Source organism: Lethenteron reissneri, chromosome 44, assembly GCF_015708825.2.
Source record: "Lethenteron reissneri isolate LAM-NWPU_2019-01 chromosome 44, ASM1570882v1, whole genome shotgun sequence".
NCBI classification, from domain to species: Eukaryota; Metazoa; Chordata; class Hyperoartia; order Petromyzontiformes; family Petromyzontidae; genus Lethenteron; species Lethenteron reissneri.
The window spans coordinates 5,026,729-5,141,115 of record NC_083822.1 but is presented as its reverse complement, the minus strand read 5'-3'; the positions used below and the strand labels follow the sequence as shown (position 1 = coordinate 5,141,115).

The 114,387-nt window shown below is 48.0% G+C and overlaps 6 protein-coding genes across 10 annotated transcripts in view; 3 read left to right on the top strand and 3 right to left on the bottom strand.

Moving 5' to 3' along the window:
• The first annotated feature begins 10,501 nt into the window (after nt 1-10,501).
• LOC133353578 (UDP-glucuronosyltransferase 2C1-like) lies at nt 10,502-22,366 on the top strand. The gene is made up of 5 exons (XM_061569929.1): nt 10,502-10,537; nt 11,944-12,039; nt 14,307-14,620; nt 17,818-18,245; nt 19,346-22,366. Exons 3-5 carry the CDS (start codon nt 14,357-14,359, stop codon nt 20,292-20,294), a joined length of 1,641 nt encoding a protein of 546 aa, XP_061425913.1. The 5' UTR covers nt 10,502-10,537; nt 11,944-12,039; nt 14,307-14,356; the 3' UTR covers nt 20,295-22,366.
• A 5,321-nt stretch (nt 22,367-27,687) lies between these two features.
• TMEM238 (transmembrane protein 238) lies at nt 27,688-43,499 on the bottom strand. 4 transcript variants are annotated; one of them, XM_061569847.1, is made up of 4 exons: nt 43,346-43,468; nt 41,069-41,133; nt 36,007-36,648; nt 27,688-31,346 (listed from the first exon to the last, which is right to left on the bottom strand). In XM_061569847.1, the coding sequence occupies exon 3, from the start codon at nt 36,640-36,642 to the stop codon at nt 36,010-36,012; it is 633 nt and encodes a 210-aa protein (XP_061425831.1). In that variant the 5' UTR covers nt 36,643-36,648; nt 41,069-41,133; nt 43,346-43,468; the 3' UTR covers nt 27,688-31,346; nt 36,007-36,009. The 4 variants fall into 4 exon arrangements, with proteins under 4 accessions (XP_061425831.1, XP_061425832.1, XP_061425830.1 ...); XM_061569848.1 differs by having other exon boundaries at nt 41,087-41,133; XM_061569846.1 differs by lacking the exon at nt 41,069-41,133 and having other exon boundaries at nt 43,346-43,499.
• Nucleotides 43,500-45,181: 1,682 nt separating this feature from the next.
• Nucleotides 45,182-56,997, bottom strand: RSL1D1 (ribosomal L1 domain containing 1). Its single transcript, XM_061569774.1, has 9 exons — nt 56,875-56,997; nt 54,603-54,751; nt 54,055-54,193; nt 53,244-53,392; nt 52,550-52,651; nt 52,155-52,248; nt 51,429-51,560; nt 50,313-50,408; nt 45,182-49,029 (listed from the first exon to the last, which is right to left on the bottom strand). Exons 1-9 carry the CDS (start codon nt 56,926-56,928, stop codon nt 48,601-48,603), a joined length of 1,344 nt encoding a protein of 447 aa, XP_061425758.1. The 5' UTR covers nt 56,929-56,997; the 3' UTR covers nt 45,182-48,600.
• Nucleotides 56,998-57,749: 752 nt separating this feature from the next.
• Nucleotides 57,750-66,816, top strand: ISOC2 (isochorismatase domain containing 2). 2 transcript variants are annotated; one of them, XM_061569898.1, is made up of 6 exons: nt 57,750-57,850; nt 59,836-60,008; nt 60,289-60,501; nt 61,369-61,439; nt 64,531-64,648; nt 65,742-66,816. In XM_061569898.1, exons 2-6 carry the CDS (start codon nt 59,883-59,885, stop codon nt 65,814-65,816), a joined length of 603 nt encoding a protein of 200 aa, XP_061425882.1. In that variant the 5' UTR covers nt 57,750-57,850; nt 59,836-59,882; the 3' UTR covers nt 65,817-66,816. The 2 variants fall into 2 exon arrangements, with proteins under 2 accessions (XP_061425882.1, XP_061425880.1); XM_061569896.1 differs by lacking the exon at nt 57,750-57,850 and adding an exon at nt 57,857-57,994.
• A 3,689-nt stretch (nt 66,817-70,505) lies between these two features.
• LOC133353567 (protein shisa-6-like) lies at nt 70,506-79,248 on the top strand. The gene is made up of 5 exons (XM_061569900.1): nt 70,506-70,536; nt 72,616-73,447; nt 75,154-75,263; nt 76,260-76,454; nt 77,640-79,248. The coding sequence occupies exons 2-5, from the start codon at nt 72,813-72,815 to the stop codon at nt 77,972-77,974; spliced, it is 1,275 nt and encodes a 424-aa protein (XP_061425884.1). The 5' UTR covers nt 70,506-70,536; nt 72,616-72,812; the 3' UTR covers nt 77,975-79,248.
• A 23,270-nt stretch (nt 79,249-102,518) lies between these two features.
• Nucleotides 102,519-114,387, bottom strand: part of WDR36 (WD repeat domain 36) — a 25,761-nt gene continuing 13,892 nt past the window's right edge. The window contains exons 13-23 of the mRNA XM_061569854.1: nt 114,200-114,314; nt 113,714-113,879; nt 112,412-112,520; nt 111,931-112,010; nt 111,023-111,130; nt 109,597-109,691; nt 107,298-107,470; nt 105,891-106,004; nt 105,108-105,195; nt 104,670-104,857; nt 102,519-103,940 (exon numbers count right to left, since the gene is read on the bottom strand). Of these exons, the coding sequence (XP_061425838.1) occupies nt 103,791-103,940; nt 104,670-104,857; nt 105,108-105,195; nt 105,891-106,004; nt 107,298-107,470; nt 109,597-109,691; nt 111,023-111,130; nt 111,931-112,010; nt 112,412-112,520; nt 113,714-113,879; nt 114,200-114,314 (1,386 nt within the window). The 3' untranslated portion in view covers nt 102,519-103,790. The remainder of the gene's footprint in view (nt 103,941-104,669; nt 104,858-105,107; nt 105,196-105,890; nt 106,005-107,297; nt 107,471-109,596; nt 109,692-111,022; nt 111,131-111,930; nt 112,011-112,411; nt 112,521-113,713; nt 113,880-114,199; nt 114,315-114,387) is intronic.

Here is a 114,387-nt window from a genome sequence, read left to right as displayed (position 1 = left end):
GTGTTATTCCTATCGAAACAATTAACAATATCACCCTCTATACGACCAATACCATCACCCTTTAGGCTACCAGTCCTATTTTTGATAAAAAAAAAATAGGATTGCGCAATCAATGCTTAACTCTCAATACAATCAATACTATACTACATTTCTACAATCAATAGTATTAGTTTCACTACAAATATATGTTTCACCGTCGATACAATCAATGATGTAGTTACGACTACGAAAATCTCTATACAATCAATACTATCACGGTATATATTCAATACTCTCATCTAAACAATGAATACTATCCTCCCCTACACATCTGTGACACCCTCTACACACAAGAGCCCTGCTCCATGGGTATGGTACGTGTCATATGCTGCCCTGCGTCTCTGGAGGAAGCCACGTGGACCCAACAACCACCCTCTAACCTTCCCCTCGTCCGACAGGATCTACATATAAATAGACGCGCACTGTATAGAGCACATTGGGAGGCAGGTGTAGCCCCTCCCCCCTCACCCCCTCCCCACCATCCCCCACCCTCCCGCCAGGTGTGTCCAGGTGAGTTCCAGGTGAACCAGGTGTATGCCTGTGCGGCGTCACGTGACCTGCGGCAGCCGTATCCCACGTTCATCCTGTAAGGTCCATAAAACATCCGTCCGAGCGTGAGCAATGCGGCCATTTGTTTAACCGAGTGCGAATAGACTCGGCCCATCATCACCCCGGGGCCGCTAAAATAGATACCACTTTGGAGAGAAGTCGACAAAAGTGGTTTGCCTTCTACACGAGGACGAGGATTGTCTCCCTCCATGGGAATGCTGAATTTCCGTCACTGGTTTAGCACCACCGACAGAGTTCAGTAGAGAGACAATATATGGTAGTCACCATTTGATAATTATCACTGACACAACAAATAACGGCAATTACTATATAGGGTGGTGAGTGTTTCAGGTGAATACCAAGCGAGTGGTGAGCGCTGTCAGGTGAGTGAGGTGAGCATATCAGGTGAGTCGTAAGGGTCAGGTGAGTGGTGAGCCGTCAGATTAGTGCTGAGCGATGCCAGGTGAGTGGTGAGGCTCAAGTATGTGCAAGTCCACCCCCGTCTGTCCCTCTTGTGTAATTAAAGACTTCACTACGTCCTATCATTGTGACTCTGCGAGAGCCGTATACCTTATCAGTCACCGCGCTCGCTCCCGAACAAACGTTTTGAATGTCCTCGACTCACCGAAGTGCGACACCTGCTTCGCTCGACATTAAAGACCCGCCGACGTCACGACTCGCATGTGTGATATCAAGTCACGCACGCCTCCTCCACCCCCCAACACGTGTGAACACTTTAACCGCAAATCACTCGTCGGAGTTTATTATCAAGTCGGAATGACAACAACACGGTCCAAGACAATGCAAAGTTGGTGTGTGTGTGTGTTGTAGTGTTGTGCAGTGTTAATAGCACAGGTGAGAGCCCATGAATTGAGACAGAGTTTTACCATTTGTATAATGCAAATTTACTTAACACGTAGATCTTAGTCGTATGTCATAGGAAACTTTGGTCGTGATACAAATGCTCTTCAAACTTACCGGTGGGTGAGCTGAGAGAAATAATATTTAACTTAATTTGTTTGGCTTTGTAGGGCGGTGCAAATTCTTACGAGGCAGATTTGTCCGGACTATCAAGATTTTCGTGACCTAACTCAAATATGATCATATAGATGAAAACATATATACACACAAAATGCTCGTATGCTTTGTGTGTGGGAGTGTATTTCGTGAGTCAACCCATTTCATTACCTGGACCTGTCCTGTGAACACCTTGCCAGCGAGCCTTCGACACTTCACGTGGCATAACACTTTTTTATGATCAAAGTGTACCTAGCCTGGCACAAGCGCTGCGGTGAGGTCACCGTCACTGAGCGGTGAGTGGGCTGTAGGCTTTTGTTGCAATTGGTGATGTCATGGCACTAAGGTCATGTGCAGTGAACCATTGAGAAGCTCAAACGCGTGGTGTGATGTCATTTGTTTGATGTTGGAGTGTGTTTCGTGTGCTTAAGTACTGTATGTGGACCTCGGCTAAGTTTTCCTTCGCAGACGAAAATACACCGGATGCTCATGACATTATCGCGGGCCATGATCGCTCCACTGCTGGATGAAGGCATCTCGAAGCAATTTGGCTGCCATCTCGTCACGGTTCTGCGATTCAAGAATCCACTTCGTACCAACGCACCGCTCCATCTCCGCGGAGGCCGTTCTCGTTGGTCTCCACCACCAGCCACCGTCCCTGCGAGCAGTGTTCTTCGCTAGTTTTCAGTGCGAGAGCCGCCACACGGTTGACAACGATTGGGTGTGACGGCACGATGGGGGGGGGTCACATATTTTTAGGGTTTTTCGGTAAAGTCACGTAGGTGAAAAATTAAAATTAATAAAAGTAAAATAAAATAAAAATCACGACGTTTCGGAGGCAACACAAGCTTCCGTCTTCAGGTGGAACAGTCACAGCACGATAGCTGTATCACTTGATTAATTTTAATTTTTCACCTACGTGACTTTACCGAAAAAACCTAAGAATATGAATCGTTGCAGTCACGAAAGCTTCAAATCTAGTGTTGTCACGTGTTGTGTATTGTCGGGGGCCGCACTAAAGGCCACCAGAGTCGCCAGTGCCCCGCCGGCTTTGCAATGAAGAACACGGCCTGACAGCGAGCGATATTACCTGCCCAAGCCCACTTTCAAATTCCACATTCCTGTGGCAGGGGAGGGGTTAGTCTAACCACGGCACAATATCAGTTCACGTGACAGAATGGTATTCTTTTTATCGATCCCCGAATCCCAGTAAACATGGAATGTTGGCCCAATGTTGGGCCAAATTTGGTCCAACGATTCTAACCACACGCCAACGTTGACCCAACGTTGCACGTTTACTGGGATGGGATGTAATGTGGGATGAGTGGACCCCTCCCCCTCGACCGGGATTTGAACTTACATACTCCACACTGTGAGGCGGGCCCGGTATAGTTCATTATATCAAAACACCCAGTCATCGCGGCCCCATCAATGTGCTCCGTCCCGTGTTTACCGTTCTTCACCGTTCAAATACAAACTCAGTTGTTACATGCCGCGAACGCCTGCTGGTTGGTAAACACGTCCTAGGGCCGATTCAAATTGATGTATAGAGATCTTGTGTATCCTGTTTTCATGTACGTGGATGTCACTGTCGACCCGTAGACAACTATCATTCAGACTTGCATACCGCGTGTGTATTGTGTACGTGTGCGCTTTCATAGGCGCTCGCTAACAGCACTTGCCCCAACAGTCTGTGAAGGCTACACGGGGGATCTTTGTCATTTGTTTGTCCGTCATGGTTCTGGTTTTCCCCTAAGTCGACTCAGCCTTAAATGAGTACCTGGTGCGATGTGTAAGTAAACATCGGCATTAGGGAGAGACAGGCAACCGGGCAAACGTGGTGCAGGTCACCCCACTCACTTTGTTGCCTTAATAGGAGCTCGCTAACAGCACTTGCCCCAACAGGCTTTTAAAAGGCTACACAGTTATTTTTTTGCATTTGTTTTGTATCTCGTGACATGAGAAACTGCGACTCGTGTGATGCGTTGAGCTATCATCAGGCACGCGTAGCGTGTGACGAAATTTTTTTGTTTATATTTAAACGGGGAAGATTTGCATGAATGAAAAGGCTGCCACAGCGAATTTGCAGGATTGGCATTTTGGTAAAACAGATCCCCGAGTGCTGGATGGCTGTAAAATCCCTTCCTGCTTGTAAAGTAATTGTATCCTGAGAATAGGTTTCCCCCATTTTTTCTGGCAACAAACAAGTGTTAGGATGTTTAAACACCAAACTGAAACCTTTTACAAGGAATCATGTCTGCATTAAGCACAATACTTGCGGTCAGAATGGTGTTTTAACATCTTAACACCTATACTCTTCGGTTCTTTCGGTAAAGTCACGTAGGTGAAAAAATTAAAATAAATTTTTTTTAAATAAATTAAATCACGACGTTTCGGGCACAACACAAGCCGAAAGAACCAAAGAGTATGGATCCTTGCAGTCACGACAACTTCAAATCTAGAATCTTAACACCTGTTTTTTTTGTCAGAACAAAAGGGAAACACCCTATTATCATATTTTGGTACTGGCAAAGGCGGTCCCATGATGTAATTGTATCCTGTTGATGTCACAATTTTGAAATTAGCCTTCAAATTTGATCATAATGCTATTTTCAACTTGTAACACGCTGTTCACTCTCGCAGAGAGAGAGAGAGAGATCACGGTGACGCTGGCGCTTCCAAACAATTGCCCAAGCCCTGCGGTCCTACATATATTCAGACGTTATCGGCCAATTAAAGAGAGTCCTTATGCGTGGGAGGAAACCGAAGCGCCTGAGGGAAAAACCCCACGCGTCCACGGACGGAAGCACTCTCAGGGGCCGTCCATAAATGACGTAACGCACCTGGGGGGGGGGGGGGGGTCAGACATTTGTGACGATGTGTGACGAGGGGGGGGGGGTGAGAAATGTGACGTCACATCAAAATGCGCAACTTTAAATAAATATAGACAACACGTTCTACTTAATTAAATTGACTTTTGAATAAATGTTTTCTCCTACAACATCAGAGTGCAGCGCCACATTAAATACGCACTACGATGACAATAGTTTAAAGCGATTTCAAGCATGTTTTATTTTCAAAATGGAAATATTTTTTTTTGGGGGGGGGGCAGAGCTTTGTGACGTCACATTTGAGGAGGGGGGGGGGGGTCGCGACGTGACGTCATTTATGGACGGCCCCTTTACCAGTCCGAGTCCACGTGTTTTTTGTCTGCACCGCCGTCTCCTGGCGGGGTTCTACGGCTCCTCTCGACGGCCACGGCACGGGGAGTTCCCCCAGCGTCCGTGCCATCCGTGCGATCCGCCAAAACCGCCGCCGCTTCGCAGCAGCCGAGATCACGGGTCGCGCGCGTAGCCGCCACCGCAAATTCAACACGTCTTGATTCCTCACCACCCCCCCCCCCCCCATGCGTTCCCAACCTCTCCTTTTCACGCGTTCACTTTTTGTTCACGCGCAAACCCGTCATGGTGGTGGGGGGGTGGGAGCCAAACAAAACATGGCAACGAACATAGTAGTAGGTTTTTACCCTTTTAAACTGGTACGAAACTGACACCTTTATTCAAGGCATCATGTTTGCAATAACCACAACACAAGTAGTCAAAAAAGCAAACAAAAAGAAGCAACTCTGATAATGATAATAATATGCACTGTCATTTTCAGAGTTGCTTCTTTTTCATGGGATCTCCTTTGCCAGTACCAAAATATACTAATAGGGTTTTTCCCCTTTTTTCTGGCAACAAAACTGACACCTTTTGCAAGGAATCATGCTTACATTAACCACAATACCTGCAGTCAAATGCAAACATTTGACTGCAGGTATTGTCAGAGTATTGTTTTTTTTTTGTTTGCATTTGACTGCAGGTATTGTGGTTAATGTAAGCATGATTCCTTGCAAAAGGTGTCAGTTTTGTTGCCAGAAAAAAAGGGGAAAAACCCTATTAGTATAATTTGCTTCTTTTTGTTTGCTTTTTTGACTACTTGTGTTGTGGTTATTGCAAACATGATGCCTTGAATAAAGGTGTCAGTTTTGTACCAGCTTAAAAGGGTAAAAACCTACTACTATATGTTGCCACTGGTAAAAGAGATCTCATAATAGCAACGAACGTTTTGGGTCTCCTCCACTTGTCCGGATTTGACCCCTGACGGTCCATGAAGGGGCATCGACTGGGACATCCGTGAAAGAAAAGCTCCATAACTCACAGCATTTCTACGGGATGAATGAAGTTTCTTATTCTGTAACTGCGTTCGGACGGCAGCCAATTGATTTGGAGTGAGTGTAGCGGCCTCTGGTGGCTAGGCAGGGTTCACGCGAATTGCATGCACTGCACTGTATGCTAATCGATCAACATTGATTCTTAACAGGGACTATTTGATGCATGGGTCGCGAGCCTTTATGATCTTCTTGGTTCTTTCGGTAAAGTCAGGTAGAATGGAAATAATAAAGTAATACAAATAAAACATAATAAAATAATTCTCACGACGTTTCGGCCACAATGCCAGCAGCCGTCCTCAGGTGGAGAGCAGGTCTGTCGAGTAGACAGAGTCTGACTCTAACTCTGACTGTCTACTCGACAGACCTGCTCTCCACCTGAGGACGGCTGCTTGCGTTGTGGCCGAAACGTCGTGAGAATTATTTTATTATGTTTTATTTTTATTATTTTATTATTTCCCTTCTACGTGACTTTACCGAAAGAACCAAGAAGATGAATCCCTGCAGTCACGAAAGCTTTCAATCGAAATTTAGCCTTGATGATGTTCACCGATCGATCGGTGCAGTTACATCCTTACTACTGTGAGCGGAATGGTTTCGTGCTGGTAACGCTCGTGCCTCACAGCAAGATGCCCTGGGTTCGATTCCCAACTCGGGAGTAGTTTCGTGTTAAGTTTGTATGTTCTCCCCCTGTTCTTGCAGAGGTTTCTTAGAGTTTCGCCGGTTTCCTCCATTGGAAGAAGAAAAAACCCCTAATACAATGTAAGGGGCCGTCCATAAATGACGTCACGCACCTAGGGGGAGGGGGGGGTCAGAGATTGGTGACGATGCGTGACAAGGGGAGGGGGGGGGGGGTGAGAAATGTGACGTCACATCAAAATGCGCAACTTTAAATCAATATAGACAACACGTTCTACTTAATTAAATAGACTTTTTAATAAATGTTTTCTCCTACAACATCAGAGTGCAGCGGCACATTAAATACGCACTACAATGACAACAGTTTAAAGCGATTTGAAGCATGTTTTATATTTTGGGGGGGGCAGAGCTTTGTGACGTCATATTTGAGGGGGGGGTCTGACTTTTTGTGACGCCGTGTGACGAGGGGGGGGGGGGGAAATCGTCCAAAATCGCGTGACGTCATTTATGGACGACCCCTAACTGGTATTGGCCAACTAATTAAACGATTAAAAAATAGTTCTACAAATTACTCCATTTGTGCCACACATCGCAACATTGCCCCTGGCCTTGAAAACTTGGCAGCACGCTGCATAAAAATAATCGTGAGAATCCGCGAGGCTTTCCTGGGTAAAACGATGACTGAAACGACACGACGCCGGTCACGATGTTCACTGCGTCGTTTGTGGCTGTCTCGAGGTGCTGGAGCGCCATCTGGGGGTCATTTGTTGTACTGACACCGCTGGTTTGTAACCGACAGTACTTTAACAATGTAACCCCCTCCCATACTATCGTACAGCGCAAAAGCTTGAGAATATCATTGGAACCTCATTTGCCAGTAAAAAATATGATAATTGTTTTTTTACCCTTTTATCTGGCAACAAAACTGAAATCTTTTTCTATGCAAACATGACTCCTTGTAAAAAAAAAAAAGGTGTCAGTTTTGTTGGCAGATAAAAGGGTAAAAAACTAATAATCAGCTTGAGAATAATCGTGCTGTATTTTACAGAAGTCTAAGTTCTATACTGAGTAGATAACATTGTTAAATTGAAAATCTTTCTAGAATAAGCACGTGCATTTAAGTTTGTAAGCTTATAAACATTTTGGACCAATAGTAATAGGGGTTTCTCCCTTTTTTCTGGCAACAAAACTGAAACCTTTTTACAAGGATTTATGTTCTTGGGTTATTCGGTAAATTCACGTAGGTAAAATAATTAAAACTAAAATTTATAAAAGTAAATTATTAACCACAATACTTGCAGTCAAAATGTAAACAAAAACACACTGATAATGTATGCAATTGTCCTTGAAACTGATTGGTCAACACCAGGACCAATGTTTTCAAGCAACATTTGTTTAAGAGGCAAAATGGACCAGTTTTCATGCCTCTCTCCTTGTCTCAACCAATACAGAACCCTCATCTCATCAATACAGAACCCTCACCCCCCCCCCCCCATCTGATTTATAACCCTCGTCTCATCTGACACAGAACTCCTGATTCAGGCTGGCTCAAAAAGTGCTGGTATTTACAGTTTTGTTGTTGTGTTTTTTACTTTAAAAAGCTCATGAGAAAAACGACTTTACCTAGTAAAACGAGGCAGCTTAAATCACTTCAATATGTATCCACCACTGTTGCCGTCTATTGCTATTTCAGTGTGGTTGTCCGATAGAGACACTGACTTCTACCATAGGGATATGGAATTTCCACCAACGAAAATATTTGCCACGCCATATTTTATTTGAGCAGGGAGCCATGCTCACTTTTGAATGAAGGCCTCATCCCAGACCACAATAAATGCACAACAATCCATCATATGAAATATGGGTTATCATTAATTTGGCTAATTTCAAGCTCTGAAAATGTAACAGATGACGATCTCAAAGCAGAGCACGTGGGAATTTGCGACCCTTACAGTGGACAGGACAAAACGGGCACTCGATTTCTCTTTTTTGACACAGGGTTTACACTTCTCTGCGAGATTACGATGCTGAAAGCACGATGTAAATACTCTTTGGTTCTTTCGGTAAAGTCACGTAGATGAAAAATGAAAATAATACAAAATAAAAATAATAAAATGAAAATAACTAAATTAAATCACGACATTTCGGAGGCAACACAAGCTTCCGTCATCTTACCCTATATAATCGCTTGTCACAAATAGCTCTCTCTATTCACTACAGTAATTGTGCTGTGGCTGTTCCACCTGATGACGGAAGCTTGTGTTGCCTCCGAAACGTCGTGATTTAATTTAGTTAATTTCATTTTTATTATTTTTATTATATTTTTTACTTTTCATCTACGCGACTTTACCGAAAGAACCAAAGAGTATGGATCCTTGCAGTCACGCAAACTTCAAATCCACAATGTAATACATCGGGGAAAAGGCCCCCAAGGAGTAAAAGACATTCATGACACAGTGACGTGAACTATAACCTTGAGTGGTGTATGGAACGAGACTAAAAGTTATTCCAGGCGTTAATGAAACCCTTGGGACATCGACGATTATGACGACGGACAAAGTGTTTTGCACTTTAAACAGACCGTGCGGGGAAAACACACAGGTCCATGAAGGCCGTACATTTTATTTTTTTTATACCAGGACACAGACTTCTCGTACAGCCTTTATTAAAACTCAACCGATCTCTGGCAAGACACGGCTGTACCAGCGCGCCAGGGTGGTAATATGATAAGTGAATGAAAGATAAACAACCACATTACTTGATGGACTGGTTTAGGTCCACACCTCCACCCACATCTCACCTCATTGGCACACACCTGGCTCCGCAAGTCCAATATGAGGAGGGGTAGTTAGATATACGCCAACGGCAAGAACACGTAATACTTCCCGTCCTTAAAGCTCACCGTCAAGTTATGTCATTCTACAGTGCATTCGTAAACACAACAATAATTATTATTTTGACAACGCTATTTAAAAGTTCGGCATATGTTATATAAGCCACATTCTGCTGATGAGACTCAGAGAGTCAAAATCGGTCCATAGTTTTGCCCGCTCAAATGAATGTTTCTGGAAAACAGGTCTGGAAGGCCAATGAACGTATCATCATCATCATCATCAGCAACAGTCGGTATATCCACTGCTTAATGAAGGAATCCCCATATGATCACCATCCCTTACGGTCCAGTGCTGCAAGCCATCCATCTCACTCCTGCACATGAACTGATCCCATAGCTCCATCTCTACTGCGGACATACTATGTGACACGTTCTCTCAAATGGCTGCCATTCCATCAATCTGTCTCGGCCATCCTAACGAGGGGACACGTTGATTCAGTGGTGGGTGTTGTGATGCCAGACGGACAGCCAGGGTTGGATTAAAGTTTTTAGGGGCCTCGGAACGAAGGGTCTAAGTATGTTACTGTATTACATATTGCAAAAAAATATATCAAGTCATCAAAGGTATGTATTTACCAATGCAAAATAAAAATTCCGCTCAAGGTAAATTAATCAAACATACATTACTCACTACACTAATTTCTTCCAACATGTTTTTCTCTCCTAGCTTTAGCTGTGGCAAAGCCATGAACGATGTTATCGTAAGACAAACAAGTTCAATAAAAGTGTGTAGAAATACTGTCGCTCACTTGTAACTTCAACATAGAATGGAGGGGCTTGAGGAGGGCCTACAAAACTAGCCCCTATGGATGAATCCAGTGTTCTCCACTAATTTTCATAGGGGCGGACACTTTCGCCTATAATGCATTAGTGTGAGGGCCGCCACACATTTGAAACCATTGGGTTTGACAGCACGATGTATGTGTGTGGTCTCCAATCCATGTGTTCCTGTTTCTGCCCAGGTTAATATACTTGTGCCAATAATATACAGCGCCTGTGTATATTTCCTTCACAATGTTCTTGCTCTAAACAGCACTTTGTTTTACCCGAGATGGACAGGCCTACTTGCAATTTGAGTCGTCAGTGCACTCTCCATTGTTTTCACTGTAACACAGGCGTTGGCACTTGGATTCGTCCTGTTGAGTTAGAGTGGAGCGGTGCATGTGGCGCAGGGAGGACACCAAACGAAGGTAACCGCATGACATGGATCTGAGTTTTAACAAAGGCAGATATTGTAGAGGGGTTGCTCTCGCACATACACACCACACGTGTGAATGTGGATCTACGTGTCTATCTGTACATGTACTTGTGTGTATGTTAAATGCCACTGACGTTGACCGTGGCTGGAAATCGATCTCAGGTCGCCGTGTCCGATTCCCGGGCCAATACCAACATCAGTGGCAAATACCTGAACCGGTCCTGTGACTCCCCTGGAACAGTGCCGAGCCTTAAACGAGTAAGCTCCTGCTGCTGCAATGTGTGAACATCAGCACTGGTGCTGGCTACGCCACATCCTGATCTGTATAGGTAATCTCTAAAAGCACTTGTCCCAACAGGCGCTGTAGACGATACCGGTGGGGAACTTTTGTGGGATCTTTGTCTGTGTGTCCAAGTGTCAATCATTGATCTTAATGTAGGGACAGGTTAGATTCTAGATTTTAAGCTTTCGTGACTGCAAGGATTTATACTCTTAGGTTTTTTCGGTAAAGTCACGTAGGTAAAAAATAAAATTAATAAAAGTAAAATAAAAAAAATCAACAGGTTAGAGTGAACTCGAGCAACAGTAAGCCTATTTCCAGGTCGGCATAACCTGTGCTTGCTTATTTGGCGAATGTATAGTTGCAGCTACGTTCATACATGTCATGTACTGCGATGCAGTATGTATACGTGTGCCAGGCTAAGTGTGTATTTGTGTCTATTGTACACATTGTGTGAAACAGGTGTGTATTGGGCATTGTGTATATTTGTCAATGTGTGTAGCTCTGTGCACGAGTGTGTATGTTATGTACATGTGTGTACAGATGCCTTACGTGTATAAGACAACATGTCAATGTATACATACAAGTGAGTGGACAAATGTAGATGTTGAGCTTCTATTGCACCGGAGGGAGCCAATCGTGTTCATTGGAGTTGCGGGGGAAGGGCCACACTAAACCCACGCAAACAAAACATCTGCTAATCCAGCCGACTTTGTTTTGCAAGCCTGACTCTGCTGATGAGACCGAGAAAGGTCGAGACCGGTCCCGAGTATCAACAGTATTGGCAGGTGAAATGTTCGCAAAGAGCAAACTGTAGCTACGACAATGTTATTGCATCGCTGACACCAAGCCTGGAGGGTGCTTGGTTGGGTGACCACCATTAAAAACGCATGTGTTTTCGGCTTCTGCGTGGTTACATTGTGCGAATAAGTCAATTGTTGAAACTGTACTGTGCTCCAACATATATGGTCCTCGCCGTCACGAGCCTGCACTGACCGGTTCGATGAAGTGTGTGGGGCAGGAGGTTCAACAATCGTAGTGGTTGCTTCCTCTGTTGACCTGTGCGATCATGTGCACGCGTGAATGCACTTTGACCGCGTAACTTAAATTACTTCCAGGGCCAAAGTGTCTCAACGTGCACGCCAAAGTCGCCGCCGGCAGCGCTCCAAGTTCGGCCCCGCACGTAGGAACGGGCCCTTTACCTTCCACTCCAGGTCAGTATTCAAGGGAGTCACGATCTTTTGAAAGAGAGCACTTTGGGATACTGTCGCAAAATGTGTAGATTTGTACAAGTGTTATATTATTACACAGGCCACCATACTTCAATAGGGATTACCGTTGGTACGGCTATTTTAATACAATCGACAGGAAGGACAAGCTCATAGGGCTCGCATAATACGCATGCATAATGCATCATGTACGTTGACATACAAATACTGGAGGAAGGGCCTTTGCTATTGATGCCCCCAGGGTCTGGAAATATATTGCCAATAAACTGCAACTTGAATCACTACCTATGCGATCTTCACTCTAAACTGCTCTAGAGGAGTTGTACACCCCTAGCTGCCACTGCAATTTAGTGGCCTAAAATACAATGTTTCGCTCCGGATGATCGCTGCAAAGTATGCAAAGTATGATCTGTGTTTTGATTTAGTGTGTTGATCTTAAAGGTGCATTGAAAAATGTTGATACTCCGACTGATGCTCATACTGTTGTGGAGTGACTCATGCAGCCAGCTATGGCTGCAGGGTTTGGTAGTACATGTTGTTTACGTCGTTTATTGTGAAAATTCGGTCAGTTCCTATGACCACTGTTTCATTGCTTTTATGGCTTTATTTTGGTGATTTTCGAAAAGGTTTTTGGTTTGGCCATGTTTGTTTGTTGTAGTACAGAGTTAGACTGATGGCCTTAATCTAAGTTGTCTTGTGCTTGTTGTTGTTTGACTTGCATTCCACTGAGATATTTGCACAGGGTTGGTGTACGGTGATTTTTCTGCAATATTTTGCTGTCTTTTCTTGGATTTTCTGTTTGCACATTGTCACTTTAAGATGTTTTCTTGTTCATGTTTTTGTTTTTGTTTGTTGCGGTTGCACCCGATTCAAGAGCCGAATGGCTCACAGGGCTATACCTAATAAATGAACTTTTGAACTTTTATTAATCCCTCCCCTATTGCTCAAGAGCGCAGAAGCGTGGTCACCACATCTACGCCTCTATATGATGAACGAAACACCATTGGAACCTCATTTGCCAGTAAAAAATATGATAATTGTTTTTTTACCCTTCTATCTGGCAACAAAACTGACACATTTTTTACAAGGAGTCATGTTGCATAGACCATAATACCTGCAGTCATAATGCAAACAAAAAACATAACTCTGATAATGTATGCACTGTCCTTGAAGTTGATTGGTCCACACCCGAGACAGCTTTCCTTAGAGCCTAGTCTCACATGGGTTGGACCAGATGACGCCAAAAGGCGCACAACTCAAAGACAATGCACCATCAAAGTATGAGAGCTCGGGGTAAGCATTTACACCATTTGAACCTCATTTGCCAGTAAAAAATATGATTATTGGTTCTAGACTTGAAGCTTTCGTGACTGCAAGGAATCATATTCTTAGGTGTTTGACGGAGACTTGTGTTGCCTCCGAAACGTCGTGATCTTTATTTTATTTTATTATTTTTATTAATTTTGATGTTTTACCTACGTGACTTTACCGAAAACACCTAAGAATATGATAATTGTTTTTTTACCCTTCTATCTGGCAACAAAACTGACACATTTATATATTTACGCGATCTCACCCAAAAAAACCTCTATTATAATATGATAATTGTTTTTTTTCCCAAGAAAGGCTCACTGAGTTGTACGACTCTCGATCGATTGATACGGGTAAATTATTATTTAAGCGTAAAAGCGTTGCGCTTTAAACCTTCATCCACTGCTGGATGAAGTCCTCCCCACTCCTTGCCGATCTGTGATCACACATCGCCACGGCAATTAATTGCCGGGATGAAGAGAGTAAGCCCAGCATTGGCTCGCACGTCAAAGTGGCACTGCCCTGAGTCGCCACGGCACCTGACGTTGACCTCTGACGAGCACCGTTTTCATCATTCGACTCGGCGTGCGCGATGCACCAGCGGCACTGAGCCGTACTGCACTAACCCCCTGACGAATGTTGTTTCAACCGAGTTACCCCCTTGCCTGACCCACCATGGTCTGGAGAAATAAATGTCATGAATAATGAACTGCAAATATTTTAACCGATAGTAACTGCAAGCGAATAACAAAAAACGCAAAGGACGCTCTGCGTGCATAATGTGATTTGTTCGCGTGCGGTGCCGTTTAGTTTTTATTTTATATCGGCAGATCCATGCACGATTATTCACCGATGACTCTCGTGTATGAAATAATTTCACACATTTATAAATCAGCTCACGTACCCCCCCCCCCCTCCGGGACATTACCACGTGCCCCCAGAGATCTACGTACCCCCCCCCCCCCTCGGTTGAGAACCACCGCGCTACGAGATGCCGACGCTACGGGGCTACGCGTGGCAACTGTCCACGCTGCTACTGCCGCTGCTGCTGCTGCCACCTTTGCCGTGGTCTCCCGCCGCTACCGCTGAGGCTGGGCGAATCCTCGCGGTGCCCGTGGACGGCAGCCACTGGATGGGCATGAAGACGCTGCTGCTGGAGCTGACGAGGCGTGGGCACACCATCACCGTCCTGCGCAGCAGCACCACCTTGTTCGTGGACGAGACGTCCGACGACTTCCACATCGAGAACGTGCAGGTGAGAGACGCTCGCCTGAGATTGTGGGTGGGGCGGCATCCCTCACCCCACCCGCTGACACCTCGAAAATTGTTATTTTACAATGTATACCAGAGGGAATATGTTGAATGTTTGTATAAATGAAGGTCCTTATTTAAACATTTTCCATTTTTTTTATTGTTGAAATTTCGGGAGCGTCCACCACCCCGCACCTCCGATTAGCGCGGTTTGCTACGTACGGTGTGAAAGAAGTTATTTGGGAGGTTTCTAGATCCGCCTCTGGCGGAAGGGCTTAAAGCTACCCAACTTCTGGGAGGCTCAACCAGGGCACATGGGTGGGTTGAGCCGGCAGTCCATCCCACTTTTCAATAGCCCAGCTAACACCGCCCATTTTCGATAACCACGTCCACTCTACCTATAGCCTCCACCTACAAGGTGGGTGGTTTCGTCCTCTGATGTTGGCCATGCCCACTTCTCGGAGAGCCCCACCCCCCACATCAACTCGCCCCACCCATTTAACCCCACATCGTGAGTCGTCAGGCAGAGCATTCCGAAAAGGAAAGTCGGGGAAAAAATCCCTCTTCTCACAAATGCTTTGGGACACCGGGAGAGTGTGGGGTAGCGTGGGTGAGTGGGGAGAGTGGGTGAGTGGGGAGAGTGGGTGAGTGGGGAGAGTTGGTGAGTGGGGTGAGTGGGGAGCGTGGGTGAGTGGGGAGCGTGGGTGAGTGGGGAGCGTGGGTGAGAGGGGAGAGTGGGTGAGTGGGGAGAGTTGGTGAGTGGGGAGAGTGGGTGAGTGGGTAGCGTGGGGGAGTGGGGAGCGTGGGTGAGTGGGGAGCGTGGGTGAGTGGGGAGAGGGGGTGAGAGGGGAGAGTGGGTGAGTGGGTGAGTGGGGTGAGTGGGGAGCGTGGGTGAGAGGGGAGAATGGGTGAGTGGGGTGAGTGGGTGAGTGGGGAGCGTGGGTGAGAGGGGAGAGTGGGTGAGTGGGGTGAGTGGGTGAGTGGGGAGCGTGGGTGAGAGGGGAGAGTGGGTGAGTGAGGTGAGTGGGTGAGTGGGGAGCGTGGGTGAGAGGGGAGAGTGGGTGAGTTGGGTGAGTGGGGTGAGTGGGGAGAGTGGGTGAGTGGGGTAGCGTGGGTGAGTGAGGAGCGTGGGTGAGTGGGGTGAGTGGGGAGCGTGGGTGAGTGGGGAGCGTGGATGAGTGGGGTGAGTGGGGAGCGTGGGTGAGTGGGGAGAGTGGGTGAGTGGGGAGAGTGGGTGAGTGGGGAGAGTGGGTGAGTGGGGTAGCGTGGGTGAGTGGGGAGCGTGGGTGAGTGGGGAGCGTGGGTGAGTGGGGAGAGTGGGTGAGTGGGGAGAGTGGGGAGCGTGGATGAGAGGGGTGAGTGGGGAGCGTGGGTGAGTGGGGAGCGTGGGTGAGTGGGGAGCGTGGGTGAGTGGGGTGAGTGGGGAGCGTGGGTGAGTGGGGTGAGTGGGGAGCGTGGGTGAGTGGGGAGCGTGGGTGAGTGGGGAGCGTGGGTGAGTGGGGAGCGTGGGTGAGGGGGGTGAGTGGGGAGCGTGGGTGAGTGGGGTGAGTGGGGAGAGTGGGTGAGTGGGGTAGCGTGGGTGAGTGGGGAGCGTGGGTGAGTGGGGAGCGTGGGTGAGTGGGGAGAGTGGGTGAGTGGGGAGAGTGGGGAGCGTGGATGAGAGGGGAGAGTGGGTGAGTGGGGTAGCGTGGGTGAGTGGGGAGCGTGGGTGAGTGGGGAGCGTGGGTGAGTGGGGAGAGTGGGTGAGTGGGGAGAGTGGGGAGCGTGGATGAGAGGGGAGAGTGGGTGAGTGGGGAGCGTGGGTGAGTGGGGAGCGTGGGTGAGTGGGGAGCGTGGGTGAGTGGGGTGAGTGGGGAGCGTGGGTGAGTGGGGTGAGTGGGAGCGTGGGGAGCGTGGGTGAGTGGGGAGCGTGGGTGAGTGGGGTGAGTGGGGAGCGTGGGTGAGTGGGGAGCGTGGGTGAGTGGGGTGAGTGGGGAGCGTGGGTGAGTGGGGAGAGTGGGTGAGTGGGGAGAGTGGGTGAGTGGGGAGAGTGGGTGAGTGGGGTAGCGTGGGTGAGTGGGGAGCGTGGGTGAGTGGGGAGCGTGGGTGAGTGGGGAGAGTTGGTGAGTGGGGTGAGTGGGTAGCGTGGGTGAGTGGGGAGAGTGGGTGAGTGGGGTGAGTGGGTGAGTGGTGTTAGGAGAGTGTTGATTGTAGAACGAATTTTGCTGCTGTGGCGACACTTCCTGATGCACCTCTTTCCACAAATAAACATGACCAGTTGGATTAATTTTACGTGAATATAGAATCACAACAGAACCCACGGACAATGAGTTGAGGCCACGGTTAATATTAGTCACAGGTAATAAAAGCGTGTATTAGAGGAGTTTCACTTGAAAGCGTTAATTCATTTAGAATAATGATCATTATTTTGAATCATCTTAGTTGGCAGTCCCGACCCCGTGGTATTCGCCTTAAAAAGGGTGTGGTAATCGAACTCATGGTGCAGGGTGGCGCTGCGGTTAGAGCTGCGAGTTGAAATACCGGTTAGAGGTCTACTCCGCCTATCGCTATCATCGTCAGCACCTCTCCACAGGGTCGATAACATCACACACTCCCACATTTAGGGCACCGTGTCCATCCCATTGAAATGCTGGGGGCCCAGATCGCGTGAGCCTTATTGACTGTTGAGATGCTATCAGAAAGTACCGATGATATGGCTGGTGTGGCACACTAGAAAGTCCTGTGGTCAGGACCAACGCTAATGTTTATACACTGCACTGGGCACTCATTTAGGCAGCATAGGAGAGGCCCAGGCTCGGTTTAGATACAATGTGCCACTGATGTTATGGGTTCATAGTGCAGTGCATGGTCCATTGCACCACACCCCTCCCTACTACACCACAATAGATGTACTTTGTAACTGTGCCATGTACTTGCTGTGGTACAGCATAAACTATAATACAGGATAACTCCTCTTATCAGTGACCCTATCACCGGCCACTGTACTATCTGGCCCAATTCTTCCAATGATCTGCAATAATCCGCGACCTTTCCCACAATTACTTTTCCCATAGTTCATTGGGGAATGGCTTCCAAGCAGAGTGGTGCAGGAAATGAATCCACATGGGTCATCCACGATTTTTTTTTTTACCCCACCGATAAGTGGAGTAAAATCACGCGTAACCCAGTGGGCCAACAGCATCCGCCATTTCGTTCCGCCAGATTCCGGCCAAGACGGTGATCACTCGCGAGGAGGGCTTGGCGATGGCCGAGCGCTGGATCCTGGACGTCGCCTTCGCTCCGCCGAGCACGTTTTTCAGCACCATCTCCTCCACGCTGGCGATGGCGAGGGCGATGGCCGGCATGGCGTCCGACATGGCGGTGGCCATCGAGAAGACGCTGGGCGACGGCGCACTCATGTCGCGGCTGCGGGACGCGCGCTTCGACGCCGTTCTCGCCGACACGTTCTACCCCGGCGGGCCCATGGTGGCACGCGCACTCGGCCTCCCCGTCGCGCTGCTGGGCCGCTGGGAGGTGGGCGGCGACGTACACCTGCAGCTGGCGCCTGCGCCGCTCTCCTACGTGCCGGCGCTCGACTCGCGCTACAGCGACCACATGGGATTCTCGCAGCGCCTCGACAACTTCATCAGGTTTGGCGGCGGGCGACACGATGCTTCCGAAGGGCACGGTGCAAAGTGCGGAACGAAAACAAAGTTACGATGCTGCCCAGTGCCAACCTCAGGCGAGGTGGCAAACGAATAATGGGTTTGTGCGATTTGATTTGAGGCCACGGATGATTTGTTGCAGACAACAGGAGTGTGGATTAGAGGAGTTTCACTTGAAAGTGTGTTATTATTGTTTAAAGCAATCTTGACGATCATCTTAGTTGGCAGCCGTGAGCCAGCAGTGTTGGCCTGAATAGACAGTTATGGATGGAACTCATGGGGCAGGGTGCTGCTGTGGTTAGTGCGATTGACTCGCGATCGGTAGGCTGCAGGTTCAGTGGTGGTTGCATTTCCACCACTGACCAATGTCGTTTTGTGCATTGGTTGTGTCCATCTGAAATGGGAAGGCACAACAACTCCACTAAAGATGTTCCAATATCAACAAAACTTGCACACAAACTTGTGTTGCTCTTATTGACTTGCCCTGTTGAACACTGGCCACATTGGTAGCAGTGTTGTTCAAAACCTGGAGCCACAAACAGGAGCAAAAAGGACCACTTTTAAATATGCAAAGTATTTTCGCCCTGACAACTCCGGTCAGCTGTTATACCACAAATCCAATATTTCCGAAGATAAGCACACGTTGGAATGCGTTACAATCTGCATGCACATCTATTGATTTGTCCATGTCTTTTCTTCTGTCAGTCGTCACATGGCGGCTGACAATGAGGCTGGACGAACCTCTTCACTTTCTTCCAATCTCGAGTCATGGCGATCGCTTCCTCTAGGCCTACGCTTTTCTCCTTTATATCCTTCTTTGCACCTGATCCTGTTTGATCTCCAAAGCTAAGCAGGTCTGATCCTGGATAATGCATAACAGCACGCATTATCGGCCACCTCGTGGCTACCTCGTGGCTAAATTGTGACCAGTGTAAAATCTACGCTCCCCACCTTTACCAACCTGCACTTATCAGCACGGTGAAATGTGGTAAAATAATCCCCCGCGATCTGAACGGCATGGGGTAGTTCTCTCCAGCGGCGGGCTGACGAGAGGTCTGCACTTGTCCGCGCACGGCTGCGCCCAGGTACTGGAGCGCGTACGCGCTGAACCGCGCGCTCGTCTTCCCCACGTTCGACCGCCTGTGCGAGCGCTACCTGGGCGCCGACGTCTCCTACGAGCAGCTGTACCAGCGCGCCGACGTCGTGCTGCTCAAGATCGACTTCGTGCTCGAGTACCCGCGCCCCACCATGCCCAACTTCGTCTACGTGGGCGGCCTGCAGTGCCGGGAGGCGCGGCCGCTCGCCGGCGAGCTGGCGGCGCTGTACGCCGGCGCGGGGCCGCACGGCGTCATCGTGGCGTCGTTCGGCTCGCTCGTCTCCTCGCTGCCCCCGCGCGTCGCCGAGGAGGTGGCGCGAGCGTTCGCCCGCCTGCCGCAGAAGGTGGTGTGGCGCCACGCGGGGCCGCGGCCGCCGGGGCTCGGCGACAACACGCTGCTGCTGCCGTGGCTGCCCCAGAACGACCTGCTGGCGCACGGCGCCACGCGTGCCTTCGTGTCGCACGGCGGCGAGGGCGGCGTCTACGAGGCCATCCGCCACGGCGTCCCGCTGCTCGGCCTGCCCATGTACGGCGACCAGCACGACAACGTGGCGCGGCTGGTGGAGCGTGGCGCCGCGCTGTCGCTCAGCGGGCGCCTGCACGCGCTGACGAGCGACGAGTTCCTGGCGCCACTGCGGCGGCTGCTGGACGAGCCGCGGTTCGGCGAGGCGATGCGCCGCCTGTCCCTCCTGCACCGCGACACGCCGGTGCCGCCGCTGGACCTCGCCGCGTTCTGGGTGGAGTTCCTGGCGAGGAACGGTGGGGCGCCGCACCTGCGCGTCGCCGGCCTCGAGATGCCCGCGTACCGCAGGTGCTCGCTGGATGTGCTGCTGGCGCTGCTGCTGGCGCTCGTGGCGGCGGCTACGGTTGGCGCCTTGATGTTGGTGCGGGTCAAGAGGTGGCTTTGTCAGTCGGATGAGAGGCCGAAGAGGGAGTGAGTGGTAGAGGTGGTTGTGATGTATGTCCAACATCTGTCTACGTAGTAAACCGTGATAATCGGTGCAGGGGAAGGACAACAAACTAAACATTTCTCAATAAATGTTTTCAATCTAGAGATTACGATGGTATTGGTGTTGATTATGATTGTGATAATACTGGAGTGATTATTTTTTTGTAATTGAGTTCTTCACTGAAACTAATGCCTCTCTGTCCTGATCCCTCAGCAGCGGGTCACACCGTGGCAGACAACACGAGACGTGTGCGACGCATCTTCATAATGAACTCTTTAAAAAAGTGTTTTAAAAAAACATCGGTTTTATTAACAAATTCGCTTAACTCACGGTCGAGAAGTACATCACTGGCGCCTGAAACACGCGGCGCCTGCGTTTTGTGCGAGCCGATTTCACAGTTTAGGGACCGCCGCGTTTTTCACCTACACAAAAAATATATAATTAATATGCTGTCCATGAAATAATTGTAATTGCTTGAAAGGAGGAAATAATTGATTAATTGATGCCGAATTTCATACAGGCATGCATTGTCACCGGATCTGAGTACGTGTGCAAAATTTGGAATTGATTGGGCAACAGGAAGTAGACTAACTTTTGATTACAAGATTTGACAACGACACATGAGTCAAGCTCTCTGGCCTCGTACCAATTGAGACGAGGCTCAAAAGGAAGCCGTCTCTGGAGTGGACCAGTCAGTTTCAAGGACAATGCATATATTATCAGGGAGTGTTTTTTTTTGTATTTTGACTACAAGTATTGTGGTTAATGCAGACATGATTCCTTGTAAAAAGGTTTCAGTTTTGTTGCCAGAAAAAAGGGGAAAACCGCTATTATTATATTTTGATACTGGCAAAGGAGGTCTAATGATGATTCAGTAGAACCGTTGAGAAGACCAACAACACGTGTACGTACACGGGCGGCCAATATCGATTCCGGCTCAGAAGGTGGCTGGCGGGACTCTTGAGTCGAGAACCTTGCATCCACGACCATCCGTGCGTACAACTGGGCTCTGATGCAGACCTGCGCAGTGTGGTGATGTACACATATCGCTGCTCCTTTCACAGATATCCAACTAAATGTGGTGCCACCCATCTGGAGCCCCTTCACTTCTAAAGTGCAACGGGGATTATTAATCATCGAGTGCTGATGAACCGAGGTGCAGTAGCATCAGCAGCGACAAATTGGCAGCAATCCCAACAAATTCAGCGGTGTTTGCGGTGGAGGCCGACTGCAGTGGCATTTTCAGGTTGAGCTGCTGGTGCCTCCATTTGCCCTGCTTCGGATTGTGGAGAAATGAAAACACTTTTGCCTAAAGATGTTTTTTTAAGTCCGGCATGTGTCTGTAATAAACGTAGATAAAGAGACCGGTACACTGTACTTCGTATCATGCATTGCATCATTACTACTATAATGAGCCAAGAATGTTTGTGTGTAACGCACGTTTACGTCACTCCACATGCCGCACCCCCGTCATTAATATTCATGAGCGGGTGGATTTTTACACTCGCACAGGTCGAGCGGAAATAAATTTTGTTTCGCAAATTCGTTTGACGTTTTTTTATTGAATGTGAATCTAATAAATAATAATTCTATGCAGAAACAAAGTGGATTTGGTGTCTTTATTTATTTAGCACTTGAGACAAAAGGTAAGTCTAATTTATGCTTCTACATTATGGTAAAATATATATTTCTCGGTGATTTTCCAGATATTGTATCGAAATCAAATTTATTTCAACCCCAGCGACCGAAAGCAGAAGAGAATAAAGTATCAGAGCAGTGAATTTGAACAAATTGAAGGTCAGTTATACAGTGCTGCAGTGACATGAAGTAAAGTGTTCGATGATATACTTTTGTGCAAGATTCACTGCCATTACATTTACACAAGATACAATTATACTCTGCTCAATTTTTTTTATATTACAGCTTCCGTGCTAGGACAGGCAAACAAGCTAGTTGATAATTAAGCTTTATTAGGAGCATCGCTTTGTGTCTCATTTACACATCGAGTTCCCATTCTGTTTGGACACGTTTTGTGTCACGCTTTTTACTAACTCACTCTGTTGTTGTCGTTGTATCCTCAAATCTTGTAACTCAATTTTAACCCACTTCCCAATGTGGTATCGACTGAAAACTTGGTATACTTATGTCGTACTGATGACAATACTATATTCTATCATTAAAAAATATTTCTAAACAATCTTTTTTATGTCTTATGTTTCGGCATGGGTCTAATTGTCCACGGTAAACTGACGTTGGCTGTAATTGACCACGGCCCATGACGTTATGGCAAGCTTCGGGGCCACTTCCTGGAGTGGTGGAGTTCTTCCATTACTAGCACGGTACATTTCATTAAAGCGTGTTTAAAAAAAAAGTTTTTTTATATTACTTATTTTTAGACTCCCGTCACGAAGCGTCAGAGGACTTGGAAAATCACGAGTTGGGGTGACACACCCACGCAAGAATCTCGCCTTGGGGCAACGTGAGGCTACTTGGGACAAGATCTGTTCGGGAGCGCCTATTTTAGGTCAGTACGATTGTCCCCCTCGTTGCTGTTGTCCTGGCAATGTGCAGGTTTCCCCGGGACGTTACACGTTCTCCTTGTTGATATTCTCCATCCCACGTGTCCCAGCTTTTTTTGTGTACCTCAAGAACGGTAACCCCAAGCATTGCTGAGGCCTGTGTGTGTGCGTGTACAGATTATATTCTAGGTTTTTTCGGTCACGTAGGTAAAAATTTTAAATTAATAAAAATAAAATAAAAAATAAAAATCACAGCGTTTCGGAGGCAACACAAGCTTCCGTCTTCAGGTGGGACCGTCACAGCACGATAGCTGTGATTTTTATATTTTATTTTTTATTTTACTTTTATTAATTTTATTTTTTTACCTACGTGACTTTACCGAAAGAACATAAGAATCCTTGCAGTCACGAAAGCTTCAAATCTACGTGTAGAGATTAACAACACCAAGCCCGGATACAGCGATTAGATTAGATTCCTAACAAGGAACAACATCGCTAGCACGTAGCAATCTGAACCTGTCGCGGGCCTCCCCAAGGTTCGCCGAGCCATAAATGAAGTGGCTGGTGTGGCGGGCGTGGGTGAGTATCAGCACCGAGAAGGCAAAGGTGGCCGGGCGTAGTGCTATCCACACTATTCCCTCATTTCGTGCCACACCGTGTCCAACGACAGTCCTGTTTGACGGCCGTGTTGAGGTTTTGTTGTTGTGAATTGCGCTTGTTACACCACATCAGCAGCAGCATCATCATCATCAAATAATTTGTTCCGACTTGAATAGGCACTTGCTGAGGTTAACCAGGGGTGGGGAACCTGTTTTCTGCCAAGGGCCATTTGGATATTTATAACATCATTCGCGGGCCATGCAACATTATCAATTAAAAAATTGGTCAAACATTTAATTAACTCGCCCCTAATGTGATGGCTGTAACCGCTTCTCGTTGGCGAGGCGTGTGATGTTGGCTGGTATTGATGATGTTGCTACTCGCAACTGTTTTCATGGTTTGCTCCTAGATTTATTGAATTTCGAGTCCCGCCTGCGGTTGCCGTGGCAGGGCCAGACTCAATGATTTCGCGGGCCTCATACGGCCCCCACGGGCCGGACGTTCCCCACCCCTGGGCTCAACGGTGGATATTTGGTGCGTGCGTTAAACTGCCAATGTGCAATTTGCCAATACAAAAAAACACATTGATCTCATGCCACTAGCTCGCCTGTTGCGATGTTGTTCACGGGCACGAGTCTCCTCCTCAATGCGGCTTCACCTTCCCAGCTGAAGCCGGCTCTGACCACGGGCGATCCACAGTTCTGCAATGACCTCTGACCCAGCAGGCCGTTTGAGAGTACAAATGAATCAACTTCATGGCGGTACCCCGGGGTTCCATAGTACCCCTGTTCTCGTATAATGTCCATGATGCAGTCATTAAATCCTCTATATTAAGTTATCTTGCTTGCTTAGGACCGTGCAAATCTTTCGGTCGTTTTTAACCCACTTCCCGTGATCCAATCGAGCTAACATTTTTCACACAGACTCGTTGTGCGTGACAATTAATGTTCGTGAAAACATTTTTCCAAAATTTTACACTTTTTAGGACAAAAATATTATATTTAATTACAAATTGCTTAATGGTGCAATGCAATCATCTGACCCATAGGTGGCAGCCATCTCAAGCCAGAGGACGAGAGGACTCGAGCCGCCACGCATATAAAGGATTTATAGTGAAAAACTTTGTTTTTACTGGTTATACTTGTTTTTAGTCTGATGGTCGGCGATGCGGCAATCGACTCATCTCGACGAGCTCTACACGATGCATGATTCAAAGTGTTTTTGATAACGCATTTTTAATGCTGTTTGGCGTTTCGACATCGCGGAGTGGCACTGTTGTCGGATTGATTGGTACCCCAGTCGCGGAGTTAAGTACAACCCCTGGGAAAAATAGCGTCCCAGGAATAAAATATTTAATTGCCGCGGCCAGTTTCTATTATTTGGTACCCCGGGGTGCCGCCATAAGGATCAAACAACGAATAAACCTTCCCTGCCCCTCAACACATTCATTCCCAACCCCGTGGCCTTCAAAGGCAACATATATATTTATAGCATAGGCGATGTTTCAGGCCACGGCCCTTCACCGTGCACAGATGCACGTTTTAAAAGTACAGTATTTACCGTGCAATGGCGTGCAATGTTATGACGCTATAAAATTTGCGTTATTTTTAAAGCGATTCAGCAGCTGCAACAGTTGCGCAAGTGATGGCGCCCAGGGACCCAGCTTCAAACGGATCGCGCGGGTGGCGTTGGCGCCTTATACACTTTGCTTTGAAAACCCGACGACCTTGGCACGAGTGGCCACGAACGGTGCGAAAAAAGTTCAATAAATATACGACCCGAGATCGATTTGTGGCCACGGCTAAGATCAGTTGGCGAGTGACGTGAACCGGTACTTAGCCACGTGCTTTCAAACAACCCGACTGACTGACAAAGAATCCCAGCAGTGGCTTTGCCGATGGATGCAATTATTTACGATTGTGCATGCATTTGAACGGCACTCACGGATTAAATGCAAATTAAATGGCCGCATTAGGGCGTACGTGTGTGTGTGTGTGTTTAAGTGCGATCATTTAGGAATGATTGCGTTCTGACATCACAGTTGACGTGGCGTAGCGTGGCTGGCCTGATCCGCGGTTCAGGGAATGGAAATAGGCTCCCCTCCCCGATCCGTGTTGCTGTTCGTAGCCCAGGGTCAAGGTCCCTCTGGCTCGTGAGCCTCGGGACAGTTGCACCGCCTGCACACTCGATAGCTTCGCCACTGGTGAGTTGAAGTGGGGGGGGGGGGGCATTTTACAACCCAGTCGGGACGAGTGCAACAATGTATCTGTGACTAATGCGCATACCGTCATGTGGACATACACAGCACATCATCATCCATGCGTCATCACCACCATAATCACCCAGGGATGTCTGTCCTTAACGTTCGTGACGTCACTCCACATCGACCAGCCCCCTCCCGTCATTAATAATCATGAGCAGGTGACGTCCTCTAAATGGATACCCCCACCCCTCCTCATTAATATTCATGCGCAAGTGACGCCACTCCACATCGAACAGCCCCCCTCATTAATAATCATGAGCAGGTGACGTCCTTCACATGGACCCCCCCCCTTATGAATAATCATGAGCAGGTGACGTCCTCCAAATGGACACCCCCACTCCATTAATACTAATTAGCAGGTGACGTCACTCCACATGGGGGGGGGGCGAGGCGCCTCCTCCCCCCTCCTCGGCGTCAACTCACAACCCTCACTACAAAGGCAGAACCCTCACGTCACGCGATCTCCGTCACGCTGTTGAGACATTAAAGTAAAAAGGACGTCATGATGAACAAGGGATTATCACCTTTAAATGCAATAGGTCTGTGTCACCGCGCCCTTACAGATTGCACACGCACTGATGCAATGGATATCACGTCGCGGTCTGCTTTTCGCTTGCAAGTTTCAGATTTACTGCAATACACCCGTCCTTGGACGGGCAAAAGGCTCGTTTATTAATATTCCTCATCATCATCAATGCACAACATCATGCATGCTTCATTATCACGATGATCGTCATGAATTCACAAGTCATTATCCAGGCATCAAGTCATGTGCGTTAATAATCGCATGCATCATTAATGCGTAATATTAATCACCCATGCACGATCATCGTTATGCAAAGGTTACTCATGCAAAACGAGAGCTAATGAGCCTCGGTGGATTTTCATCCAATTAAATAAGGTCTTTGCAGGTGTTAAGGTTCATGACCTTTAGTATAAAAAAAATCCAAAGGTCAGACGTTACCATTTCACAGATCACATTAGCTGGGGCCAGAGTATGAGCCCTCTTATAAAATCGTAAATTAATCAAAATTAAATATTGGAGGAAAATCGTGAAGCCCAAGTTGCTTTTACAAAACAAAAGGCATCGGGTTCCACAATGCCCCATGGCATTCTAAAGCCATATTGTCAGCAATCAGCCTTGCATTGCACAAATATAATGTACAGCTGTGGTAAAGGAACCAGGTAGAGAGATTTCGACTTAAAGCTTTCGTGACTGCAGGGATTCATCTTCTTGGTTCTTTCGGTAAAGTCACGTAGAAGGGAAATAATGAAATAATAAAACTTTACATAATAAAATACAATTCTCACGACGCTGTCTTTCCGACAGACCTGTTCTTCACCTGAGGACGGCTGCTTGCGTTGTGGCCGAAACGTCGTGAGAATTGTATTTTATTATGTTTTATTTTTATTATTTTATTATTTCCCTTCTACGTGACTTTACCGAAAGAACCAAGCAGAGGTAGAGAGATGTGCAGCACTTGCTCATGCCACTTATGGCAGACGGGCCTCCACTAGAGTGAGCTCTAGAGAGCCCCTTCAGAGGGCATATAACCATGGCAGAACATCTTGGAATAAGTGGACGTAGCTACTACACTTTACCCCACCACGCAACACCTGCTGATTGGCTGTGGTGTATCCCGACCATGAAGGTGGCCAGGAATTACAAACTCGCTGATGATTTTAAGCGGCGCGCCGAGAGGTAGACTCGAACCGGCGGCATCTGGGTTGCAAGTCCAGTGTGCGAACCATTTCACGACGGCAGTGTCGGATGACGAACGAACTATATTTGTGAATTGTTGGCGCCCTACAATTTTCTTTGTGGGCCTTGCGGCTTTTGTGTCGGGTGTTAGGTTGAGTCATACAAAGCTTGTTCGGCATTCATGAATACATTAATGCCTCCACCCACCTAAGCACAAAGCCGAGAGACAGACTCTGCTCTTATGTACACACATGCCTCACTTGATTTTTTTGCGCAATAAAAACATGCAGACGCCGATTAAGAAAAAGTTATTTTGTTTCGACAGATGCAGAGCATATCAATGCATTCATTTAAACTAACAAAAAAATCGTTCACTTTTCTGTACACATATAAAATGAGATAAAAACGCATCAACCTTGCAATTACAGCAAACGTGATTTTTTTTTCGACGGACCAAAGTAAAAAAAAACAGTTCAGCTGTTCACGTGGTCGTCTCTTGGCAGGCCCAAGCGAGTGTTGGAAATTCCACATTCACATGTCGTGGCTCAACGAAAGCAATACACACAGCCTCCACGGCCCAATTCACCCTGAATGTGGGCAACATCGTCAGGTCTCGGATTTCAGAAGCTAATCAGGGTTAACCCTTATTCTTTGGGTCTTTCGGTTAAAAGATGATTAAAATAAAATAACAAAAACTACGTTTCGATCACAACACAAGTGATCGTCATCGGGACGATGGCTTGTGTTATGAGCAAAACGTCGTAGTTTTTTGTTACTTTCTATGAACTATCTACGTGACTTTACTGAAAGACCCAAAGAATATGAATTCCTGCAGTCACGAAAGCTTTAAGTCAAGGATTAACCCTTGTTAGTACTTCGAAGGGAGACTCGGGGAATACCAGGTGTTGTAGGCTTGAGCCAGGAGGTCGCCATCAGATGGTAGTACAACAATGGTTTCTTGAACCTGGCGGAGTTTTGAGTGTTATCCCCTCATACGTTTGGGTTTTTTCCAGTTACTCCAGTTTCTTCCCACAAGGCAAATATCCATGTTGTAACACGCACAGCTTGTGTTCGTAGTGTATGTTGAACTTCTTTCGCACCATACGAAGCCAACCGTGCTAATCGGAGGTACAGAGAGAGGCCAACATTCACTCAAAGAGAGATAATTATTAAGAGAAGGCAGCATGAACCAGAGGAGCTAACAATTGCCCAAGCTCTGCAATACTATACTGGGATATTGGGCCTACTCCATGATTAGTGTTTTATACATTTGAGAGGATACAGGAGTATGAAAAGGGGGGAGAGGTAACACTCAATTCCCATACCGATGGAATACAGATGGAAGTTAATCCGCTTTCTGTGCTGCCACATCCTGGCGAGTCAGTATACTGTGTGACCTTGAGACTCATTCACCAACCCTCATCGCCACAGAGCTGGATTGCAGGCGTGCATAGCCACCAACGCCAAGCATAAATCAAACACTGAATAATGGCAAAATTCCAATGCATGACCCTTCTGAAAAAAAGAAGTATTGAGGTTCAATGATGGGTTACACTATTAAAATACATTTTGTCCACTGCTCCATCTCACCAGTTGGTAAAATTTTTCACATCATCTAAGCACCCTTTTTGCTTTATTATCCCATACAGAACCTCTATTACCCAACACACCACACTTGCCCTTTGACACAGAGTCATGGGGGGTCATCCAAAGCAGAATTATTGCCATCCCATACAGAACCCTTATACTAATCTGATATAAAACCCTGAATGTGCCCAAATAAAGATCACTTAAATGAATTCATACAAAATCCACATCTCGTGTGATACAAAACCATTGCTACATTCGGTACACACCTGAACATATCAACTGTATAACCATTATCTCATTCAATATAGAACTCGCATGAATTAGAACCCTTGATGCAACGATGACAGTACCTGACAAATCCAAAATATAACCTTATTGTTATCCGATACAGACACCCTGACACACTCAATATAAAATCCTTGTCCCATTACGACAATTCAAGTTTGACCGTTCAGTTTTGGATCATCCCACTCGGACAGAGCCCTCCTTTGATACCTCAACAATTCAGTTCCCGAAGTAGATCGCAGGAACTGAATTGCGGCGAAATGTCAGACAGGGCTGAACAATACCCCGGTACAACAAGAACACACATCGGAGAATCTCAACACATTTTTTCAAAAACTCATTTTGTGATAATTACCTTTTTTTAAAAAAATGTACACGCCACCAATTGTCATGAATTAATCATTCGCAATGGGCTGGGGGTAAACGCTTAACAAATTCACAATTAGTTGTAACGTATATTACCGTAGCTCAAACGCACGGGGCATTGCCGACAGAGTTACTATCCAAAGGTAATTGTGGCAGATCACGGATTTCAACAGAAGTATAGCTTTTGGTAAGCCGAAGAACACCAGACTATACAAAAATAAATCGTCTGTTTGAACATTCTGGAGATAAAGCACCAACTGGCTAAAGAAATGATTACACGTTAAACAAACTGCCAAGGACAGCACCATGCGCCGGGCGTGCGGTGTGTTTGCTTGTTAAACAAGACTTTTGGCCCTGCCAGTTCTGCATTTGTTTCATGCGGGAAGGCGCCACGGTTTTGTTGAAATGGATGCCCGCTGTTATGCGACAGCTGCATTCGCATTCCTCGGTTTATGGGAGAACTCTATAAATGTGTGTGAAATGCAGCAGTTTGTAAAACGCAGTGTGCGCAGCTTCAAGGCTTCTCAAGTCGAGAGTCTCCCAGCTGCAATGAGTGTGGGGTGGCACTTGTATTTTGTTAACGGCCCCGGTGGCAATGTTATCTCTCTCTCGCCAGATATGCACGAGGTCGTGGGTTCGATTCGGACCCCGACGCCTGTATATTTAGAGTTCGAATGTATTTCTCCGGGTCCTCCGGTTTTTCCTTCCACATTTAGAAACATGAGTTTAGAACGAACGTTCAGAGTATTTTGGCTGCTATACATTTCCACGTGATAAGCCACTTCGCTGAGATATCATTTGTGGCCAGGTCGTTTCTGAAAAAAAGCGATATACCTGTGGCCTTACCTGATAAAATAAAAAATAAAATAAAAACAATTGTAAAAAAATACGAACAACTTAAAGATTCCTATGGCCAATGCCAGAACGTCTATAGGACAACTACAGTCTGCTTCCCACAAAGTGGAACACATTCATCTTATCAAATTATGGGCTGAGCTGACCGTGACCTTGCTTTTAACGTGCACATTTCTAAATGCTGGTCGAAAACTCTGACCTCAGCGCAACACAGATGGCTTCAACAGTCATGTATTCGGACAGAAACAAGCTATTATTGACAAACCCATGATCTCAAAATATCCAGACCGACCATTCCAAGGTTATAGGATGATACAGTTTTAGCTGCTCACAGCCGCCAATCACAAAGGGATGCTTTAAAAATGTTCGTGCAAAAACGGATGGCCTTTGCTAACGTCAAAGATTAAAACGAAGAACTTTGCTCCCGATAGTATCACAAATGTAGTTGCATTGTTTTTCAGTGAAATAATGTGCCGTAAAATTTCATCATCGTCATATTAAAACATAAACAGTTGTCTCCGCATGTTTAGTGGGATTAAACAATAGTCTGCATGCACAGAATGATTAATTTTCCCCCAAGTTAGACATTTGTCTCTGGTACAGTCATTGGTGCAGTTCACCACAGTGTGGATCGGCTGTCATTCACACGTTAGGGGCACACCGATATTCAGAGCTTCGGAGAGATGGGAACTTGGCAGTCCTTGCAAATCCAGGCTTCACACAGCAATCCCAAAAACTTCAGACCCCCCCCGCCCCACCCCCAGTGCCTGAAGCAAAGTCATCACCATCAGCTTCGTGACCACCACCACCACCGTCACCATCTTCCATCACCTCCACGGAACATTGGATTCAACCACACCCTGCATCAAAACACAGCAAAGACAAAGAACACAATTACGAGTGCTGTAGCATCGGTTGCTGTGGTGTATAGGTGAGCATGCTGGACTCGTAATCCAGAGGTCCTGGCAGGACAGGTTGACACAATGGTGCATGATTCTTAAATCTCCGTGGCTCTATCCGCCCAGCAGCGTAAGTAGTTAGTTTACGAGCAGGTCCGTGTGTGGTGGGGTGGATGAGAAGGTCACAACACCTTCTGGTGCTTTCCACCAGCAGTAGTGTGAACGAGAAGTTGCAGGGCTGCACCACTATTAGTCTTTGTTGAGTTGGCTATATTAGCCTGTTATGGTCAGCATCATGCAGCCACACTTTTTATGATTTTGAGCAGAGTAATTTATTACTGTGCCATGGATTGGCGGCGCAGTGATAATAACGCACTGCACGATCAACGTTGTTGTGGACATCATAAATAACAAAATAGATAAGTAGACAATATGTCTATCGTGTCTATATTTTTGTCCATAAAAAATATAAAAGTATTTTTTTACACAAATAGTCGTCCCACGGTTCTTTGGGAGTGCATCATTTCAGCAGAATGTATTAAAAACAATGAAACTGGCCCAGTGTCTCATCAGCAGTCACGCTTTGCTTTAATACATTCTGCTGAGATGCCAGATGTTATAGACAATGTCACTCTCTTCAAGACATGGGTCTAATTTGATGTAAAATTATGTTACACCAAATGTATGATTTTTAGTATATTGTGCTATGTTATGTAATTTTGTGTCAAACTGGGACCCATATCTTAAAGAGTGAATATGCCTCTAACGACAACATCTGGTATTTCATCACCATTGATTCAAGCGAGCCCGACGCTGCTGCTGAGACACAGTATGTCGTGACCGGTCCAGAGTTTGCAAAGTTTGAATGCGGCCGAAATTCACATGAATGTAGACAGACCATATGAAGTAGACGTTTTGTCTGCTTATCCGTTGTATAAAGTGTGAGTTACAATTGCTGACCACCGCTAACATCGGTGAACAATGACTTAACCCGTTGCAACATCCACTTCCCCACCACCCCCACGTACCCAACACTTTCACCAACCAAAATGACAGCATGGTGAAGTATGGTCACACAACTCCCATGCCTGGCAAGGTCTTGAATCAGCGGCGAATTGATAAAGGGCTCTGAAATATTATCTCCATTATTGTACTATTGTTGATATTGCATTTTCTAAAAGAATGTTCATGTAAGCTTTAGAATAATTTGCTGTTGGGATTAGTGATCTTTACAAGTTAATGTATGGCAGGTATGGCACACGAGGGGGTGGTGTAGGCAGAAAGATGCACACCAGGCCACCTTAGTCTCCCCATTGCCAACGTGAAACTTCTGGCACCAGGTGCTCATTCTAGTTTGAGTCACACTAATGGAGGCTCAGGCCAAGTACAGGGGGGGAGGGAGAGGGGAACAACCTCACTGGTTTTACAATAGATTGTGGCCAGGAAATTAACCCACTTCCTGGAGATTGTGGGTTACTGTCCTGATACATGCGAATCTTAAAAATGTACAAACCCATAAAATCATTCATATTTACCAACACATGGAAAACCCAACATACATAGAAACCTATGCACAAATACCAACAAAAACAAAGATCCCCCCAGAAAACTTTTAACAGCCGATTGGGGTAAGTGATGTTCAAGAACACCGACTATAAGGTCAGCACAGTATATGAGGGAGTGGATAGCCAGCACTACGCCGAGCCGCCTTTGTCTCCCTCGTGGCAATGTTTACACATCACACAGGGCATCTTTTGAGGCTCAGGCCCAGTTCAGATAACCGTCACCGATTTTGGCTGAGAGCAAAAACTGAACTCGGGTTGCCAGGTTCATCGCAGAGAGCGTGCTGACCACCGAGTCATCGCTCCCCACACGTAAGAAGAACCCCCAACATCCCACACACACACACACAACCCACACAACCCACACGCATACATTAAAAAAAACCCACAAACACGTATGCTGATAAGAACACAACTGCAGTACAGTAGAATGGAAACAATAAAAATAATAAAATAAAACATAATAAAATAATTCTCACGACGTTTCGGCCACAACGCAAGCAGCCGTTATCAGGTGAAGACCAGGTCTGTCGGGGAGACATTCAGACGCTGTCTCCCCGACAGACCTGGTCTTCACCTGATGACGGCTGCTTGCATTGTGGCCGAAACGTCGTGAGAATTATTTTATTATGTTTTATTTTATTATTTTTATTGTTTCCATTCTACGTGACTTTACCGAAAGAACCAAGAAGATGAATCCCTGCAGTCACGAAAGCTTTAAATCGAAATGCAGTACAGTAATTCACAAAAACAGGATGCTTTTTTTTTTATCCTGTGTGGCTAGGCGCATTTGTGCCAATTCACTTTCCCCGGCATTTGTATGGGCCGTCACATTTCTGCGCAGCGATTCCACTCACTAAAATTTGATTCTTTACCGTCTCATTTTTTTGCCATCTCATTTGTATTGCTTCTCAATTTCCTCTTTCTCTGTTCATTCCATTAGCCCTGAACGCAAGCTTCGCGTGTAATTCCCACGTAATAATAATTCTAACTATGCATGAAACATAAGCATCCGTTTTAATAATTGAATCGATGCATCATTGCACGCCTACTGTGTAGGAACCATGTAGACTGCTATACTGCAAACACTATAGATGTGTTTCCAATCTTTGGATTCATCTGAAATATCCAAAAATCAGGCATTAGATCAAATAAATCCAAATGATCGGGAAACATTTTGGTTTCGGATGGATCTGAAAATGTCACAGAAAGTGCCGTTTTTTCAGTGGCATCACGCCAACACTTTTCACGTCAAAATTGCCATCAGTGTTGCTTAAACTGTTTAAATTTAAAAAATCCAGTATACACAATTATTGTTTCACTGATGTAATTGTAAGCATAATCAGTTTTCAATGCTTAATACTCTATTCAACACTAAAGTCCGAAATTTTGCCTAAAAATAAAATAAAATATTTGATCCTAAGCTCATCTCTAGCACGTACAGAGTTGGCTTAACATCTGTATGCGGAGGCGGTTTGCTTTACAACAGCACTGTCGTAGCCCTGCAGGTACCATCCTGAGATGTAGCCAAATGTGGACCTTAAACTGGTGTAAAGTCTACTCCCCTCTGGCTATTTCCAACAACGCGATAAGATAGCAGTGTCTCATTTAGAAGCCGAACTCATTCAATGGGATACTTCACTCCACCAACTTATTTTCCCACATGGCAATAATGTTGTTGTTATAGCGCCATAAGTTTATAAATATCACGGTCGAATGCAGTAAAGCAAGCCGGCTGATGATTTGACTACACATCAATTTTTTATTTTATTTATTTATTTGTGTGTTTGTTCTCAGGGAAACTGTAATCTCACACGGGAAAAAATTGTAAGAGAATTGCCAAAACATGGCAATTCAGACCCTCTTGCCGAAAACCCATGAGATTTGGGCAATGGCAGAGCCAGGATTTTCAGGTAGGGAGGGGGGCAACCCCTCCAGCAATGAAAATAGATAGCAGTTGTTAGTAAGTAAGGACTTGTCCCTTGCTTTTTATTCGATGCGTGTGCGGCATCGCGCTCGCTGAAGGTGAATGCCTTTAGGGAAGTCGTGTACTGTATACGCAACTGCGCACAATTCTGTGAGTCACTTAGAACTGCTTTGCCGTTACTTATTGCCAATTATGGACTCAGACTATTGTCCTATCATCTCAGAGTCCCTGGCACGTAATAATACGCTTCACAGTGGCAGTGGGGGTCGCAAAATACCGATGTATTACTAATAAACTCCAATGATCCGATTGAAATTAGGGATTTTGATCGGATCATTGGGGGGGGGGGGGGGGGGGGGCACGTGCCACCCCACCCCCTCCACGGGCCCCGCCAGTGGATTTGGGTAAGACTTTCCTGGATGAAAAAAGGGACGTTTAATTTTTCATACCCGTGGGTGACATGACACTTGGCAGGACATTCACTTGACCCTCATCCGAAATCCACCATGCCCCTGATGCTCATCATTCACAAATCATTAACTCACTTGACCCTCACCACTCACCAGTATAAAATGGTGCTGAGCCTGTTGAGATTCAATGATTCCGACTGCATAAACCCCCATCCCCGAACCACGCAGGATTTTGAAAACAAATGCTGGGCCTAATAAGCAGCACCTGGGACAATACGGCCAATTATCACGGCAAAGGTTAATTTAGACCTCGTTCGCATTAATTACGTATCATACTCTCTCAGATGACACCTGATTAAGTGAACGTGCTGAAGCCCGATGACAGTGATGAGGTATGTACGATCTTTAATGACCTTTAACCCACATGAAACCAATTGTAGCAGAATTGGTTCACAACGGCAGTATTGTTGAGTTTTTAGAAAGTCTGTAACACAATTCCCATTATTCCATTTTGTTTTACGTTACAGTTGGGATTAGTTTTGTAAAAGGACGAGAAAAGAAATCCAATAAAATCATGAGTCACCTCATTTCGCCAATATCTTTCCCTCCTCGTAATAAGAATGGAACTATATGACCATATGTCTCTATCGAGCCGATAGGGTGACATGTGCAATTTCACAGGCGTTTTGCTAGTCCCGCAGTAATGACTGTGCAGCACTCACTCATCACAACGTAGATATGTCCACAAAGGTGCTCGGTGCTCCTGAGCCCCTGGGAGTGATGGGGCGAATTTGAAAACTGACTCCTCTCTTCTTGGAGCTTGGCGCGATCATGGGCTTCATCTCCATGGACGAGGCTGCTCCAGCAGGTGATGCTGCAGCTGCTGATGACGACGACGACGACACCGCCGATGCTTCCCCCGGTACTGCAGAGTATTTTAACAATCGGGCACTCTGAGTGCCACGAGTGCCACGAGTGCGAGCCTGCGGAGGATTTTGCCGGCCGGCCGTCGACGACGGCAACGTCGAGGCCCCGTGAGCCCTTTCCGCCGCTCCCCTCTGGCTGCCGAATCGGTTCGACAGCCGCCGCGACACGGTTCGCGCGAGCCGCTCAAAGCCGCCAGGCTTTCGATCGTCATCGAACTCTGAGAGGGGCACCTCGATGTTGCCCGTGTACCAGAAGATCCACCACACGAGGCTCAGGAAGACCAGGATGGCGCCGCAGTAGATGAGCAGGTCGAAGTAGATCACATCGCCGAAGAGGCCCCACGTGAGCAGCGCCACGCCGGCCACGTCGAAGCTGATGGCGAGCACGAAGGCGTAAGCACAGCGGCCGATGCCTCGCTTGGGCACCGCCATGCCAGGCTGTGGGCACAACGAGACACGCAACTCGGTCAGGGAGCGGGTGATGGGTAGGTGTGCGGGCGAGAGGGTGAAGTGGGTGTCGGTGAGTTGGTGCGTGTGGATGGGTGGGAAGTGGTCGTAAACGGTCAGTGCACTGCACTACGAAACCAGCTACCCGGGTTCAATTCCCGCTCAAGGCCAATATTTACGACAAATATCTGAACCAGTTGTGGCCATCCCTTAGCTCAGGGGCGGGGAACCTTTTTTCTGCCAAGGGCCATTTGGATATTTATAACATCATTCGCGGGCCATACAAAATTATCAACTTAAAAATGTGCCTGTTATATTTGGTCAACATTTAATTAACTCACCCCTAATGTGATGGCTGCAACTGCTCCTCTTTGGCGAGGCGTGTAACGTTAGCTGGCTATTGATGATGCTGCTACTCGCAACTGCTTTTCCAGGTTTGCTCCGAGATTTATTGAATTTCGAGTCCCGCCTGCGGTTGCCTTGGCAGGGCCACACCAAATGATTTCGCGGGGCTCATACGGCCCGCGGGCCGGACGTTCCCCACCACTGCCTTAGCTCGACTGTATGGTGTGTAAGCATCAGCACTGGGGAGACAAAGGTGTCCAGGCGTGTTGTTGGACTCCCATCCCTGTGTGTGCTGTGCAGCACCTTAATAGGTGCTCGCTAACGGCCCTTGACCCCAACAGTCTGTTAAAGCCTATCTCGGAGATCATTGTCTTTGTGTCTGAGAGTTGGAAGATAGTTGCGTAAGGGCATGCAGGTGAATGTGCAGGTGGTTGGGTATGTGCGTTGGCAGGTGTGTTGGTTAGCACGGAGGTGTTTTTGGTGATGAGAGTTGGCAGTACTGTGTGCATCCATTGTGCACACCACAACATTCTGTTTCGCCGTTTTGGTCTTAAAATAGGGGCTCGCTAACAGTAATTTTCCCAGCAGACTAAAAAGCTAAACGGAGTGACCTTTGTGATCAGTCTGTGTGTGCCGTGTATTGTCATCGTCAGCTATGATCCATCTACTGCTGGATGAGAGGTCATTCCCAAGTCGTCGTCGGTGTCTGTCACCCTCCAGCCAGTGACACGTCTCACCAAAGCCCCCTTTGTTTCTCTCGACAGTCAACATACTCCCTTTAACCCACCACTCACCCACCAATTACCAACCACACTGCAGGGCACCTCACTTCTCTCTCTGCTTCTTCTCTGGCACTGTTCCACTGTTTGAATTCCCTACTCCATCATCATCTCTTTCTCCCAAAGCCCTTACTACAACAACCTCGCTCAAATCAAGAAACGTGGTACACTCCTATCTCTTACAGCGTTCATCTTCTTGGTTCTTTCGGTAAAGTCACGTAGAAGGGAAGTAATAAAATAATAAAATAAAACATAATAAAATAATTCTCACGACGTTTCGGCCACAACGCAAGCAGCCGTCCTCAGGTGAAGAACAGGTCAACGTCTGTCTTTCCGACAGACCTGTTCTTCACCTGAGGACGGCTGCTTGCGTTGTGGCCGAAACGTCGTGAGAATTATTTTATTATGTTTTATTTTATTTATTTTATTACTTCCCTTCTACGTGACTTTACCGAAAGAACCAAGAAGATGAACCTCGCTCAAATCAAGACACGTGGTACACTCCTATCTCTTACAGCGTTGTTGACTGTGCTAGTTGTTTGTTGCTGACCACTTAAACTCTTTGGGTCTTGGGCCTGTACTCAGCTGCTATGTAAAAAAAGCATAATAACTCTAATTTTAGTCAACATACTCCCTTTAAGCTGTCCATGTTTCATCATCAACGCGTCCCTCGTTCTGACTCTCAGTGCCATCCCCCACCGTGCTTGCTTGCACACTTTCAAGACTTTGCACCATTCTTCTACATCACTGTACTCCAAGCTTCTGTCATCTGTGCCATGGCAGGTAATACCGTAAGCGTTTATAAACACGCTCTCACAAACCGAGGCGGAAATATATATTTTAAAAACACCATTGTCTACATATTTATAAACAAGAACTTGTTTTTCATGAAAATGGAAGTTATATAAATAAACGTAATCATATGACAAGGGGTCAGGCAAGGCGAATTTCGATAAAGTGACTCAAAGCGAGAATTCTAAGATGTTCAAAAAAAACATAATTATAATTGGAGAAATACTTATTAACCACTTCAGATTTTCCGACAACAATGTTATTATGAAGTCCAACGGGGAATAAACAGCAGGAAATGCTTGAAGTTGATAAGAGAAAGCTGAAAAAGCTGGACTCAAGGGGTAGATGTCAGAAAACTAAAATCACGTTCGACAAGCCGAGCTAAACAATGATCTGATGGAGGGACACAACAGCTAACAACAGATAAACCTATCACAGGGTATAAGCATTTCACAGACTATGTTTACCTGGGGTAGTTATTAGCGGCAGACCAACACCAAAAATCTGAACTTGATAATAGTAAACAACATTAATTCTTTGATCTTGATTTGAAGCTTTCGTGACTGCAGGAATCCATACTCTGGTTATTTCGGTAAAGTCACGTAGTCAGGCGAGATAACTACACCAAGAGAACTGCTGAAGCAGAAATTGAGTAGTTTTCTTGCTGTAGATTGTCTCACCTGATGACGATTGCTTGTGTTGCGATCGAAACGTCGTGATCTATTTTTTTTCTACCGACGTGACTTTACCGAAAGAACCAAAGAGTATTCATTATTTGGTATGATCAAGTTTCGATTTTTAAACGCTTCTTGTTTTTCCAACAACCGCATTTAACGACGACACAGTAATGCTGTGCGTACACGTGTTTAAATAGGTGCAGCGTATGTGTGAAAGGGGTACGTGTCTTACACATGTAGTACACGTATGGGAAAGTGCGTCTTGTTGGTATATTTGTATACAAAGGTGTCTCCATGCATGAAGAAGGTACGTGTGAAAGTTCCGATGGCGATAAATACTATAAACCTTTAAATGCACGTTGGCGTGGTGTATGCACATGTATTTGAATATATATTTAAATCCAGTTAATTTTACTTTAGTTCATTCCGTTTAGTCAGGTTAAGAAACTCAAGAGCACGTTCAACAGGTATTAGTGCACGTGTAGAGGCAAGAATTTGCATGTGGGTACCTATCAAGCTATGTATTATGCAAGTAAGTATGTCCAAGTAGGTTAGTGACTGTATGCATATATGTGGCTTTGTTCTGAAACACATTAAAACATGTGTGATTACACTACGTGTATACATCACCATCACTGTCATCAATGAGTACTGCATCAGCATACATGATTGCGTGCATCTACGTAGACGTGTATATGCATGTGTGTGCACACACCTGCCCAAGTACAGACCACGAGGCCCAGTTGAAACGGTGGCAGGAAACAGTCGAAAATCAATCCCCCAAACTCAAAACCCACACTCACGAACTCACCTACCCACTGCAAGTAACGCAACACAAGTTAAACTATCCAACCACTCATCTGTATGGATAACATTCCATAAACTTGTTCTAGGGCAGCGTAGACGTTATCTATGTAGCATGAGCCACGCCGCTCGGGGTGAACTATCGGACGGGAGTTGACGATTGTGTAACTTCGAGGGGGCTAAGAAGCAAACAAGGCGTGGTGCTGACACCTGGGCTGCTTGTCTGAACCCGCACAGGTAAGAGGAGGGGCGTGGTCAGAGCGACGAAACCACGCCCTGCTAATTAGCATTAGCCAATGGAGTAGGGGGAGTATCACCCCCCCCCCCCCTCAACGTTCTACCTGTACCCACCCACTTATCTGGGCGAGTCCAAGTTGATTGGCGGTTGGGGGGGGGTGTGGACTGGCCCAAGTTTCAAATATTCGTGCCTCTCCAGTAACGGGGAATGTCCGGCTTTCTTCAAATAATTAAACAATACTCGATAAAGTTACATTAGGTTTAACATTACAGTATACAATTGTTGTCAATAGACAATGTTGTATTGCACTTTAATAACTGAAATCATATACTGTAAGGGGCCGTCCATAAATGACGTCACGCGATTTTGGACGATTTTTTACTCCCCCCTCGTCACACGGCGTCACAAAAAGTCAGACCCCCCCCCAAATATGACGTCACAAAGCTCTGTCCCCCCCCCCAAACCATATTTCCATTTTGAAAATAAAACATGCTCCAAATCGCTTTAAACTATTGTCATTGTAGTGCGTATTTAATGTGGCGCTGTACTCTGATGTTGTAGGAGTGTTGCTATAACAATTAGTGTTGTTATAACAATTTTATATTTATTTAAAGTTGCGCATTTTGATGTGACGTCACATTTCTCAACCCCCCCCCCCTCGTCACACATTGTCACAAATGTCTAACCCCCCCCCCCCTTTAGGTGCGTGACGTCATTTATGGACGGCCCCTAGGTTGCACTCACCACTGTTATTATACGTTACAGAAGGCACTCACCGTTCACATAATCCTCACCTAAAACTCACGGCGGTAAGTCCTCTATTTACGTTGGGGGTGCGTTCCTGGAAAACACGACGGCGAGGCGAAAACAACGTAACTGGAATGTACAGACGCTTGTAACTGGCGAATACCACGCACCACTCACAGCAGCGAACACTCAACTCTCCAGACACCCCACATGATCCATAATATAGTTATTTTGTTCGGTTAGATCGCGTAAATATATGAGTGTGTCGTTTAACCCTCCACCACCCGACACAGCCAACTAGTAAGGGTTGTCACGTAAAGAGAACGTGGCCAATTCGTCACTAGTACAGCACTAGCCGGTGTGTTGGAGAGCAAATTGACAACATTTACAATCTGAGTACGACGTTTCGCCAATAATTACAACTAGCTTCGTCAGGCGACAGCCAGATTTGGGGAGAAATGTTCCTTTTTCGTTCCTTAGAGGGATAGATGAGATGGCATCACTTGTGAGCCCTTCACGTGCGAATTGCATATATATTTTAATGGGTATCCAATACGGTTGGGTTATTCATATGGTAACACTATGCAACACGATTTTTGTTCCTGGGTACTAAGTGTTATTTTCTAATTGCTTATGCCTCAAAGGTATAGAAAATGGCTATTATTACCCACAAACTTTGCTTTTGTGACCAGGACTTTATGTGAAGGAATGACACAAATGCACACCACGTTTTCTCATTGAAAACAGGTACATTTCAAAATATCACTGTCCTAGTCACAAAAGCAAAGTTTGTGGGGAATAATAGCCATTTTGTGAACTTTTGAGGCATAAGCAATGAGGAAATAACACTTACTAGCCAGGAACAAAAATAGTTTTTTTTACACAGTAATTATAAAATCAACGTACATTACGCATGCACTACGTGTTAAACCTCACGAAATACCAAACACGATACACTCAGCTCATACACACTCACACTCAACACACACTATACACACACTCACCACAGACTCACCATTCATTACACCCATCACGATACACATCAAAACTCACACTATCCACCACTCGCCACCACCAGCTATGCCTACTTAAGACCGAGGCGTGTTCCTTCGTGATTTGAGCAAAGCTAGGCATGTTTCCCGAAGGCAAGTATCTATGGTATTGTAGGTTTGATGTATTTATGGCCACCGCACACAACACCAGTAGTCAATGCATGCCAGCGACATCACTGGGACTGGGCCACACCGACTGCGTCCACTCGGCATTAAACACATTGTCCTGCGGAGGGAGCTGGTAGGAACGTTGGGCTGCTAGGTCAATGGCCAGGGTCAACGGCGGCGTGGTGTATTCCGCAAATATGCCCGACTGTGAGGGCGGGCACAGTAAGTTAAACGTTTAAGGGCACCACGGGGTGACCAGACCCTCCCCACCCAGCCCCACCCCTCACCCAGCCCCTCCCCATCCAGCCTCATCCTCCCCATCCAGCCCCTCCCCACCCTCCCCACCCAGCCCTTCCCTGCACGACGGACGGACACAATAATCCCCTGTGGGCTGGTGTAACCAGGGGGTTCCTACCAGTAACAAAACATAAAAGTTCCTGACCAATTTAGCAATGCTGCCAGCTCATTTGAACACCACCTCCTGGCCGTATCACGCATGGCCAACTTCTCCCTAATAGCTGCTCGCTGACACCAGCACATCACTCGGAACGTGAAACGGATCGCAGCCACCCGTGACCTCCCATTCCCACAACTTGTTTCACCCATAGTTCACAACAACGCGGGAAGGCAACCCTGCAATTCCTCGCTCGTGCCACTGCTGACGGAAGGGGGCCCTCTCCACTTGAGCAATCTCTACAGGGCCCACGTGCAGTATCGGGTATTGAGCCTACTGCTGGCTCTCGACGTCTCGATGGATCGTGGTTGAAGCCATGTATACTGCTGCACGGGCAGAGATGATGGCGAGATTTAAGAAACTTAGCCAAGACTGTATGTATATATGAAACATTTCAAGCGCCACGCAGGGAAAATCGAAATGGCAACCTTGGGATCAATTCAAGTCCAGTGTGAGCCAACCATGAGCACAGCGCAGCAGAACGATATGTAATGTAACGTTGTCATAAAAATAATATACCGTATTAATCTGTCCACCACAGGGACCCTGCTCAAATTAGAACACGAAGACACAGTATGCCCAGATGTTACAAACTTGACATTCAACGACAAGAAAACTAACCGATTTCTCAATCTTGAAAGCAACTGGCCGCGTGAGAAATGCGCGCAGTGAATTAAAACGCTCCACGCTACCTTCACATGTCCTCGTCCAGTGTTCGTCGACGGTTCTTATCGACGCCTCGTCTTTCGCCAAGACGTCTCGGGTTTGCGGTCATGTTCACGTTGCTCGTGTCCGCTCGCCGCTTTCTTTCACCCTCTCCGCCCCGTGGTAAACTCCCCAAGCCCGGCATGGCCACCCTCCCCCCCACCCGCTCCTTATCGGAGAGTTGCGCATTTCCCACCGTTTCGCAAGAAAACGCAAGTTCCGTTTTCCTTTTTTGGTTGTGAACATCACGCGGAGTGGTGACCGAACAAAACTGGAAAAAAAAATTAAAACCGGCAACAGCTGAATCGGTGGTGAAGCACCGCACGTGCAGCAGAGGTCGCAACCGGGTACCCGATACCCGGCTACCCTACCCGATACCCACCTACCCGTACCCGGCCAGGTACGGGTACGGGGTACCCGTTTGCGACCCTGGTGCGGCCGGGTACGGGTAGGCCGTGAGTCACTGGTGAGTCAGCCGTTTGTCACTCATTTCGGGTAGGGTACGGAACGGGTACCCGCACCCGGCCAGGCACAGGTACCCATTTGCGACCCTGATGCGGCCGGGTACGGGTACGGAATCAAAACCCGTTTGCGACCTCTGACGTGCAGATCCACGGCTCGGGGTCAACGTGGCAGGGGGGTGAGGGCATCACGACACAAGTGGCCGGTCGACATGTCGGGTCGGTTCACCGACGAAGGCTGGGGAATTAGATGTTGGGTGGCGCGTCGATTCGTGTAATTGTTCGGGCGACTACTTACTGGTTGGCTCGTTTAGGGGTAGGGACAAGTTTTATGGGGTAGGGACAAGTTTTACGTCGGGTAGTTAGTTACACTGGTAGGAACCGCTTGGTTACACCAGCCCACAGGGGATTATTGTGTCCCTCCGTCGTGAAGGAAGGGGCTGAGTGGGGCGTGGGAGGGGTGGGGCTGGGTGGGGAGGGGCTGGTCACCCCGTGGTGCTCTTATAAAAGTCAACGTTTAACCTACTCACGCCGGCTTGTGCCCGCCCTCACAGTCGGGCATATTTGCGGAATACACCACGCCGCCGTTGACCCTGGCCATTGACCACTCAACCCAACGTTCCTACCAGCTCCTTCCGCAGGAATGTGTTGGTTAAGGTCAGTGGGAGGGCTAATACAGGACTAGTTGATTAGCAGCTCCGATGAGCACGGTTGGCAACGTGAAGTGTGGACTAAATTCCAGTTCTATACATATGTAGAGTAGGAGAGTGGTGGCGTCATGTGCGCTGTCCGGTGCGATGGCGTCACGGGACGTGGGGTCATGCGCGCTGGACAGCCCTTAATACACGGCGAAAGTCCTTAACCTTACCTCAGTCTCTGAATGAGTCGTCGCCAACTTCTCTATACATACATTAGGAATGGGGGGGGGGGGGGGTAGCGTTTGGCTGGCAGGATGTGCTGTGGCCAAACTGCGTGCATGGGAAAGTCTGACCAATTCCTTTTTAAGGGCAAGTTTGTGCGTGGGAGAAAACCAATTCGTGAGATCATCACATTTCAAGGACTGTAGAGAGATGGGTGCAACGAACTCGCTTTACTGCCACTTTATAACCCAGTGGGTTTGGAAGTTCTTCAAATCTTCGTCTGAGCCACCAACCATTGCTTCCCAAAACGTGCTCGGTCACAGGTGTGCACCACAATTGGAAATGTGAAGGTTCAAATCCCAGAGAGGGGTTGACAATCCACCACCGTTTGGTACTTGTCACTTTGCGAAACAAAGTCAACAAATCATGTCCCGAGCATCAACTTCGCCCTGGCATAGGAATGTAGAATGTCCACCATTTCAATGAGGCAGGTTGACAAATGTAATACCAATGTGAGTTTTATTAGTTCTTGTTCGTAATGATTTACAAAACACAAGTTTACATAAGCAATACAAAACTATGATCTTTTTCTGCAAACAGTACTATCCTCAAGGACACCTTAATGGAGTCTCAAGACTTTCAGGAGTGTCCCGTTTGGCTAATGTTTTCCTTACAAGGTATCGATGCATATGCAGTGGGCGGAAATCAGAACGCCCGGAAATAAACGCACGCACTCAAGAACATAACGCTTAATAAAATGTACAGGTTAGTAGGCCTGTTGCCTACTTACTGTACCGCTTTATGGAAACTCGTAGTCCAGCCAGCCAGGGGAATATCTCTGCGTGCTACACAAACCTCATCACTTCTACAGCGTTAGATAGTAGGCATGCAACTAACACTCCAGGCAAGCGACAAACGTACGGGGCATTTTACACTTTAAAAAATATACTAATTACACGTTGCATTTGAATTGAATGAATGCGAATATGCAGATATTTTACTGCACAGCTTGAGTTTCGCGTGACTGAAAAACAAGATGCATGCTGGATGGTTAAGGGCAGGTCAATGTGATCCTCGGGGCTCTGAAGGGCTGTTCAGTTGTGCACCGCTCAACTCGTGGCATCGGCGAACACCAATGACTCATGAGGAGTCCTGAGGATGAAACTCGTCGAGTTGCCAGTTTCACTGCTGCTTGTAGGGATGGCCACATTTTCTCTACTCCTTGAGTTGGTCGTATGAACAAAATGGCAACACATTCAGTTCCTTTGAGCTCGTGGTCTGGATAAGGCCGAGGTACATGCACAACTGCACACTTGCTTGCCAAATGTGTTTCCTGCCAGAATTCATTGTTCCTTTATTTTTTCTCATCATTTACAGATCTGAATTAAACTACACTACCGCATTTTATTTTACCTTCACCGATAACTGCAGGGTTTTTTCCCTTGTTTTTATAACGTAAGACCAAGTTTCTGTTACCACCATACATTAACATTAAAGACTGGACCATATTCTATTGATGTTCCTCGTGATTTCAAAGTTAAATTGCATTTTCACCCCTTTAAAATAAATTTGAAAACAAGGGGTCGAATTTTCAGAGTAACATTACTCAGATCCAAAACCTTAACTTCAACGCTTGGCATCTGCAAACATTAAGATGGTATATTAAACACTTGTGGCCACCACAGCAGGGAATATACATTTTGCTCTGCCCATGTAAACATGGAATTTCCACTAACAGCTCAAGGCCCTTAAGGGCAATGCGCAATATCCAAATGTTGATTTGAGCAGAGAGACGCTACATCTTAACTTAAAGATGAACTACATGTATGCGGCAGATACAATTACAAAGATGTGGTCAGATGGCTCAGGGGTTCAAGCACTGAGCTGCCAAAGCCAAATTCGAACCCAGGGTTCAGCAGGCTTGGGATTAAAGTAGGTTATGAAGTTAAGAGGGTTTATGGTTCGATTCTGGTCGGCAATGACTGCATGGAAAAAAATAATATTCGGGTTTTTTTTATTTGGTTAAATATGCAGTGCCCCCTAGCGTGTCGAGGAAATGTGTCACTTCCGAAGGGCATTCTGACACGTGGTAAGAGTTCCAAATGGATTCCATGTGTATAATGCAAATGGACAAACAAGATTCAACAAGGTAACCATTTTATAACGGTTTAAGGCCACAACCTTGGTGGTCTAACCCATTAGACACAGGGTATGGTGATGCCACAGCATAAAATACATGGGAGGACCAATTCGATGAAACTATGGTCACGATTGTGGATTTTGCAGTCTAGCAATCACTTTTCTGTCTGACGAATTTCTCATCATTTACAGCCAAGTGCGAGAATTGGTTTACGGAGACGCCCAATACCAACAACTTTGCACTGGCAGATCCGAGCCAGTCCAGCGCGGGGGGCCCTTACTGCACGGGTAGTTTTCCACAGCCACAACCAAACCATGCTATAGTTGGCCTCACATGTGCATCTGGCTTAGGGCCAAGCAGGGCGAGGGGGCACGGTTAATGACACTTTTTACTACATCAGTCAACACAACTCAAACACAGCCGTCATCATCTACACGAGTCTTGCTACACTTATATTATGCATTTAACGTCAGCGGCACAGTTCAGTTTTCAAAGTGAAAATAAAACAACCCGGTGCCTCCTGAACCGCGGCGGGCTGACTCGGCACGACCCGGGCGCGGCAAGGATCTACACCCCTAACTCCAGAGCTACGCTCTCGGCACTATCGCTTACGCCGGCCCCCCTCCCCGCGCCGAGCCGCCCACTCTCCCACGGCCACGCCATCCTCCAGGCCCGAGCCCACGTCGCTGCCGCACTCGCTCCCCGTCTCGGATGCCGACGCGTCGCTGGCCCTCGACCTCCTCCCTCCGCCTCGTTTCTTCTCGTTCAGGACGATGATGGCCTCGTTAGCGGCGAGAGCCGCCTTGCGGCGCGGCGTGCGAGCCGGGAGTTCCATCACGACATCGTCCTCCTCCTGTGCAGGGCCGCTACCCGCAGCATTCCCGGACTCCACTGCCTGCCTCGTGCGGGGTGCCGTGCTCACGCTCCCCTCTCCGACCGTTATTACCGTCGACGAGGAAAGAGCAGGGCGTAGTGCGGCAACGGATCGCTTTGCGGGCGTCTTGGCACGGGTGACTTTCGCCGTTTTAGCCGGTGTCTTCGATGTCGTTTCTTCAGAATCAGATAACTCGATTACAACTCGAGCTTTACAAATGTCCACATCAACTGCAGAAACTCCCTCCTTGTCGTTACCTCTCGCAGCCTCCGGCTTGGAAGGCGTCTTTGTTTTCCTTTGTTTCGGTGTTTTATTCGGTGTCTTTGTGGACGCAATTTCTTCAGTATCGGACAACTCGATGACTTGTGGAACCTCACCGTGGTCGGCACCAGCCGCAGAAACCCCCTCCTCGAACCCATTTCTCCCTTTGGCAACAGTGGGCATTGAAGGGGTCTTTGGTTGTTTTTGTTTGGGCGTTTTAGCTGGAGTCTTCACAGACTTTGTCGCCGGCGTTTCAGACAAGGGGGCAATGGCGGGAATTGCATCGACGCCCATCGATTCTGGAATGTTCTCTTCCTCTTTAACGTCATCAGATGCCGGCTTTGAAGGGGTCTTCGCTCTCTTCTGTGTTGGCGTCTTAGCCGGCGTCTTCACGGTGGACTTCCCAGGGGTTGCAGACAAGACATTAATCGCAGGAGATGCAGGGACATCGCTCGCTGTCACAATGTCCTCTTTCTCTGCCTCCTGCTTCGTGTCAGCAGTTGGCTTTTGGGGAGTCTTGACGCCTTTTCGTTTCGGTGTCTTCACCAAAACCTTCTCAGCAAGGCCACAGAGTGGTTGGGCAGGAGACGCGCATTCTTCCACCACGATGGCAGAGACTTTCTTTTTCTCCCTCTTCGCAGCGCTGTCACACTGCGCGGAAGATGGGGTCTGCTCTTCCTTCTGTGTCTTTTTCTTGGTGGGGGTCTTTAGCGGAGTGTTCTTCCGAATCTCTGACAAGAAGCTGACAACGGCCGCTTCCTCTTCCATGTCCTGCCGTCACCTCTGCGTCATCTTCTGTCACCTGAGCAGCTGGCCCCCCCGTAATAGGAGTAGAATTTTTCTTTTTCCTGCGGTTGCGTTTCGCCTTCTTAGACGGAGTCTCCTCGGGGGTCTTTGCCAGGGTCCCGATTAAAGTTTCATCGGCCACCGACGCCACCACCTCATCTTCCTCCACAGCTTTAACTTCCTTCTCTACGCAAACGCTAGACTCCTTGGCCACAGCTCGTTTCTTCTTCTTGGCCGACGACTTTGTCGAAGCCTCCGTCGTGGGGAGCTCTCCCAGCTTCTCCTCGGCCTGCAGCACAAACACGAGAGAGATCTGGGTCAATTCTCTGCTAAAGGTCTCCCCCCCCACCACCACCCATGCCTGTGTGGGGCATGCAGGTTATTTGATCATATGTCACTGCAAGTGATCAGGCTGGTGGGAGCAGGGAGCAAGGAAAGTTATCACCAAGTACAAAACATGTACAGTAAAACCTTGGATTGCGAGTAATTTGGTCTGCGAGTGTTTTGCAAGAAGAGCACATTTTTAAAATAAATATTAATTTGATAAACGAGCGAGGTCTTGCAATACGAGTAGTACGTATATACGCTTTGTCTGCCGAGCATCACATGATCACAACTGCGAGTGCTTTGGATTACAAACACGTTTTCTGAGCGAATTATGCTCGCAATCCAAGGTTTTCCTGTATTTTACTGCACTGCCCCCTGCTGACCATGTCGAGGCCTGCAAACTCTGCAATGGCCAAGCGGTGGCCAATTCGATGCGTGTTGGTTCAAGGTTCGAATTCCAGCTGCCGCTTTGGTTATTTTACTGCAGGTGTTTAAACCGCAACAAAACAGTACGGCGCCGCCATCGGCTTCAATCATATTACGTCATTTGTTAAAGTAGGCCATTGCGTGCTGGAGTCATGGTCAAAAGTTGGCAATAAAAAACAATGAACTACTAATTCTGAAATTGGGATTATACATAGCAATCATCGCCACCTACTGCAAAAAAAACTTGGAAGGATCCTCCGCAAATAGTCTAGGGACTTAAGCGTTTGCTTTCCTCGATAAATATGATTTAATGACGCTATATAAAAACACCATTATTACTCTTGTGATTGCGATCTTACGACACATCTGAACAGGGGAATGTTTGTGGCCAGAGAAATTTCTACCACTTTCTTAAAACTACCAATGGAAGTGAGCACTGCCCCAATCCTCATTTGAACATTAACTCATTTGACTCGACAACTTTTCCATGTTTCAAAGGCCCTTTTAGAGAACAGAGGGTCACATGCACAAATGTAGTGTGCGAGCACGTACATCCCTTGGTCACGCCCACTGCTATAGGAGTGCCTCCCACAGCCGCTTCGTTCGTGGGGGATGAATGACCATACTTTGGCAGGAATGCTAGTCGAGTTAAAAGGAGGGCACAGGACCGATTCAGTTATCTAATCGCCACCCGTGTTAGCCGTGGCCGGGAATCAAACTCGGGTATATACGGGCGTTGAGAGCAGCACGCAAGCCACAACGCCACCACCGCAGTTCCAAACCAGAGAGGAAGCCACAGCAAAGTTACCACGCACGCACCTGCAACTTGGCCTTCTTGGCCGGTGAGCCTTCGCCGGGAGACGTCGGCTTCTCGCGCTTTTTCTTTTTCTTCTTCTCCTCCCCGTTTGTCTTTTCCTGCAATCGAAGCCGGGGGGGGGCGGGGGGGGGGGGGGTCTTAACGCGGCGTTCACGTCGGCGGTTCGCATCGACTCGCTGCAGTGCCGACAAGCGTAGGACTTTCACCCCGGCGCCGCACCAGTTAAACACATTTTCTTAGGCTTTGTGTCAAATCAAGTCGGTTTTGTTAAACCAGGTGGTGATAACTCATGTGACGAGGATAGTCTCATTCATCACCAAACTGACGGAAGCTAAAATTGAGTTCAGCAATGAAATGTTCATGAAAACAAAAAAAGACGATAGCAGAACGAATTTCAATTGTTGCACAAACACATCGGAATATTAAATTCCCTGCAGCGCTATTCAGCTCGGGCAGATTACCTCCTGATTGATCGCGGAACGAATTCTAAAACTAAGCTACAGAGACATGAAACGGATATAGCTCGATTATAATGCTCATGTCAAATTGCAATCGTAAGTGATGTTATCATAGTAGCATTAAATTGTGAAAAATCGTCAAAATATACACATCATGGCTACTCGGGGCTCAAATAAACTCTCAAACCCACAGGTCGTTTAACTCTTTTTCAACTTCAAACAAGTGTGGGGTGTTGCTCACATCTGAACCAGCAGTGGAAATTCCTCATTATCAAGGAAGGAGCCAGTGCCCCCCCCCCCCAACCATAATATTCTGCTAGAATTGCATCATCCGTCGACTGGGACGCGGACTAGCAAGTCGAGCACCCTGGCGATCGTAGCTCCCGCAAGCTACGTCGGAATCAGAACTCCTACTGGAGGGATCTGATGAGCTATGAAGCTATTTTCTGATTTCCAGTACGGGCCACGGGGTCAGAATGTGACAACAACAACAATATAAAAACACGATAGGAGTGCAAAGCATCGGAAAGATAAACAAATCAAAGAAAACCCATTGACCAATTCACTTATTTGTCAGAAGAGACCCGACCACAAATGACAGCTCAACAAAGTGGCCAATCGTGTTGAAATGTCGAGCAGCAAAACACTCCAAGCAATTGCCTCGTCAGCGGTAGACTTGAAGAGGTCCTTGCGGTTGAGCACGGTGGCAATGGCGTCAAGGCTCGACGTGTACACCGGGAGGGCCACGGACACTTGCGTCTTCACGTGCAGAACCTTAACGTTGCCCCATCCCTGGAGGGTGTCGCACGCGCACACACAGACAAAAGATCACCCATATAGCCTAAACAGACTGTTGGGGCAAGTGCTATTAACGAGCACCTATGAAGGCTGGGAACGGCACACGAGGGGATGGGGGTTTCCAGCACCACGCCCGACCGCCTTTGTCTTCCCAGTGGTGATGTTTACACACCGCACCAGGTACTCATTTGAGGCCGAGTCGACCTAGGGGAGCCTCAGGAACGGTTCAAATAAACGTCACCGTTGTCGGCCGTGAACGGGAATCGAACTCAAGGGAGTATGCCAAGGGAGTGGTAACGTATTTATCCCTATAATGTGTGTGGTCATTTGAATGAGGAACCTCAGCGGTCTCTGTGATATCCGCATCTGTTGGTCGTTCTCTACCACCAAGGGCTGCAGGACCCTAGGAGATTCCCTAATGGATTCTTTGATTCTTATGAAACGACGGTCATTGATCAAGTTACAATTGGGAATAAAATTACTGAGAAACAATAGAAAACCGGCACGGAAACTATTGCTGTTGATGGCTGCCCCTCCCCCCCTCTCTTGCCCGGGTGCATCATGGTCTGTGGGAACAAAAGGACTCACCCCTGGACACTTTTTGGCCATCGTCGAGGCAACAGTCATGATGTTTTCCACGATACCGTTCAACTCCATGTTCGTGTTGCCCACCAACACCGTACTGAGAGACAAACATCACCAACAATACGCATCAACATCCGTAATCAACAACGTCGTCATCGTGAATCAAAATCACCATCACAATTATCGTCGTCCATCGCGGTTATAAACATCGTCGTCCATCTTGTCGCTCCTCCGATTAGCACAGTTGGCTAAGAAGTGCGAAAGAAGTTCAAAATACATAAACATACAATCTTCACAATTACGGTCATCACCAATCATCATCGCAGTGTGCAAACTACTGCTCCACCGGTGCCATCGCACACGCCGAAGCACACGGAGACAAACGCACGAACACGTACTTGCAGTTCCCCTTGCTCGAGATATGCAGGGCTGTCCCCGAGATGAACCTGCCCAACTCTCGGTCCAGATGCTTGTGCAGCAAATTCACCGAAAGGGGGGCCCTTGATACGGACAAGGCACACGCACACACAACAACCCCGATTAGCGAGCCGAGCGCGGGGACAGACGCCCGTAATGGATCGTTACGAGATCAAAATGTATTTCACGATTCCAACTCTCCTCCCCACCCCAAAGCCATAACAGACTGTTGGGGCAAGTGCTGTTAGCGAGCACCTATGAAGACCGGCATGACACACGAGGGGGGTGAGTCGCCAACACAACCTTCGACCGCCTGTCGCCCCAGTGGCGATGTTTACACACCGCACCAGGTACTCATTTGAGGCCGAGTCGACCTAGGCGAGGCCCAGGACAAGTTCAGATAATCGTCATTGGTGTTGGCCGTGAACGGAAATCGAACTTGGGTTGCCAGGTTTGTAGCACAGCGCGCTAACCATTTCACTATCCGCCCCCCACCCCACCACGATTGTAATCCAGCACTATGGAGGCGAGGGGTGGTGGATCACCAATTCTTGCACGCAAACACCAAACGCACGAATCTCCCGCAAAGCAACCGATTAGGATTCATCGGTGAGAATACGCCAAGCACCGCCGCACGACGGCGCTAGCGCCGCCGCACCGCAGTGGAGCGCTCACTTCTTGGCCGCGTAGAAGTGTCGGCCCAGGTGCGAGGGTAGCAGGCGGCGGATGCGGGAGTCTGCGAGGAAGAGGTCGTAGCTGCGCAGGAGCTTCAGCTTCGCCTCGTACGGCTTGTACTCCTTCTTGAGCGTCTGGTAGGGGATCACCTGCGCGTGACGAGCGGGGTGCCAGAGACAATCATCACGGTTAAGGTCACGAGGTGTCAGTGGCCACTCGTTATGGTTGTTTTGTCATTATCTCCGTCGTATTACGATTGTCTACCAATTTCCTCATCATACTTCTGTTGATGCCATATATTGTACAGGTGGGTCCGCGGACCTACATGAGGTGATGTTCCGAGAAAAGGCGCAGCAAGTCAAAACCATGCAAGTCGAGACCGATTTTCCAAGCGAAACAATGACATAATAGGGGTTTATGTTCCTGATCAAGGGTCCTATATGCAGCTTTTTATAGGTAAGAATAAAAATATCACATTTAATAAACTGTCAATCATATATCAAGCAGTTAATAATGGTGTTTTGAAAGATTGACGAAAGTCAGACTTAATTCGAGGACCGCGTGTATAATGTACATCCCCCCTTTGTCCATCTACTGCTGAACGTCTCATCATGTGGTGTCAAAAGCACAGGGGTTGTTTGACCATGCTTCACCAAGCCGGTCAGTGCGGGTTGACATAGTTGGTGGCGGGCAGGACCGGTTCAGATATCACTCGCCACTGATAGCCGTGGTGGGGAATCCAAATCAAGGCACTGGGCTCACAATGCGCATCAGCTGCAGATGTCGCCGGGAGAATGAGAGCAGTACACACCTGAGTGATGGATTTGATGTTGCTCTTCTGCAGCAGCTTGTTGTAGAAGCTGCACGTCTGCTCGGGGCTCATCTTCGGCTCGTCCTTGGTGAACAGACACACTTCCGCATCGTCGGAGCACACCGAGTGCGGCAGCCCTCTACGGGAGAGAGAGACGCGATCGTGCAAATCACATTCAGGTCACAGTGGGAACTGCCGAGGTGGGTGTGGTGGTGGCACGTCTATGATCCCAGCACTCTGGAGAGTTGTTGGGGAATGGTGTTAATTTTTATTGGGATAATTAATTCACCTACCTTCGAGTTATCACATAGACGTGTCTATTTTCACAGCCGGGTGTGGGGCACTTTGGTGAGGGCACTGAACTCGCAACAGTCCACGAGTCAGATATTTCTACTTTTATATACATGTGAAGACAACTATGGAAAGGAGCATATTGTCTGTTACCGTTTTCGTTATTTGTTTTTATTGAATGTGGTGTGCCAGATGCCTGGTGACAGACAGGGCCTGTGCTTTGTGTTTAAGAGGGTGGAGGTGGCGGCATCACGTACATCTTGATGACGCAGTCCTCGGGTGGGATGCGCCACACCGTCACCATCAGCTGGATTCTGCTGGCCACGTCGAAGAGCGGCTGTTTCTTCTCCGCTTTCACCGGCCTCTTGTTGTGATGCTCGATCAGAGCCTTGATGCCCAAGCTCACCTGCAGCCACGGGACACAAGGCAACCGGCGTCAGCACCACCACCACCGCCACAGTGCTACCATCCACGCAGCAGCGCCTTTTGGCTGGCCATCGAACAAAGACGGTCACCACAATGGATGCGCTTCTGCGGCCATCTGGAACGCTCGTCCCATATTAGGAAGCCACTGGAGCGATGCAATTTTAAATATCGATTGAAAACTCATTTCTTTAGAAATGTTTGTGTTTAGTTTGTTGTCCTCCCCCGACACCTCCGATTCGCGCGGTTGGCTACGTGCGGTGCGAAAGAAGTTCAACAAACGTACATAACCATCATCATAGGCTGCGTTCTATCCCCAGCATGATGAAGGGCACCCCGCGTCGTCATTATCCATTTCAGTCACGCGATGCCGTAAACTAACTCAACTCCTGTGCATGATCATTCATTGTATATGCACATCCCTTTGTGTAAATCCACTGCGAGATCAGGGCTTCCAACATGCAGTGCGGGGCATGGGGATTATTAGGACACTTAACTTTCATAGCACTGCTTAGTGTGGGTTGAAGGTTGGGTGTGCAGGTGAACTGTAACAATGGATTTTGCTGCACTACTCCCTGCTGGCCACAATGTAGCACCACATTCTGTAACACCTGTTGCACAAGGTAATTACCCAGCCAACCACTCTCCAGGCTAAAACAAATGTACCTTTCGAAATCGTGCTCATGCAAGGGTGAAAGTCACAGATTAAGTTTTTGTAAAAGATTTACACAAACTATATTTTAATAATTTTCCCAAGAATCCCTATCTTTTTATTTACACAAGTTGGCTTCGTGCAACCGATTTGGCTTCATTCAATAATGTAGCACTGAGTTTAACACGGAGGCTTTATGAATGTAACACTGAGTTTAACACGGAGGCTTTATGAATTTAAAACTGGGTAATATTTTTTTTCAAAACATTTCTAAATATAATCAACTTCGGTGAGGTGGTAAATTTGATTAAAAAAAAACTGTTAGCCAAACGGTTCCTGCAAGCCAGTTTATATTATTTAGTGCAACAAGTTACCAAGACTCAAGAAGAAGAAAATGTTATACTGTATGTCGAAAATAAAACCGGTGGCTACCACTCAAATAATTCTAAAATCACAGAACGGTATTTAATTGTGAAATTTTAATCATCCATTTGAGACCATGATACGTTAGTGTTAAATAATAATAAACAGCTACGTTGAACGCCGCCCACGTGTTCAATGGCTATGCTCGGTTTGCTGCACGGATTACGCGTTACATTGTACACGTCTTTGTACTCCGGGCCTCCTTTGGGAATGAAAACCAATGGTTTGTAAAGATCTCAAATACAGTATCGTACGCATGTATACAGTCCTTAATTCTAGATTTGAAGCTTTCGTGACTGCAAGGATTCATGCTCTAAGTTCTTTCGGTAAAGTCACGTAGGTAAAAAATGAAACACTGCTGGTTATTTCACGAGATCGATGCCCTCCCCTCATCCAGCAGTGGATCAACAAAAAAAGGGCCTTACATCCGATAGTCGTAGAATGGATAACGCCAGAACACGACCGTCAAACATATACATTTTAAACGCATTAAGCCGCGAGTTAATGGCTACGTTGAACTCAGAAGCGTGGGCTTGGTTTAATGTACCCAGCCTGCGTGCATTATATTCCGTACAGTACACGTGTTTGTGCTGTTAAGACAAAACATTCTGGCTTTTCTCGCCACAAGCATCTCACGTCTGGCTCTCGCCGTGCAGGTCGCGCCGCAAGCGGCCACGATAATAGGCGCTGGGATTGGTAGGCCACTAAGTCGCATCGCAACACCGTTAGGGATGGCGAGCGCTCGTGCAGGCCTTCATCCAGCAGCCGATTGCTCACGGCCGCCAATTGATTGTGAACGGCGATGGTTAACGAAGAAGCGCGTTAAAGACGACGCGGTTCATGGGACTCGCACGAGGGCCCAGCCAACAACCATCGCAGGGCCTAAACCCAGCGCGGCCACCACGTGCCGCCCTTCGCATACGCACCCACCACGCATCCCGCTCGACCCGCCTCAGCTCTCAGCTGTGAGCGAGCGAGGAGGCATCTCGTCCTCCATCATCATCGTCACCACCACCATCATCATCACAAACCTGGGACTTGTTCAGCCCCGGGGTCCGGCACACGTGCTCCTCCACAGCCGCCATCTCTGCTCGCTGCTGCTGCTCCACGTGGTTGATAGCCCTCGTCACGCTTTACGGCGAGAGAACTTTTACGACGCCGACGTAAAAAGGTGTATCAGTTGGTTTACGGCAGTGACGTCACGTTCGGTTTTGCGAGAGTGACGTCACTTCCGTGCACCGCCGCGCGCGCAGGCGCTCGTCACGCTTTACGGTAAAGGGGCGTGTGTTGTTTTACGACACGCGAAGTGTAAATTTAAACGACGGTGACGTCATTGCCCAAGGTTTGGGGTGGGTTCGATAACGATTCAGAGTTCAGAAACTCGAGATTCGATTTTTGTAAAAAAAAACGATTCGATTTGAGATCGAATCATTGCATTTTTTGAGATCGAATCATTCGTCAGTTACACTTTTTTAATACACTGTGATCTATCGTATAACGCCTCCACTAACTAATTACAACTAATTACAAACGTTAGTTTCTCTGACACGCGATTTCTTGCGCTCATTGTTAGCAATCGAATTACTTTAATCGATTACTGTAGTCCTTTCGATGATTTACGGCAGATCGTTTTACGATGATCTCGCCATGGGTTTTACGATAGTGACGTCACCGGCTCGCGGACCAATGGGGAGAGAGGATTCTGGTTCATTGAACCCAATGCAGGAATCGTTGACGCAGATCGATGATTCGATTCCGATTAATTCCAGCTCCGTCGATTCCAATCATCACGCTGCACACACACACCAACCCCTCCCCGTGTTTAAATAATCGATTATTTGCGAAACACGTGAGCGTTGGACCCTATTTGGCACACGGGTCACTTTGCATACTCCACGTATTGCGAGGGTTTAAATTAAACACAGACGATTCACGAACAGATGTAATCGAGTGTTGGAATCGTTTGTCGATTTGCTGTAATCGATCCAAGCTGCACGCTGGTCGTGGGTGAGTTGCAAGCGGCTCGCGGTCCACCCCACCGACTCGTAACAACAACTATTCATTTATAACAACAACAATACTAATTCATAACGTGCCATACGGTTTACCTTTATTATTGTACGGGGACGTTGAGTTCTCAGCTCCATACGGGTAAAAAATTAACTTTTCTCGATGTTAAATTTTTATTTAAACTTTAAAGCTTTCGTGACTGCAGCGATTCATTTTCTTGCTTCTTTCGGTAAAGTCACGTAGAAGGGAAGTAATAAAATAATAAAGAAATTGTTTTATATTGTTATTATTTTATTATTTCCCTTCTACGTGACTTTACCGAAAGAACCAAGAATATTTTCTCGATGCGTTTGTGTTTCTCCGCTTGCGATGGGATGAACTTGAGATTTAAAAGGGTTACACGGGCTGACCAAAGAGGTCTGAATCGATCCCTAATAAGCTCGGGCACTGATAGCAGTGGCAATCATTTGCAAACGTTGGAATTGCTGCTCGCGTTTCCAGAGGCAACCTGTTCCATTTCTTTAAATTCGTAAAATTATCGTTAGCTATTTAACGCTTCTGAGTATAATTCGGGCCCTCTTCTCGGCAGCGTGGTTAGACCACGGGTTTGTGTTGCGTGGCCACCACGCCAGCGGCGCTTCGCCTGGGAGGCATTTGACCTCCTTTTGACCTCCTTTGACCTCAGTGCGCGCAGAACGGCACGCAGTTGCATCAATAAGTGGCAGCATACCGCGTCAAACATAACGCAGGCTGGCTTGCTTCGTGCGCAGGTATCAAGGTCTAACCCCCCCTCAAATAACCTCTGATTGGCTCGGTTGGCTACGTACGGTGCGAAAGAAGTTCAATGTACCGTACAGTTCAGCTTATACTGGTAGGAACCTCCTGGTTACACCAGCCCACAGGGGATTAGTTGTGTCCGTCCGTCCGTCGTGCAGGGAGGGGCTGGGTGGGGAGGGGCTGGTCACCCCGTGGTGCCCTTATAAAACTCAACGTTTAACCTACTCACGCCGGCTTGTGCCCGCCCTCACAGTCGGGCATATTTGCGGAATACACCACGCCGCCGTTGACCCTGGCCATTGACCGAGCAACCCAACGTTCCTACCAGCTCCCTCCGCAGGAATGCGTTAAAGTTGAGGCAAGTGCTGTTAGCGAGTAGCGCCTGTGAAGGCCAGCAACGGCACACGAGGGGTGGGGGGCCAACACCACGCCCGGCCGCCTTTGCCTTCCCAGCGGCGATGCTTACAAGCGCACTAGGGTAGTTATTTCAGGCTGAGTTGACCTAGGGGGGGCCCAGGACCGGTTGAGATAATTGTCACTGGTGCTGGTTCTGAGCAGTAATTGATCTCGAGTCTCCGCGACACCACCGCTCCGCATGAGTACGGTATTCATACACATACGCACATGTGTACATGTGGATTTCATGAAAGAGAAATTACAGGCCATGCGTCTAGTTGAAAACAACCCTTATAACTTTCACATGTGTAATTCTGTATGTGGGTGGATGTTGCTGTGAGTTGGATTGCATCTGTGGTCATGTATGTGTAGTGACACACTCAGACACTAGGAGTAGGAGGCACTACATATGTACGTAGATGGGTTGGTATGTGTATCTGCGTGCTGCTATGTGAGTGTTCAGTGTATGAACTTTGTTTAGGCATTCCCTAGATGGACTTAGCCTTAAATCAGGAGCTGGTGCCGTGTGTAAACATCAGCACTCGGGAAACAAGGTCAACCAAGCGTGGTACTGGCCCTACCACCCCCTCGTGCTCCGTGCTGATCTTCATAGGTGTTCACTTACATCACTGGCCCCAACAGTCTGAAGGTTATACCGGGTGGTCTTTGCCTTTGTACGTGTAGTTGGCCATACATCCAATTACAGGACCACAGCGCTTGAGAATTTGTTGGCGCCAGCTCTGGCCGCCTTCCCGCATGTCTGTGGTTGCCTGTGCCTCCGTACCAAAATTGCTCCTGTTTTTCTGAAGGCTACACAGAGACATCCCGTGTGCGTGTTGGTGTGCGATCGGACACGATGCTGCGTCTGGGGAAGCTGGTGCCGGCGCGTACCATGCTGCTGCTGTGCGACATGCAGGAGAGGTTCCGCAATAGGGTCATCTATTTTCCCGAGATCGTGCAAGCGTCCGCGCGACTACTGCAAGTGAACATCGCCAAAGCACTGCTCATTACACACGCACAACACACGCACAACACACGCACGCACAACACACGCACGCACAACACACGCACGCACAACACACGCACGCACAACACCCGAACGCACAACACACGCACGCACAAAACTCACACGCAGACGAAGGTCTCGATAGCGCAATACGTCGATAGCGCAATCGGTGAAAAAAAAAAAACTACGACGAATCAAATTGTAAAGGAAAAGAAGACCACGACGATAAACACAAGCACCGAACGGCCCGTTGCAGGCATCGCGGCTGCTGGGGGTGGGTGCCGTCGTGACGGAGCAGTACCCGGATGGCCTGGGCCCCACGGTGTCTGAGCTGGGAGCGACGGACCTGCCCACCTTCCCCAAGACGTCACTCAGCATGGTCATGCCGGAGGTCCTGGCGCTGCTGGAGACGTTGCCGGCGCCGCGCTCCGTGGTGCTGTGCGGAATCGAGGCGCAGGCGTGCGTCATGGTGAGGGGGCAGCCGATCTAGATGCAGGGCATCGACTACAATTTCAAGTGCAGGTGGTCAAGCCAGACACTCCGCCGCGATGTCTCCTTCCTATTTGCGAATCGGGCATTGCGTCGTTATGCGTTGTACGGTCTGTGCTGGATGACCACAGTCGCACACTATTGGAGAGTTTTTTTACGTTCCATTTGTTGCATCAGGTATCCGCATCTGCTGCCACGGTTTCTGCGGATGTGGTTTAGGGTGGACCGTGAGCTTCGTGGAAGATCAAACCCAGCGATCTTCTGTGTTGGGTCTTTCATAAACTCGGTCGTCGTGGGTAGCGAGCGTGACGGCGATTGGTGTCAACTCTTAAGCTCCGGGGTTCTCTTGTAGAGTTGCGTGCGTGAGGTTCGACATGTTTCCGCTTGTGGATGCTGAAATTGGAATTCATTGCCCACGAGTGAATCACCTGGAATGCGCCTGATATCGTTAGACCGCATCGTGGGGGCATCGTGTGGTTGAGCCTGAATAAGGCCTTGGATGGGCAATTGTTGGTGCCGGCTCACTGCCTGGCTGCCTTCCTGCTCGACTGCCGCCTCAGTGATTGTGAGATGCAATTTACATGAACGATGCTCCATATACAACTTAAACAACACATTATCATTACTATCGTGGGTGCCAATTTCAACAGTAGCACAACCACTGATGGCTTTTTACAAATGGTAACAACATGACCCGCATAGTATCGAATGGCTTGCGCGTGCCAATGTTACGTCGTGTTAAGTTATTTGCGTGTGTTCCTGTATCGACCCTATTTCCCGCACACCCTCTCACTTTATGGTGATCACGGGTTGCCGTGGCGATGGTTGCCCTGGTGATGGCTGCCAGGCGACTGCGCTGGACCTGCTGGAGCGAGGCGTGGATGTACACCTGATCGCCGACGCCTGTTCCGCTCGCAGGTTGATTACCTTCAGCATAATATGCTCATTCATCAAGAGTCCAATACGGTGGTTGTGTAACTTAGATGGAATTCTCAAATGTCATGCACACTACCCCTTTATGATAATTATTTATAACTTTGTTGATCTACCGCTGGATGACAGCCTCTCCAGGTCTTATTGGTTTTGGGGCTTGTTTGACCGTACTTCAGGCTGGTCAGGGCATGTTGGTGAAGGGTAGGGTGCACAGTACAGGTGTATGTGGGTTTCATGAACAGCAAAAATGACGTTCGAGTGTGCCGAGGATTTCAGAACAACAGAGATGTGACGGATTTGTCAGATGCAGATGAATAACAAAAGTGGCTTTTTTGCGCATACGATGAGAGCCCTACTTTCTAGAGGGGAGAGTGAGCGACGTTAGCAGAGAGGTGAGATTTAGGAGATTGTGTGGAGAAAAGTAGAATTGAATGACGGGGAAGGTATGAGAGTGCTTGCAGAGGAGTGGAGAGAGATGAGAAGGAAGATGTAGGAGAGTGTGTGGAGGGGAGTAGAGTGAGATGAGAGGGGAGAGGCAGGAGAGTGCGTGGAGGGGAGTAAAGTGAGATGAGAGGGGAGAGGCAGGAGAGTGTGTGGAGGGGAGTGGAGAGAAATGAGAAGGAAGATGTAGGAGAGTGTGTGGAGGGGAGTAGAGTGAGATGAGAGGGGAGAGGCAGGAGAGTGTGGAGGGGAGTAGAGTGAGAGGGGAGAGGTAGGAGAGTGTGTGGAGGGGAATAGAGTGAGATGAGAGGGGAGAGGCAGGAGAGTGCGTGGAGGGGAGTAGAGTGAGATGAGAGGGGAGAGGCAGGAGAGTGCGTGGAGGGGAGTAAAGTGAGATGAGAGGGGAGAGGCAGGAGAGTGTGGAGGGGAGTAGAGTGAGAGGTGAGAGGCAGGGGAGTGTGGAGGGGAGTAGAGTGAGATGAGAGGGGAGAGGCAGGAGAGTTTGGAGGGGAGTAGAGTGAGAGGGGAGAGGTAGGAGAGTGTGTGGAGGGGAGTAGAGTGAGATGAGAGGGGAGAGGCAGGAGAGTGCGTGGAGGGGAGTAGAGTGAGATGAGAGGGGAGAGGCAGGAGAGTGCGTGGAGGGGAGTAGAGTGAGATGAGAGGGGAGAGGCAGGAGAGTGTGGAGGGGAGTAGAGTGAGATGAGAGGTGAGAGGCAGGGGAGTGTGGAGGGGAGTAGAGTGAGATGAGAGGGGAGAGGCAGGAGAGTTGGAGGGGAGTAGAGTGAGAGGGGAGAGGTAGAGAGTGTGTGGAGGGGAGTAGAGTGAGATGAAGGGGAGAGGCAGGAGAGTGCGTGGAGGGGAGTAGAGTGAGATGAGAGGGGAGAGGCAGGAGAGTGCGTGGAGGGAGTAGAGTGAGATGAGAGGGCAGAGGCAGGAGAGTGCGTGGAGGGGAGTAGAGTGAGATGAGAGGGGAGCGGTTGGAGAGTGCGTGGAGGGGAATGGAGTGAGATGAGAGGGGAGAGGTAGTGCGTGGAGGGGAGAGCGAGATGAGAGGGGAGAGGCAGGAGAGTGGAGGGGAGTAGAGTGAGATGAGAGGGGAGGCAGGAGAGTGTGTGGAGGGGAGTGAGGTGAGAGGGAGAGGAGAGTGTGGAGGGGAGTAGAGTGAGATGAGAGGGGAGAGGCAGGAGAGTGTGGAGGGGAGTAGAGTGAGATGAGAGGGGAGAGGCAGGAGAGTGTGGAGGGGAGTAGAGTGAGAGGGGAGAGGTAGGAGAGTGTGTGGAGGGGAGTAGAGTGAGATGAGAGGGGAGAGGCAGGAGAGTGCGTGGAGGGGAGTAGAGTGAGATGAGAGGGGAGAGGCAGGAGAGTGCGTGGAGGGGAGTAGAGTGAGATGAGAGGGGAGAGGCAGGAGAGTGCGTGGAGGGGAGTAGAGTGAGATGAGAGGGGAGCGGTTGGAGAGTGCGTGGAGGGGAATGGAGTGAGATGAGAGGGGAGAGGTAGAGTGCGTGGAGGGGAGTAGAGCGAGATGAGAGGGGAGAGGCAGGAGAGTGGAGGGGAGTAGAGTGAGATGAGAGGGGAGAGGCAGGAGAGTGTGTGGAGGGGAGTGAGGTGAGAGGGGAGAGGCAGGAGAGTGTGGAGGGGAGTAGAGTGAGATGAGAGGGGAGAGGCAGGAGAGTGTGGAGGGGAGTAGAGTGAGATGAGAGGGGAGAGGCAGGAGAGTGCGTGGAGGGGAGTAGAGTGAGATGAGAGGGGAGAGGCAGGAGAGTGCGTGGAGGGGAGTAGAGTGAGATGAGAGGGGAGAGGCAGGAGAGTGCGTGGAGGGGAGTAGAGTGAGATGAGAGGGGAGAGGCAGGAGAGTGCGTGGAGGGGAGTGGAGTGAGATGAGAGGGGAGAGGTAGGAGTGTGTGGAGGGGAGTAGAGTGAGATGAGAGAAGTAGACAGGATTCATAGAGGATCGATCTTGCCATTGAATCATAATCTGAATTTGTACTTATACTGGAGGAATCCTGTGAGCTATGAAGCTCTTTTTCACAGATGTCCTGTAGATCCAGGATTGATCCAGGATTGGATCGGGAAGTAGTGGAGGGATCGGAGTATAGGGGTAACGTGGTCTTGTTTACGTGTGAGGAGTCTTGGTATTTTGGATCGTCTGAAGTTGGGGGATGAGGGATATGGGCAGGCTGTTTAACTAGCTCTGTATTACAAAAACATCTACAATACATCACATTCCAAGATAATACATTGAGCAAAATAGATATTTTATTGTGCCTTGGGATATCAGGGGTGACTTACTAATTTTATATTTACAGGAATTACAGATATCAGAACTATTTCTGAGATGCTAACCTTTTCATTCACACTCGGGGATAAACGTCTCACCCTGCTGCAGATCATTTTTCACTGTATGGCATTCAAACTGATACTTTAAATTGGCCATATTAACTCAAAATCCCAGTTTCACGTGATGTGTTTGTGTGCAGTCGTTGGTGACCACACTGAGAAAATGAATTCTCCACATTTGAGAATCGTCTTAACCTCTTGACCATTGCTGAATGAATTGGAGTATCCACTCATTCAGCGGCATTTGTGAAAACATCACACCTCGGTATAAGTGGTGGTGCGTGCGATGCCTTCACAGCCAGGTGGACCGGCTGATGGCGTTTGAGCGTATGAAGCAGAGTGGCGTCTTCATCACGACCAGCGAGTGCATCATCCTGCAGCTCCTGTGCGATGCCAAGCACCCCAAGTTCCGGGAGGCACGTCACACGCAGACACACGTAGTCATGCACAGACACACACAGTCATGCACAGACACACACAGTCATGCACAGACACACGTAGTCATGCACAGACACACACAGTCATGCACAGACACACGTAGTCATGCACAGACACACACAGTCATGCACAGACGCACACAGTCATGCACAGACACACACAGTCATGCACAGACACACACAGTCATGCACAGACACACACACATGTACGAAGACAAAGATCCTCCGTATAGCCTCAACAGACTGTTGGGGCAAGTGCTGATGCGGCACACGAGGTTTGTGGGTGGCCAGCGCTGTTCCCGGCTACCTTTGTCTCCCCAGTACTGATGTTTACACACTTCACAATTCAAGGCTGAGTCGACCTAGGAGAGGCCCAGGACCAGTTCAGATATTCGTCACCGATGTTAGCGATGATCGGAAATCAAACTCGGGTCGCCAGGTTCTTAGCGCAGTGTGCCACCACTTCCCACCAGACAGACACGTCCAGTCGTTTGGTATTCACGTGTAGTGACTGACTCGGAGACACGAAGAGTTGGAGGCACTCTGTTTATTAACACGCACCAACGGGTTAACACTTCCAATAATCCGTCTATAGCCGACTATGGTTCCCAGTCAGGACAGCTGGTAGACTGCCTGACTGGCGATGCCGAGATGGTGAAGACGAAGACGACGAGAGAAGAACGGCGAAGACTCCAGCAGTACGACGGGGATCCCACTCCACACGACAGCCCCGAGCTCCCCTCCAGGGGCCCCTCTTTTACTGTCAGCGTGGCCTGGCTCCGCCCCCGGTCATGCCCCCGGTCACGCCCCCGGCCACGCACCCTTTCTAGAACCTACCCGCGGGTTCCTCGTGTGAGCCTTCCGTGACCTTTCCCCGAGATCCCTCTCTGGTCTATCACGTGGCCTGCTGCTGTCGTGAGGGCTGCTGTAAGCTGCAGATCCCCTTCCCCGCCAGCAGCCAGCACTATCCTGCTACATGACCAATTCTATGTCACTACACACGCACACACACACACACATCCAGTCTTATGCCCTGACTCAATTCAACAATTTTCTTCCATTTATGTTACAGGTACAGAAGATAATAGCCCTACCAGTTCCAGACACGGGGCTTCTGGGAATGTTTGGAGGAGCTCCCATTGCATGAAAAACGTTAAACTAAAGCGGCGGAACGACTCGCAACACGAGAAGCGGTCGACTGGGATGTCAGAAAAAAAAAAGAGCTGTCATCTAAATTAGCGATGCTCACATGCACACGTGATTAACTGTTTCCTAATGCAGAAATACAATCTGCAATGTACATGCATATATGATTGCATGTATAATTCCATGTATGTATGCATATATACGTTTCAAATAGAGGGCTGATTCTGTGGCTAGAGAGCTCCATTCACACTCCTATCGGAGAGATGGAATCTCATTTGAAGGTCAAATCAACGCGCTATCGTTTTAGTGGGCTTGTGAATATGAGTAACATTTTTTGGAAAGCCAGCAGCGGATCTACTTTCCAGGGACTGGTACCAGCATATTGGGATGTGTAATTTCTTCCTCTGGCATGCCGCGGCATTCTAATGTTTTGTTATTTTTTGTGGTTGATTAAAGCCCTAAACTTTTACATTTTCACATATTAACACTAGCAACTATTCGGACCAAACCAATCAGACGTTTGTTAACTCGCAATGCCACACAGATCTTTTGAAAAAGACTTGTTGACTTTGCCAGGCTCTCTCCTTTACATGGGTTAACACCAGCCTTCTGTAATTACATTGTAAGTTGATTATTTCTGCCTGGCCATCAATGACCACGCCAATAACTCGTCACTTAAAAGGGACAGTACATAAAGTAAATTGTTGGAGCATTTTGTCCTTGTGTGTGTGTGTGGATTTTATCCGAGCAAAACAATAGCTAACAAATTGGCCAATCAATCTAACATGGACTGTCGTGAAAATTATGGTCTTACTTGAGAATCGGTGAAGCATTCATGACTAAATGGCAATCAGTGTTAACAGTATTTTTGGCGCCCCCTATCATGAACCCCCACATGTTTAATTGTTGCTGCGGTCAATATAAAGGGTGTTCATTGTTTCGGCCAGCATTACCGTGGTAAACGAAGCAATAAAATAAAATATATTTAAGATTTAAATTCATTTCACTGGTTGTCTAATGTCTTTCGATCCCTCGTGAAAAGCGCGCGTTGTTGTGTAAATGTGCTTGCACCAGGCAATATTGGCAGAGCGCCCACCAGCATTCATAAGGTACACAAACGAATACAGTAAATACTAGGGATACAGTGTGTATTTCCTTCTGGATTTGAAGCTTTCGTGACTGCAAGGATTCATACTCTTAGTTCTTTCGGTAAAGTCACGTAGGTAATAAATGAAATTAAAATTAATAAAAAATAAAATAAAAATCACGACGTTTCGGAGGCAACACAAGTCTCCGTCATCAGGTGGGACCGTCACAGCCAGATTTGCTGCATCACTTGATATCAAGTGATGTTGCCCCCGAAACATGATTTTATTTTTAATTTAATTAATTTTTTTACCTACGTGACTTTACCGAAAGAACTAAGAGTATATACAGCGTGTAGGTTGTTGCGATTTGTGCTCTATCCCTCCGTGATGTGTTTTCGGGTTGTACCGTGCGTTCGGCATGATGTCCGACGTTTTGCTCCACACGCTTTGATCTTCCTGAGGCCTCCACTCGAGCGAACTCTAAAGGGCATTTGGTCTTCTCTTCCACATTGGCCGGATGCGTTGTAAGAGGTGCGCGTGCCCGCACTTTTTACCCCACCACACGCCATCCGCCGATCGACTAGACTGCAGCATTCCCATTAATACTGCTGGCTTGACAGGTGGGGTCAGAGAGGGAGGGGCACTTGAAAACCAGCACGGTTTTAATGGCCACGTTGGGTTATAGAATCGAACCAGTGACCTCTCGAGATCGATTTCTCAGCTAACGTCAGTGGCGAGTGACGTAAGCACCGGTCCTGGGACTCCCATAGGTCAGCTTAACCTGAAATGTCAGTGTAAAACATCAGCACCGGGGAGACACAGGTGGCTGGGCATGGTAGTGGCCACACCGCAGCCTCATGGACAATTCTGCCCTCATGTGGTGCCAGTTAACAGTCCTTGCTCCAACAATCTGTGAAGGCTGCACGGATCGGGGTCGTTGTGTGTGTATGTGGGTGGATGCGCAGGTGGTTAGCGCGCTGCGCTACGAACCCGGCGACCCGAGTTCGATTCCCGCTCACGACCAACCCCGGTGACGATTGCCTGAACCGGTCCTAGGCCTCCCCTAGGTCGACTCAGCCTCAACTGAGTTCCTGGTGCAACGTGTAAAACATCATCACGAGGGAGACAAAACCGGCTGGGCGTGGTCCACTTGCAGCACTTGCCTCTACAGTCCGTTATCGGCTATACGGGGGATCTTTATCTTTGTATGCGCATGTTGCCCATTTCCATTCCCCAGGCAGCTAGGTTCGATCTGTGGATGCGGCACGCACGCCCAATGCATCAGCCCGAGGTCCATGTCCTACGTAAGTGGGTGTCCACGTGGGTACTAATGTATACACGTGTGTACTAATGTATACACGTGTGTAGTGACATCGCGGGATGTCACTGTGCAGTGCCGGCCTTAGAGGGGCCCGGTGAGCGCTAATTAATAGCGCTGGATGGCATCGCGCTTGGCGTGCAGTGCCAACCCCTACAGGACAGGGTGTGTGGGTGCCCGACGAAGGATGAGGTTACTCGAGGCCATGGCTAGGGGTGGTCGCGTGACTGGGACCGAGATCTTTCCCGAGGATTCTAGAAGGTGGACGTGGTCAAGGTGGGAGCCGGCCACGCCGCAGAGAATATAAGCCGGGTCCCCAGAGGCATCGGCATTGTTGTTCATCCTGAAGAAACCTTCGTCAACGTTCTACGAGTCTCCAACACGTGGACCCGGACCCAAGCTGTTGGTCCCGGTCCGTAGTAGCAGTTACGTTGTAACTAGTGTAATTAGCCTGCTGGTCACCACCAGGATAACTACACCAGTCACGTGGTAACTAGTGTAGTGAGCCTGGTGGTCACCACGTGGCTAGCTACACCAGTCACGTGGTAACTAGTGTAGTTAGCCTGGTGGTCACCACGTGGCTAGCTACACCAGTCACGTGGTAACTAGTGTAGTTAGCCTGGTGGTCACCACGTGGCTAGCTACACCAGTCACGTGGTAACTAGTGTAGCTAGCCTGGTGGTCACCACGTGGCTAACTACACCAGTCACGTGGTAACTAGTGTAGTGAGCCTGGTGGTCACCACGTGGCTAGCTACACCAGTCACGTGGTAACTAGTGTAGTTAGCCTGGTGGTCACCACGTGGCTAGCTACACCAGTCACGTGGTAACTGGTGTAGTTAGCCTGGTGGTCACCACCAGGTTAACTACACCAGTCACGTGGTAACTAGTGTAGTTAGCCTGGTGGTCACCACCATAGGTTGTTATTCTGTTTAGGGGAAATTACCCCGTGTGTTGTCTCCAAGTCTACGTCTGCGACTCGGTTGAACCCATTACACACGTACACATTGGGAGCCGTGGTGCAGTGGCGAGTGCACTGCACGACGAAACGTCCGGACAAAAAACTGAGTTTGATTTCTGACCACGGCGAACATGAGTGACGGTCCTGAGCCTCCCCTAGGTAAACTCAGCCTTAAACGAGTACCTTGGTAAGGTGTGGACATCACCCGCCGGGGGGAGGAACTGAGGCCGGGTGCTTTGCTGCGATATTTCCCGATTGAAGGCGACGCCTGCTGATGCGCCTCCATGAGCTCGAATTCAGGAGCAAGGTCGCGATATTGAAACAAATAACTCGAGGGGCAAACATCGATCTGGACGCCACAAGTAGGCCAATGGATTTGTTTTCTCATTCACTATTCACACACACACATCCCGCTTTGTTCCATTATCTCCACACACACACAAACACAAAGATCCCCCGTATAGCCTTAACAGACTGTTTGCGGCAAGTGCCGTGACGTTCTGCAACCCGCTGTTTACCTGCGACTTTAATTGATCATTTTGATCTCGGTCCGCCTTTAACAACTACATACTGTGCGCACTCCCTCGTGTTTTCCAGTTCTCTCTCCAGTTGTGTCTCTTTGGCCTGTGAACTTCATTTCGTCAAGGAGCATGAACCATCACACGAAGCTCCGGTCATCCTCGCAGCGCCTTTTGGCTGGCCATCGAACAAAGACGGTCACTCCATCGCGCACTTTCTTCCAGATGCGCTTCTGCGGCCGTCTGGAACGCAGTTCCTTCCGATATTAGGAAGCCACTGGAGCTAAGCGCTTTTAAATATAGGTTGAAAACTCACTTCTTTAGAACTGCTTTTTGCGGTTAGCGCGGTTGGCTACGTACGGTGCGAAAGAAGTGCAATATATGCATTGCCTATACCAGGGGTCGGGAACCTTTTTGACTGGGAGAGCCATAAAAGCCAAATATTTCTAAATATCTTTCATTGAGAGCCATATAGTATTTTTAACGTATAATAAATTAAATATGTCTTACTTTTAATGCGACTTCTGGTCACGGGACCCGTGACCCGTGAAATTTATCTTCAAAACTAATTTCTGTTTACCTTAAAAAGACACAGTATTATTAAGCAATATCACAAGTATTTTAAAATCAGTTCCAAACTGATTTTTTATTATTTTTATTTTTTTCAACTCAAAATTGTCTGGGAGCCATATGCCGTCACCGGAAGAGCCATATATGGCTCGCGAGCCATAGGTTCCCGACCGCTGGCCTATACTGTGGGTTTCTCAGAGTTTTTCGTTAAGTCGTTATGTATAACGTCCTGTGGTACATTTCTATTGGTGATCGTATTGTCCGCAGGTCTGAGATTGTTTCGTACTCTCTCCGTTTATCTGTGTGCAATTATTTTCTCCAATCCAATTTTGGATTGGAAATGTTTGCACACTATTGCTGTGAATAGCCTCGATTTTAGCATATTTATTCTACCCTCTATTCACCCGTCTCTTCTTTTGATCTGTGTGTTCGTTACTTTCTGCAAGCTCTCTCGGTGAAGCTATACTATCTAAATGCTGTATATAGTTTTAACCATTTGTTTTCATATACTGTACAGGGTTCCCTCGCTTCACGCGGTTTCAGTTAGTGCGATTTTCACGTATTTGCGGCTAACCTCGTTCTATCCGTTAGTTGTTATATACTATGCGGTTTGAATTCGCTCACATGCGGCTATGTGGTCGGACATTGTGTGTGTACTGTGTGTGCTGCGGTGTGTGCGTGTACTATGTGTACTGTGTGTACTGTGTGCTGTGTTGTGTGTGTGTACTGTGTGTGCTGTGGTGTGCGTGTGTGTACTGTGTGTGTACTGTGTGTGTGTACTGTGTGTGTACTGTGTGTGTGTACTATGATGTGTGTACTGTGTGTACTGTGTGTGCACTGTGTGTACTGTGGTGTGTGTACTGTGTGTGCACTGTGTGTGTACTGTTGTGTGTGTGTACTGTGTGCTGTGGTGTGTGCGTGTACTGTGTGCTGTGTTGTGTGTGTGTACTGTGTTCTGTGGTGTGCATGTGTGTACTGTGTGTGTACTGTGTGTGCTGTGTGTACACTGTGTGTACTGTGTGTGCAATGTGTGTACTGTGGTGTGTGTGCACTGTGTGTGCTGTGGTGTGTGTGTACTTCTAGCGGGGAGCGGTAGTGAAGTGGTTAGCGCGCTGCGCTACAAACCTGGCGTCCTGGGTTAAATTCCCGCTCACGGCCAACACCAGTGACGATGATTTTACCCGGTCTTGGGTCTCCCCTAGGTTGACTCAGCTTCAAATGAGTACCTGGTGTAATGTGTAAACTTCGCCACTAGGGAGACAAAGGCGGCCGGGCGTGGTGTTGGCCACTCACCTCCTCATGTGCCGTGCCGGCCTTGATAGATGCTCGCTAACAGCACTTGCCCCGACAGTCTGTTCAGGCTACACGGGGAATCTTTTTGTGTACTACTAATCAGGCAGCTGTCTCCTCGTGCGGTTTCGCTTTGTGCGCCCTTTTTTGGAACGCATCTACTACCGCACAGAGTGATGGGACCTCTTCCAATACCTTCCCCCCTTTCAGGGCACGTGAATTCGTGCAAACTGATGAAGCCATCCGCGTCGTGCATGAGCACAGGACAAGATGCCTCACTCGTCAGTACCACCCGGTGTGGCAGACGTTCAGCGGAGTTAATGTCTCCGTGTGGCCAATAACAGTGAATTACGTGATAACCATGCGACTTGAGTGCGGTTATAAAGTCATTTTTACTAGACATTTTTTATATTTTACCAAGTAAGACCCACTCAACTATATCGCTCATTTTTAAAAGCGATGTGGCCACAAATGTACAGCTTAACGAAGTGGCTTATCGTGTTAAAATGCATAGCGGCCACATACTCTAAACTCACGTTTCTAAATGTGGAGAGCAAAACCGGAGGACCCAGAGAAAAATTCACGCGAGCACGGAGAGAGAAAACATGCACACTCCAAATATACAGCAGGCGTCAGGGTCGGGACAGAACCCACGACCTCCTGTATACCAGGCGAGGTAGTTAACATCTCGCCACCGTGGCGCCCCTTGCATTAGCCGTATGTGTTTTCGTGATGTTGTTCATGGATTAAAGCTCTCACGAGCCAAACCCTTCAGGCTCCGTATGTAACTGTGTTCAGTGTCGCATCGATCGAGTGTGTAGGCAGTGAAGCTGCACCATGACCCATGCCAATCCACGCGATACGGCACCGACTGCGTGAATGAGAGTGGTACACGTGTTAGAAGTGCGTTGCGCGACTATCTGACCTTTAGTTTGGGGGGGAAGGGCATTGCCTGCCCTGCGGGGGGCATTGACAGGGTGCATTGGGGTCACAGACTGTCGCAGCGAGAGTTGGATGTCTATCTCTCTATATAACAAATCTGGTGTCGTTCTTCAGAGGATTCGTGTGGAGCTGTGAGCCCCGACCATTTTGGATCCGGACCTCAAATCGAACCGTCACCCATCTACATGTCACCCTCCTCCTCCTCTAAACAAAGTGCTGCTCATTCTTCCCATCCCGTGATCGCGTTCTGGTGGTGGTAGCGTCAGCAACGACACAACACCTTCCAGTCGACGGTGTCGGTGTTGAAAAGGATGATGGTGGCGGTGATAGCCACGACGATGATGACGACCACCATCATCCTGAGTCTGAGCGACCTCCAGATCAGCTCGGCCGCATCTCCTGCATCTCGCCGAACCTCAAACAGCAGCAGCAGCAAGGGCATCGACCCAATCGGCACACTGCACGGAGTCTCACCACCAAAACCAGCAGGAGACATGCACAGCAAGATTCATCATGGCCAAGGGATGGAGGAGACACGCGCCGATGAGGAGGCAGCGGTGGTTCCGGCGATCATCAAGGAGCCGGTCGAGACTTGCCGCGGTTACTACGACGTGATGGGCCAGTGGGACGCACCGTTCGACTGCCGCACCAAGCCCTACACGCACTGCTGCGGCACCTGCGGATTTCGCTTCTGCTGCCAGTACCTGCGCGAGAAGCTGGACCAGCGATCGTGCAACAACTACGACTCACCGGGCTGGGCCGACGTGGAGCAGCACCTGGGCGCCGGCGACGCTCCGGGCACCTTCCCGCACGACAAACACTACCCGCAGCAGGCTGTGGTGCTCGCCGCGTGCGGGGTGGGCGCCCTGCTCGTGGTGGCGGCGGTGTTCGCCGGCATCGGGCTGCGCAAGTTGGCGGCACAGCGGGAGATCGGCAGAGCGAGCAGGTGTCGGAGTGTGAGCGGGTGGTGGCGGTGGTGGTTGCGGTGGTTGCGGGCAGTGCGCCGGGTCATCCCAATAGCATAAGTAGCCACATGCGTGGGCTTAAAGCTTTCGTGACTGCAGGAATTCATATTCTTTTGGGTCTTTCGGTAAAGTCACGTAGATAGGTTCTTTGATTATGAATTCCTGCAGATACTCAAATGAGTAGCTGGTGCGGTGTGTAAACATCGCCACTGGGCGATCGAGGGTGGTGCTGGCCACCCATCCCCTCGTGTGCCACAGCGCCGGCCTTCATCGGAGCTACTCGCTAGCAGCACTTGCTCCTACAGTCTGTGAAGGCTACACGGGGGATCTTTGTCTCTTGTCGTCGTGGTGATCTCCGTAGTGTCGTGGGGGGTTGGAGGGTGCCCAGCCGCCTTCGTGTTGGGGGGGGGGGGGGCAGAAGAATAAGCCACCGAACCCCCCACGGTTGAATTCTTAAAATCATCTCAAATAAATGTCGATATGAATGTGGATGGATTCGTGGTGGTTTAGCGATGGTCGTGCCACGGTTAATTGACAATGGAGCAGGCAGCAGCATTCTGATGTGGAGGCGTCCGGGAGTCAGCCACTGCTCGTACGTGATGATTAAACCCGCGTCTCGAGTGGAGCCAATTGATCATTCTAGATTTGAAGCTTTCGTGACTGCAAGGATTCATATTCTTAGGTTTTTTTCGGTAAAGTCACGTAGGTAAAAATTTAAGTTAATAAAAGTAAAATAAAAATAAAATAAAATCACGACGTTTCGGAGGCAACACAAGCTTCAGTCTTATATTACTTTTATTAATTTAAAATTTTTACCTACATGACTTTACCGAAAAAACCTAAGAATACGAATACCAATTGATCATCCCAGAGCGGTGGGCCTGCAAAAAATTGATCACTTAAAATAGGTTTTTTTTTCTCTCTTAGTTTGGTAAAATTATTCTAAGCTCTGAAAATTAGAAATCCACATGTGAGTGCCATTGCCACGTGGCAAAGGTGTCTAGTTGTGGTTTAAATTTATTTGACGGGATCTCAGAACTAGTCCTGTGATATATCCTATCATGGGCCGTTTTCGAATACGGGGCGATGCACTTCCCTGCATGTGAGAGTTTTCAATCGCACGCCTTGTCCTCTGACCTGATACAATCGACGCAAAAGACAAAAGGACTAATGATACAAATGAGGTGATGGTGATGAAGGTGGTAGTAGCGTGGCGATTGAGATGACATGGTTAGTGATGGAGAGGATGAAGATAATGATGATGAAGCTGATGATGAAAGCAATGAAACTGCTACTGCCGATGATAATCATCATTGTGATGATGATGATGATGTGAAGTCGATAATGTTATTGTTTAAGAAGAACATTGGGGGCGTAACTATACATCTGTGCACCGATGACTAATGCACATGGTTACAATCACAATACTTGCATTGAATTGTTCATGTACACATTGAGATGCATTATCTATTGATATAGAGTATCTCGTAATGTAATGGGGGTCGTGGTACCACCTGTAACGTCTTGTAACCGCTCAAAGAGAATTGATAATGCAATCCAATCACTACCCATTATCAGGAAAGTTAATGGACTCCTCCAGAACAATGGCATTGATGAAGTTACAATGAACCCTCTTTTGTCTCCCCTTGCATCTATCCACCGTGCTCTCCCCCCCCCCCCCCCCAAGGCTCTCGGAGATAGTACAGCGGGAAGGACAACTGGGGATGCAACGTGCAGGGCCTGAAGAAGAAAGAGCAACAGCAGCAGCAACAACCACCTCTGCGGAGTTTGCATGTGGTAGGTTCCAGATTCTCTCCACCTCCCCCATCACTGTGCTCATTAGTGCATCGCACATCTTCCCTTACCAAAGCGAGGGAGAGAGATCGTTTCAACACGTAGTACGTGGCGTCTGAAATGTCCTATTTGACTCATTTGAAAAAAAAAAGATCGTTTCTGGGAGGCTCAACCGGGACACAGGGAGAGGTGGACCGCCCCGATCTGCTTCAACTACGCAGCCTTTCCAAACAACCATGCCACACAGTGCCACCACGTTTGGCAGAAGGGCGGACGTGATGCCATGAGATCTATAGCTCTCCCCCGGTGACGTCACACGTTCGGATCAAACTGAAACAAAACCCGTGTCGGATCGTCCGAAATCCCGTGTTGGGGTCGGTTTTCACGGATTTTTCGGATGAATCCTAAAGCAGGGGACACACCCAGCGTGTGCACTTCTCTGCTGCCACCCACTGACCGCACCACTACGCTAACAACAATGATCATGGTAACAGTGATGGTTACGATGATGATCTGGCAATTATTGCTATTTAAAGCTAAAGTGTGGAATTATGCTTATGCTGGTTATCACGATGATATTGATGACGATGATGATAATGCTGCTGGTACTGCTGCTCTTGCTGCTGATGATGCTAAAGGATAGTGCTTCTTCTGCTGCTTCCTCTGATGATGATAAAGCTGATGCCAATGAAGCTGTTTCTGTTGCCACTGCTTATGATGGTTCTGCTGCTTCCTCTGCTTCTGTCGCTGCTCCTTATGATGATGATGATGGTGACGATGATGATGGTGACGATGATGATGGTGACGATGATGATGGTGACGATGATGATGTTGGTGACGATGATGATGTTGGTGACGATGATGATGGTGATGATGATGATTATGTTGACGATGATGATGTTGGTGATGATGATGATGGTGACGATGATGATGATTATGGTGACGATGATGATGTTGGTGACGATGATGATGATGGTGACGATGACGATGTTGTCCTAGAAACATCGACGCTGGGCACCGCTGTGTATGGAGGAGCGGCGTTCTTTGTGCAGAACGCATTGGCCGGGCAGCACAGCCCCCACCACCCACCCTCGGCCATGCCCCCAATGCCCCCCTTGTCCGTGCCCACCATAGAGACCCTGCTCGCCTCCCCCAAGCGACGCAGGCACAGCGTGTCCTCCATGAACTCGCTCGGTGAGTTTGCATCATCCTTGTCGTCAACATCATCATCATCAGCTGCAGCAACAGCGGCATTAGCAGCATTCTTATCCAAACCATTGCCGTAATCACTATTATCAGCAGTATTATTGTAATTCGCCAAGTCTTCATCGTGATAAGCAGCAGCAGTATACTCCAATATACTCTTAGGTTTTTTCGGTAAAGTCACGTAGGTAAAAAATGAAATTAAAAGTTAATAATGGAAATAAAATAAAATAATAAATCACGACGTGTCGGAGGCAACACAGGTCTCCGTCATCAGGTGGGACCGTCACAGCTAAAATTACTGCATCATTTTAGCTGTGACGGTCCCACCTGATGACGGAGACTTGTGTTGCCCCCGAAACGTGATTTATTATTTTATTTCCATTATTAACTTTTAATTTTATTTTTTACCTACGTGACTTTACCGAAAAAACCTAAGAGTATGAATCCTTGCAGTCACGAAAGCTTCAAATCTAGAATACTCCAATATGTTCGGTGGTGCTAATGTCTCCATGTAGTCGCCAGATATCGGTTTAACGCTGCCGTAACTTAAATCGGAATTGCACCATAATCAGTCTAAAAATAAATCTGCCGGAGCCGAATTAAGCTAACAGCGACTTTATCGCTTGACACTGACTCATGTTTATCCAATATCATCTATTTCTCATGCGACGCAGTTGGGTTTGCTCTCATTTCTATTTGCTTCATTGCTGCGCTTTTTTTTGTTTGCTTTGCTTTTGAAATTTTCGGTAAAAAATAAAATAAATGAAAAAACAACTAAATTAAATCACGACGTTTCGGGCGCAACACAAGCGTCCTTCTTCAGGTGGGGGCAACGTAGCGAAAGCACAACCGCTTAAGTGTGTCTCAGAGATGGCTGTGACGAGGAATTTTATAGTCGCGGGGGATGGAGGGAGGGGGAGGGGCCATGGTGAGTGTGTGGGCGAAACAACCAAAGAGTATGAATCCTTGCAGTCACGAAAACTTCAAATCTAGAATTTGTCATTTTAGTGAACCAAATTAGACTCTCCTGGCCAAACGAGCTCTCGGCTGGCTAGACAAAATACAGTCAACTTGAAACTTACATCATTTCCTTTCCCATCTCTCTCCCTCCTCTCTCTCGCTCTCTCATCTCCCTGCCCACCTCTCTCTCCCCCCCCTCTCTCACCACACAAGACGACGACGATGACTCCAGGTGTCGCCATGAGGGCCGCCGCTCAGAGCGAACAGCAGGAAGGCACCCCGTGATCCAGGCCCTCCCGCGGGCCCCGCACCCCCATCGCCACCAGCAAGCGGCATGCGGGACCCCTTGCAAACTCCGAATGACCAAGATGTATTCGGATCCCGGCGGGTTTCGGTGGCAGGATTCCTCGGCTGGCGCCCAGCCGCCGCAAGACCCCCGTTGGCAGGGTCGTAGGTCTACAACCGTGGACCACAGCACGCAGCAGCTGAACCGAGGGCCGACCCGCACGTATCACTCCACCTACTCAAAGCGAGAGGTCGTCGTGTAGAAGCAGGGGCTCCTACAACTTTAAAACGTTGTTGTAGTTTCCCCCCCGCCTCTCACCCCGAATTGTTATCCCGTTTGTTGCTATCGGCATCGCGCCGTGAAACGAGGAACCCATTGGCATCTCTCGAAGAGGTGTGGCGCAACCGGTTGAGTCGGAGGCTGGTCCGCTGAAGTGGACACCACAGAGCTACCTCTGAGATCCCTTCTTCAGGTGTCCCCCGATTCACACAGTAGAGGGCAGCAATCTGCCACGTTTGAAACACATTCCATTATGAGATCTCTTTTACCAGTGGCAAAATATAGTAGTAGGTTTTTACCCTTTTAAACTGGATTCATAGTGAAAAATTTAGTTTTTACGGGTTAATTTTTTGTTTGATTTTTTGACTACTTGTGTTGTGGTTATTGCAAACATGATGCCTTGAATAAAGGTGTCAGTTTTGTACCAGTTTAAAAGGGTAAAAACCTACTACCACATTCCATTAATTAATTTACCCGACTTGAACCTCAGTCTTTGGGTTTTCCCTTTTGATGCCGTGCGTTGTCCTTCCAGGAACGCGTTATCTGGGTTACTCAAACAAGCGACAGGGTTTCGTTTTTGTTTAAATTGGCCACTTGTTTTGTTTTTGCTGCACAATGAGATCTGTTTTCAGTGCGGTGTATTTTTATTTGACTCGGACGACGTTTCGAGCATTGGCCCTTTTTCATAGAAACTCGGCCAGAGAGAGATGGAATGAATAATACGAGATGGAGACTGCACTTTATTGTATTTGCATTCCTTTGTGACGGTTCTCTGCTAAACTGGCCCCACAGTGTCCGCGTGTTCTTTACCTCCTGTGATCCCAGAAAAACCAACAGCGATTGTTGAACAAGCCACGTCCCTGCTGGTGAGACGTGGAGAAGTTGAAACCTGTACAGGGTTCAATCGACGCTGCTGGAAAACACTGGCTCAGAAGGCCCATAGGCTGATGGACCAAAGTAAAATTGTATTCTATATGTGGGGTAAAAGTGAAGGATTTTTGTCGGCCATGTGGTTAAATCAGATGGACGTGTGTAGATACTGACATGATCTTGTCCCGGTCACCAATAACTGCACAAAAACAACTCCTGTGTTTTTACATAGGTGTATATATATATATGTACGTAGCCTGGCATTTACAGCTAAAGATTAAATTAATGTTGCAAAATGTACGGTTGTAGATGAACCCAATTGCTATTTTAACTGCATGGTTGTAAAGTGTTATGGAGTATAATAATTTGATGTACAGGCACATTGGATTAAAAAAAAAGGTGCATCAAAGAAATAAAGTTTGATTGGCTGAGTGATAAAACACCTCGCTTAACATTTTCCCAATGACGATCTCTGTTAATGTATTATTATTATTATTCAAAGGGCTGTCGTGTTTTTTGGTTTAATAAAGCATCACATAAATGACTAATCTTTAAACAATGTGTGGATGATGATGATGAAAGGGATTTCCTCCAGCTTTCCCCCCCGGGTAAGCCACGATTGAGACTGCCAAGCCCTTGACAAAAACAACCCGGATCTTGCGGCCTCTTTGGATCTTGGAAGAAGCTAAACAGCATGGAGCCTTAATTCTAGATTTGACGCCACACGACCTGCCGCATGCCCCCCCCCCCCCCCCCACGACTCATTGGCTCCTCCCCCCCCCTAGTACCCTATATAACCACGTGTCTCTAAAAAGCTCGCTTTATACGCTACAGTAATTTTGCTGGAGCAGTCACACCTGATGACGGAGGCTTGTGTTGCTTCCGAAACGTCGTGATTTAAATATTCTTAGGTTTTTTCGGTAAAGTCACGTAGGTAAAACATTAAAATTAATAAAAATAAAAAATAAAAATCACGACGTTTCGGAGGCAACACAAGCTTCCGTCTTCAGGTGATTTAATTTAGTCATTTTAATTTTTATTTCGTTTTCACCTACGTGACTTTAACGAAACTAACAAAGAGTAAGCATCGAGCCTGGAAACCCAGTAAACATTGGCATTGAGGTTGGAACGGTTGGACCAAGGTTGGCCCAACGTTTCCCTGTTTAGTGTGGAGTGCCCGGATGGGTGACCATCATGTATAGCGTGAGTGTAGTTTGCTGCGGGGGCTATGATGTTCGGATAAACTTTTGGATGAAACATTTAGCATGGCGCAATTTTATATTTTTATTTTTATTTTGAAGGACAACTTTAGATATATATTTTTCAGGATTTACAGATAATTACCACGACGTATTAATTCAAACGTGCTTACAAAAGTGACGTCATCCGATGCCATGTGACACCAGTTTTGGCGGGATAAGCACACAAAGTGGAGTAATATAAAATCGGAAACAGGACATTATTTTTGGACCATCCGAAATGTCGTATGCGGGCCAGATTATTATTCTGATTAATCTTAAAATCTGGAACACATCCCCGGTATGTTGATAGCAGTGCTGCAATTTCAATGGTTGTACTGTAAATCGATGCTCCCCACCTTCACTCAGTATCGAGTTCGGTCAAATAACCGCCACGACCCGCACGGCGTGGGGATGCCCTCATCCAGCAGTGGATAGAGATGCGGGTTGTGCCCGCTACACGCGAGCATCCACAGGGCAGTGCGGCTTGGGATCGCCCCGTTGGTGAAGGCAGTCGATAGCCGCGTGAGAAATAGACGAAGCCCTGCAGATGAGTTGGGAGGGGGGGGGTTAGTGGGGGGCACACAACACAGTCACCTCCGATTAGCATGGTTGGCTACGTACGGTGTGAAAGACGGCCACCGTACGTACATACAATGTTAAAAAAATAAATAAAAACTTCAACCCAAATGCCAAGCGCTCAACAGATTTGAGCAGCGATTGGATCTGCCCGTGTCTACCGCATTCTGCTTTTATGGCACTCGCAATCCTCCCTGTGTATACAGTGTAATAATTTAAATACCGTCATTCACGCAAATTTGCATCTAAAAAAATCGTACTTTTTTTATCGCCCGCAAAAAAAACATCATAGAAAAATAATTTCAAAAATAACTGAAAAAAAAATGAACAAACCCGACTAAGAGCACGGGGGTGACCCAAGCATGGAGCACGTGGTTCAACATCAAGCACTCACTCACTCAGGCTCCCTACATCCAAGAAAATCCGGGGAACAATGAGAGCGATAATAATAATTGGGTTTCACACAGCGTTACGCATGCACAAAATAACCCTCGCACATATCGGCAATGAGCAGCAGCAGCAAACAAGAGCGTGCATGCGATCTGAATGTTGAAAGGGAGCTGATCTGACGCCCTGTGGCAGGTGAAGTGCAATGGGCTTGCATTCCATGCTGAGCACAAGAACACACATTCACTGATGTTAAATATTTCACCAAATTCTTTTTTTTACTTGGTCGGTGGGGGCCGCAAGGGAGTAGGTTAACCCTTCGTGGGACGGGGTGGGAGAGTTTAACTTAAACCCCTTCCACTTGGGTTGCCAACTCTGAGCTACAATAAAATAAACTAGCGGGACATCGTGCGAGTAAGAATATCTCACAACACCGAGAAAGAGAGAAAGAGCGGATAGCTGCTTGTGAACGTATCGTCTACAAACGGCGTCTTCACACGATGCACGTGAGAAAAACCGGGACTTATTACGTCCCGGGAAGATTTTTAAAGATTTCCCATGATGACAGCACTACCACCGCATCAAGCGGAGGGTCCTGGGAAACCCAGGACAGTTGGCAACCCCTACCCGTGGTGGCTATGCAGCCGGATGGATGATGAATAGAAGAGTCAGATAATTCAGGGGGGTACCAACAAGAACATCAGGATAATCCGACTCACTCTCACCACCGTCGCTCAAACATCACCATCCGCATCGCGGCATTCCCTCGACCCCGAGCGATTCCGCTCCGTTCCAGCAGAGGTCACAGCAGACTGCGCTATGGCGACGTTGGAGTTTGATCACCGCGGTTTGCGCGTTTAATTCCTCGCGCTGCAACGCGGCATTACGTCCCCAACGCAATGATCCCGACCGATGAAGCAAATGTGAGCCCGACGCGACAGACCAACAACAAACGCGAACTTCACCTAAGAGTTAATCAGCTTTTAAAGTAACAAAAAAACGTAACGACCAAATGTGAACACTGCATATTCTCTCATATTTCGATTTAAAGCTTTCGTGACTGCAGGGATTCATCTTCCTGTTCTTTCGGTAAAGTCACGTAGAATGGAAATAATAAAATAATAAAAATAAAACATTATAAATATTTTATTTTATTTCGATTTAAAGCTTTCGTGACTGCAGGGATTCATCTTCTTGGTTGTTTCGGTACCGAAAGAACTAAGAAGATATTTTATTTTATTATGTTTATTATATCGATTTTTTAATTATTTTATTATTTCCATTCTACGTGACTTTACCGAAAGAACCAAGAAGATTCTCTCATTTTCTTTACAGGCGTTTTTGTTGCTGTGAAATATTCTTGCTCAATTCAGGAAACGTTTCGACTCTCCTCTTCATTTTCAATTTTTGCAGTTTCATTTATTAGGTACTATAGCCCTGTGAGCCATGCGGCTCTTGAATCTGGGTGCAACCGCAACTAACAAAAAACATGAACAAAGAAACATCTTAAAGTGACTACCCGCAATAGAAAAAATCCAGGAAAAAAACAGCAAAGTGTTCCAGCAAAGTCTTTAACAGCGCTGACTGTCGCTGGCTGCTTGGCTGTTCCTGGGCTTGGGGGCTATGCTGAGCGACCGCGATTCAATAATAAAAAAACAATTAATTAGAGCTCAGCTCGTGGGCTGCCTCGATGCCAGGTCGCCCTCTTTGTGTCGGAGTGGGGGGGGGGTCAGAGACTTTTGTTTTGTGGATGTGCGAGGAGAGAAAGGCACGAGGCACAGGAGAGCTGTAAGCGCACAGGGCCCTTTGGGGTATTCTTGTGACGCATCCATTGCACGGCGCAGATGTTGGAATCAACCCCGTCAGCAAAGCGTGCAGGTTAATTACTCTCCCGCAAGCACGGCGCTTTGCCTACACGCCTCTTCCACCTAATCGTCTGAGGTTTCACCAAAACAAATGGAACACTGGCGAAAGGTAATGCTCATTAGTGAGCGATTTGTGCAAAATAAGCACTCGCATGTGGTTAAGATATCGCGGATATTTTGGGGCGCATCGAAAAGCCATAAACACGGAGTGATATCGCAACAGTGAGCAACATCGAACACTGAACGCAGTCGTCAATACCACTGCCGTTAAAGATACAAATAAACCCAAGAGGCGATATTTCTGGTTCTTTCGGTAAATTTACGTAGAAGGGAAATAATTAAATAATACAAAATAAAATTATCACGACGTTTCGATTGCAACGCAAGCAATCGTCATCAGGTGTGAAACCCACAGCAAGAATTTTTTTAAAAAAAGCTTAAATCGAAAAAAGAATCCAATAGGCGATGTTGCGAGCAATGGCCATAGCACGGTTCTCTAACACCAACAATGTCCAGCCCTTTTAGTTGAGGTGGTGTCACAATGTGTGTCGTAAACCCTCCGCCACCCGACACACAGCCAGTTAATAAAAGTGTCCCGTGAATCAAACGACAGCCAAATTATTTCTGGTTCAGCAGCACCACCGGTGTTTGTTGCTGCTGCTGCTGTTGGAAAACGATCTCACAACATTCACATGTTGTGAGATCGTTTCGCTGGAGATGATTACAGCCAGCGTCATCACGATCTCTGGATCTAATGTCGGAGTTGTTTGACCATACTTCACCATGCTGGTCAGTGCGGGCTGGTGAATGTGGTGGGAGGGAACGCGGGAGAGGTCCGTTTCGAAAGTCGTCGAGCAATGCGATGGAGGAAGAAGAGCGAGAGCGGTGAGGTGACCTGCGGTGAGGTGAGTGAGTGGGTGAGTTGTTGTTGTGCGGTCGAACACAGTGCGATGATGGCTGAGACAAAACGGTGCCTGGCAGACAGAGTCCTCAACATGTGCGGAGTGAAGTTCACGAGAACAGAAACGACACGGAGTGTGGTAGCGACGAAGGAGTGAAAATCAGTCGACTGACCGGCGGAGAGCCAGTGGCTGAAGGTGAATCGGTGCCAGCTGGATAACACTTCTGGCAATCCAGCTGCCTCCCACACCAATAAATGTGATCCAACCTGATAAAAAAAATGATTTGGCCAAATCACCCCGAGCATGACCCTCCTGCAAATGAGTCCTGAAAGCTCAGGATTGTCTTGGCTAAAGGCAGTGAGTGCGTGTATGGTGCTGGTACAGTGCAACGCCCTATTGGGAATTCTTACACCGCAGTTCTGTATCACGCTCTCGCTGCGCTCATTACGTAACCTGCCAGCTCACGACCCACGGTGTCGTTGTGTGCGCGGAGCGGTGGCGCATCGGTTAGCGCACTGCCCGACGAGCCCGGCGACCCCCCGAGTTTGGTTCCCACTTGCGGTCAACGTCAGTGACGAATATCTGAACCGGTCCTGAACCTCCCCTAGGTAGACACAGCCGAAAATGAGTACCTGGTAGCCCCGTGTAGTAATCAGCACTGGGGAGACAAAGGTGGCTGGGCGTGGGGCTGGCCACCCAGCCCCTCGTGTGCCTTGGCAGTCTTCATAGGTGCTCGCTAACTGCACTTGCTCCTACAGCTTGTTAAGGCTATACGGGAATATTAGTCTTTGTGTACTATGTATGTGAGTTTAACACGTAGGCTTTCGCGACCAATATTATTCATAATAAACGTTTGTGGGTTAGATCGCGCTATTTAGTAAGTATTTAGTAAGTAAAAAAGTGTCACGTTGGCAAAAGACAAAGTAGTGAACTATTTGTCTTTTGTCAACGTGACACTTTTTTACTGATTGGCCGTGTCGGGTGGTGGAGGGTTATGACACATTTATAAATGACGCGATCTAACCCACAAACGTTTATTATGGATACTATGTATGTGGCCATAGTGCAGTAGTTGTGTGTGTGTGTTGTCTGCATGTGTGTTTGGTGATCGGGGTGCTGTGTACGTACGGGTTAATGTGTCGGTGTACGCATGGCGTGTGTTCGTGTGGATAGGCGTCGATGTTTGCGGTATGCATATCTATAGGTGTGCACGTCGAGATGTATGCCACAATCTTTATCGAATAATAACCTCGAGGTATTATTTACGATAATAGCCAACGTGCTCATAACATTGCTGACCAACGAAGCTTTGCGTGACTGAATTCACCAACGGAGGACGCTTCGCTCAAACTGCTTTGAGCGACATCGGGTAGCGATGATCTGCTCACCACACTCGCACAATGATCTCCCCAGACGATTGGAGCAAAAGACGGCACGGCACACGAGGGAGGGCCATCACCCACGCCCGGACGTTTTGTCTCCTCATTGCTGATGTTTACACACCGAACCTGCCGGCTACTGAGTCGAAAAGGTTCGGGAGCGTTTCAGATCGTCACCGGTGTTGGCTGTGAGCGAGAACCGATTCAGAGCGCAGCGCGCTGACCGCTGCACCACCGCTCCCCTTCATAGCTCTACCAAGGGTGGAAAAAACCCGACTTTTCCAGCGGCAGGCATCGGGTTTTTTCTTTAATACAATTAAACCCGATTTTAGGGAATTAAAACCTGGTTTAATGAATACGAAACTCTGATCCAAGGCTTAGGCTGCTTCCTCGTCGGTGCTGCTGTCGTACTCGGGGCCGTCGGGCACGGGGTAGTCGTAGAATGCGGCTGGCAGGTTGGTCTTGCTGAACACGAGCTTCTCCACAATCGTGGGCGCCAGTGAGTTCCTTAGCTTGGAGTGGATGAAGTCCATCGTTGAGAAGTGCGGTTCTGCAATTAGAACCAATGAACCCGGATTTCTCCCAATCTCAGATGATCGGGTTTAAAATAAAAAGACAATTAAACCCGATTGTAGAAAACCCGACTGTGCCACCCTTGATCTCTACACGTTCACACCGACGCTGCACGCCAGCTCTCCGCACACAGGCCATTGCATCTCCACACGTTGCATTGCAGACCATTGGCGAATGATGTATGTGCGGAGTGTCTGCTAAACTGCACGCAAGCATAGCTCGCAGTAAAGCCTGAAATAAGAACTCACTTGCCTAATCAAGAGGGGTTAACGTAGCGTGGTCGGGGCGGTCGTTAAACTCTCCGAGCGAGGACGCTGAACTGGAGATGCCAAACTACGTGGCGGGACATTTTTAGTGGGGACCCGTGTGGTCTTCGTGGCGGTCACACGCGGACGCAGACGTGAATCGCGCGAGACGAGCGCTTATCACGAGGGCTCGTGGAGCCATTCGCGTAGCCTCTGTTGTGAAGAAGCACGGACTGAATTTTCGATTCAAAAGCGAGTTATGTATTTTTAAAAGAAGAATGCCCAGATTGCATAGAGATAATTGTGTTTGCTTAGACTGAATAACTGCGGACATTCTGAAAAATGCCGGAACATGCGGGGAAATGTTGACCGATGCTAATCAGACAAAATGGATCTCAATTTGGCAATGTTCCTAAAATCATAAAAACGGGGATTTTAGAATAGATCTGACGTGATTCGTCAGAACTGGCCACCATTGCATTCTAAATATCTCCACAGCTAAATCATCACTGGATGTGCATCTCATGAGGCTCTTAGCTGGTGAAGTAAAATGTATTATGTGTAAAGTACTGTACATATGTATTTCTAAATTATGAACGTATGTATGTTGAACTTCTTTCGCACCGTACATAGCCAGCCGTGCTAATCGGAGGTGCAATTATATAACATTACCAAAAAAAACGTTGCATAATGGAACAAAGTCAACAGTGAAATTATCTCCATGCTCAAATGAGCAATGGTACGGTGCTCAACTTCTGCCGTCAGCCCTCAGCTAGTTGTGGAAATTCCACATTCCTATGCCGGATGTTAGTCTCTCTATCGGACGACCACAGTTGAGAGTGCACACATCCATCCACATGTATCACATGTGCAGCATCGCTGCCTTACATTGGACTCTTTATTATAGTTTCAAGTTCGTTTTGTATCACCAAGATGACAACTGAAGTGACCAGGATCAGTCTCCTTTGCAAAAGTGACCTCTGTCACAAAAATAATGAAAAATATTCAAATGAAATAAATTACAACAATTAAGTAAACAGTAATCAGCACGCAAAAAAACCGTATCACACGATGAATCAAAAATAAAATCGATATTAAATCAAATCTGAATTTTAAATTCTCTGAAGTGCAAATCGGCTAGGGCCGTTGACCTCCAGTTTGATCGCAGCACGAATTCTAAAACTAAGCTACAGATACATTATACAGATATAGGTTTTCTCGAACACGAATATGTAAACAAAACGATGATATATGTGAAAAGAAATTGCAAGATAAGTTATTATGAAGTGTTGCTACACTCAGACGCTATACATGGGAGCCAGACGTGCATTGAATTGAACCGATTGCGGCAATAACCTTCCATAACCTAGACAAGCCGATTCAAATGCCTGTTTTATAAAAGTTGATGTGTCTCCAATGACCGGAGATCTCTTAAAATAAATTGCTCCATAAAAAATAAAAAAAACACCACCGCTCTGATATTTTTCTCAAATATATATTTCCGTCTTTTTAATATTGTGTTCAAATGTCCCCGATGAACCTTTTCACATCTCACGGAAAAAAAAAAAGATTACGTTCTGGGAGAATATGAAGCGGAGGCATTTGAGGAGTGATCAAAAAGGGTCTAAGTTGACAACGAGGAGCTCTGATGAAGCAATGTTATTTTCATACTCCACAGCCATCTCCAAGTGCAGTGCAACTGGGTCCATCACCACCATCACCATCGATGCCCCAAGGGGCTTTAATCCCGCCACCCCTAAGAATTCTGACTCACACCTCAAACCGCTCGCTCACACATCTCACGTTGCTTCATCGCCAAAAGGAAATCGCTCTCCCCCGAGTGATATTTTACATGTGGACGGCACTAGGAGCCAGGTCCTTTGAGTGTGGTTTTTTGTTCAATTTTCTCTGATATTATCTTCATATTTATCAGTTTTTTTCTCTGCTATTTTTTACGGACTTTTCAATGTTTCTGTTGACACACACACACGTGTACAAGGTGATTTAAAGCATCTTGTACAATTGAACGATGACCATTGATAATTCCTCTTAAATAAAATGCACTTCTAACGGAATATTCAACCTTGGAGGAAACACTTACTGTGCCGACCACACATTGTGTGACTAACACTTCTGTAATGATATATTTCTCTAAAAAATATCACAACATACACTTTGATTTTTAACAATCACCTCTGAAACGCTTGAAGACTCTTACATTGATTTTAGTCAAGTAATATTCTTGGTTCTATCGGTAAAGTCACGTAGATAGAAAATTTTCTTTTCTTTTTCTTTTATTTTCATTTTCTATCTACGTGATTTTACCGAAAGAACCAAGAATGTGAATTCCTGCAGTCACAAAAGTTTTAAGTCAAAATTATAGTCAAGTGTTTGTGAATTCCGTATGATCTGGCAACACTACACTCCAGCATCCCTTGTCTTTATTGAGCTCAGATTCAACATATCTACCGGAGTCAGCGTAGTCAGTATGTTGCTAACCTATCTTCACAATTAAAGACGTCATTTCCTAATACTACATGGGCAGTGATACCCAAGCAAGAACAAAAAAAACATTAGTCAATAACATTGGCCCTAAAATAAATAAATGCGACGGAAGTTTGGGCAATGAGCCTTCTACATTTGATTTCATGTTTTTTTTAAACCATCGTGCTGTTGTCTCCTCGAAGGCCCTGGGTTTTCTCCGGCTAATAACACCCGTGTTCTGCCTCGCCGCATCCTTCCCAATCTCTCCAACGACCCTGACCCTCGCTCTGCTGGTGTGAGCGTGATGCTGCGGTGATTGACAGACGGAATTGCCCGGCCGTTGAAGCGAAGATCGTGGGCACAGGCGCCAGCGGAGCATGAGCCGCTCTGGGTTTTAGAAAGAGCACTCGCACATACACACGCGTGTGTGTGTGTGTGTACATATATATAAACACACTTGGGTATACATGCACACACACATACAAGTCAGAGCGAGTTCCTGCTCAAATGAGCATTGAGCTGGTGCTCATCTCTGAGCCAGTGGTGGAAATGTCACATTCCTCTGGCGAGGGCAAGGCCATCTATAAGACAACCACCGTTGACTTCCCCACACAGTGGTACTCGTTTTATCGTCCATACATGGATGATGGGCTGGGTTCACTCCTCAATCAGAAATTGAATGCATAACCTTCCAACTGTGAGCTGCTCGCTCTACACATAAACTCGCACACACACACACATAAGACAAAGATCCCCCGTACAGCTTCAACATACTTTTAGGGCAAGTGCTGTTAGCGAGCATCTATGAAGGCAAACACAGCACACACACACATATATATACACGCACACTCAGTGGGGATACGCATTGGATCTGTATGCAGCAGTTTACTCTGCTGGTCCTGCGCATGCGGTCATGTCTCCTACTCAGGTGTGCCCCCCCCCCTCAACTGTTTTGCTCCGAGCAACTGTTTTGATCACATTCCAATTTAAAACGATTCGTCAAGAAAGGAAAATAAAAATATATTTTCGGCCCCATGGTGTGGAATGCAGTCTCCAAAGAGTTTTCACTCTACCTCTCTGGCCTAACGATCTATATGCTATGAAGAAGGGCCATTTCCCGAAACGTCACGTATTTTATATATTTTTCATTACAAGGCCGCACGCACACGGTACAATTGACGCATGTATTGAGTCTAGATTTGAAGCTTTCGTGACTGCAAGGATCCATACTCTTTGGTTCTTTCGGTTAAGTCACGTAGGTTAAAATAAAAATAAAATAGTGAAAACAACTAAACCACAGCGAAAACAGAAACTGTTTTCGCTTTGGTTGTCCCCACCTGATGATGGACGCTTGTGTTGCGCCCGAAAACGTCGTGATTTAATTTAGTTGTTTTCACTTTTTTATTTTATTTTATTATTCTTTTCACCTACGTGACTTTACCGAAAGAACCAAAGAGTAACGTGTTGAGTGCTTTGCTCTGGCGGTGAAGACCCCGTGGTGTTCTGTGATGGCCATTTCTGTTAATTTCTGCTCTGGCTCCGAGGCTTCTCGACTTTGGCTTCTGCGGTGCTGACTTCGTAACATTTCGAAATTACATTCCCACTCAATTTTAGATATCACTTAATCCGGTTAGGTCTTGCTTTCGGCAGCGATACACTCACAATCTGAAAGTCACGAGATCAAAGGTGTCAGTCGTATCCCGACAACGAAATTGTGTTCACACAAAAAAATCCCGCAATGGGGTGGCGACACGATCCAGCGGTCGGAGCGCGTCCACCGCCTGCCGTCGAGGGTTCGCGGGTTCGAATCAGAAGAGGTCACCCTGGTTAATACTGCAGGTATATTAGCCCCACGAAATATGATGGGCCGTCTGCATCAGAGTAAAAGTTGTTCGAAAAAAGAAGTAGGCCATTGTGTGCCAGCATCGTGGTCCAAATATAGAAAAAGTAAATACTCGCAAATTACTCGTTTGGTAAACACAAAAGCAGCAATTGCACCCTAAACTTAGCAGGATCAGATGCTGATCGAAAAGCTTTCAGGACTACGGCTAATAATGAAAAAAACCCATTTTAAGTACTTGCTCTGACAGACATCAAAACAATACAAATTACATGGGTCTCGCCACTGAGCTGCATCCGCCACCAAGGGGGGTGGGGGGGCACGTGCAGAGGGTGTTCAGATTCCGTGCTCAGCGTGGGACGCGGGCAACAGCAGGCACATTCCCCAATGCGACTGGAGACGATGCACCACGTGTTCCTTCACAGCAACCGACACGTGCGGATAACAAAAAAAACGAAATCCACGCAGATCACCTTTCGTGACGCACCGTGGGTTATCATGCTGTACCACCTCCACCAATCCTGTTCGTTTGCATTGCGTGCAAACGCCATGACCTCCGCTGCATTGGGGGAAGCTGGTAAACGCCTCGGCGATTGATTTGCCCAACATCTTGGGTCAGCAGGCCGTGTCAACATCCAGTGGCTTGTCACTTCAACAGCGGGGGCCATAGCCCCAGCGACGCGTCGGCGAGTGGCTCTTGTCTCGAGCTCGAGTTGGGGGGGGGATGTAAGTTGAACTTCTTTCACACCGTACTAGCCAACCGTGCTAATCGGAGGTGCGGCTGGTGGGGAAGCGGGGGCGGTCAACTGAACACAAAAATCAGTTATAAATATATGAGTTTTCAGACCGGAAAAAGTAAAAAAGTACAAAAGGCCACCTCGTTGAATACTGAATACCGTTCAGCCGGCAGGACTGCAAGAATGACTCACAATCACTGAAAACAACCGTTATCCCTCGTCTCATTTGATTTATTTTAGTCATTATGTGTCCCTAACATTTAATTTCTTAAGACGTATCAGCCTCAGGAATGTACGCCGGTTAAATTCCTTTTTGTCGACTTGGTGACTGGGCCCAGGAATGTGTTGCCAAGTGGATTGTGCTTATTGCTCACAAGAACAAACCTTCCCACAATGCAAAGCGCCAGCAATAATGTTATAGTTTTAATACGAATACATTAATTAAGCAGTCGTACTATTTGATCATTGCAGAGATTTGTCTATTAATCAACAGCTATTATTGGGTAAATATTGACATGCTTATTTAAAAACTGGTTATCAGAAAACATCGAATTACATTTTATTCTCATCAGGCCCCATGGTGTAAACAAGCACAGTCTCCCAACTCTTATGATTATGGACTTTAATTTTTCGATTTAAAGCTTTCGTGACTGCAGGGATTCATCTTCTTGGTTCTTTCGGTAAAGTCACGTAGAAGGGAAATGATAAAAGAATAAAAATAAAAATAATAAAATACAATTCTCACGACGTTTCGGCCACAACGCAAGCAGCCGTCCTCAGGTGAAGAACAGGGCTGTCGGAAAGACGCTTCAGACAGCGTCAGATTATGGACTTTGTTTCTCTGGTCTCTCAATTTGCACCCTGAAGAAGGGACATTGCCACAAACATCGCCAATAATATGTTTTTACTTTTGTGGCAAAAGTGTTATTATTGACAAATGTGTTGAGTTTTTGGTTGTGATTTGTGCTTGTGCATCACTGCCAAAGTTGCGTCACCAAATAGTTCATGCTCATCAGTTTTACACAAATGTACTTACAGGAAGTAGCTTTCAACACTTCGTAGAATATTTTTTTTCTGATGCATGCTGAATTGTTTTTGTTTGATCTGGCTCTGTTTGGGTGAGGTGCCACGAGGAGCAATGAGGAGGGTGAGTGGGATGAGGATGAGGTTGGAGGAGAGAATCTGAGAGATGGAAAGGCATTCCGAGGTTGTGTGCGCGTGTGTGTGTGTGTCGGTCAGTGTTTGTCACAGAGCCTTGGAGCGAGAGCCGCTAAAGCCAAAAAATAATAACCGCGAAAAAATAAAACTCACGATGTCACTGAGCCAAGACTCCCACACAAAAGCAGCCCATGTTTGCCCTGGGCTTTCACGGACCATTTGAAGCCTTTTACAAGGAACGGGCCTCTATTAGAAGGGGTGGAACACGTGAAAAACATCGCTTGGATAGATTGAATGTGTTAGGCGGGCAAACATTAGTGTGCTAATTTATAGACGTGTTCATACACACACACGCGCGCGTGGAAACACACAGACACACACGCAGACACACGTGAGTATACATGAACACATAACGAGCTCCCTTTAGTCTCATATACTATAGAGGCGAGCGCTATTCGCGAGCACATGTTACCAGAGCCAATCAAAACGAAACATCCACAAGGCACGGACTCACAGCGGTCGGAAATCTTAATGCAATCAAGATGAAAACTGTACTACTCATATTTAACAAATTATTTGGGTGACGCTGCTACGGCTGCATTGGCAACAGTGCACAAGCACAGACACCAACCAAATCAACGCACGGGTCAATAACCCTGTGGCCTTAAAATAAATATAATGGGCGAGGTTGCAATGGCCCCTCTTCACAGTATATATAAATGTATTTTTTCGTGAAAAACGCCGCCATATACGAGAGGGGAAATGAGAAGCCACGCTTTGGGGTTTTTGTAAGTGCGGATTTGAAGCACCAAAGCACCCCACGCCTCTGGGCTGCCCTCCCTGCTCGGCTCTGCCTTGTGAGGTCTTCAAGGCACGCGAGGGCATTGGTGGGTGACTCCCCATTTCAGCCTTTTAGGTTGAGTAGACCTTGGTAAGGCCCAGGGCAGATTCACATTCTGTGAGGTGGCTGGGTGGCTCACGAGGGCGTCAGAGACACCGCTGGGTCACATCTACTCTCGCCATCGCCGAGATCCGGGGTTCGCGTCCCGTGTTTGTACAAGACGACCCAACCATGATTACAATCAATGGATGACGCGGTTGGATGTCTCAGAGGTCAGAGACGCTGAGCCGCCACCACTTAGATCAAGGGTTTCAATCCGGCTATCAGCCGCCCGTGATCCAACCTGCGTGCTCAAGTGTAGTGAGGTGATGGGGCCAGCTTGGTCACCAACGGCTGCACACAGAAACCATCACAATATAATTCGACCTGCCGTTTAATTTGGCGAAAATCTTCACCTCTGAGACTATTCAAAATTGACATGGGAGGAACCGAGTTTGCAGAGCATTCAAATATGTGGTTACTGGTGTGGATAAGATGCCGTTCAAGTGACTTCACAACTAGTTACGTGATATCATCTTCTCGGGCCATTCTCTGACGCAGGGTGATACACAGCTAGCTGCAGAATGAAGTGGAAATGTTTGACTCGTGACAGGGCACAGATGGTACGATTAATTGGACTTTAACGGCGAGAGAAAAAAACCCATACCAAATCCCAACATCATGGTCAGGAATTGAACCTGGGTATCTGGGACTTTAGCTCAAGGACACACACACCTGAAATGTGCCCGATCCTAGCAGACCTGGAAACCTAAACAGGGTTGAGCCTGAACGGTGACCTGGATAGGTGACCGCCTTGCGTGATAGATGCAGTTGGCGTCGTGGGCGACAGAGATCAGCGCAGCGAAATCCAATAAACCCGCACTGCCCGTCATGGCGAAGTTCTGGACAAATAACCCTCTACGCAAGCGCGGCATAGAAAGGGCCTCACCCAGCAGTGAATATGACTAGACGCGTTGTACATTCAGGCGCACAGGCCAAGGAAGATGGCATCAACCCTGCCGGAGCGAGTGCTGTCGGCAAGAATCTATTCATCTCTCAGACCGGACTCGGGCACGTGCAGAAAGCAGCTGCCGGAGTTGTTACTCGAACATCAGTTGCTGAGCGCATTACCCCCTGGACTTGAGTCTCCCCTAATTGGTTACCGGTCAGGTTCCGACTGTAGCTCAAGATCCTACTTCTCACAACGCCCTCAACTATGCCTCCTCCTGTAGTACAGAGTTAGACTGATGGCCTTAATTTAAGTTGTCTTGTGGTTGTTGTTGGTTGTTTGACTTGCATCCCACTGAGATTTTTGCACACAGTGTTGGTGTACGGTGTTTTTTCTGCAATATTTTGCTGTCTTTTCTTGGATTTTCTGTTTGCACTCAGTCACATATTCACTTTAAGATGTTTTTTTGTTCATGTTTTGGTTTTTTGTTTGTTGCGGTTGCACCCGATTCAAGAGCCGAATGGCTCACAGGGCTATACCTAATAAATTAACTTGAACTTGAACCTCCTCCACCCGTATGTCCCAACCGCGAGGTCTTCCCTCGTCTGAGTGTGAATGGCTAATGTCGCGTGCCGAGTTCGCACCTCCACTCAGTGGGTGACCCCAGGGCCTCTTCCCGTGTGGCCCCCAAAGCTTGCGGTGGTCATACTCTTAGTTCTTTCGGTAAAGTCACGTAGGTAAAAAATAAAATTAAAATTAATAAAAAAATTAAAACAATAAAATCACGACGTTTCAGGTGAAACTGTCACAGTGTCAACTACATCAGCAAAAAAATCTGTATCAACTTGATACAGATTTTTTAAAATAGTTTTTATTTTTTATTAATTTTGATTTCATTTTTTACCTACGTGACTTTACCGAAAGAACTAAGAGTATGAATCCTTGCAGTCACGAAAGCTTCAAATCTAGAATTGCGGTCGTCACTTCCGTCCGATATTCCATCTGCCGAGTCCGTCGGTCTATTTAAATCTCGCCTTAAAGCATTTGCTTTCCTAAAGGCCTTTCTCCTTGTTAATTTTATGCGTTTTGGGAGTGTGGGGGTGTATTTGTATCCGTGGTTAAATTACGAGCCTACGTGCTTATATTAGGGTTTAGAATTGCGTGAATTATTTAGTCACTTGCTTCTAGCTCTGCGCAGCGCCTTGCGACCCCTGGGTGAAACGCGCTTTATAAGTGTCAACTACATCATGAGGCCTCCTTTGCCAGTACCAAAATATACTAATAGGGGTTTCCCCCTTTTTTGTGGCAACAAAATTGACACCTTTTGCAAGGAATCATGTTTACATTAACCACAATACTTGCAGTCAAATGCAAACAAAAAACAACACCCTGATAATTTATGCATTGTCCTTGAAACTGATTGGTCCACACCAAAGACAGCTTTTCTTAGAGCCTAATCTCATATGGTATTCGACCAGATGACGCCAAAAGGCGTATAGTTCAAAGACAACGCAGCTACATCATGGGACCTCCTTTGCCAGTACCAAAATATACTAATAAGATATAAATTATCAGAGTGTTGTTTTTTGTTTGCACTTGACTGCAAGTATTGTGGTTAATGTAAACATGATTCCTTGCAAAAGGTGTCAGTTTTGTTGCCAGAAAAAAGGGGAAAACCCCTATTAGTAAGTGTCAACTATTATTATTCCAGCCAACAAGGCGACACGAGAGGGGTGGCGCAGGGAGCGCCACGCCTGACCGCCTTTGTCTCCTGAGTGTTTACGCAGCACATGAAGGTATCCATTGAAAGGCTGAGTTGCCCGAGACAAGGTCCCCCAGGACAGGTTGAGATATCAGAGCAGGATTGCATACGGGGAAGATGTGGTCGCGTTTGCCACATTCTCATACGCAATAAAAATAGTTCGAAGTGAAAAAAAACTTCACCAAAGCCTAAAGACGTTTTACTTGATGGTTCGAATTGGTTATATTTACCACGGGCTTAAGACCGCAAATATGAGATAAGCGCAACGACTATGCGACGTTCTAGGTCTTTAGACTCAGTATTTGCTGCTTAAAATAATAAATCCTGCACCACTGCCTCACCCATTTACCTTTTTGCTATAAGAGGCCATGTTGACATATGGCCGAGTCGCGTGACAATGAAGAACGAAAAATAAAGTTTTCAAACTGTGCATCGTCAGCTCTGATGAATATAGATCGACGCATCAATACATCACACTCGAGAGTAGTAGCTCTTAACCTTTGCTACGGACTTGCAACCCTTTAGTTCTCAATCGTAAAAAAAAATTGCACGAAAAATGGACAAAGGTTTGATGAAACAAAGTCGTTGTTGTTACGTGCCCGTGCATATTTGTGCGTTTCGATGATTTATCTTAAAAATACAAATGTGGCCACATCTCGCACCCCCAGAAAGGGCATCTCGCACCCCCAGTGGGGTTCAGCGTGCAGCCCAGGTGTAAGAACCACTGCTCTATATTTGAAGCTTTCGTGACTGCAAGGATTCATACTCTTAGGTTTTTTCGGTAAAGTCACGTAGATAAAAAAATAATACAATTTATAATAGAAATAAAATAATAATCATAATTATTATTTTATTTGTATTGATATTTTTATTATAATTATTATTATTTTATTTCTATTATCATTTTTACCTACGTGACTTGACCGAAAAAACCTAAGAGTAAGAACCATTTCTCTAGAGTGCCCATCTCGGTAACCCGCTGTCCTCCACCCTGCACACGTGTTCCGCCCATCACAACCTCCTCTGCCTCACTCCACGCTCGATTCTGAACCTAAACGTTGCTTGCCAAGAGCGGCCATGGAATTCGTGGCGTCGTCCGCACGAGTACATACAAAGCCCCTCAATCCACTGCTGGATGAGTGCCTCTCAAACGCCCTGCGAGTTGTGGGGGTTATTTGCCATACTTCACCACGATAGTCAGTATGGCGAGGTGGTGCACTGAGACGTGGAAGGATGTTGGTCGACAACAAGATGTTGCTGGCCTGCCATCGACTGCCCGTCACGTAGCTGTGGATGCTCATCCAAGCACTCTCCAGGCTAAATCCCACTTAGCCTTCCAAGATTCGAGATCGGGCGGTGGCGAGATGTTAACTACCTCGCCTGGTATGCAGGAGGTCGTCGGTTCTATTTCGACCCTGACGCCTGCTGCTGTATATTTTCAGTTTGCGTGTCTCTCTCTCTCATCATCATCACGGTGGCTAGGAGATGTTAACTACCTCGTCTGGTATGCAGGAGGTCGTGGGTTTGATCCCGACCATGACGCCTGCTGCTGTATATTTGGAGTTTGCGTGTCCCTCTCCCCGTGGTCGCGTGGATTTTTCTCTGGGTCCTCCGGTTTTTCCCCCTCATCCTTTAGAAGCAACATCACGCGTTCAGAGTATTTGGCTGCTACACATTTCCACGTGATAAGCCACTTCGCTGAGCTATCATTCGTCGCTTATGAAGAAAATATCTATAAAGTTCAGTAGTTTAGTTCAGTAATTCGGGACATTTGAGTGACGTGTTTCTCTTCCCACACAAACTATCAAATGCCGGTCGCCTCTTGCTGTGGAATGAACGAGCAGTGCCGACGCACGGGTCTAAAGTTCAAAATCCTAAAAAAAATTCTGGCGAAGACAAACACACCCCCCACACACACCTCTTTCCTTCTGTTGTTTTTACGCAATGGATGCAATCTGCAGGAGACATCGCCGGCTTTAAAAGAGGACCTTTTAGACCCCACGGCAATGCGTCAAACCCGACCGGTCGTAACTCAGGGGCCGCAGTTTCCTTTCATCAAACCGCGCTACACAATCACACAAAACTCCCTGTTGGTTTTTGTGTATTACTATTATTACATTGAATATTCTGATATTCTTCCTTCCCCCAGCCTTTGTGTGGCATTTACTTATCGGATTAGTAGAGATTTCTGAAGAGACAATCATATGCGCGGGCACACAAAGACAAAACAATCTCTGCAACTTCTATCTTTACCAACTGATGAACCTGATGGCGGTACCCCGGGGTTCCATAATACCCCGGCTCTCGCATGATGTCCGTTGATGCAGTGATTTTCAATCCGTTGATGGTCGGCGATGCGGCAATCGACTCATCTCGACGAGCTGTACACGATGCACCACTAAGGTGCGTACAAGCGTTCAGGGTTTCAGCGCAATCGTCCTCGCATCGTTTCGACATCGCGGAGTGTGGCACTGATTTCGGATTGATTGGTAACCCAGTCGCGGAGTTAAGTACACCCCTGGGAAAATAGTGTCCCAGAAATAACATATGTAATTTATTTTTAGTATTTTTCAGGCTCCAGTCTACATTATAGACTGCCACTACACACACCGAGGTTAAGAACAAGGCGACAGTCTACATTATAGACTGCCAATACACTCACTCCGATTAAGAACCAGGCTACAGTATTATTTTTTTATTTACATTTTTGTTCACTTTATTTTTATCATAATTTTTCTATTTACGTGACTTTACCGAAAGACCCAAAGATGCCTCGGCCATTTCGTATTATTTGGTACCCCGGGGTCCCGCAATTAGGATCATGTGCTGTTAGCGATCACCTATTATTATAAAAGGCTGTGTGCGTGGTGGTACAGTGGTCGACACACTTTGCTACGATCCTGCAGGAGGCCCGGGTTAGATTCGAGGCGATGTTAAACTCATCAGGTGCCACGTGCTAAATTGACCTGTCACCTGCCCGTCTTGATCGACTCAAGCCTCAAATGAGCGCCTGCTTGCTGCGCGTAACCATCGCCATCCACACCCTCGTGGACCATGTCGACCTTCGGCGGGTGCTCGCTAAAACAAAGGAGGGGGGGGGGGGGGTCCGTGTCCTCGTATGTCCCCTAGAGAGTCAGATGTGTATACACGGTGTGTCAAAACGTCTCTACGTACACCGTGAAAATTGTGCGCGGAAACACTCGGACGCATACGGGTGTGTCAATGTGTGGGTGTGCAATTCCGCGTGTGCGTGATGGGATGCATCAGCACACTGCGCGGACCTCACATCGGCAAAAACGACATCAGCAGGGCTTCATAAACAAAGCTCAATAGCTCTCTCCATCAACGGGACGCAAAGCGCGAGAGACAGGCAGCCACCGAGGAGCGCCCGCTGCCAGGAGCGCTAACGCGTTTACACGATATGAGAAGCCGAATATGAAGCCAGATGAGCGATATTAGCGAGTGTCACCTCCACTCGACAATATTTACCCCCACACAGCCCTTCCGAGGCGCAACGTTGCGCGCTCACGAAGCAAGCGGATCTGCCTCCACAGCGAGACACCCGGGGGATGATGGGCGCAAATGCTGTTGGCGAGCACCTCGTATGTCCTCTGTGTGACCGACTCGGCGAGTTCAAATATCTGGTTGGGGGTCCACTGGGGGTTGATCCCACGAGCAGCCGCTCTGTCGGGGAAGCCAACGGCGACTGGGCCTGTGGACACGACTCGCTTCCACCGTCGGAATGTGGAATTTCCAGCAGCATCGGCTCAGGACAATGGACATTTTTGAGCACTGCCTCAAAGCCCGATCGAGCAGGAAATCAACTTTAGTCCGATGTCCGTGGCGGTAGGGGCTGTGTATGACACATACAAAAACACGCGTGTGGCCGTCTCTTATCTCAAAGGTGGCACAGTCGGGTTTTTTTACAATCGGGTTTAATTGTCTTTTTATATTATAGCCGATCATCTGAGATTGGGAGAAATCCGGTTTAATTGGTTCTAATTGCAGAACCGCACTTCGCCAGCCGCTTCATCCATTCCAAGCTAAGGAACTCACTGGCGCCCACGATTGTGGAGAAGCTCGTGTTCATCAAGACCAACCTGCCCGCCGCATTCTACGACTACCCCGTGCCCGACGGCCCCCCCCCGAATACGATAGCAGCACCGACGAGGAAGCAGCCTAAGCCTTGTATCAGAGTTTCGTATTCATGAAACCAGGTTTTAATTCCCCGAAATCGGGTTTAATTGTATTAAAGAAAAAACCCGATGCCTGCCGCTGGAAAAATCGGGTTTTTTTCCACCCATGTCTTATCTACGCGAGTGTTCACGCCGACGATGATCATCACAGCGTCCCAGCAATGTGAACCGACTCATCAGAGTGCAGTGAGTGTCGTCTTCTCAGCACCGTCGGTGTCGTCCGCTTCCCGCCTGCCACGCGCGATGATGGATGCATTTAGGAATTGGTCACACATCTCGATTCTGATGCGAGGCTTGACGTCTCACCTCCGCCTCCCGTCTTCCCCCCTCTCATCCACCTCGCACCTGGCTGCTAGGGGCTGAACGATTAATCGATTTTAAATCGAAATTTGAAAAAATGCGATTAGCAAATCGCAAAGACTGCGATTGTTTGCGATTTTAAAAGTCCTATTATTTTCTTATTGGAATTGTTTTATTTTTTATTATGACTTTATTTAACTTAACAATTGTTCTATGTTTGATTGTTCGATTTCAATTAAAACATTTTAATAAATACATGTTGAAAGAAATTCATATCTTTTAAGTTCTTATCCTTGCATTAGACTATTGAGAGCAGTTCATATTTTGATGGTATCATGTGGTAATGCTCCATCACGTTTTAAATCTATGACACAGTGAATATTGAACTGAGGCTTGACTTAAAAATGTTTTAATCGCAAATCAAATCGCAATGTCAGAAAAACCGCAGAGATTTTCCCCAAATGGTTCAGGCCGACTGCCTGCCCCCCCCCCCCCCCCTGTTAACATCGTCTCAGAAACACACGTGGGCCAAAAGGGGCCACAGGCGCACCCGCAGTGACCACGCTGCCGAATGTCTTGAGAATCTTGAAGGATTGTCCCTTCATAGACTACGCATCCATGGCGATAGTTTGTTTGAACCACCGATTATGGCACATTACTAAAATTAGGGTGGTTTAAAGATGTTTAAGGATAATACAAAAGTATAGGATAGGTCACATTTCACATATGAAATTCATTTAATTTATATTTACATTTGCTAGTTGTTTTTTTGCAAAAACGTTTGCACTTTACTCAAATGTGTCATTTTGAGTCAATTTCCTTGCGTTTATTAGGGGCAGATGTCACTTGTTCCTATGCAACAGGGAGTTCTCTGTCCATGTGTCCCCATCAGTCGACAAAGACAAGTTACGTTTTTACACAACCACAAAAAACCTGTAACCACCACACACCTGCCCAACACCACCACCACCACGAGCTGTAGAGCGTTTAGGCAAAACTGGGACAAAAAGTTGCTCTTGGGAATGTTTTTTTTGTTCTGTTGTACGGCTCCCAGGTGCGTATTCGGGTTGTACCCTGCGTTGTTCGCAGCGATGTCCGACGTTCCGTTCATCGCCATCAAGACCCGGCAACACCACCAACAGCAGGCAACGCAAACTAACCGAGTGAGAAAGCGAGCCACTTTATTCGGATTCCTCAAGAAGCCCCCACAACAAGTGGAGCGAAACGTCGTTCGAGCCGAACAGCACGTGGTACAACCGGACAACGCATCGGAACAGCCATGAAAACGCTTTACAAAAATATAGATACGCACAGCGCGTTAACGCACGTTTCCTGTACAGCAGATGCCCCTCGCACAGGGGAGGCTCCCCACACAAACTGGCTTGCCAGCTTGTTTTTAATCACAGAACCACCCTGCTCCATTTACTCAATTAATATTTATTAAAACAAATTTTAAGGTTTTTCCCCCACCCCACTTGCATTAAAAATGGGATGCAACGGTAGGCACAATGTGTTTTTTGTACAAATCTGTATTCATGGCGATGCGGGTGACACTATGCGGTCATGCGTGACGCGATGCGGTCATGTGTGCGATGCTGTGCGATGGTGCGTGTGATGTTGTGGAGCTGCGAATCTTTCCATGTTTACCGAGTACAACATTCGGGGGCCCCCAACAACTCTCGTCGTCACTTTTTCACGGAGAAAATGTTGCCACCAACACTTTCCCCACCAACACTTTCCGTCAAGTTTCTCTTCCCGGATTCTTGTCGACTTGACCCACTTTCCACCAACAGTTAAACTTGAGTTACCACCAAGTTTCTCAAATGCCCCTGTGCCTCTTCCCACCCGGCAGTATAAATGGATACGGCACAGCGAGTTGATTGGCAGGTCACGTGTGGCGGGGTAGAGTGTGGGTACTCTGGCCTCTTCCCAAACATCTTACAAAGTGGTAAAGTAGGCCAAATACTTCTTGGTTCTTTCGGTAAAGTCACGTAGAAGGGAAACAATACAAAGAAAACATAATAAAATAATTCTCAAGACGTTTCGGCCACAACGCAAGCAGCCGTCCTCAGGTGAAGACCAGGTCTGTCGGGGAGACAGCGTCTGAAGTCTCCCCGACAGACCTGGTCTTCACCTGAGGACGGCTGCTTGCGTTGTGGCCGAAACGTCGTGAGAATTATTTTATTATGTTTTATTTTTATTATTTTATTATTTCCATTCTACGTGACTTTACCGAAAGAACCAAGAAGATGAATCCCTGCAGTCACGAAAGCTTTAAATCAAAATTTAGGCCAAATAACTCGAGAGGAGGCCCCTTTCGGTCAGCAGTGGCGTGAACATGCAATTGCGACTAAGAAATGAACAAGGCTGTGATGTGATTCTACACAACACCGTTTTGCACGAGTTAATAAATTAAGTAACAATTCACGGGAAATGGTCAAGACTTTCGGACATGGTACACGTACGTGGTCGTGCGTGGATGAATCAATTTAAATTCGACTCGCAGATGCTTATGGTTTTACACCACTATTGATTCTAGTCTTGTAGCACTACAGATCCTATAGATTTTACACCACTACACATTGCTTTTGGCGTTTAGTTTATCCTTCTCCTGCACCTTCAATTAGCACGGTTGGCTACGTACGGTTAGAAAAAATGTCAACATACATACATGGGAACAAGCCAGGCCTCAACGAGGCTTCGCTGTAACTGGGCAGTGTGGCTCCCTTACTTCACAGGGAGCTGTGCACTCTCACTCAGGCCCAACCTCGGAACTCGAACGTTTGTGACGTCACAAGGGGAACGCGGAAGAGCATTGCCGTCGATGGCATCGCTCGCCGCTAAAGGTCAAACCCCATGGTGGCGTTGTTGCGTGAAAAAAAACACGGCAGAAAATTAGGATATTACACTCTTGTTTGGAATAAGGTACGCTAAGGCAAGCGTACATTGAAACCGAATAGGAATATTACGATCGCTTCCCTGCAGCCGCAGAGAGGAGGAAGCAGTGGGGACAAAGCAGGATGGGCAATTACCACCATGTGCTGCACAAGCCTGAGATTTGGATAAGAAACAAGTCCAGGAATAGCCCAGTACCAGTGGCGTAGACTTGGATTCCCCATTTAATTCCTTGCGCCTGGGACCATGCCAGCCACGCTACACCACTACCCAGTAAAACTTCCCATTTTTTCATTGAAATTGAGCATGAGAGTACAGGCGAGGAGTGTGGAAATCCGCGCACAGGTTGCGAGCGAGCTTACGAGTGTACGCGCGATGTAGGTACCGCATCAAGAAAGCACGACGCATCCCAAACTTGTGCCCGGTGCCAATAAAGTTATTCAAATGTCGTATGGCACACACACCCACACGCAGCTACCGGATTATAAGTAGCACCCTCAACCTTTCCTTTAAACGTGCGTCTCAACAGTCCGGAGAGAGAGCGGGCCCCGTCACGGCTCTCAGAAGAGAGCGCTGCGAGTGTATCCCAGCACGCACAGCGTGTGCAGCATCAGGTGCTGCACCTCGGCCCAGGTGTCCTCGTGAGCGACGCTCACCTGCGCCAGCTCGCGCACCACCTCCTCGTGCTCGCTCAGCTCGCGCAGGTGCAGCTGTTGCACGCGGGGGAGAGGGGGAGGAATTGACCGACGCAAGATTGAAGGTTTATGCAAATGAGGCATATTAGTTGCCAATACATTTAGGTGAACGGATCTAACAGAACTGTACAAATGTGACAGAACATACGAGTAAGGTGCTAATCTTATTCACATATAAAAACCAAATTCTTGAATGAAATCACAATCCTAAATCATTAATTGGAGGAAGGGTGAATTTAACATTTACACGACCCTTAACATTGTTCCCATGACCCTTTATCCCGATGACCCCGCGAGTCCATGACCCTTTACCCCGATGACCTCACAAACCCACGACCCTGTCCCCGATGACCTCACAAACCCACGACCCTGTACCCTAATGACCTCACAAACCCACGACCCTGTACCCCGATGACCTCACAAACCCACGACCCTGTACCCCAATGACCTCACAAACCCACGACCCGTACCCCAACGACCTCACAAACCCACGACCCGTACCACAATGACCTCACAAACCCACGACCCTGTACCCTAATGACCTCACAAACCCACGACCCGTACCACAATGACCTCACAAACCCACGATCCGTACCACAATGACCTCACAAACCCATGACCCGTACCCCAACGACCTCACAAACCCACGACCCGTACCCCAACGACCTCACAAACCCACGACCCTGTACCCCGATGACCTCACAAACCCACGACCCGTACCACAATGACCCTACAAGCCCGCACCTTGAGGAAGAGCGCGAGCTGGGCCTGCAGCAGCTGGAAGTTCCCGCGCGAGCGCAGGCCGTGCAGGGCGGAGCGCAGGAAGGCGGCGAGCAGCAGCGGGGAGCCCCCCCACGCGGGGCCCAGCGCCCGCAGCTCCGACTCCACCGTGCCGGGGGGCAGCGACGAGAGCTCGCCAAGGGGCCCCGAGACTACGGGGGTGAGGAGGGGCACGCGGACGAGGCGGGGGGGGGGGGGACATGGGGACACGGGGACGAGGGGGATACACAGGGATGAGGACAATAGAGAGGACACAGGGAAATGGATGCATCATGAAACTGTAGCGTCATCCAGAATCATGGTAGGTGGATGAATTGTTACGCGCCCTACGGCTGCGTCTGATGGCAATGTTAGCGAGGGTTCTCGCGTGTGTGTACCCCCCCCAACTCCCCGTGCCCTCACAGTCGTTCGACTCCCACGCCTCCTCGAGGCTCCGGCTGAATTCCGACTTGGGATTCAAGTGGCCCAGCTGCACTACCTTGGTCACGGCCTGCAGGCACACACACACACAGGCACACACACACACACACAGGCACACACACACAGGCGCACAAAAGCACACACACAAACGCACGCACGTACACGCAAAAAATACATTTGGTATTTGCACCTTTCTTATCGCACAAAGCGCCATTCTATCACAATGGCACAACGGTTATGCTTTTGTAAGCTTTACAGATTCAAAGCTGTCTGTATAGAGTATTGGAGCAAGTGCTATGAGCAAGCACTTATTAAGGTTGAGACAGTGTGCATGGGGGTGGCATGGCCAGCATCACGCTCGGCCGCCTTTGTCTCTCCAAGAAATGCTGTTTACACATTGCACCAGGTACTCATTTAAAGTCGAGTCAAGCTCGCGGAGGCTCAGAACCGATTGAGATATTTGGTCGCCGGGTTCAAAGCAGAGCGGTGCTAACAACTACGCCACCTCTCCACGCAAAGACAAAGATCCCCTATATAGTCTTAAACAGACTTTCGGGGAAGCGTTGTTAGCGAGTAGCACTTACGAAGGTTGGCACGGCACACGAGGGGGTGGGTAGCCAACACCACACCTGACCTCCTTTGTCTCCCGAGGGGCAACGTTTACGCACTCTACCAGGTACTCAGTTGAGGCTGAGCCGACTTAGGGGAGGCCCAGGACCAATTCACACAAGACACCCACACAAAGACAGACACACAAAGACTTGCCTGCGAGTCCGCGTTGGCCGGGGCACAGAAGGCCGGTGTCAGCCCTGGAGTGGTCGGCAAGAAAAATGGAGCCTTTTCTGGGGCACGGGGAGGCTCCTTGGGTTTATTCCGCTTCTGTAAAGAAGAGGCGACCAAAGGTCAACACTGACAGCGACTTCACTCCAACAGTAAGCCCGCAGTCATCTCTTTCAACGGGAACTGACAGTCAACTCAAACAAGAGGATGTGGTAATGATGGCAATATCGGGTCGTCGTTGAATTAAAAGAGCAATTTTTTAAAAATCTCCTCTATGCTGGTTTTATTCTATGCTAGGGTATAACACGCCGCTTCGAGATCGCAGTGCTGAACAGGAACACACGAGGCTTGTGAGTGGGTGTGCGTGCGTAAGATATTTTCCGTGCGTATGCGTCGAACGCTAGCGTGCGCGTCATTCCAAACGATTAGGCCATTGTGCGCCTGGGTACACGGTCCACATTTTGACCTAAATTCTAAATATTACCTGCAAATTACTCAATTGGGATAACACATAGCAATTGGCAGACTAACTCCCCACTCACAAGCCATGTGGTGAACCACCTTCTGCGGGGGTGTCATTTCTAATGCGTTGAGATGAGACGTGATAAAAGGAGCTTATCACGTGAAAGGTTTCTCCGAGACGCTACCTCGGAGTACAGGAGAGTGGCTCCATCGAAAAAACAAATTCTCAACTACGCGTGCGAGCATGCTTGAGTGCGTGTGTTTGTGTGCGCGCGTGTGGAACAAGCGCCGTGGTGACGTCACCGCCACTTAGTGGTGTTGTTGTTTGTGCGAGTGGTGCTGGCCGCCCACCCCCCCTCGCGTGCCACCGTGCCGGCCTTCATTGAGGTGCTACGGAGCTAACAGCGCTTGCCCCAACGGTCTGTCAAGTACTTTTTTGGTTCTTTCACGTAGGTGAAAAATACTTGGAGATTTGCCGTGCAGTGTTCCGAGCCTGCAGAGTTCTCCCCCCCCAACGTGTCACAGCTTTAGGTCGAGCTTTAGGTTGAGCTTTAGGTCGAGCTTTAGGTTGAGCTTTTGGTTGAGCATTAGGACCATGCTTGCCGCTCTCCTCCAGCCCACGCCCTGCCCCCACACTCACCCTGGCTCCCCCCCCCTCAGCTATATAATATATAATCCCTTGTCACAGTCATCTCTTTGGCAAACTTCAGCGGTTTTTTTCGCTGTGGTTGTCCCCGCCTGATGACGGACGCCTGTGTCGCGCCCGAAACGTCGTGATTTAATTTAGTTATTTTTATTTTTTTACTTTATTCTTATTTTGTATTTTATTATTTTGTATTATTTTTTTTGGTCCGTCAAGTATATACAGGGGGGGGGGTGTGAGCTTTGTTGTCGTGTCGTCGTTGCGTGCGTGCGAGCGCGAGCCCTTGCCCTGATGACGTCCAGGTTGAGGAGGTTCTTCCAGCGGCTCTCGGGCACGGACGAGAGGGTGACGAGCGATTCGGAGAGCTGCTCCGGGGAGTGGAACTCGGACACCATCGCCTCGTCGCCCCCGTCCACGTCGTCGCCAAAGTCCTCATCTTCTCGCACCGCGACGTCACCACCTACGCCCGCCCCGGTGGAGGCAACCACGCTGGTGAGACCTCAACTACCTCGCCTGGTATCAGAGGTCGCAATCGGGTACCTGATACCCGTACCCTACCTGATACCCGACTACCCGGCCGGGTACGGGTACCCGTTTGCGACCCTGGTGCGGCCGGGTACGGGTAGGCCGTGAGTCACTGGTGAGTAACCCTTTGTCACTCATTTCCCAACGTCTTGTCTCTTCTCACAATTCAAGTTCCTAGAATCAACCCACCCGCGCCTGCAACATGGCTTCATCCCAGAGGTCGCAATCGGGTACCCGTACCCGTACCCTACCCGATACCCGGCCGGGTACGGGTAGCCGGGTATCGGGTAGGGTACGGGTACCCATTTTAGACCCTGGTGCGGCCGGCTACGGGTAAGGAATCAAAACCCGTTTGCGACCTCGGCCTGGTATGCAGGAGGTCGTGGGATTGATCTGGACCTCGATGCCTCGTGTATATTTGGAGTTTGCGTGTCTCTCTCTCCCCGTGGTCATGTGGATTTTTCTCCGGGTCCTCTGGTTTTTTGCTCCATATTTAGAACCAACATGCGTTTTCAGTATTTGGCTGCTATAAATTTGCACGTGATAAGCCAATTCAGTTGAGCCATCATTTGTGGCCAGGTCGCTTCTGAAAAAATAAATCTACGTAGTTCAGCGGACATTACTTGGTGAAATAAAAATAGCTAGCGAGTTAGTTATAGAGCGAGTCGGTGAACGTGGGCGACAGTAAATTAGTCAATGAACGGCTGACATGGTGCATGATATTCTCAAGTGAGATGGGCGAAGCGGTGATTTAATTGAGTTAAATGACAAATGAAATGGTAAATGCGTGTGAAAATGGCAGAGTGAAGTAAATCAATGAAATGGCGAACGAGTATATGAGCTGCTCAAAGTGATCAGAGAAGTTAATGGGATAAATGAGTAGATGAATGTGTGAGTTATTATTGCACATATGAAACGGAGAATGATTTGGCAAGTGACTTGATGCAATGGAAAATGAATAAGGTGGCGAGTGCATGGGTGAATGAATGAGATGCTGAATGAGCTGGTGAATGAGCTGGTGAGTGAGGAAGTGAATTAATAAGCTGTTGGGTCCAATAAATGAGCTGGTGAGTGGGTAAGGAAGCGAGTGAATAAATTAGTTGGTGAGCCAATGAATGAATGAGGTGATGAGTGGGTGAGTGAGCTGGTGAGTGAACGAGCTAATGAATGAGGTGATGAGTGGGTGAGTGAGCTGGTGAGTGAACGAGTTAACGAATGAGTTGGTGAGTGGGTGAGGTGGTGAGTGAAAGAGCTAACGAATGAGTTGGTGAGTGGGTGAGTGAGCTGGTGAGTGAACGAGCTAAGGAATGAGTTGGTGAGTGGGTGAGTGAGCTGGTGAGTGAACGAGTTAACAAATGAGTTGGTGAGTGGGTGAGTGAGCTGGTGAGTGAACGAGCTAACGAATGAGTTGGTGAGTGGGTGAGTGAGCTGGTGAGTGAACGAGTTAACGAATGAGTTGGTGAGTGGGTGAGTGAGCTGGTGAGTGAACGAGCTAATGAATGAGTTGGTGAGTGGGTGAGTGAGCTGGTGAGTGAACGAGTTAACGAATGAGTTGGTGAGTGGGTGAGTGAGCTGGTGAGTGAACGAGTTAACGAATGAGTTGGTGAGTGGGTGAGTGAGCTGGTGAGTGAACGAGCTAACGAATGAGTTGGTGAGTGGGTGAGTGAGCTGGTGAGTGAACGAGTTAACGAATGAGTTGGTGAGTGGGTGAGTGAGCTGGTGAGTGAACGAGCTAACGAATGAGTTGGTGAGTGGGTGAGTGAGCTGGTGAGTGAACGAGCTAACGAATGAGTTGGTGAGTGGGTGAATGAGCTGGTGAGTGAACGAGCTAACGAATGAGTTGGTGAGTGGGTGAATGAGCTGGTGAGTGAACGAGCTAACGAATGAGTTGGTGAGTGGGTGAGCGAGCTGGTGAGTGAACGAGTTAAATGAGTTGGTGAGTGGGTGAGTGAGCTGGTGAGTGAACGAGCTAACGAATGAGTTGGTGAGTGGGTGAGTGAGCTGGTGAGTGAACGAGTTAATGAATGAGTTGGTGAGTGGGTGAGCGAGTGCTCTGCGTACCGTGAGCAGCTCCTCCCGGCAGAGCCTCCGTCCTGGGCTCGTAGTCAGCCGGGAGCGGCCGCAGGGACACGTGCGTGTACATGCTCCTGTTAGACCTGCACAGAGAGCACACGCACGTCGTATTATACACAAAGATCTCCTGCGAAACCTTAACAGACTGTTGGGGCAAGTGCTGTTAGGGACCGTCCATGACGTCAAGCACCTGGGGGGGGGGGGGGGTCAGACATTTGTGACGATGTGTGACGAGAGGGGGGGGGGGCTTGAGAAATGTGACGTCACATCAAAATGCGCAACTTTCAATAAATATAGACGACACGTTCTACTTAATTAAATAGACTTTTTAATAAATATTTTCTCCTACAACATCAGAGTGCAGCGCTACATTAAATACGCACTACAATGACAATAGTTTAAAGCGATTTGAAGCATGTTTTCTTTTTAGGGGAGGGGGGCAGAGCTTTGTGACGTCATATTTGAGGGGGGGGGGGTCTGACTTTTTGTGACGCCGTGTGGCGAAGGGGGGAGGGGTCAAAAATCGTCCAAAATCACGTGACGTCATTTATGGACGGCCCCTTAGCGAGCACCTATGAAAGCCAGATCGGCACACGAGGGGGTGGGGGTGGCCAGCACCACGCCCGGCCGCATTTGTCTCCCCAGTGGCGATGTTTACAAATCGCACTCAGTACTAATTTGAAGCCGAGTTGACCTAGGGGAGGCCCATAACCGATTCAGTATATCGTCACTGGTGCTGGCCGTAAGCGGAAAACGCACTTGGGTCGCTGGGTTGGTAATGCAGTGCGTGCTAATCATTGCACTACCATCACACACACACACCTACACACTCATGCTGCGTACAAAGACAAAGACGGAGTTGACTTTCGTGAGGTTCAGTGAGCAATTCAGTGAGTGTTTGGACAAGCGAGCGAGTGAGTGGTTGGGCGGGCAGGCGGGCGAGTGAGTGTGTGGGCGAGTGAGTGTGTGAGCGAGTTTACGCGTGAGTGGGTGGACAAGCGAACGAGTGAGTGTGTTGGCGGGCGAGAGAGTGTGTGGGCGGGCGAGCGAGTGTGTGGGCGAGTTTACACGTGAGTGGGTGGACAAGCGAACGAGTGAGTGTGTTGGCGGGCGAGAGAGTGTGTGGGCGGGCGAGCGAGTGTGTGGGCGAGTTTACGCGTGAGTGGGTGGACAAGCGAACGAGTGAGTGTGTTGGCGGGCGAGAGAGTGTGTGGGCGGGCGAGTGAGTGTGTGGGCGAGTTTACACGTGAGTGGGTGGACAAGCGAACGAGTGAGTGTGTTGGCGGGCGAGAGAGTGTGTGGGCGGGCGAGTGAGTGTGTGGGCGGGCGAGTGAGTATGTGGGCGAGTTTACGCGCGAGTGGGTGGACAAGCGAGAGCTCAGGAGTGAGTGGGCGGGTGAGCGTGTCAACTCACCACAGGTAGATTCCCAGGTGGTCGCTCAGGGCTGTGGCCAGGTAGTCGCCCGTGGGCGACATGGAGAGGCTCACGACGGGCGAGGAGACGGCGAGCACGTCCACCAGGCTGACCACCACCACCACCAATCCACCATTAGTACCGCAGCAATACCACCACATAGTGCGTGTGTGTACACTGTGTAGAGCGTGTGTGTGTGTGTAGTGAGCTTGTGTGTACAATGGGTGAGTGTGTGGTTTGGTATGCGTATATAGTGTGTATAGAGTGAGTGCGATTAGCACAGTTGCTACGTACGGTGCGAAAAAAGTGAAACATGCATGCAGAGTGTGTGGTGTGGCACGTGTATCTAGTGATGTAGCGATTAGCAAACTATTATCTGAACCTGCCCTGGGCCTCCCCTATGTTTACTTAGACTGAAATGAGTACCCGGTGCAGTGTGTAAACATCAGCACTACCCACCTCTTGTGTGTGCCGTTCTGGCCTTCATAGGTGCTGGCTAAACGTACTCAACCAAAGTCTGTTAAGGCTATATGGAGGAACTGTTCTCTTTGTACATAGCGTGTGTGTGTGTGCCGTGTGTGTAGTGTGTGCAGTGAGTGCAGTGTATGCAGTGTGTGCAGTGTGTGCAGTGTGTGTCTAGTGTGTGTAGTGTGTGTCTAGTGGGTGTAGTGTGTGTCGTGTGTGTCGTGTGTGTAGTGTGTGTAGTGTGTGTCTAGTGTGTAGTGTGTGTCGTGTGTGTCGTGTGTGTAGTGTGTGTAGTGTGTGTAGTGTGTGTCTAGTGTGTCTAGTGTGTGTAGTGTGTGTGTAGTGTGTGTCTAGTGTGTGTAATGTGTGTCTAGTGTGTGTAGTGTGTGTAGTGTGTGTCTAGTGTGTGTAGTGTGTGTGTAGTGTGTGTGTCGTGTATGTACCAGCCCGAGGGCAGGTCCCAGGTCCGCACGCTGCGATCCATTGAGGCCGTGAGGAGCCAGCGTCCGTCCGGGCTGAACGTCTAAGACGCACGGAGACACGGAGTTACACGGACGTGCAGTCAGTCACTCGGGCAGATGGAGACGCAGACACGCACTTAGACAAGCAGAGGAAGATATACAGCGATACAGACAGGAGACACAGACATGCAGATGCACACACGGAGACATACCGACACAGATATACATGTGGATACACACACACACAGAAACACAAAAATACCCACAGCTATGTACACATGGACACACACATTAAATATATTCACCCATGCGGTGACAAACCCAGACAGCCAGACTGATCACACAAAGCCACAGCGAAAAATGAAGACGCACGTACAAAGAAACACACTTGGAGGCGTGTGGTGAGGTGTGGAGGCGTGGAGGTGAGGTGTAGTGACGTGTGGCGAGCGGTGTAGATCCTCACGGCATCTGTGATCTGAGCGCCGTGCCCGTTCAAGACCCTGACGATCTTCTTCATCTCCACGTCAAACACGAGCACGGAGAGGTCGTCGCACCAGACGGCGAGCAGACCACTACGCACCGACACCACCACCACCAACGACATCATTAACACCACCAAAAATAACATCAGCAGCACCAACATCACCACTACCACCAACATCAACACTTCAACCACCTCCGATTAGCATGGCTGGCTACGTACGGTGCGAAATAAGTTCAACATTCCATACAACCATCACCTACAACTTCTTCAATACCACAATAGCGATTCACCACCACCAATAACATCACCAACAGTACTATTGTTATCATCAATACCATCAACAACACCAGAGCTATTCAATGCCACCACCAACAGGACTACACATCATTCCCTACAACACAATCGCACATACCACAAAACTCCATCACTTTCGATACGCCCAAAACCAGCAACAGTCATTGCTATCACCACCACCACCATCAAAGACAACTGTAAGAGTCCTCTTCTCCAAGTGTCTAAGCACCCCCCCCCCTCCCCGTTACTCCCACAGAGATGAGCGCTGCTGCTCCGTTGTCCATTTGTTTAATTGGCCCCCTGCTAGAGACTGTCCACTTCACGGGAACTTGGAATTTCCACCACTGGCCTGAGCCGTTGGCTCCGGTCATCGCCTCGAGCGCGACGGTGAATTCCCACGAGCCCCTCTCCTAAAGCAAACAAGGCCTCCCCCCCCCTCCTCACTGCCAGCTCCTCTCACTACCCTCCTCCTCTCTGCCACATGCCGTCTCGTTCCTTCTTCATTTCCCTCCTGTCAGCTTGAGAAGTGACAAGGGGCCGAATGAACTCCCTTTAGCTTCAACGCTTCAGTCGCACTCGCACCCTTTAGTTTCAACGTAGTCCTTTATCCTTCGAATCAGTCTCATTCTGTGTCTCCCTCTGCTTATTTTTCCTTGTACGTCACAACGGACATAGCGAGGGTTGTGGGCTCACGTCTGCCTTCACTCGAAAGACACATCCAAGCTATTTCCGTCGTTCATCCGAATTATTTTCTGAACAAGCGTTGCCTTTCGTCTAAAACCCGACCTCTCGTTTCCTATAGTTTCGAGGCACCACCTCCGCCTCGCTCGCGCGCCGGGATTTCGGGTTGTACCGCGCGTGCGATTTGGTACAATGCCCGACGTTCCTCTTCACGTGCTGGGGGGGGCAGCCTCTTCGGGAAGCTGGCAAAGCTCCCTGCCTCAACCGGCTCGTCTCTCTCGCAGTCCGCACACCCCGGGAGGTCACCTGTCGCGGTGCAGGATGGCGCCGCCCGGCGCGGCGGGGAGAACGGTCTCGTGGAGGAGCGCGCGGGACTTGAAACTCCAGACCCGCAGTGCCGAGTCCCCACCGACCGACACGGCCATCTGACCCAGATGGTCGAGGGCAACGGCTCGCACGTGGCCCCTGTGAGCTGCTCGTCGTCACGACGGGATAGGGCGGACAAATCACGAGGTCAGGTCACGGCCAACAGCGGGAGAGGTCATCACACTTGTGAGTCGAGCGCTGTGACCAGTGGCAGGATGTGGTTGGCATCGGCACGGGCGCAAGGCATGAAATGGGTGGCCCAGTCCAATTTACACCACCCCGACACCCTCTCTGTAGGCCGACGCCTGGGCCGCTGGACGTGACTTCAACACCACTGGAATATGGCCATATTAAGGTCGTGACCTGCCCAGCCTTACCCCTTCCTGTGCGTGTGTTAAACCGGGCGTGCGAGGGTTGTGGCGTTACCCGTGGGCGAGCCGAACGAGCCGCGCGGCAGGCCCGACTGCAGGTTGTAGACGTTGACGTGGCCGGAGGAGAGGCCGATGATCGCAAAGTTTCCGCAGGGAGAGACGGTCACCGCCTGCAACCAATGCCAGCGTGGTGAGCATCAACGGTCTGTTTCGTATTTTTGCGTTGTTGTCAATCGTGCGCAC

What these genes read in the sequence shown, in the direction of transcription:
- TMEM238 (XM_061569846.1), bottom strand. Translation starts at nt 36,642, where the DNA reads ATGGCGGTGCCCAAGCGAGGCATCGGCCGCTGTGCTTACGCCTTCGTG.
- ISOC2 (XM_061569898.1), top strand. Translation starts at nt 59,883, where the DNA reads ATGCTGCGTCTGGGGAAGCTGGTGCCGGCGCGTACCATGCTGCTGCTG. An exon ending in GACGCCTGTTCCGCTCGCAG is followed by an intron (nt 61,440 to 64,530) that starts GTTGATTACCTT and finishes ATGCCTTCACAG; the next exon opens with CCAGGTGGACCGGCTGATGG. An exon ending in AGCACCCCAAGTTCCGGGAG is followed by an intron (nt 64,649 to 65,741) that starts GCACGTCACACG and finishes TTTATGTTACAG; the next exon opens with GTACAGAAGATAATAGCCCT.
- RSL1D1 (XM_061569774.1), bottom strand. Translation starts at nt 56,928, where the DNA reads ATGGCGGCTGTGGAGGAGCACGTGTGCCGGACCCCGGGGCTGAACAAG. An exon ending in CGGGGCTGAACAAGTCCCAG is followed by an intron (nt 54,752 to 56,874) that starts GTTTGTGATGAT and finishes CCGTGGCTGCAG; the next exon opens with GTGAGCTTGGGCATCAAGGC. An exon ending in ACATCAAATCCATCACTCAG is followed by an intron (nt 53,393 to 54,054) that starts GTGTGTACTGCT and finishes CGTCACGCGCAG; the next exon opens with GTGATCCCCTACCAGACGCT.
- LOC133353567 (XM_061569900.1), top strand. Translation starts at nt 72,813, where the DNA reads ATGATGGTGGCGGTGATAGCCACGACGATGATGACGACCACCATCATC. An exon ending in CTCTGCGGAGTTTGCATGTG is followed by an intron (nt 75,264 to 76,259) that starts GTAGGTTCCAGA and finishes ATGTTGTCCTAG; the next exon opens with AAACATCGACGCTGGGCACC. An exon ending in GTCCTCCATGAACTCGCTCG is followed by an intron (nt 76,455 to 77,639) that starts GTGAGTTTGCAT and finishes TCACCACACAAG; the next exon opens with ACGACGACGATGACTCCAGG.
- LOC133353578 (XM_061569929.1), top strand. Translation starts at nt 14,357, where the DNA reads ATGCCGACGCTACGGGGCTACGCGTGGCAACTGTCCACGCTGCTACTG. An exon ending in TCCACATCGAGAACGTGCAG is followed by an intron (nt 14,621 to 17,817) that starts GTGAGAGACGCT and finishes TCGTTCCGCCAG; the next exon opens with ATTCCGGCCAAGACGGTGAT. An exon ending in CGCCTCGACAACTTCATCAG is followed by an intron (nt 18,246 to 19,345) that starts GTTTGGCGGCGG and finishes GGCTGCGCCCAG; the next exon opens with GTACTGGAGCGCGTACGCGC.